A 144179-nucleotide genomic window follows, 5' to 3' on the forward strand; every position below is an offset into this window, starting at 1 on the left:
TGACATTTGTCATTCGTAAGCCATGTAAATGTTTTAATAAATAAAATTATTTGCCAGAAACTGTTAAAATGATCATATAAAAAGAAATTTTCTTTAAAAAAAAATATAGAATATTATAATAACATTTTTCAGTTAAGTATCATAATATTAGTAGCATTGAGGAAGACGATTTAGCCTTACAGCATGAATCGTGAGTGATTTCATTCACAAGATCGAGTGAAGATGAATCAATCTTCGTTGACGTAATATTACGTAGTGGGTCAAAACTAAGAGATGCGCCGGCGCCGATGTTAACGGCACACTTGTATTAGAATGGAAGTTCAAGGTAAATTCATCTTCATTCAGTAAAGTTATATCTGTGTTAGATAGAAATGAGAAATCGTGGATGTGGCAAACATATATAATTATGTTAAGTTAACATTTTTAATATATATTATTGTAGTTTTTAAATTTTAAAAAATATCGTAATTTATAAGAAATTAATTGTTAAAACTAGAGTAATTATTGTTACAATTTATAATTCAACGACACTTACATTTATGTGCTAATTGTGTGATGTATTTTTTTTTATAAAAAGAAACACATACATTTTTTGTATACAAGTGTATGTTACATATTAATATGAATATTTGCTCTACGTTTGGGTTAAGACTTGTTATCTTCAAACAAGGAAGTAATGAATGCTGATAAAAACACATCAAGTTACTAATATATTTCGCTACTTTCAAATATAGAGTGAAATAGTTTTTTTTAATAACTAAGGTATTAATTATTTTTAATTTATTTATTTATTATTCCACATTTAGGAAATACTAATAATTTTAGGACAGAAAAATACTTATTTAGAAAACGTATAAAATTTTTATTCCGTTCAAAATTTTATACGTTTTCTAAATAAGTCTCTTCGCCTCTGTTCACCTGCTCACTTCGTTGGCTGCAATGGTAAAACGTGATGTAGTTTTATTTTGTCTTATAAAACTTACGACAGTGTAAAAAAGCACTACTATAAAAATAACACAAAAATATCTAATACAGAGAATTAATATTTTGCCATATCCATTCTAATGTAGATGATGCTGTTGAAGATGCATGTCAATTATTTATTCATAGTTTAGGTTAATGCCTTCAGTATAAAAGATCTGGTCAAGGTGAGGATGCCCATTTTAGAGTACATTTGAATAAATTAGATGGTCAATGAACTTTTCTGGTAAATTGATTTATCTATGTAATTTTATAGTTTTATGTAAGATAGTGACATAGTCGCCTAGTTCCTAAATGTGCTAATTGCGGGATGATTGGAGGTTCGATTCCTAATCGAGGGAAGCAATACATTTAAATTATTTCTTATTTCCCTTCTGTGGTAAGACAAAGCGACGAGTATCGCAACTCATCACAATGTCTTTATCTCGGGAAAAATGTAGAGAACAAAGTGTCCCGACACAAGATTTTTTCTACCTACCCAACTATGCAAGAAAAAAAAACGTGAAACTGCTTTTTTATCAACTTACATTTCTTTAGTAGCAAAGGATTTCAAGACCAACTTCTTGTTAGAAATGCCGTTATTATCAAGACTAGAAGAGAGTGCTTATACGATAAAAACCTTTTTAACTTTTAACGCTAGCTACAATTAAAGCTGAATCCGAATATAATCTTGATTCACAAAGGTCAAGACTTTTTATATTAGTTTAGTTGAAAATGTTAGATGCTTGTTGAGATTGTAAAGAGAGCCATTAATTTGTTTTTGAAATTGTATTGTTTTATTTTTAACTACGTTTTGATTATAGCATATAGCAGGGTTGATAGAGGGAGCCTAGGTCACTCGACTCCCCACTATCCACCGAATTGTGGAGGCATTGCTTGTTGAGTGGCGGAACTCAACGCCGCGCTTTGGTTCGCTACCAGAACCACAACCTGATTCTTTTACAGTCGCATGCTCGTGCCCCTACGCCACGACTGGCCCCACAAGTTTTTATTGTCATGTCAAATGTACGATATAACCACTACTTTTATTAAAAAAAAATATGTCGCAATATTTTAGACGTCTGCATCTTCATTTACATTTTGCAGGATAGAGCAAGACCGAAAGAGTTTATTACTTATTGTATGCCAAAGGTTTTATCTATCTAATCTTACGAGCTAACTAACATATTTAATTCATTGCTATCAGATTAGTTCTAAATACAGTTTAACAGTTGAATAATTATTAAATTAATTTAACATGGAATATAATTATGTTAATACATAGTTAAAAGCTACACGTTGTAATACAGTTGAGAACGACAAATTGATTGCATGTTTTAATGTTTATATAGCACAGTATGACATTTCTCATAAATATTCTTGTCAAATATTTACTAATTAATTCATAATTATTACTTTACATTACTTTTATATATACTTAATATTAATATTAAACTACTTTATATTTGTTTTATTTTTCGATTCATAAAGTTTTATTTTGTGTATTTTTCAAATATTTATTAAAAGTTTAATTTAAAAAAAATACGAGATACGAGAAGATAAATTAAAAATTAACGCAAGTGTCTCAATGGGAACGGAGTGTCTTAACACTAGGCTCCCAGGTTCCCTCTGCCCACCCTGCTATGTGCGGGATACAGAAGTTTTTGAATCATTCTATTGTTGTAAAAAGGTGCATATTAAATTAAAGCACATTTTCGAATTTCATATAGAATTTTTGAACCTATTTAGCATTACAATTTATGATTTTCATCTACTATAAAATTTTAACACATTTCTTGCGTACGAGTAGGTATTTATTATATACGGTAAAGGTACATAAATTATTCATATATCAACCTAATACTATACGGTAATAAAATATATCTTATACACAATTTTAAATTGACCTAATATGAGTTGATTATGTCTATATGACATATTTTACTATATAAAGGTTCTACTGACGCTGACATGGTGCAGCTTAGAAGTGTCTGACAGTAATCAAAGGTTGTGGATTCGATATCCACTAGGCGTAATGGTTTTATTAACATAATTATAATATCTTCAACGTGATGTCTTAAAATTTACTAGAATATCATAATTAATTTGTATCTTAAAGCCAGGACGTTCTCTTAAGCTTGTAAGTGTAATTTTGGTAATGGTAGTCTAGTGACTTTGCTAGTGAGCTTTGCTATCATTGCCTTTGAACGAGGGTGCCAATTGTAGCATGCACTGAACAGAACTAAGCGCTTTCACGACAATTGAATTCATCTATTTGAAGGTTCACGTTAAATTGTCTGATAAAATCCTGCACCAAAATCAGTTTAAATATACCTTTGAGTAGGTCGGTGGTCCTGGTAAGATGGAGAACACAGAATAGCAAGTAAATATTTTAAAACAACTTCTGTAAGAAAAGGAGGTTATCAATTCGACTGTATTATTATTTATTTGGAATCGACTTCTAACAATAAACTAAAAAGTAAAAAATAATATTACAAAGATTTTATAATTTTGAAGTCGGTGTCAAGCTAATGCTTCAACAACCTTACTAGAATATCTAATTACTAAGCTTGTTTGTTTTACTTGGCACCGACATTTATGATGACAAAGAACATAAATATAACGCAACTCTACGCCGCTCTTTGTCACGGTACCAGAGCGAGGAAATGAAAATATTAAATATTTCAACCCCCTAGGAGGAATCGAACGCACAACCATTGTGTTTACAGAAGCACGCCTATGGCCTTGACGCCACGATGGCCTCAAACATTGCTAGTTACTTGGCATGTACCTACATGATGAAAATTATTTACTTAAACTTGGCATTGATAATGTCGAAAGATTAATCTAACGCGGATTTAAAAAAACAGTAGTAAGTCCAAGGTTACTTTGTGTAACACATAGATAATAGTCTTTAACAAAAATGACTCACTCTTGTAATAAAATATCATCATGCTAGGCCAGTCATAGCACAGGGGCACAAAGTGTGACTATAAACGCGACAGGATGTGGGTTCGATTCCCAGTCGAGGAAATGAAATATTTAATTTCCCTTTCCTTCGCTCTGATGTCGCGTTTGCTCGGCAAAGTGCGGCGTTAAGTTCCGCCACTCCACACGCAGTGCCTCCAGAATTCGGCGAAAAATGGGGAACAGAGTGTCTTAATATTAGGTTCCCTCTGCCTACCCTGCTGCGACATATCTATCTATATCTATATCTTATAGATATCTTGTTATAGACACGAATATAATTTATAATGCTAATGACAATAGTCTGTGTTAATATATGAGTGTCGCAACTCCTAAGCCGTGCCGAAATGCTAACCGGTCAAGTTACTTGAAGCTGATGGATGATTATAGTTCTTGTGTAATATCTTCATAGATTACTCTTGATGTCCTAGGTTCCTATCTAATTGGAGGACCATGAACTTTTGTTAAATCGAATTTCAACGATTATTTACATTTGTAGAATTTGCTCTAGTTTCGGATAAAAAACGTATAAACGCTATGTGTGTTTTGGTCCTTATTTACTATTTTTTAATTTATAAAATAATTATTTTAATAAACACCACACAAAAAAATGTTCCATATCAAATAATAAATAGTCAAAACAATGTATGTACAAGGTGAAAAAACTTGTGTTACCTTCAAATATTTGAAATATTTTGTAAAGATGAGAGCGACAGTCGAATAACAAAGACTTCGTTCACTTCTTTTATTTGGTGATCGAATAACAAAATTCATTTTTTTCATATTATTCAAGGAGTTCTACAAACGTACATATATAATTCAATTATTTTATAACAATTACATTATTATTAGATATAAGTAAATTTCTTAAATATTAATTTTCTATAACCACAGATGGTGCAAGCAATAAAAAACTAAACGAAATTTAAGTATAATTTTATGTCTTAAAGTATAATTCTTATAGCATTTTGCCTTTCACTCTGTTACCTTTATCCCGAGCAGTTCAATAAAATGGATTCTGTTATTGAGGTAATGGGCGGTACAAAATACAGGTCGTTAACGTATTTTAAGAGTCCAGTTTGTAAATGTCACAAACTAGTGACCAGACGAATGATGAAATTCAGAGCATGAAATTATTTTGCTTGTAAATTGCATCTGATGCAATTGTATCTGTATCCCTCACACACAGCAGGGCATATACATGCCTTAGGTTAAGACACTCTGTTCCCCATTTTCCGTCCAATTCTGGAGGTGGAAGTCTTGAGTAGCGGAGCTCAACGCCGCGCTTTCTCCCGACACCAGAGCAAAAAAAAGAAGAAATTTTATTTAAGACGAATCAATGTATTAATGGTTCAATAGAAATAATATTTGATGAATATTTTATCTACGAGTATGACAATATGCAGTGTGACATTTAGTGCATTTCTCAAGTAAAACACTATATTTTTTATATTTACTTAATATTAATAAAGTTTTTTAATGCCATTCTTGAAAATGCATATTATAAAAAATGTATGAAATGAAGTCATGTCTAAAATCCGAATATATCAAATTCAAACCTTTTTAAACGTAATTTTAAACGTTTTTAAAATTGGCACTAACGCTAAAATAATCTCGCCAATATCTCATGTAGAGCACATCGGCGCTGCCAATATCCAAATATCTCATAATGAACGGATCTGGCCCAATGCCAGCGGTAAATGTCAGACATCGGCGAGGCATGTTTTTATGGTTTCCGCTTCCGTTTACAAAATCCTTGTTTTGATAGTAACAGGTAACAACAAGGCGCTATAAAATATTATATTTGGCCATTTTATTTGGGTCACGGAGTCCTATAAGTTTTATGCCTTTTATTTATTGTTGCGATACCCAAAGCTATTCGTAGCATAACATGTTGAACTAGTTGTTTTTCGACCGAGACAAAGGAAGCGTGAATCCTGAAAAGTGTAAGTTAGTTCTTTCGTGGAAATTTACAATGGAATAGCGATATAATAAACAAAGTTCCTAGTTAAAGTTATTTTTAATAATGAAGTTAATATTTTGAAAGATAAAATATGAAATATACTTTAATATTTTCATTTTTTTCGCTCTGCCACTCAATACACAGTGTCTTGAAAATACAGTAGAATGTGGGGAACGGAGTGTCATAACACTAGGTTCCCTCTACCTACCCTCATATGTGTGGGATACAGCGGGAACCTATTTACGAGAAGATAATTTAATATTCACAAAATATAATTCTTAAACTTCATATAATATCTTAGATAACTTTAAACCTACCGCTAAACACATATTACATTATCATAAGCTGTATCTAGTTATATTTTGACCATAAGGCCTTTGTAGGTCACACCTGTGTTAATATGCAACTGCGCCGGCCACTGGATAAACCACGGACGCCCGCTCTCTTAAAAGCTAATTATAAAGTTTACATAGTTGCCTTTATTTTAAACTGTGGGTGAATTCCACTATGATAACATACATATAAGGTATGTTAACGAATTAAATTAGTTTGCGGTCTATCCACATTGTACTATATATAATATGATTTTGTTTTAAAGTTTTCTACGTAAATTCAATATAACAATTTGCTGTTATTACCACTTATTAGCTAACCTAACTCTAACCTATGGATTTTTAGTGTTAGAAAAATTAAGCAGTATTTGTGTACAAAATAGAGGGGACAACTTTATTTTATTTAAAACTTGAATGATAATAAAATCTATACTAATATAATAAAGCGGAAGAGTTTGTTTGTTTGTTTGTTTGAACGCTAAGATCTCTCGATCTACTGGTCCGATTTACATTGTTTTTGTTTTGTATAAAAGCATTCTTCAGAAGTGCTATAGGCTATATAACATTACATTATACATATAAACTAATATATTTTAAAGTACTTTCTAATTTGACATGCAATTTATTCTGCCATGTTAATAACAACCGTCGCGTCGCTACGCAACCGTTACCGCGACATTTTGATATTTATCCTTATGAAAATAAATGTAATAGTCACTCTTAACATTTTATCTAGATTGAAATTATAATTTACTGTATAATATTCTAATAAATAATTAAGGAGATGTCACTGATTCGAAATGACCTAGCCTACGGGTGGCACAGTATGACCGACGCGAAAATATTCTTATAGTTCAAGCAGGCGTAGCCGCGTCCGGGTCCACTAGTCATATTATAAGTCGACACTGTCATGGCGGAGTTAATACGTCAAAACAATTTAAAAATATTATTACTTAAGATATAATATTGCATTAAAGCTTAATTAAATATTTATTAAATTTATTTCACTTTAATGTAAATAAAACAAATCATTGACAATGAATTATTTATTTATTTAAATTATATACATTTATGTTTCGAAATAAATATTAATGCAAACGTTAAATAATTACAATTAGATCTTTGGCTCTAAATTTCCATATTAAAATCTAAAAATCAACACCAAAAAGAATACCTAAAATACATAAATATTTAAAATTACTCTTTAAATACTATATTACTATAACAAACCATTTTTAATTTATCTATCACTTTAGAACAATATTGTATTAGTAGGTACTTTAGTTAATTTGTCGAACAAGAGTAGATTATACGTACTCGTATATACAATGTCTCAAATGAGAATGTTTCATAATTTGTGGTTTTGTTTATTATATTGGTGATCGTAGGTTCAAAACTCTACAAAAATATTATTTCAATTGTTTTAGTTAATCAGGATATTTTAGGTAAATGGCTAAACATATGAGTACTCCTTCGCTAAAAAAATATTGAATTAATTATCTACAACTTATCCATTTGATTAAGGCCTCATATTTTAACTAAAAAAATCCAAAAATATTACTTTCGACTGATTATTCTTTATAAAAAAATTTATAAGAAAATAAATGTAAACAATATGATGTAATCTTAAAATATATATTCACGAGGTCGTCTTTAAACGTTGTATTTCAGGGCCAATTCGTCATTTCATCGTACATTTTTGTGCTAGAATATAAAATTCTATCCACTTCAACACTTTTATTGGAATCAATATCTGACCCATTTTCCATATAAGTAAATGAATAATCACCAACTGTCGTTTCTGGGTGGCGGTGGTGGTCTGTAAAGTGAGGTGCTAGATACAGTAAATAAATAAGCTTAATAATTTGTTACTTTAAGGCAATTTGATATTATAAAAATAAGAACAAAATTTTTAGAGCAACATTTAAAAGCTCTTACCTATTCATATATCTAAAAACTATTTATATATGATATAATATATAAACTATGCAATATAATAAATCTGTGGGGAAAGTGTAAGTTATGTGTGAGTTATTAAGATTTTAATGAAACTTTTAAAGTAGCGTAAGTGTGTTAAATAAGCTTCAACGTTGCACGTCACGAACTCGGTTCTTGCAAAGTTTGGATCCTTATACGTATTTATGATCACATCTGCAATGTTTTAATAACATTTTAGATGTGTTTTTTGGTGAATTACTTCCAAATATGGAAATATGGAAAAGTGAGACAACATTCTTAAATAGATAGGTATCGTATATAGGTTTCGAACTCCGATGATACTTTGAAAATGAAATTCATATAAATATGTAGGTTCAAATCAAAGAAATTACAATGAAAGTCTAAATAACCGTAATTAAAACGTTAAGGATATCGTTTGATATGGTCTTCATTTCAATTTTAACTTCGAAGATTTATTTCCCTTTCCTAAATTAAATAACTATTTTGGACCTGTAATTGTACGAAAAAAACATAGTATAATAATTACTAACCCTGGTGTGTTCCAGTTTGTGTCGTCGCAGGGTGCTGTTGCAGGTGTTCCGGGTTCCTGTCTGTTCCAAATTTATTAGTCATATCCGAAATTATGATTATATTTTAAGCAAACCCAAGATAATATTAATTTATATATTATATAATTACACCAGAAAAAAATAATTAGTTATTGATTATTGTATTATATTGTGTTAGTACGCTGAAAAGTAGTTTTTTTTTTCTATTACGTAAAAATATATTAAAAAACACTACACTTCTCGTCTATAACAATATGTAACTTTCATTCCGCAATATATAAATATATATTTGTTATAAAATCCCAACACAAAGAACCATGTAGTTTGCAAGCTGTACACAAAACGGAAATGGGTCTGTTGCCAACCGGAACTAAAGTCCCGTGGCGTAGTTTACGGTTACAGACATTTTATTTGTGGACAATCCAATTTATATAAAAATATGTTTTTTTAGGAAACAAATACGCTATTGCTATATAAAGCTTTTGGTTCACTGTGATCGCAATATATCAATCAGTACAATATATAGTTCTTTGCTTCACTCGCTTATTGGAAGCAATTTAAAAATCTATATATTTTTAGAAATATGCCTATTTAAATATATTATATTAAATTATATTAATTTAATATATAAAATGCTTCTAAAAGCATTAGGGCTTATTTCATATTGATGGGTTGGACATTATCAAAAATAAGATTTTCTTCGGCTCTACGCTTTGTGCCATAAAGCAGAGTAGATTGAGAGATATGGTGTGGAGACACTCCCGTCTTCACTTGGACGTTGGAAATTGAATTCAATGCCGTAGTTTATTTATTTTCAAAGAACTTATTACACTGAAAATTAATGAAAAATATGTTACACATTAATATTCATATTGATAATTTAAACGAAACTCACCCTAAGCTTGTCAGTGATAACGGTTCTAAAGCTCTAAGCTTTTTACTATAGGCCCTCCACAACTTCACACATAGCGGCGTGAACACTGTGCACCATATGAATCCTAGGAGAAAGCCGCAAAACCACCACCCATGCTAGAAACATAATAATTCTGGATAAAAATAAAGAATAATCTTCTTTTTACTTAGACGTAATCATCATCGTGGGCATTTGTTTAGTGCGATGGATATTTTAATATTATTTTTATTTGTTAATCTCATTGGGTCGTTGTCTATTAAATATTAAATAATATAATACTTATATACAGGCTGAGTAAAGTTGTAAAAGAAGTTTGATCCGATACTCTCGTAATATTGAAAATAATTTTAATATTAGCCTAAACCTAAATAAAAGCTTTTAAAAATGATAATATTTTTTAACCGACTTCTTTATTCGAAAAAGAGTATGTTCGCTATGTTTTTAATCAACTTGTTCGTAATTTGAAGGCGTATTTTGCATACAAGTATATTTTTAAGTCGGTTTTATTTAAGTACTTTTTACAATATCTTTTCTAAATTCTAAATTTTTTTTTTCATAAAATAACCGTTTCAAAATATCACAGTTTGGGTTTTGTTTATTCTTTATTATTTTGTTCCAATGAAATATAACAATAACTATACATACAATAGCATAGAACGAATACTGGGCAAGGATTTTTGAACAATACAATATTACCCAATAAAGGTTATATAAACATTGTCTTAATATAACCGTTTCGAATACCGTAAAATATGATGATAGGGTGTCGTCGTCGTGTCGTATAAACGTGCTTAGAAATGTTAATATTTTGTAAGTTAAGGTTTTTATAATATTTTTGTATAAATATAAAACGTATTAAGTCAAAGGAGAAAAGTAAATATAATTGTTTCTTTTACTAATCAGAAAATTATTATCTTCTTCCTTGTTAGTAAAAAACTTTAGGTAACAAACAGCACCTAAACACAAAAATCCCAACACAGGAACAACATCACTTTCAATATAAATATAGGTACATATTTGAAGCTGGCATGGCGCAGTAGACTGTAAACGATACGGTTATGGATTCGATCCCCACTCACGGGAATGTTAAGATAATGAACGAATTCATTGCCGCCTCTAAACATGCAATGTCTCAAAGATTCGGCAGAAAGTGGGAAATAGAAGTGGAACTTAAAGGGTACGGAGTGTTTTAGCACTAGGATCCCAGCTTCCCTCTGCCTACCCTGCTGTGTGCGGGATACAGCGTAAAGATGCAAAAATAAATCAATAAATATTGAAGACATACCAGAGAGGAAACATAATGTGTGCAGACCAAGGACCTTAACGCCGCAAACACTGCAAACAGCGGCCCACATTTTCCCGCCCGTTGGCTCGCCGCGTCCAGCACGTGGGTGCGCCATCCCGCAGTGTGCGAGATCAAGCGGGATATGAATGTCGATACTTTCTGTGAATTTTTTATTACTAAGACAGGCTTTTTATATAAAACCCACCATAATACAACCACACTAAGTAAAGAAATATATATTTTTTAGAAAAGGTATAAAACTTTGAGTGGAATTTGAACTTTAAGTAATGTAAATGTAAGAATATATTTCAAATTGTTTTGTTTAGATTGGATTTTTTATTTAATATTAAAATAAAACTTTGAATAAAACAAAAAAAACTTTTAGAAATAATAAAAATCATAATAAGTCCGTATTATGTGAAACAATAAAAAATATTGTAACTATACAGCTAAAAAGGACAAAACAATTTTTGAATTGGGTCAAGTAAATTGGTGCCAACAAAAAGAAATAACACAATACTTACAAGAATTCAATATAACTTATTATTTCATTCGAGGAACTTTATTAATTTATTACAAAAAATATTAATATTTGAAATTTTGCTACATTTCCGTTAATTTATAGTCTATTGTCTCGAGAAAGAAAGTTAAATATACCTTATAACTTATATATTGGAGATAAATCATGAATATTGTAAACATACAATAAATTTACTGATTTTATATATAAAATATTTTTTTTAATAAATAGTACAGATTTATAATAAAGATTTTTGCTTTTGTATTAACATATATACATATATAATATTCAATTAATTAGCTAATTGAACTGAATGCGAATCAAAATAATTTATTGATATTTATTTACAGCAAGCATATTTTAATGCAGGCTTATGATTTACAAATGCAGAAGTTATAATAAGTTGTATACAAATTGTTTGATGTATATCAGAGTAGGCGGAGAGAGATGGTGACCAAACCCTCTTGGTGGATAGATATAGATTCAAATTCAAATTTTATTGTTATAAAAGCCTTTATCGTCAGGTTTCTAAAATAATGTAGTGTCTTAACGTTCCTTCTGCCTTACTTTTTATTAAAAAAAATCTGAAATGATTCGTAGAAGGAAATAATCTATTCATATTTTCCTATTAATTCAATATTCAATAGAATTGCTTGCGAACTATTCCTTTAACAGAGAAAAGTATAAAAATGAAGCTAACAATATTTATGATGAGAAAATCTAGAAACTCCACTTTGTTACAAAATAATATAAGCATTTGTGTTTATACTGAAATTAAAAGTCATAGTAGTGGAAAATAATGGTCCGCACGTAGACATCTAATTGTCTTGTTCTTTGTATAATTGCGGGACGGACGTGACTGATTAGGGTACGAAAAAAAGGTTAATTAAAATATTCTATGGTATATGTAATGTGACGTTATTGTACATTTCTAAAAGGTAGCCTTGTAGGTATATAATGCTATTTCATATTAAATCCCGGCAAAGCTTTGAGTAAACGTTGATTATAGATTCAAGTTAAATTGAGTTCTATATTGTAAATATGCTAGGGCCTCAAGTGCTAATTAAATATTATTAAAGCAATAGTTATATATAATTGTAACTTTTAACTATGTATATTTCACATTGATTTATTAATATGATTCTTACTATTGTTGTTTTTGTTTTTTTTTTTTATTACTTAGTGCAAAAAAAACCATATTTATTTGTGAATTTCTTTTTTTTTCTCCATATTTTTTTGAAATTTGTTAATATTTTAGAATTACAAATAAATTATTTGTTACCTTCTGCGCAATAACCTCCCCCTGGTTGTCTATATAAAACTGCGCCGTGTGTATGTGGCTTAAGGATATGTTTAGTTTTCTTCTAAAGGGCATCATTTGCAGTTCCAATTCTGTCAATTTGAAGACCAATTCCGTACGTATTTGTTCTAGCGGCTTTATGTTGGATTGGTGGAGCCTTTGGGTCCTTGTTGCTGCAATGTTATGTTAGGACTGTTAAGACTTACATATTATTTTAGTATTGGTTCAATATAAGTAGAAATATGGAGAATTTAGGCCATCATGGCGAAATGGCATATCATAGAAATAGAAAGTGGAATGTGGGTAAGTTGGTTATGGGTTCTATCTCAGTTCTGTAGTGTAATATTAAACATATTTTTATCTTTCCTCTCTCTTAAGGCAATGCGTGTGTTTTTCAACTTCCAACATCTCGGAATCCTACAAAAAGATCTATTTCATATAAACATAATAGTTATAAAGGTAAACAATATAAATATATTCATCATTGATTTATGACTTTCTAATCAGCTATTCTTTTAATTTAATTACAAAACATTATTTCTCTTGCATTTTTAATTAAAATCTTATTTTATATATTGTAAAAACATTGTGTAATTTATTTTAGATAGGTAGGTAGTTACTATAACGTAACCTAAATATTTTATACTGTAAAATTATCTCCGGTAGTAGGTATTTATACGGTTAAGTTGTACAACAAGCACACACTAAGTGTATTGGTGCCTTGGCAAATAAAACGGCAAACATGTAGTATCAAATCAAAAAATTTTAGTCGTCTTAATTTTAATGATAGTTATCTTTAAGCAACAACGATTAAAAATATTAATGAAATATAAAAAAACACTTTAAAATAATTTTGCATATAATGATATATACATGGATATTATAAAAAATACCATATTTTTCGTTCTAAATAAAAAAAAAGGTAATAGTTTTATTATAATCTCCATTTGAAAACAACCAGTTATCATATATTTTTTTTTTTTTTACTTAAAATTAAACTATTTAATTCCAAAAGATTATTGTTAATAGATTAGTTATGCACACAAAAAAAATAATATCATAAATCTATGAAATTCTATTAACTTCAACGTATAAGTACTTTTATTTTATGTTCAAGTTGTATTAGTTTTTCAAAACTCTTAACCGAGATGCAAAAAATGTGTCACGTAGATTATATTTGCAAATAAAATGGACTATTTTAATTAAATTTTCAATCGGTGTTATTGAAATGTTGAGAGTATAGGTAAGTGCTTTGTTCGATATGTGTAGATAAATATTCCCGTTGATTAGTTTGACATTGTGGGTAACTGACATAACTGACAAAAGATTGCGCGCTCTTGATCTGAACTTCATCATCATCATCAACAGCCGTTTTTATCTGAATTTATTTATAATTAATTCTCGTACATATGGCGATTGCTATAGTTAAGTATAGAAGAATACATAATAAATATATTTAAAATTTTGTTAAAATACCTGTCTAGTACCTATCATTTTTTTTTTAAGATATTTACATACGTGTATGTTTTTGTAAAAGCACTTAGTATGTGACAGAAATTTAATAAAATAAGAATATTATGTATTAATGTAAATATGTAGGTAAAATATCACAGCGGAGTTAAAGCGACAGTAGCGCTAAGTTGTTTACTTACGAGATGTTGTGTGTAGAGCAAAGATAGAATTTATACAGCGCTTGAAGCCGTCTCTTTATGATGAAATGAGAGTCATTTCATTAATGAAATGTATTGTTTTGTGAGAGTAGGGTCTCTTAGTTTTTTTTTTAGCGTTTTCACACCATTTAAAGCATCTCTTCTATTTATTATAAAATTGTATGCCCTTTTATAAAATGTTTGTAAATTAATATCATTGTAGGGTATAGGTATATTACTTACTATCAACGCGAAATTTCAAATAGGTATAATAGGTTAAATATAACAAAATAAATCAAACCTACTAAGTACATGTATTTATGTATATATGTATCTATCTTTGTGTAGGTTTATTTATTTATTTTATTTTATTTATTTATTTTTATATAGTTAGTACTATTCACACCCTACTCACTATTTATTTGTTTTTTGCGATTTCCAATGCCTCAAGGTTGCCTGGAAGAAATCGCTATTTCAGCGATAAGGTCGCCTATTGTACCATTTTGTTTTATTTGTATTTTTCTATTTCTTTTTTGGGTGTACAATAAAGAGTTTTTATTATTATTATTATTATTATTACATGATTATAGTGATGCTTTTTTTTATTGTAGATAGAACGAATTTTATTGTAGATAGACGATGCGAACGATGGTGGAGCATGCTTGCTTAGGTAGTCCCTATTCACTCGTTTTTTAAAGAGGGCCAGGTTAAACTAGTTAATACTATTCTTCAACGTATTAATTTGCATAAAGCAAAACTCACATATCATTCGCAGCTTAGAAAACTCTAACATAGATGGCGTTGATTGTTTCTGAATCGCGCTATTGAAACGTTCTAACCGAGGGCATATATAGATCCAATTTCTGAAATTGAATATCTTTCCGCCTATTCGGGGAATATATCTTCACGCTATTTCCCTAGCTTTTTGGAAGCGGATAACTTGGACTAAGTTGCCGTTATATATTACATAACAAAACAATATTATATAATTGTATATATATAATAGAGGCCAGACAAGGTGACGTGACGTGACGTTTATGGGTTCGATCCCTACTCGAGGAAGTCAAATATTTACGTTTATATTTCCATTTCTTCGCTCCGGCGTCAAGGCAAAGCGCGGTGTTGAGTTCTGTCACTCAACACGCAAAGCCTCCAGAATTCAACAGAAGTGGAGAACGGAGTGTCTTAATACTAGGTTCCCTCTACTTACTCTTTGTATCTGACTCTACATATAGACATACACATACATACTCTTTACATACAGACTGACAACAAAATCATTCTATGAGGGTTCCTATATTTCTATTTTTATGTACCGGGAAGCTTTAAAAGGCATTAACTAAAGATAAACTTATTCTTCTTATTCAAATTCAGCTTAACAGTGTTAACCATAAACTTGACGAATTTTTGTTTTATACATTAATTATAAATTATAATAAAAAACTTATAAATGCTTAATATACTATATTTTATTAAAGCACTGTTTATTTAATAAATGAAGCCTTAGAAAGTACTTGATTTATTATTTAATATTTCATAATACCGGGAACAAAGTAGTCCCGTGGGCAGATTAAACTTGATATTAAAATTTTCATTTTCAATCAATTTGATTAGGGTTATTTTCATCTATGAATTATTTTAAGAATCAAAGAATAAAGTTTTATCTTTACGTTCTCCACTTTTCACCAAATCTAGAACCATATATGATTATGATATTTTAGGAATGTGGATTATTACGCATTAAATGGGTGGTGGTTAACGTGTCTATATTATACTGTAATTTTCTATTAAAACAAGAAATTAATTTATTTATATTTAATACTAAATTATAGTATTATTACATACCTAAAGTTTGTAACCTTCCTGCAGTGTTCTGATCCGTTACTTGAGCTGCAACATTTTCTAATTGATCCACAAAAGATGGTAGGTCTTTGCCGACAACCGGTCCGTTGTAATCCATTCTGAAATAAGAAAGATTAATTTTAATCAATAATTGCACAAAGTTTCAATTCAATTGAAAGAAAATTGAAGAAATACTAAAGCTGTTGTGGCTAGTGGCGTAAATTAGAAACGTATAGAGGTTGTGGGTACTAATTAGTTTCGAATATTTATAATTAATTAGGTATTTTTGTTCCTCTAAATGAAGTATCTGTAATTTTGTATCGTTCCGTATACTTAACTTAATTAACTAATTTAAATAGTAATTTGTAAATGTTTACTATGGCAGAATTGATCCTTTCTGCTTTTTAACGCAGATTTTTGGCACAGTTACAAAGTTTCAAAATTATTAGTAAGAAACAAAAAAGCTCCATAAGGCTTAAGCTCATAATTTTCGTATTCAAAATATTGTAAAATTAACTTAACTGTGTATTAAAAGCTTAAAAGGCTATGAAATAAGATTAGCAAAGATCATTAAAGTGAAATTGCTAATAAACAACAAGTAGGCACTATAAATATTACTTATAAAATCGAAGTATGAATAGCATTTTCTTTGTTCATATTTTTAGTAAAACTTCTACATTATATATTTAGTAAAGATAATATATACCTACTTAAAACATTATTTAAATAAGACTTTTTAAATCTTACCTGTATCTTGTTAAATTCACGTCAGACACTACTAGTATTCTGTTCAGGAGTTTATTGAAGCTATCAGATATTGTTTTCAGGAAGCCAACGTCGATGGTCGTGGAAAGCCTCTTCAAGTCGTCTTGTAATTCGTCCCATTCAAAATAAGATGTTTCTTTGTTGATATCCAATATTTTGTCTAACTGAAACACTATGTACGCTGGCTCGTTCCTTTCGCATTCTCTGTAATAAACGAAATTTTGAGTAAAACACTTTTTAAAAATGAATATTTTTTATACGTTTTAGAAAACGTATAAAAAGTTGAAGTAATATGAAATTAATTTTGTAACGAATTTGAATTTTATAGGCCTCCCTTTTAGTGAGGTTATAGCAATTATCCACAGCGAATATTTTATTACCAAGACCACAAACAGTATATAAAGATGAAAATTCAATTTTCAGCTTTATTTATTCTTACTATCAGAGAACTAAATCTGAATATTACAACTACCTCATTAAACAGACTTAAAATGAAAACCTTGTATATTTCAAAAGAGATGAAGCAAATATTCATTATAATTTTCTTTTAGATATAAGTAAGTACTTTATGTTCAGTAAAATTTCCCTGGAATCTATAAAAGCTTTTTGTTGTATCAATAATTCAATTTTCAATGCTTTATACAAAAATGACATACAATATTACCTTAGAATATTTTTGACAGGCACTTCGATGGTTACGTTTTTTAGATCTCTGAACAAAGCGTCGAAAACTCCCTCGTTATCTGATAACAAGGGCGATGGTCGGTCTAAGAGCATCGACAGACCATTATACTGTTGTGTATCCCATAGTATTTGACAAGCGTAAATCTGAAATTTATAAAATAAGCATTGAAAGCCTAAAATAGTAATTAATTAAATGACATGCATTTAATTTTATGTTCGCTCATTCCTAATAAGTAAGATAAATTATTAATGATTCAGCAAGTTAGGCAGAGGGAACCTAGTTTTAAGTCATTCCTTTCCACACTTTCTGCTGAATTTTTCGAGGTATTGCGTGTTGTGTGGTGGACCTCAACGCCCGGCTTTTGCTTTCACGCATCTTCATTTCTTCATGAGTGAAGAATTGAAGATGTGAGGATTGAACCGACAACCGTCGCGTTATAGTTATACCCTTGTGCTCTTGCGTCACGGCGGCCTAAAGTTTATTTTTATAATAATGTTTTTTAGATTGTTCGGATTAAAAACGAAGTACTTGGTCATTATTTAAATTTAAAGATGTAATTTTCATAATTTTAGTCTTATATAAAATTTTATCAAAGACATTATTGTATATTAAAAGCTTAAACAGCTATTTAAATAGAGCAAACATCGTTAAAGTAAAATTGCTAATAAACAACAAGAAGACACAACATAGTAAAATTTGGATTTTTGGAAGTATTTTAAATTATTTTTATAATTTAAAACCTAAGTTAGGATTTTATTAATAATTTTAAACGGATTTCGATATTTATTTGTTTTATCTATATTTATGGCTTAGTTACATATACATATTTCATATGTAGAGTGGGAGAAAAATGGATTTAGATTTAAATGTGGCATTGCCTTGATTTTAAGACTTAGCCCGTTAGGTGGCGAAAGTTAATATCGCTGTTTCTCTTGCAAGGGAGTAAAAATAGTACATTTCTACAATTAGGCATTGAACCCACAACCATCGCACTGTTTTAACGTGACATGATGGCCTCTACTATTTGTAAATTTAATTTTAAATACAAATAAACACAAACTAGTAAACTATTAACGTACCTCAGCGTGCCCCGCGATCAGAAATGTAGCAGAAACAATACTCCATAAAATAATTGAGAAAATACATATGCAGAAAGAAGATCTAAAAATAATAATATCTATTATAAATAGTAATAAAATTTTAAGCAATGCGAGCTATTTGTATTTTAAGCTATAGATACAAAGAAAGAATGTTGTCTTCTGTATATGTGTATATTTTTTGGGCTCATGTTTTATCTCACATACGTATGCATAATGTCTCGATTTGCTACGTAAATTCGAAACATTGCACGTCGAATGGCAGAACTCAACCCAGCGCTTCATCTTGCCACAGCGATGAAATCAATATGGTTAATTCCCATGGAAGCGAACCCACACCGATCACATTTCAGTCAAACACTTTCCTACTGCGCTATGATAGCCTAAATCGGTTTTATATGGCTTCTATAAATAAGGAAATGGTATTGAAAAAAATAATTCGATCATAAATAGTATATATAACGAAAATGCAACTCCGATTGTGTGGTATGTCCTTGTATTTATATATATACATTTATTTTATTTCTTTTACAAATATTTATACATAATATGCTACAATGAAATTAAACTACTAAATATTTCGTTTGCTCGAGTGGGAATCGAACTCATAACCACGCACGCTCACTTCTGCTCCTGTGCCACGACTGACATCAATGACCTCGTCTGCATTTCCTTAACTAATTAACATACAATTAAAAAAAAAAACTATTTTATTAAAAAATGCTATGTAACTTACACTTGTAATGTCCTTTTCGCATGAATTTTAGCGTTCCCGCATCCGCAACACATCGCAAACAAAATGAGGACCATCACGAAGCCGAGGATTACATTACACCCTGTGAATAATAAAGTGACACTCGTGAGTGTGTTTGTTTTTTAAGTTTATTTTTTAAAATAGACTTTTTAATTTTCTTTAAATTAATATAGAATTAAATTAATTTTCTCTTCTTTGTTTTATAGTATTACGTTTACAGTTAATAAAAATCAGGAATATGGAAATTGTCCTAGAAGTACGGGTTTAAATCTGGCTAGGTTCAAATTTTAGTAAATAAAAATATTTTTCTTTTTCAGCTCGGAATAACACTTTAAAAACAACAACCTATGCTGCAGCTATTCTCAATTGGATATTTAACTATGAATTACTTATTGAGCTACGAGTATATATTCATATTTAGTTTGAATGTTATATGAATTCTGTATATCACCCACATATTGTACAGGATTTTGAGTAATACGCAACCTTTCTATGCATATACGCATAGTCATCATAAAAAATAACATAATAATCCATTAGATATCTTTATTGTTAGATATTTATTATTATTTATATTTCTTCGCTCTGGCACCAAGGCAAAAGCCTGGCGTTAAATTCCGCCATTCAACACACAATCTATTGAAAAATTCAGCGAAAAGTGCAAGACGGAGTGTTTTATCACTAGATTCCCTCTGCCTACTCCGTTTTATATGGGATGCAGCGTGAAGCTGATTGATTGTCTCTTTACCAAAAGTACATACACGTAAAAATGGAAACGCTGTAAGGGTTATTTTTCCGAATATGAAGATTAATATTGACAAATGAAGAGTCAGTTGTCAGCATTTGGGGGGACGTTGATATATACATGTTACAAATGAGATGGCCTTGTAGCGTCTTGTACTGTAGTAATATTTCTTACAAGAGAAGAAACAAAAAAAATATTTTCATACTTAACTGACATTAACGTATGAAAGCTATATTATAAAGTCGAAACCTTGAAAATGTTGCAAGTACTAAAATTATTATGTATATAAATATGTTTTCATTCATTTATTTATTGAAAGTTTTTTTTTAATTGTCTGCCTTAATCAGTTTACGATAGTTTGAGTTTAATAATTAATTTAGACCATGAATCCATAAAATATGTATGAGATTTTTATTCTGTCTTTTTGAGTTATAAGTTTTAAATTTTACAACTGTAGAGATAAGGCACCCCCCACCCCCCCTCTCCCCTTTTTATTTACATATTTTCAAAAACAACTTGAAAATATGTAAATAATAAAAAAGAGTATGTTTTTCTTAATTTAGTTAAAGTTCACAAGCTCAGTGCAAGGTTAGTCAAAAAATAAGAATACAAGTCAACACTGTATTAATTATCATTGCATTTATGTTAATATTTTTAAATTACGTAAATAAAATGCTTATCATCATTAATGCTACTTCCGTATATTATAATGCAAAAATAAAGCTCGAAAAAAATATTTTTATAACTTGTTATTATTAAATAAATTGTTGAGTTTCTAGTGTTATCTCACTCGCATCTCAAGTTCCAGTTCAGATTTCCAGCCTCGGAACGGAGTGTTGTAACACTAAATTTTCTCTGCCTACCCTGCTATGTGTGGGATATAACGTGAAGCTTTATTTTTTATATTGCATCACATTTCCTTATATATTCCAATAATCATAACATATAAACTTACCCAACATAATAATCCACCTCCACAATTCATACTTATTGACTCTATCCAGCCCCACATCCATATTTCTATCGAGAGTGTGCAACGCCACGGAGAGGTATCGCACTATGTCGCTCAGTACGCGCGCTGAGTCGTGGACTATTTGTCTACGGTCTTCTATGTCGCGGACTATATCTGCGGAATTGGTACTTTTGTTACTTCATATTTTTTTGTTTTTAGTCCATCGAGTTTGTAGAGAAAATATTTTTGTTTATATAAATATTTTTACTTTTGCAACTGTGCATTTTTGTTTTGGCAAATATTTTTTTTTCGCTCGATGTTATCTTTGTGATATTTGTAGATTTTTTATGGTTGCATTGTTATCTGATTTGTTATTTAGATCAAAATTTCTAAATATTAATATTTTACACTAATATGTGGGTCATAATCAGAAAAGTGGACATTTTCGAATTCGTAACGTAACTGATAAGTAACAACACTGATAATGTTTGTTACGAAACTGATGTCATAAGGCATTATACACAACAAAATAAGGATATTATATGAATAAAATATTGTTTTTTTTATTTAATGAGACACAGATTAAAATTTTAAAGATTCAATCGTTGAATTAACAGATTATAAATGTAAGAAGAAAACATAACAAACTGACAATATGAACAATATAATAATGCTAGTTAGTAACGTAATAAACTTATATTTCTAGTTAGAGATCACAAAGTTAATGATAAAATTAAATCCACTTTAAAATATATTAAAATTTGAGTTGTTATCACTGGAATTAAGTTCAATTCTTTGTAAGTGTTTATTCCGCATATCTTCATATTTAATAGGATTGGTCTTTTTAAGACGTTCTCTATATCTTTTATGTATTTCAGCACTTGACATAGGAGCCATGACGCTTACTGAAAATACAAAAATATTTATCAAAAAATAATAATCACAAAATCACAACTAATTTCAGGCAGAATAAAAAATATTTTTAACTAAATCGGTTCAGCTGTTTCTGAGATTAGCGTGCACAAACACAGTCAAACAAGCAAACAAGCAAAAAACTTAAAAATCATTATTTTTGGTTACTTTACTTTATGAAAAGTCACTAATAGTTTTTTTCATATGCCAGCAATTTTTTTTTCTTATATACATATCTTCCATATACAAGCACCGGTTCGATACAATTTTATTATAAACATATATAAGAAAACATTGGTACCGTAATTGTGAACTAGGCTTCATATTTTCTCAATTTCGTTACGTAACGAAATATAACGAAATTGAGAATGAAATCTGAGAAATTCTAACCCTTTTAAATATTTGCTCATAAGCCACGTGTTACATCTGCAAGCACTGAAGTTCTTTTTTGAGATTTTGTAAAAAGAAGCAAATAACATAAACAAGAAAACGAAATTATAGAATACTTACCAAAATAAAAGCCGTTTATAACTCTGAGATGTAATTTCACGCATTCCCTCTAAAACATTTGAACCCCTCAACTGCTGCGAGTACACTACTGGTTGTAGCTACGACAGCATTGACTTTTAGAATTATGGTGCCACAACAAAAAACAATATTAAACACCATCCAAAATAATTGCGTTCATCATTTAATTGTACGTTACTAGCCCTGAGTAACAAAAAGACAATATTTTGGGACAAATTTACTTAACTAATATATATTGTTTATTAAATAATGTATCAATAAAAGTAGTTCTATTTAATATTATGCATAAAGTAAAGTAATATAAACATATCTGAAATCAAATAAAACCATAAACATTCGTAACAAATCAATTCTTAAAAAGTAAAGTGGTGAATGGGACACGAAAAATTGTATGGAAGCATTTTGAAAGGTTTTTTGCAACTAACAACAAATACTATTATTTGCCATAATACATTTAAAATATTACAAAAATCTTTAAGTTAATAAATAAATTTATCGTAAATGGCAAAATATTTAAATTATCTTTAAAATTGTATTTTTAAAACGCATTCAAAGTAGCGGGACAAGAAAAGACACAAAAAGGACACTTTTTCTGATTATGACCCATGTACAAACATTTTCATAAAAAATAAATATGAACTAACATAATATGTAAAACTCTCGTGGGGTATTATGTCGTCTTCAAAACTACTTAAATATTTATTCGTAAGTAACTCATTTAATATGTAGGTTAGTATCCTCTTACCATCTCTAACACGTTGTGTTTGCGAAGATATGGCGGACGGTAAAGTTCGTATTTCCTTTTTAGCGATGAATATCGCTTGTGTTAAGTTCACAACGCCTAAAGTTTTCAATTCTAATAGCTGTCGCTCTTGAAGTATCTAGAAAATTAATAATTTCACTCAGTTTATAAATGACTAGAAAATCCAAAAATATGTAATTTACTTATGCATATACAGACTTTAATGGAGAATGTACCAAGATCCATTTAATTTCAATAAAGAATACTTTGCTTAAAATACTTACAGAATCAAATTTCATCATAACATGTAAGGTGTTAGTATTAAGCGTATCACATAGAGGTGCATCCTTTTGTATACAGTTTCTTTTCATACTGTCCAATTGCACCGTCAAATCTTTTATTCTATCAGATGCACCGGTTGCTAGGAGACCGGCTTTAATGCAGATATCGCGTAAAGAAGACATTTTTGTAGATAAATCCTCGCTTTCTAAAAAATATTTTGTATTTAACATATATTTAATAACTAACAATAGGCCGTCCGTGGGGAACGGAATGTCTTGTCTGAAACGGAACACTAGGTCCCCTCTGCATTGCATGCTACATGCGGGATACAGTATGGAGTCGAAAAAAAATTTATAAAAATGAATTGATTAAATCATCAACGTGCAACCTAAACACTTAAAGAACGGAATATAATGAAATTAGTGATATACTTTAGATAGGTGCTATAGGAACTGTTAATAACACTTATTTTTAAAATACATCTGTTTAGGACCATCCGCACAGAAGAATTGAGGGGTATATGATTTTGTTATTTAATTTCATAGATTAATTTTAATAATAACAATGCAAAAATGCAAAAAAGTGCCAATTATATATATAATTAATCAACTAAAATAATAAATTTATTTTTAATATTTAATTTAAAAAGAAGTACGTGTTGAAAAATAATATTAAATATACTTTATTGCACATTAAAAAAAATAAAAGAACATATTATACAAACTTAAAAAGTAATAAAAAAAATACAAGGCGGCTTTATCGCTTCAAGGGATCTCCAGGCTACCTTTGAATATTGGAATTGTATAAAACAATTCATCACCTGTTATAATATCTGCCAAAGAGTCTAGAACCAGGTCAATCCCGCTCTCAGAGACTATCGCTTGTTGTATCGGTTGTCCCAATAGGGCTTCTGCGTCTGCAATGGATGAAAATAAATTTCATAATGCTTTTTTAGCTGTGCAAATAAACTTTATGTATTTTTTTATTATATTTTTTGTCTAATATTATAAATGTGAAAGGATGTTTTTCCACTTCCAAAAATGTGGTAGGCATGTGTACAAAACCAACTTAATTTTTTTCAGATAGTTTGCAATTCTACATGTTATAGTATATTTAATTATTTTTGTATTAAGTAAATTGTGAAATTTATATTTACAATGATATTGAGCCATCTAGGTGTTTTTCTGAAACTCCACGTTTGCCCTTCTTATTATGTCAAGGGATCGCACTCTACGGAAAGAGCTCGTTAGGCGAAAGAAAATAACCTTTTGGAATGCTAGAGGTAAACAAAATTTCCTTTCAGTTGATTACAGTTTTGTACAACTACTTATAGAGAAAAATAGACGGAATTCAATCATATAATGAAAAAAAATATTATTGTATAACATTTTTTTCAAATTGTGTCAATGTTATATCAATTTCACCATAGAAAATTGGTGCACGACGTATGTATACATATGTGTATACCTCCTAATAGGGAAGGTTGCTTTGCCTTATTAACACAGGAATAGCAAGTTTATTAACTCACAATATTTTAAAATTACGAGATCATTAAAGTGCCAATCCCTAGAATGGTACAAATAAGACTTTAAAAATATTTAATAGCCAAGTTAAAACCTAGTATTAGTAACTAGTTTATCAATTTAAAATGTGTAAATAGTTTATAACAAACACGCTAAATTTTACTACTTGTTGTCCTGGTTACGCTGACAAGGGCATCATGTTTATGCTAGGCAAATATTGTACTGTCATGATTGAAGATATGTGACCTAATTTAAAAAAAAAAAATAACAAGCAAGATTTTCTTAAATGATTCTTTCTTAAATTATGTCCTATCAATTGCAAGATTTCAAGATTTGGAAGATCCTTACAAAGTAGAGACTTTCAAAGACACAAGTAAATTCGATAAAAGCACGCTATATGAGTATACATGCCTCTTAAATCTTCCTTATAAGCGTAATACACCATGTCGACTGGTGGTACAAGGCTGTGGTGTAATTCCGTTGCAGCAGTTGAAAGCCAGGACGCTATATCTGCGCACGCGCAGCTCAAGATGTTCCGGCTTTCCGCTACAGCTATACGAGACTGCTCGTTGGTTAACACCATACCTGATATTAAGAAGCTGAAATATTTAATGTTTTCATATATTATAGGTTACTTTAGTTTCATAAAATAATTATAATTTTTAACATAAAATAATGTACTTCAGCCACATCTCATAAATAGAGCCTAACCAAACTCTCATCGAGTTTGATATGTATTCTTTACTTTAAAAAAATAATCGCGAATCCCTTGAAGTGTATACTTATCAAGTAATAATTTAATCAACTTATTTCTACTTTCTTCTGCTATACGAAAAACTTGAATGTGATTTAGTGAATTATCAATTATAATTATTACACATAACAAGAATAAAAATAGATAAGATAAAATAGTGGATGTCTTATACGTACTGGAAATTCTTCACAAATGAATAAATTCTCCCTATTTTATATTTAAATATGTAATTCTTTCAATTATATACAATGCATAGTTAGTTACTTTTATTATATTTTAAAAAATATATTACTTTAATTGCATTAAGATGCTAAGTCACCTCGGTACTTGGTAATATCGTTGGGGCCGTCATTAGAGCCGTAATGCCTCGCGTTCCCCAGATTTCTACCTGCGTCCAATTGTCTTGAAAGCTCTTAATTGGACCGAAGGCGTTTGGGAATTGGGAACTTGATGGCTTTTTATTTACTTTACGTACTTACCGGCTCATATATCCTTATTTGATTTGAACCTTCTTAGCGAGAGAAAGTTTAAGTACAATGAATAAGAAACTAGTTTGGTAACTGAGAAACTTGAGTTAAATATTAGGGAATATTTTTTTCCCATATCACAATTACAATTTTCTATCTTAATATAATATATAATGATTTTATAATTACAACAAAAATCCTATAAATCTTCGAGTCATCTAGTAAAAACTTGCTTTTAAGTGAACTGAAGGTACGTTTAAGTTTACAGACGATTGCTGCACCAAGGTGCAATACAGAAAGGTCATCACAGACTCATTGTAATTATTCGCATATTTATCATTGACAACAATTCTTTAATAGCTTTTATTTTTTTAACATAAGGAAGTCAATATTTTATGAGAAATGCCAACACTTACCAACATATAAGAAAAAACAAAAAAGTAAATGTAACAAGTATTTTGTCGTGACAATCTCGTCCGTCCGGTTCCAAAAATAAAGTTCCAGATTCGATCTCATCAGTGCATTTTGATTTTGAAAACAGCGATATCAAACTTATTATAAAAAGGTAGATCGGAATAATAAGAGCTAGTATTCCAAAAATGATGATGAACACCAAAAATGTTGATTCCACTCTGATAGACTGAAACAATAAATAAAACTTAGTGTTTTAATCAGATTCAAGGCAAGATCTAAATAAATAAATAAATCTTCTGTTCGAGATGTTTGAATGTAAACGTGACGGTTGTGAGTTCGATTCTAATTTGGAGGAACAAATTATTTTCATTTCATTGCTCTGATAAACGGCGTTGAGTTCCAACTATCAACACGCTATCTCAAAAATTAGGCAGGAAGTGGGGACCACAGTGTCTTATTAACAATACCCTCTGCTACATATATGCACAATAAGCAAAAAAAAGTATTTTGTCTAACAACGAAAATGTAAGAAAATATATTATTCTCATGTGGAATGACTTAATATTACATCAGAAACAGGCTTGATTCAGAAATGACCGATGCATCTCGTCTGATGAGAAATAGGCTCATTTGTAGATTAAATAGAACCTCATTACCCTGAGTATTTGCTTAGATGATATTTTATTTTTCTGTCATAAAATACGTTGCTTTGCAACTAATGGATTAAATTTGATATCTTTGAAAGGCTACGATGCTGTGAATGCATTAGCAATATATATAATTAACTATAGGCTTTTCGATTTCACAGCCATATTTTTCTTTTATTTCTTTTATGTATCTGTAAATGATTTTCAAATTAATATTTTCATTTGTCTATGTTTACTTTCCAATAATGGTGGCATTATTTACATAATATGTAGAGCGGTCAAAGACTGTCATAAATATGGGATAAAGAATATTACCCTCCACAGTTTGTATTTTTCTATGGGGATTCTTAGTATGACTTCCATTAGCGAATGGATGACTTCGCCGCTATCAACTTACAGGAAGCGATCCTTTTAAAATGTCAAAGTCGGTGTATAAATAAAATCTTTTTAAATTTAATGCAGATTTCATTTATTTTAAATATATAATCAATTTAAAAATAACATTTTAGTATTTGTAAATCGATTATATATTTAAAATGCTAATAATATACAATAATATTATATTTTTATTTTTTATATATGTTTGTTGTTATTATGTATGTTATAATATTAACATGTTGCGTTAGCTTATACATTGGCGAAATTTAATAATTTAATATGAAATGAACTACAAATACTACTACTTAGTGTTAAGACACAGCGTTCCCCTCTTTCCGCCGATTTCTGGAGGTATTGCCTGATGAATGGCGGAACTCAACGCCGAAAATGATCTATAGCCGCAATAAAAATACAAAACTTAATATCCTTTTATATTAAACTTAAAGGTACATAATTGTAGCTTCACGAGTATTTTAATTACCAACTTTTAAATGATATAAAGTGGCCTCGACACAATCCCAATTACTAATATGTATTAAACATACGAAAATGGCCACCGCTTATATATTAAAATGTTGGCATTAAATAATTTTGCATACCAACATACACATGAGAATCGGAGGACGTATAATTTATAGTTACGATCTGAGCTCGGAGCGGATTAAAAAGAACTGTAGTTAATTGTTTTCTGAAATAATTAATTATTATAGAAAATAATGTTTAATCATAAAATAATATTATTAATTAATTTATTTGTTTTATTTTGTAAAGGTTCTTCAAAAGTGTCACGTAAGTAGTGTGTTTATTTTTGGTTTATTTTGATTTGATGTGAAACCATAGAGTTATGGTACAAGAAACAGTTTTTTTTAAGATTATTGAAAATTGTAACAAATTTTGAATGATAATATACAATTTAATTTACATTCTGTAATATTAAATATAGTAATTAGAAGATATCAAATTGATAGATATATTTTATATACCTACTTAAAAATCATTAACATTTAAAATAGAGAATATAAACGTATAATTAAACAGGCCAGTCGTAGCGCAGGGACTAAACGTGACTAGTTGTGGGTTCGATTTTTCCCACTTGAAATGTAATATTTATTTCAATTTATATTTTCAGTTCCTCGCTCTGATAACGAGGTAAAGCGTAGTGCTAGGTAAGTGCACGGAATACCTCCAGAATTCGGCGGAAAGTGAGGAACGAACTGCCTACCCTCTATGCTCGCGGGATACAGCGTGCAGCTGATTTAATTTAATTTTTAACGTACAATTTACAGCGGACTTCATTCAGCCATGTCCAGGATTAAAGCCAGATTGTCTAAAGAGAAATTTCCAGGAGACAATTCCTCAATTCGTCAAAGGTATACCAAGTTTAGGTATACCGCCTATGGATCCATTGCATCAGGACCAAGATAAAATTAATTTAGATTTACCGGGAAACTTCAAAATAGAAATGACTAATGGCACAGTCACCGGCCTTAGAAAATGTATTGTAGAAAATGTTAGGTAAGTAGTATGGTTTTTATAATTAATTTTTCTTGTATCTTTAAAAGTTAATAAGGAAGAAGTTTTACTCTCTTCCTGCTTTTCAATTTCAGAATGGAATTGATACTTTTTTCAATTTGATTCCCATTCTGAGGAACGTGTTTCGAGACATTTTCCCACTGTAAAAAAAAATATCGATCAATTACTTTTAATTCATAATTAGATAATTTATCTTATTGTACGTTTCTTTTTTTAGATTTGACGAATTAAGCGTTGACCTGGAACTCCGTTGCAATATAACATTGAAAGCGAAATATAAAGCCATTGGCAGAATACTGATTGTTTCTATTAATGGCGACGGAGATGCAAAAATCAAAACACGTAAGTCATCATTCTGTATTTCTTTTATATAAGACCACGACCACGCTCAAGACCACGCTCAAGATCGATGTTGGAATTATGAACGGCTTACAAATACGGGCCCTAATGTCTGTCTGGCTCATAGCAGAAAACGCGAAAGGAAAGTAAATTGATTGATGGACACTAGACTCTCTCTGTCTACTCTACTATATACGTGACGCAAAAAAAAGAAAATACTATAAATTTTAAATCTTGACAGTTTCTGTAAAAACTGTAAATTTATTTATGTTTTTTACAGCCAATATAATTTTAAAAGCAAAAATAAACTTAGAGGATAAAACGCGTGATGGTGTTGTTTACCGGGAAGTAAAAAATTACAAAGTTACTTATAAGTTTGGAGAGACTGGCAGTTTTGTCTTCACCAACTTATTTAAGGGGAACCCTGAACTAAGTAAGTACTAAAACAACCATTACGCTTTCAATTAATTGAACGGAAACTGTATATTTTTTCAAATTTGTATAGCGTTTTTGTAATAGAATAGCTTATGTTAGTTTCTAAAGGAGCTAGCTAATGAGGGAGCTATATGATTCTCTTGCTCATTGCTTATAGAATGATAAACCACTAAATAATTAATAAAAAAACGGCCAAGAGATAATAGAGAATCTCGAAAAATGGGCGAAAATTGGAGAATGGAGTGAACGAAAAAAGTATCATGTTTAAATATTAAGTACATATAATATAGATACACAACATGAAAAATATTCTCATGTAATAAGTAGATTAAGATTCAAATTCAACATAAAGCTTTTTACTTTAACTTTACTCTTCTATTTCAATTTTATATTTCAGGTCAATCAGTATTAGCATTCCTTAATGAAAACTGGAAACAAGTTGTAGAGGAGTTTGGAAAGCCCATCATCGACACCATCATTCACATTACATTCAATATCATTAAGAAATTCTTAAGTGTTGTTCCCAGCGACGAACTTTTTGTGTAAATAAAAACAAATGTTCTTGATTTAATAAGATATTAGAATAAAAAATATTAAATAAGTTAATTGTAATTATTCGCATGTGATTATTTTAACAAAATAATAATAATTTACCCAAATAGGTTCTATGTATAGCAAGCCTCTTAAATTTCATTTGCATAAAAACTTTGCAGTGATTTTTTTTGCAAATATTTCAATGTATATTACATAATTAAAAATAATATTAAAAAATAATAATTTAATTTTGTTGTTTTGCCAGTTTAGTTTTAGTTTAAGTTTATAATTATAAAGAGTTGTCATTTAAATAAATGGAATAACGACAAAAGTAAGTATTTGTAGAAAAATAATGTAATTTATATTAATACTTTTCTATATAATTTTCTTTTGATCTTAACAGGCTATTTATATTAATGTTATAGACATTTAATGAGATAAAGCCACGTGACATTGGCGTCATCAAATTAAATACTGGTCATATAATATACGACATTCATTTATTATCTCGATTTGAGAAAAAAAATATTTTTTTTCATTTCTATTTATTTATTTTTTTTACAATAGAATTTACTTCTCTTGGAGAAAATGTTGTAAAATTTCGTTCAGCTTTGAAAGAGAGAAGTTTTCGGATAAACTACATCGCATTGTTATTTTGCTGTGTTCATAGCACTATAGTGGGCAAGGTGCCTACTTTTTAAAAGCTTTGAACTTTAACCGGGATGGTTAAGTTTTTGTTTTTGTTGCCATATATTTTTGAAAAATATAATTATTGTAACGACTTATAATACATAATTGAATAAAATATAGTTCTTATTTAACTTCACGCTGTATTCAGTAGCAGGGGTAAGCAGAGGGAACCACGGAACCTAGTGTTAAGATACTCCGTTCCCATTAAGACACTTCGATTTTCCACTTTCCACAGCATACTGGAGGTTTCGCGTGTTGAGTGGCGAACTAAACGCCACGCTTTACCTCATTATCAGAGCAGTGAAATGAAAATATAAAATTTTCCATTTCCTACAGTGGGAAAGGAACCCACAAACTGTCACGTTTACTGTTGCACGTTTGTATCTCTGCGCCATGACGGCCTCTTATATAGTGACTAGAATAATATACACTCAAACTTACCTTTAAAAAAGAAAAGGGAAAAGAAAACTTCCCTCCAACAATATCCTTGACAGGACCTACGAATGAAATATTGATAGTTTTTAATGTGGTAGCAATATTACTATATTATTATTATCCTTTTTCATGGCTTACCAATTGGATAATCAGAAAAGTTTATGACAGAGAAAAATTTTGACATGAACGTGAAAGGGTGAATCCCGTTATCCAGTTTAAATTTTGGTATCAAATATGTCTGAGTTTGGGGTAAGCTACTAAATTTTATTTTAGCATTTTCTTTTGTCGTATAGAAGTCTTCATCAGTATCTTCAATAGTGTTCGTCGTATCATCTGATAGCACTTGTAATGTAACATTAATTAGACTTGTAAAATCATCTGATATATTCGTTGTTATTGGAATTATTGGTACGGTATTAGATATAGTTGCAATTTCAGTATTTGGTGTAATTGTTGTTAATGTTTCAATATTTTCCTCTGTTGTAACTGGTTCTTCACTTGTTACTGATTGAAATATATTAAATTTCTCTAACCAGGCCCTAAAAGCGGATGTACTATCAGAATTAAAAGAGTTTCTTTTGTTCAAAGTATTTCCTACACCTTTAATATTTTCCATTTCCATATTTTTCGCATAATTAACGTCGGAGTACGATCTTTCGTCTTTATCTGTTGTTTCCCTACTTTTATAATCTCTGTACGTTGTATCGAAACAACTATCCCCCACTAAGTTCATTGACTGTTTTAAACTGTAAGCTTTCTCATTTTCCAAGTCGCTTTTCCTTTCACGAAAATTTCCATCTGATAAAAGTAATTTGCTGGCTCCCCCATCTTGATCACTTTTTATTTTTTCAGCGACATTCGTTTCCCCAATCGGATGAATTGTCGAGATTGCTCGGAAATTTTCTCCTTGTACTTCTATAGAGTTACTTGGTACGACAGCATCGAAGACGTTCAGATTGTTTCCGGCCGACGCTGCCACGGTCTCATCCGTAGTTCGGATTTGTTGGATTTGCAAAGTAAAAACTGATTTCGCGGCGCCTGTCTCTAATGACTTTACTTCACTTGAAAGGTCACAGTCCGTTCGAGATAAAATTGCATTTGCTAATAAAATTGCTAGAGCCAACGGGGCTGATGACATTTTTTAATTTACTTTTCACTTATTTTTTTTCTGGTCACGTCGTATAATTGATAATATCGATGCGTTACTGCGGTACGGGGCATTGGAAAGGGGATTTGTAGCACTTAGTAGTCTGCCGTATGTACTCCACTTACTGGATTATGAGAAGTGTAATCAAATACAATATAGCTTCTATTTTAATAGAATTAATAATATAGTTATGGATAATATTCGCATTACATAATTGAAATGGAGATCGTAAGGTAAATCCAATAAGTTTTTGCTATTTTTAAACTAAATGAAAACTAATGTTTACTTTGCTATTTTAATGCGACTTGTATTTTTAAATGAATTATTGTGTGGCTTGTGACATATGCGTAGCTTTTTTCTCTTTTTAATAATAAAGTCTCTTTAAATTATTGGTTATAATAATAAAACCCTGTCAATAAAATAAAATATAGATTATTTTTAAAGTATAACACATTATGAAAATAAATAATTATTGATAAATTCCTAAGCAATAACCTTGTAATAGTACAAAATATAAAAAACAACATTTTTTTGCATATATAAGTATTGTTTCTGCACGTATATTACTCTATGTTTGCTTTTGTTGATTCTATTCAGTAAGAAAGATGTTACCTACATCTAGTAATACATTTACAAAAACCTGAGAAACTTAAGTAATATAAGTGAAATTATTTCGGAATTATTGAACCCGTCGTGGCGCAGTGGCAGAAGCGTGTACTGTATGCGCGATGGTTGTAGGTTTCGATTCCAATTCGAGCGAATGAAATATGTAACATTTTCATTTCTTCGCTCTGGTAACAAGACAAGGTGGGGCGTTGAGTTCTGCCACTCAACATGCTATGTCTCGAAAATTTGGTGGAAAGTGAGGATAGGAGTGTTTTAACACTAAGATCCCGCTGCGCTAAAGGTATGCGGGATACAGCGTGAAGCTGAAAAATTAACAAAATTATTATATTTGTTATGCTTATAATTTAAGAACTATGTTTTGCATTATATATTATTAAATTAAATTGGTCATTGTCAGAACTTTTTCTATTGTTACATATTATATTGATAAACACATTTCATATATAATATAGAACCTTATAAATTTAAGAACTGTAGAGTTATTTATTTAACTTTTACTTATTTAATTTACAAAACAATTTTAACTTTTAAAGTATTTAAATGAAATTTCTTCTTAGTTTTCAGTTGAACTAACAAACTTTATATATAACACGGTAGAAACATCTGAATAATTCATTGCTCTATAGAGATGTAAACTTATATTGAAATTTATTCCAGCAAAACGCAGCACTTTGACTATGAGCATTCCAAATTTGTTTGCTTTGCATGAGTTTTAAAAGATCGCCGAAACGGCTCATGTTGTTCACTTGTTTCATTTCTTCGTAACTTGCGTTATGTATGTACCTATGCTTACTCACTATTTTCTATTATGTATATTATCTATACTTATAATAAAAATGAAACGGATTGATGTCTGTGCATGGCAGATTAATAAAAAAATGTTATTGATGGCGTTTAATAGCGGATTTTAAAATTTATGTCCATTTGTCTGTGCGTTTGTTCACGCTGATCTCAGAAATGGCCTAACCGATTGAATTGCAGTTTTCCCTATTGCATTTTGGCAAGCTTCTCTTAGCATTTAATGTTTGTTTTATTTCAATCGGTTTATTTATAAAAAAGTTATATCATTTTATAGAATACTGATCGATATAATTGCTTTAAATAACTTTTTTATTCTAAGTAATAATTCTTTAGATGATAATAATAAAATAAATACATAACAAATGTGTGAAATTATAAAATTTTAATTTGTTCCCTTAAATTTTACAAAGAAATTCATATCTAAATTTCAAAGTCGTGTAAAGAATGAATGAATGTTTCGCCGTGGCAAAGAAATGAGGGCGCGTGACCATTACTCCATGTATGTGTGTTATGTCAACATACAGCTTTTCTTTCGGGCTTAGGTTTTCCGAGATTTTTTAAGGTAAATTGACTAGTCGCGGGTGGCTGAAGAGAAGCAGGTCAGCGGGCCTCGGCGTGTCATGAACATGTCAGGGGCGTGTGACAGTCGGTTTTATTATCATTACATTTTATGTGCATTTCAAATTTGTTTGTATTTTTTATTTTCACGTATAAATATATGAGAGCTTGGCCACAAAGAAATAAGAGGGCTTGTTGCAAAGAACATTGGAAATTAATTGTACATCGATTTTATTATAGATAAAATTGATAATTAATATTTAACTAATACTCGGATTACTTTATGTACTAAAAATGCAAAGAAAATACCATATTAGTTTCATCAGGAATAATATTTTCCTTAGGAAATTGAATATTTGTATTCAATTTGGTTAACCTTTATTAAGGTTTAAAGGGCGGTGTGGCGCAACGGCATTTCGTCTGACTGTTATAGCAATGACTATGGGTTTCATTTCACTCGCAGAATGCATTATTTCCATTTCCAAGCTCTGGTAACAATACAACACGTTATATCAAGAAACTGGACGGAAAATGGAGAACTTTGTGTCTTAACTCTTTCTTTATCTCTGCCAATGCTGCTTTGTATGGGATACAGCGTGAAGGGATAATAAATAAAGCTTTCATCATTTATTAGTAGTGTAGTACATATTAAATATAGTAGTGAAGAATAATTTTACTATATTATTATATTTATATTTTTTTTTCTTTAGGAAAAGTTGAAAAATAATTAAATAAAATATATATTTTTTTCTCGAATACAGCCCTGCTGGCACATATTTCTATTAATTACCGCGACAACTGGGGCGCGCCACCTATCTCACGGTAGCCGAAGTACAGCTATTGGGTGACATGCTCGCCCATAGAAAATGATTTAGAAATACTTAAAACCTATACGTTACAATTAAAACATAATAATAATATAATAATTTCAAATCAAATTATATAGATGAGTTTGATTTTAGTATTACAAATAGAAAGGAAATTAAGAAATGTACGTATAAGAAGAAGTTACAGTAAACAACCATTTCAAATATAACACGATTAATTTTGCATATTTAGTAGAGTAATGTACCTTTAAATTAATATTTAAAGCCATTTCGGAGATTCGTTAGTGACTAATGAAATTCTGTGCGAGCTTGGAGTAAGGGCTACGTAGCACATATTTTCATAGCTTAGTTTGCAATATGTATATATATAACATGTATGTTTTTTTAACATTATTTAGCTCATATGCCTCCCGAATTCAGCAGAAAGTGGGGAACGGAGTGTTAACACTAGGTTCCCTCCCTACCCTGCCATGTGCGGGATACAGCGTGAAGCTTATTTTTTTATTTAACTCATTCTTAGTATACTTAACGAAAGAGCAATTAATAATAATAATTTTACTTTAATTAATAATAATAATGATCCCAATGACTATTTCCAATGTCAAGTAAAGCATGTAAGTAAATAATATTAAAATATAATTTTATGGCATAACATTAGAAAACTTGTATCTGGTAATGACACGGCAATTAAAAATTCTGTGAAAGACGTTCTTGCTGACCCTAGCTCAGGATGTTCAGAAATGACCGAAGATTTATAGGCAATTTCCTGTAATATCTCAAGTACTAAACTAAGTTTCAGTGATTTCATTTTAATTGATTAAAGATTCAATAAACGAGAAAATCAATCTTGCCCTAATAAATAGCTGTTAATTGCCCTAATAAATAACATTTCACTTTTCTTTCGATTAAATATTCCTTTCCTTATTTTTAGATTTTTGAATACGTAATTTATATTTAATTGTTATAATTGTTTTTTATATGAATCTACTTAAAACAATAATAATATGTGAATAACCGAGTATTTTAACATTGTGTAAATTAAGATTAATACTATTACATTAGTTTAAGTAGTAATCCGTAAGATAATTACATATTTTTCTAACATCACGTTGAATAGATGACATCCAGTGTGGAATCACTTACTCGTAAGTAAGTATAGTTCATTTCAAAATCTAAATTCTGAAACAGAAAGCTAAATGGTAGAAATACCACAAACCTAAAGTACGAGTATTTTATCCCTTCACTGGCGATGTATTTAAAAAGGCAAAAGCTTCCGTGTAGAATTTCCGCAAAAGCACAAGAAACACAATCAGGAAGTTTAACACTACTGCTGTCGGCAGAAACTAGATTTAATTACAGTTGGCAGCACTTTAAGGCTCCATCGGTAGTGCTTTTGCTATACATTGTACATTTACTCTTATATATTCGATTTCTTGTACAAGTGTGATTATAACTTAATAAATATTGTAATTTTTTGAAACTTTTTAATTAAAATAAATATTTATATTCACCTGACATTGTAAGCTAAAAATTATGCTGCAGTCCTTTATTTATTACATTAATTTGATGTTTAATAAAATTTATAATTTATTATACCCTAATTTGTTGTTATAAATAACTCAATTTTCTCAAAAGGAATACATAAAGTAATAAATTTATCAAAAAGATTATATAAATTTTGTATGTCAAAGTTATTGCAAGTCAATTATAAAATTAAGCTCGTTTAAGTGAAACGTCTTATTTATGAGTATTTTAAACAAACATTAAACTGGGCACCATGGCACAGTGGCGGTATGATTGAAACGCGATGGTTATGAGTTTGTTTCTCACTCGTAGGAATGAATTATTCATTTCCTTGCCGTGGAAAAGAGCCAAAAGCGCGGCGTTGAGTTCTGCCACTCAACATACAATGTCTCGAAAATTAGACAGAAAGTGAGGAACAAAGTCTCTCTAGCCTCTACAATGTGAAGGTAAAAACACAACAAAGTAAATTGTTTTGCCATCATCACTTATTCAAATTTGTAATATGACCACTGGAAGACTAACCCCTAAAAAATTTGAAAACCAAAAATTTTTTTTAAAACATTTATATTTTTCCTTACAAGTGTTCCTTATATTTTTTATCCACAGTTAAATTTATACGAATATAAGAAACCAAGTGGTCACTTCATGTCATACTCAACATCGTATCTGTCATATAATCATAAAAAATCCTTATTAATATTCTAAAGACAATTCGCCTTCGTAATATTATTTTTCCCCTTTCTCGGAAGAGCATTGCGAAATGTGCATTGAAATATTTATTATGTTGGCACATGTCGAGTGGTTATGTCTAGGGCTTCCGGCGCGCTAACGTGACTTTCTTTAAATATTAATATAATAAATTTTAAAAGAGATTCCAGATCGACTCGTCATAAAAATACTGAATGTTGTAGTTTTTTTTTTAACAAATAAGTAGTATTAGTAAAAAATATAAATTATTATAATGATCTATAAATATTAAATAGAGTCAGAAACAACTCAGTCATAAAATACTTACTCAAATGTAACAACGTAGACTTGTCATTTGGCAAGAGAGAAAGCTGTTTTGATTTTTTTTCACATTTTTAAAATTTTTTAAACTATATTCACTTTTAAAGAAATAAATTAATTAAAACTGCACAGATTTAAAGCAACAAAAAATAATAAATAACGTATACTTTCCAGGAAAACAGTCGACCGCTGAAAGAGATAGAGATTGGTTCACGTATAGCTCATTAAGAGTGGACGTTGATAGAATGCGAATATTCCGTGTCCCTCTTTTATGTATCGTTCACGTTATTTCATTGACAGGATAAAACACTCCGGCACCTTATATTTTTCTCTTTTTATTTTTTGAATAAAGTAGTACCTTTATAGGGTATGAGTTATGGATATATATTTATCTCCATATAATAGCTTTTAGGCCGTCATGGCCCAGGGGTACAAGGGGGTTAATATTTATTAATATTTTATTTCCTCCCCTCTCTCTGGTAACGAGACAAAATGCGGCGTTGAGGTCTGTCACTCAACATGCAATGCCTCGAAAATTGTCTTGAAATGTCTTAATGGGAACCTTGATTCGAGGTAGCTTTTCTCTACCTACCCTGCTACATACAGGATAAAGCGTGAAGCTAAAAGAAAATGTAGAATTATAGCGCCATTTATTGCTATCGACACTACTTCATAATATCCAGCTGTGAATACAATAATTGTGGATTAGATCCCTGAACAGAAACATTAATTATTTCATTCCCCAAGCTGGGATTGAACCCAAAGCCGATGCATGTACAGTCGCACGCGTGTCATTATAATAGCAAATATTATTTTAAGCAATATTGCTGTTATTTATTTGAAAGGTATTCTATATTAAAATGCAGACATAAATAAATAGGATCTTATAAGTATACTAATACTTTAAAGTGTGAGGCTGTACACTTTTAATGTCTAAAGTTGAAAGTGATTTATTACTCTTCGAACACTTTATACCCCTCGTTAAGTTTTATTAATGGGTTAATTTCTGATTTACTTAAAGAATTTATATTATATTTTTTATTTTTATTATTTTCTGGGAAAAGTATGTTTATCCACTTGTATACAGATGTTCATAGCGCCCTTCGAGAGAGAACGCTCAGTGTAATCAGGTGATTAGTATCAGTAATCCCTAATACACAGTGGTCATTAAGCAATGTCAGAAGATATATGTATGTATGTTATGTTTATATATGTTTGTGGATTTAACTCTATATTACATGCTCATTATATGTTAGACATTTGGTATTTATTAGAACATACCCTACAATTACAGTTAAAAAATACTAAGTAATGACTAAACGCTTGAGGCCAGCCGTGGCGTAGTGGCACCAGTGTAGCAAATGCGCCAAGTTGTGGATTCGATTTCTACTCACGGAAATAAAATATTCAATATTTTAATTTATTCGTTCTGGTGTCGAGGCAAAGCGCAGCGTTGGGTTCCGCCACTTAACACGCAATGCCTACAGAATTTAGCGGAAAGTGAGAAGCGGAACGTCTCAACACTAAGTATGCGGGATACAGCGTGAAGCAGAAAAAAAAATGTAAATAAATAAACACAACAAGAAACAATGTATGAAATATCCTCATAAATAAATTATAACGGGGCAACGTTTCTCTACTTCCTTGACCTCAATGCGTTTTACGACTATTATTATAATTTTTTACATTATTAGTTTGTTCAATGACTGCGCGATGATGAAATAATGTTGTTATTATGTGTTGTTTTACGCAAATATAACTGCTTTAATCACTTATGTTCCTTAGAAAATATTCAGTTTATATTTAAAATTTTATTTCAATAAATACTATATGGATTATTCTTTTAAATTAATATAATACGTCTTTAACGACGAAAAAACAAACATAAATTTCCACAACGTTTTTAAATAAATTGATACGTGCGTAACTTAACTCTTTAGGTTTGGACTTAAATGGTACTTAAAATAAATATATTATGTATTTCCAGTAAATATATAAAGTGCGGCGTTGACTGGTCAAAAAATTGTAAAAAAAAAGAAAATAAACTGTAACATTCTTTTCATTTTTCTTTAAATCTCTACTGTCTCTACAAATTCTAAATAAAATTCCGCCATTTATTCTATTCTAAGTTTGTCACTACTCTACTAACAAGTAAAGTCTATTACATTGTTCACCATATTCATCATATATTTCAATTAATTAAATATTTTTAAGACACTTTTCCTTAACTCAAGGCGCTCTCAGCTTACATTGCTATTGCATGCGGGATACAGCGTGAAGCTGTAAAAAAAAGAATCTCATACGAGTACATGCATATCATGCAGGATAAAACATACTTTGAATTTGTCTACTTCCACCATAACCACCTTCCACCACCCGGCTCCATTACTCTTTATCTTTAAATTACGTATTAAAATAACATATTTACACGTTAACGTAAATAAAATCACCCTTATACGAAACAATACCATGTATGTATATAATTTTACTTTAAAAGATTATTAGTTATTTTCTCTAATCCTATATTTTTTGTTATGTTGTAATATATCCTTAACTCGAAGTTTCGCTGTCACAATACTGGCAAGTTGTTCTAGTAACTGAGTTAAAGTTCGGAGGTGTTGACAGCGGTGTTAATGTCATAATTGAATTTGTTCTACGTACAAAAATATTTCGACCAAATATATATTTTTCTGATATAAAAGCGTATATTAGATTACGAACTTTTTAAATGTGTTTCTCATTCTTAATTTTTTTATATACCAATTATGACTACCTCAATTTTCAATATAATAATAATAATAAAGCAATTATTAACAATCTAAATAATCATAATACAGAGTTTATATTGACACTGGTAAAGATTGTTTTGCCTTAGTATAGGCTTCCCCCAAAGCCTTCCACATGTTCCTGTCGTGGGTGAGTTTCCTCATCCACAATGTACCTGCAGCTAATTTTAGGTCCTCATCCCATCTTTTCGGAGGTCTTCCTCTTTTTCTCTTACCCTCTCTTGGGTACCATTCTGTCACCTGTTTTGCCCATTTGTTGGTTTTGTTTCTGATTAGATGCCCTGCCCATTTCAATTTTTAATATAGCGATAAATTAATTATAATACATTTTCTTATATATGTATAGACGAATTTTAAATAATATCTCTATGTACCTACGTACATAACTTAATTTTTCAAACATGGCATATAAAAATGTTCTTTTCCAGCATATCGTCTTAGCCGTCGGTTATTGTAACGCCATATCGTAACGTTTCTTAAGCGTGATCTAGTCTATAGAAACCCAATAAGCGCTGAGCGTCGCCTACGCTACATTTCATAATAAAATTCGATTGGCAAGAGGGATAAGCAACGACATATGGAACATTTTCCTCCTCAATTTACATTTGAGAAAGGTCCATTTTTATAAATCTCTAACCTAAATATGATGCGCGTGGAAAATAAAATTCTTGATGTAAAAGGGTTTGTCTCTCATAATGTGGGTCTGAATAATATATCTATTAGAAGAAAATAAGAAAAGTAAGTTTATTTTTATAGGGTTAAGTTGTGTAGTTACCTGAATAATTTGTTGGTTGCGAATTTGAATTTAATTTAAAAAATATTTTTAAATAATATAATTCTGTATTGTACCGTTATGTTTATAAGTGAACAGTCTCTCATATTGCTGCCACTCTCCACTGGCTTCACTCTCCACACATTTTTAACTATCTGTTGTTTCTACCCTCCCAGTTATGTATCCCACATAGCTGAAATAAATATAGAAAAGGGTTTCCTTTTACATTTATAATGTATGTGCTCCTTCCTTCAGATTTTATAACTAAGTTACCATAATAATAGTGTATTTAAAAAAAAAGTATAATACTACTGCTTGTCCGCGTAAGGAAGTTGCATCCTTCACGTATTTGCTTGAACGTAGCACATGCATAAACTTAAATATCTACTCGTATTCGCTTCTTCCGGCATTTTTAGTTCTATTTAGTGGAACTCAACGCTGCCGAGTGAGTTGAGTCGATCTCACAACAATTGAGTTTCTAGACAGACTCTGTCTCACAACAATTGAGTTTATAGACAGATTCATAAAAATCCTATCTCCTAAGACTGAAGTGTTAAGACACTCTGTTCCCTACATTCCACCGAAGGAAGAGGAACTCAACGCCGCACCTCGTCTTGTTATCAGAGCAATAAAATTAAGATATTACACAACCATCGGGTTTCGATGGCCTCTTCTATTAAGATGATGTTATGTTATGCATACACAGTATATAAATGTTCTTATGACAGCGAAGATGTCTATGAATATTTAATTTGGCTGTTAAAGCATGACAAAGTTCCTTTGCAAAATTTCGATAAACCTGTATATAATATTTTTCAATTGTTTTCAATGAGCTGACTTTTGTCAGCTTTTATTCGTTATATGTTTAAATGCTGATTGGTGAATGATTCGCCTCTTTTGTATATCATATACCTCGTTTATTTGAACACATCTTTTCTACTTTAATTAATACTATTCCTGTAAATAGGGAAAACCCAAGAGTTTACTGTCATTAAGTTTCTAGTAAGTACAATAAGCCAAAGCTCCGTTAGTTGGGCAAGTTCATTCAAGTTGTCACAGTTACGAGTTACTATCTTGTATATAAGTTGTGATTTGTTCTGAATCTTTAGGCTCAGTATTGTTCCTTCAAATATCTCGAGGCTTCAAATATAATGACATAGTCTTTATTATGACTCATTTAAAGATAAAGGATGTCCTGAAATGATCAATGAGAAGAATAACTTGACTAAGACCAATGTCAGATGTAGAAAAACTGCACAGGAATATACGTCAAACACTGAGTCAAAACGTTTAGAAGCGATGATACAAAACCAGACACATCGAGTGTCGTATCCATTGAAGTTGAGGGAACAACTGCTTTAACAACAGAATAAATGTTTTTCTACATTGTGTGTTTTCTGCAATGAAAAAGGAAAAATGGAAAACTTATTCAAGGTTTTTCTTCTTAATTTATAAAACTTGGATAATTGAAGATCAGGAAATCGAAAAAAGAAGAACACACCGATGTTAGCAAAGCAAATTGTAACTTAATCTTTGCAGTCAATGATTCTAGCTTTCTAATTTCTATTAAATTGGACATGCTAGCCAAAACAAGTTTAATTTTAATATTACTAACATGGCCCAAAATATCTAAAGTAGATATTAATGTTGTTTGCTACTTTAAAGTATTTTTGCTGAAATCATGGATGTGCAAAGCTAGCTTTGACAGCGAACTGTATAAATCAAGTCCTACCATACTTGTCTCTAAAGTAAAAATTATGATATTCGAAAAATTCTTTTGAAAAATCTTCATTTGGTTATAGAATTTCAATAAAATTTTGTTAAATAGATTTAAATTATTGAAAAAGAGATTTACATTATTTTCATTTATAATATTTGAACTATACAAAAAAGAAAGAAATCAATCTTTGTGTAACTCAATGCCACCAATGGAAATTGCCAATAGAAATATACTTGATATTTTGGCACTATTCTATTTTTCGTTCGAAATTAATTTTCATATTCCACAATATTACCTAATATTATTTTATTTTAACAAATCAAGGTGAAACACAAACAATATAAACAATTTGTCTTGTGTCTTTGAATGTCTTTGATGAATTCAATTCATCTTAAAATTATGTTAAAACTAAACGGGCTATATAAAAAAATATCATTAATAACGTAACTATCCTTCAAAGTAATTATGTAGTCAATACCCTCTGTTTCCTGCAATTATATTATCGATTAATCATAGAATTGAAAAAAAATATATAGATATGTATTTTCAAGTACTATTTTAATTTAAATCTATTCATTCATCATTTTCACGCTGTATCCCGCACACTGCAAAGAAGGCAGAGGGAACGTAGTATTACGACACTCCTTTCTCCATTTTCCACCGAATTCTAGTTGGAATTGTAAAATAAAAATGAATTTCGCAGCTTTAAACATTATTTTCTACCTGCACTTGATTTGGAATATAGAATTTTAAAGAAATCTTCAACCGAATATATTTTTAGAGATACTAATGAGGCGACACCTCTTCGTACTGAACGTCATAAATTCAGCATCGATAAAACACGTATAGAAATATTATGTGATATACCTTAAGTTAGAGCGTTCATGTTGCTCTATGTTAGACATAAATAAAAAGTGACATTTTTTATTTTTATTTCACTTAAAGAGTAAGTGTTAGTTTAATTTTAATCTCAAGTTTTATCTTAAATAAAATATAATTGATTAAGAAATATTTTTCAGTGGATTTTAGCCCGCAAAAGTCGTATTTGTAGTGTAGTTCGCCACAAAATTATATTTTTTTTAGTCACAGTGAGTGACCCTACAGGAAAACAGTATTGTAGTGCATGCATGCAGTGGTTTAAAATTAAAAATTCAAGATTCAAATCATATTTTTAGTTTCACAGATTATCATGCATAATATATCAAGGTAAAAATAGAAAACTTAGCGTACTGACACTCCGTTCTTCGTTTTTCGCTCGACTTCGAGACAATTATATTGTCAATAAATAACTTTTAGATTGATTCTAAATGAATCAGTTGAATGATTTATACATAAATAAACGATCATTATTTCGTACATTTTTTCCCATTCGTTAAAAAAATGAAGTCTCAATTAACTAGCAATAACATCTTTATAAGTTTTATTCGCAATTTCTGTTAAATTGGCGACGACTTGGGAAAGGCGTGTCTAGATCTTGTCTAACTGAAACTAATGATTGTACAAATAAGATGAATTGCTGTGTGTGGAACTGTAATAAAAAGTGCACGTTGACGGTAATTTTGCTGAAATATATATATTGAAATATTTTCTTGAAATATTTATTGTCTTTTATAATACGAACATATTAATAAGTGTCTACTTATTTTTGTTCTCGTAAAAACTTTGCTTACTTTCAAAATAATTCTTAAAGTTTGAAGAATTTACGTATTTTTTTTGGTTTTAAGAACAAATTACTTTAAAACTTCGAACTCCCAATTATTTTATTATCACTAACAAACACAATAAATAAAATAAAACAATTTTTTCGATAATGTCCACTTATTTTTGTCGTAGACCGTACATACTCGTATGTTCGCATCCACAATTTCAACATTTAAACAGAATCTTTTAAAGATTCCGTGCAAGTAATTTATAACGCTAACCGGCCTACATTACCTGTTTAGTAAACAAAGTTGGTAGCATCAAGGTTCTGATTACGGCAATAGTATCCTTTCCTTTTATAATTAGAACTATCCGTCAGTGTTATAATTTAGAAATATTTGTGAGTGGAACAATAATTAAGGTTATAAGGATGGCCTCTTGTTATTTACGTACCTAGTTAATATTTTTCTGGTTTCGAAAAGAAACCAGGTAATAAAAAAGGTCTCTAATTAAATCATCAATTACATTTTAGATCTGGGCTTGGTGCCCAGATTCCGTCTGCGTTAGATAATGGGTTCCCATTAAAACACTCCTGTCCCCAATTTCCGCCTAATTCTTTAGGCATTGCGTGTTGTCGTTACCAAAGCGAGGAAATAAAAATATATTTTATTTATTTATACAACATCTCGTGTTTACATTGGCACGCTTGTGCCCCTATGCCACGACTACCTCTTAGAAATCTTGATAATTGCATATAAATGAGGTTGTTTAAATATTTCAAGATCATTAATAAAACATAGACTGTACCACTTAAAACTAATTTAATAACATAATTTATATCACATTTTTACTGTGGTAGAGGAACATTTATGAGTTCTTCATAAGGAACTATGACAAAGAACTTCTCAACTGTCCTAAGTGCTAATTCTACTGCATAATCCACAATGGGTTTACCAAATTCTTCTGCCACCGTTTTCCAATTTTCATTAAGGAATTTTAACACGGTTTCACCTGAAAATATTAAATAAAATTAAAGTTTACTATAGTAATTTCAAATTAAATTCTCTAACGTGGATGGGATTGAGATGAGCTGACATTATTGGATCGAAATCCACTCTAGGAAGGTATCTTACAAAATATTTTTATTTTCTCTGTATTTTGTTTTCTATTGAAAACGTCTCTTTTTGTGTTATTACTATAGATATATCTTCCGTATTTTTTGCTAGCTTCATCTGATTAATTAAATAATTTAATTTCGATAGTAACGAATACTGTTTTTAAATTTTTTTTTCATAAAAAAATTATAATACATTTTAGGATAAAAGATGATCGAACCTACGAGAATGATTTAGATTTATATATATATATCTACTCCACAATACGTGCAAGGTGAAAAACAAATATTTAAAAAAATACATATTAATAGTTCACGTTAACATCATAATTAAGAGGTCACAGTATTGTCAATGTCTCGTTGACTATTTCATCACAACTAATAAAACTCTTGCGTAAACATCTAGAACCTACCGTTTACCGTTACATTTTGGTACTCAATAAAATACTAATGAAATTCGTAGTCGGCGTACTGAAACTCGACTTATTGTCAGACTCGACTTTTTCGTCCTGAGACCTTCAGTGAAAACGATATATGTACAGTCCCTCCACCTTCTTCCCCTTTTATGATGGATTAATTTGGTGTACAGGAACTAGAAGATGAACCACGTAAGTCTATTGTATGTGATGTTTGCTGTCTGCGTGGTGCGTCTGATGTGGGTTGTGGTGTGATGGGTGTATTGTTCACAGACAGTGTCTCCCTATACCTTATTTAGAATAGTACTTATGTAAAAAGCTGCTTGTTTTAGAGGATTTTAATATCTATTACCTATATGTATATTAAATCAAATTGAAGCAAATCAATCATCATCATCTTGTATCCCACTCACAGCAGGGTGGGTAGTGGGAGGGAGAATTTGAAGGCATTGCGTGTTGAGTGGTGGAACTCAACGCCGTGCTTTGCTCTGACACCAACGAAGAAATGATAAATTTAGATAAATATTTCATTTCCTCGAGTGGGGATTGAACCCATAATCAGTCGATTTTATTTACCTGATGTGTACTTTTAACGTAGTGTTCACTTTTACAGAAAAAAAATAACGTAAATATCGTATAAAATTGTTTACTTACTTAATTCTTTGCTTTCTTTAAAAAGATTTTGAAGGTCAAATACGACGCGGTCGCCGTAGTCGAAAGAGTATTTATAGTTCTTGATGCCGAAGTGGTTCATACCCTTGTCGTCTTTCGTATACTTCGTGTTGATGTCAAGTTTCATTCTGAGGTTGGCTAAATTAGAAATGAAAATCTTAAATTATAACTTTCTTAAATTATAACCAAATGAGACGAGAGGACATGATGGGGCATTAAAATTACCATGTAATTTATTATTTTTATATAAGAAAATAGTGATGAAATCACTTCTAATTATACCTATATAGATTTTTTTTTAATATGAATATGAATAATATAAACAAACACTGCTCCCAAGTGTATCAGTTGACATCTTAACCATAGATATTAATCAATTATGAGAATATTCATTATATTGTTTTTCTAATCTGTTTCAAGAAATAATTTACAGAAAACTGATGACCACAAAACATGCCAGTACTAATAGAAACTTTTGAACTCTCCGTGGCTTTAATATTGGACTTGAATTTCATAACATCAAAAACTAGCAATAAATTTTATACCGAGTGTTCTTGAATCTCAGCAAATTAATTAAACCTGAACTCTTAGTAAAAATATTCTACTAGATTCAATCCTGTTTAAATTTGTTATTTGGTTTTACATATGACTAGTATTCCCCGCCGATTTCGTCTGTTATAGACTGTATTTATATAAAATGCATATATTGTATGTATAAAATTTTCTCTTAAATTGCTATTTTATAGTAAAAACTTTATTAAAATCCGTCGAGTAGTTTTTTGTATTTGGATTATATTCTATGTGTATTTATATAATATAAATATTTCTGACTTAATTTGACTTTCGCATCTCCCTCGCCATTGATCGGGAACAGTAGAATTTTTCCAATTGCGTCGTATTGTCCTCGAATTGTTAAATTACAGTGAAACTCGAGGACAAAATGTCTTTTTTCCAATTCCGATCTAAAACAGATAAATAGAATTATAATAGAAAATTGTTTTTAATCTAATTGTAAGTAATGCTATTATTTTTTTATTTTTCAGTAACAGTAGTTACTTATGTCTCCACCGCAAAGATTGTTTATCAAGCCCGAAGTCAAAGAAATGGGGTCAGTTCGTTAAAGTTAACGAAATTAATTTGTATAGATCTTCCGAAGGCACTTATTATTTTGAAGTGTGGGGCAAAAAAAAAATTCATTTTCCATACATTAAGCGCAAAAAATGTTGTGAAGACTTGTTATCTATATTTTATGAATATTTGTTTTTTAATGTGGTTTGTAAATGAATTAAATTGAATGTAATATTTGTTAATAGATAGACAAAAATATGCTTTATGTTTTAGTGCTAATAAAAATATTCATAAATAATAATTAATTTTCCCGAGTGGGAATTGAACCTACAAACGTCCCAATTACAGCCACACGCTTGTACTACTGCGCCACGAAGGCTCTCTATATGACTAATAGTTACATCTAACACCATCTATACACATCGACGATTCGATTTGACTATTTCGTTTCAAGATTTATTTGTTAAGCGGCGGAGCTCAACGCTGTTATTTGTCTTATTAGAGCGAATATGAATATCATCGCGTATACAGTTAAACAGAGATGGAGAAAATTAAAATATATTTATAACTATGAAAATATTTTTTGGGTATTTTAATATCGTAATAGCATCATATTTGTTTTTGCAACTAAGAAATATTGTAATTCAAGGTTACTACTAGAACTGAAAAAAAAAGACTATTATAATATAAACTATGAATGAACCGAAAATTTATTGATACATTTTATTATATATTTATTTATTTTAATAAAGAAATATTACTTAAATTAAATATAGGAGTCAAATACTCGTAGATCTTTATCCTAAAAGATTCTGTAAAAGGTAGACATTAATTAAAATAACCTACAATGTGTTCAAAGGGATCATTTATCTACGTAAAGTGTCACGTGGTTACATCTTGAGAGAATTCAGTAATTAAATGTAGAAACAAAATTTCTGACTTATTTACTTAGATTAGGAAAATGGGAAAGATCTACTTTTGAAATAAGTCGTTTTTATTTGTATTTAATGTAAAGTATTACGTAGAGATTGTAACAGGCAGAGAGTTTTGTCCTTTACTAATCTGGCGTTCAAATGTATTAACCAAAATTTGTTTATACGTCCACTCGCTGAAATAGTTTAAATAACATTTTTACTTGATTGACGACTAGAACTTATATAAAGCTATAAATTCCAGACAAGTTTCCATAACGGATATTGTTGCTTTTCTTGATTTTATTCTAATGTGACGGAAATTAAGGATCTAACTTCTAAGCCATATAGAAATATATTTAGAATCACAATTTAGTTTAGCACTTTAGTTTCTATAAAAACTTTAAACGTAGACTTTGTCTTCGTAAAGGTCTACATCAATAAAGCAGGAGTAGAAAGAAAGTATGAATCCCCCAACTTTAAAGTTTCTATATATTTATAATTTTTTAAGTTTCTATATATATATTTTTTTTGGTACATTCAAATTCTTATATGAAACTTCAATCCCTATAAGCAGGCTACAAATATAAATCTTATATTCTATTATTAAACTATATAAATTTATTTTTATTTCCCATATAAATGTTGCACGCTACAAAATGCGTGAAAGTAATCCATTTAATGATTCAATAAAAGATAGCGTGATGTACAAATGGTTGGAGAATTTAAAGATTGAGGTCTTCAGTAAGAAGTCAATCTCATTACACTTCGGTCTTTATTTAGGTCGCCTCAGAATATAGTTACTTTGTAGTATAAATTATTTTTATAAGTAGGCTACAAAGATTAAAATATCATCTTGGTATAAATATAAGATGCTATTATAGCGCAGTGCGATAGTGTCTGGCTGAGAACATAGTGGTTATTGGTTCGATCACTTTAGAGCTTTGAAATATTTTTATTTATTCCCTCTGATAAGATGAAACGCAGCGTTGAGTTGCGCCACTACCTCGGATGCAAGAACGTAGAAAATGAATCATCTTGGCACTAAATTCTTTCTGTCTACTCTTACAGGATAAAGCGTGAGGCTGGAAAAAATCCAAAAGAAAAAACAAATAAACTCACATAACGTTATCAACGATGCACTTCTTGAATCCCGTAACTTTTCCCTGGTAGAACGTGACTTTGAGTCCATTGAGAGGTATCGACAACTTTTCGATAACAAAAGGATCTAAAGTCGGCACGCCCAGGTTGGGGATGCCTTTCACAAACTCCGGTATAGCGTGTTGCGTGGATTTCACTAGGCATTCTCTTGTAGTTGCATTGCAGGGGTGGATCCAGTCCGCTGGAAAATATTATTATATTATTATTAATAATTAATATCATTTTTATTAGATAGGTCGCATAATTAAGTGAAACTATTAAATTATTGAAAAATACTTTAATAATCGTAGACATAAACAAATGTTTTCGCTTTTATTCTGAACTATATTATGTATGTCATAGTAATTAAAGAAACACGAAATTGCTTGGTTATGGAGGTTTTTTATATTTTTTACTAGATAGAATGTATGAAAATGGAGGACTACTTAGAATCTCATTTTATATTTACTACATTATAGAAGCCTCACGGTATAAAATTAGATCGGTCATCTAAAATGACATTAATTTAATCAATTCCATTAAATCGTCAGCATTTATTTACATAAATCGAGGACAAACAAGTAACATTTCGATATTGTACACAAAATTTTAATTGTTTTCATATTAAACTTTCAATAATATTTAGTGAGTAATGTGACCTTTTTCAAGATTAATATTAAAAAAATATTGGTCATATTGTATGAACTACATATATAAGTTAAGTACGATTACAAATAGTAAAAAAAAATAGAGAGTCCATCAAGTCAATATTTGAAGTATTGACTTAAAAAATTTTTTTTGTATATTTTACACTTTAAAACGTAAATAAAATTATGTAAATACAAAATATAAACGACCAAGTAGGTATATTGTTTAGCACTTATGTGCTAAAGCAATAAATTGAATCCCTTTTGTTTATTTATACCTATTACATAGTAAGGTAGGTAGGTACATAAAAAAAATATTATTTTAACTTTGTTTACATATATTTTTCTTAATAACGGCTTTTCTAAAACAATATAAAACACAGAATTCTTTAAAACGATTATTTAATTTCTATGTATTTAAATAAATGTATGTAAGTATGTTAATTGATTTCTTTAAAACGAAACAAATGTTTATAAATATCGACGGAAATTGAAAAATATGTGAATTCATATATAATTTTGTATTTTTCATTTTCAAAAATAGTTTTATATAATTTTAATTAATATTTTAATTATAATATCCTTCCGAGCCACACTGTGCACGTTCATCGTGTATGAAAGTCTTACGAGAGCTTTCCACAACTGAAATACCCTATAATTGCATTTTGAATCCGTGTACCTCTAGCACCGTGCATTGCTTAAGAAAACGCTAATATTTTTGAAGGATAACAACTCTTACGACTAATACTTTTAAAACTTATTTTTGTTTATACATTTTTTTGTACTGTGAAACATATTTGCTGGATACTAGTACTGCATCTATAAAATGTATTGGTGCAACATTGAAGCTATAATATTGTATGTCAAAGGTGTGTTCTTCATTTTCCGTTATTATTAAAAAATAATTGCTTAGTTCATTAGTTTAATTAACTAAGTAATTTGAGGCCGCCGTGACGTAGGGGCACAAGTGTTCGACTATAAGCAAGAGTTGTGGATTTGATTCCTACTCGGGGAAATGAGATATTTAATTTGCATTCTGTCATCGCTCTGGTAATGAAAAAACTCGCAATCGCGGCGTTAATGCCCGTCACTAAACGCGCAATCGCAAGGTTTCGGATATTTGACAGAAAATGGTGAATCTGCTATATCTTGTATACAGTTTGGATTTTTAAAAATTTAATGATAAATAACAGAATTTATAAATTACCAACAAGTTTAAGAAGATTTTTTTATATATACAATTATTTTTAATTGAATTAACAAAGAGCCGAAGATAATTACATTACAACTTAATGGTCTGGTACTAGATAATACCACAGATTTTAGATTTCATGTTAAATTATTGTTTTTTGGAGTTCCGTATCTGAAAGGGTAAAACAGAATCCTTGTAGCATTATTTCGTTGTCCGTCTATCCGTCTGTCAAGCCCTATTTTCTCGAGATCGTGTAAGGTATCAAGCTTAATTTAATATAATTCTGAATTTATGTATTTTAGACAACGTAAAAGTTAACGGTCCCTTGGAGCATATCAAACTTCTAAGACAAAGAAATCCAAAAATATTGACATTTATGCATGTTTTTTGCCGCATTTTTGTATGGAGTTCACCAATCATAATCTATAGGGTACCTACTTCTCGTCCACCTACAGCTATGAAATATGGCACGAAGTAAGAACTTACAATAAAAATAAAGGAAAAAATCCGGAAACTGCAAGTTTATTGATATATCATTGACAAAAACATATTCATGTTTATTATTAATTTCATACAAAATGAATGCATACGCTTACAACTCAAATCTGTCAACTTTTATAAATTGTATTTCCCATTGACCTATAGTCCTGAAATTGGTACGGAACCCTCAGTGAGCGAGTCCGTCTCGCATTTGACCGTTTTTTAAAATAGTTATGTGTTATTCACACTTCCATAACTAATTTCAATAAACCCGTAACCGTTAATATAAACAGACAACAGTTTGTAGGTGTTATTATGTTTCATCTTCACATAAGCTTGTGATAAGTCCACTTTGTGTTCCTATTGAAACTTATGAAAAACCCTTGAAACCTTAAAGAGCCTAGTTTCGGGATTTGAAATATGAATATACGCCTTTGGTTGGAATTTAGAATAAATAATTATTAACTACAGTTAAGTATGTTTTAAAGTCCGTAAAGAAAAAAAAAAATATTTAAAAATTATATTAATAATAAATAAGCAATTACTGGATGTAAGTAATTGTGTAAAAGTAAAAAAAAAATTTTTCCAATTATGTTTTCTTAAAAAAATACGTAATTGAAACTAAAAATAAACAACTATTCAATACGGAATTAACATATCATGGAATCGTGCTAAAAAATTCCATTATAAAGTCGTAAACTTTGGCATTTTTTTAAAAAAACATACATATTAACATTTGTTATTTTTTTATAAGAACAAAAGATGTTATAATGCCAACTGTGACATTTAATTTATTGAATTATTTTGTTGTTTCTATTTGACTGCCTGCATAAGGTGTAAACTTTAAAAAAATCAATGCTCACCTTCACTCGTGACTTTGTAGTCACAAGTCAAAACAAGGATAAGTAATTAAAAATATTATATTACTATAAATAAACATAAATTTATACAACATTTATTTTTAAATATAATAAATTAGCGCTTTATTTCTTACCTAATTTATATTAGGTAGAACACAATTGCAACTTTTTGCAATTATAAATTATAATATGCTTATAACTTATATCTTTTTGATTAAAATTAATATTTTATATCTAGTATGTTCTAGAATATTATTTTCAACTAATAGTTTGAGTTTCACGTTATATCCCATACACAACAGGCAGAGGGAACCTAGTGTTAAGGTACTCCGTTGCCTACTTTACGCCTTTAATTATGGCGGAAATCAACTACAGAAAAATGTAATATAAGAAAGATGAATAACATTTCGTTCATAAAAACAATAATTATATGGTACAGTATAGGGTAAAACCCGGATAGTTGCCTCGGACGGATACTTGTCTCAGTTTCAAATGCTCTATGTTAGACGTGTTGTCAGTGTTTCTTTTTGATCATAATAAGAAGCGTCCCCCGCGTAGGACTCGGTGCCGCATCAGCTGTCGAAGTAGGTGCACGAGTTTTGTCCGTGTGAGTAAAAATCTTCCGCGACGATGCTTTGACGAGCGTCAGAATTATATTGGCAAGTAATCTCCGTTAAATATAATTGTAACTATATTAATTGCGGTTTCAGAAAAATAATTATTTCTTTGATTGCATTAGAGTTTAAATTGCACTGTAATAAACGTTTTGTTGTTAAATATGCTTTATTTATTTTGTAAATAAAAAGGGCAAGTATCCGTATCAAAAAGGATAGTTGCCTTACTGTCTTTTGCGGATTGTTGCCCTGGGGCAACTATCCGTAACTACACATTTTAACGAGCAAACAGGTTTTTTTCTTAGTTATTTTTTTCATTTGGTTTTACCTTTTTTTCTTGGTGATATTTTTATTGGGCTTTACTATAGTTTATCTTAAATAAAATAAATTCTCAACAGCAAAATGCCTCGCAAGTATAAACGAAAGCCAGGTGTGGTACCGCGCCACATCAGCTGGACAGAAGATAGCTTATCACTTGCGTTCGAAGATCTATATAAAAAACAAAAAAGTATCAATGAAATATCCCGGATTTATGGCATATCCTCTCGAACCATAAGAAATTCAAAATAGCAATATCAATTAGCAAATTCAAAAAAATGAAATACCAACAAAGAAGTTAAAGTTGATAATTATTGTGTAGAATGTTTTGAAAATTATAATTTAACTAAATCAAAATCAGATTGGATACAATGTGAAATGTGTCGTATGTGGTTGCATGAAACTTGTACAATATTCAAAAACCATTGCATGAGATGTGGCAAATTGAAAACCTTGGCTTCTGGTAATAATCAATACTAATGCCAAAGTTATTCCCATAATTATTTTTAATATTTAAGATAAATATTAATATTGAATTATTTTTTTAAATTAAAAAATTACATGTTCAAATTTAAAATTTTAAAACCTTAGTACTTTTAAGTGTTGTTTGGGTAATAATTATAAAGGATCTCAGTAAGTAATTAGAACTGAATACTTATTTAATAGATGCTATGCTAAAGTTAATTCTTATTTTTATTGTTGTTCTACCTTTAAAATAAATAGTAATATTTAATTATTATTTTGGATACTTAATTACCATTTTGGAGTCTATTTTGTTGTAATTTTATAATTATATTGACTTTGATTAATACTTAATGAAAGATTGTATTAAATAACAAAAAGTGATTACTTAAATTAATATAAGTTCGTTTTTATTTGAAAAAAAAAAAATAGACAGGCAAGTATCCCCCGAACCATTTTTAACGTTAGGCTAGTATCCGCCATAGTAGGCAACTATCCCCTTTTTTAGAGGCCACATAAAACAGGCTGTACTCAAAATTAATGATATTTATATCTGAAAAAATTGGCTAAGTTAGAAGATTAATATACTATGTTTAAGAACACACATTGAATAGGTAATGTAGTGGTATACATTTCTAACAAAAGAGCTTTTTCAAAAAGTGTGGCAACTATCCGGGTTTTACCCTATAAATAAAGCAACCCGCGAATAGTTCTCTAGACTTCGTTTTATTTCAGTGGCTCTCACATCTTGTTGACCTCTCGCAGTTATCTTCACGTTGATAAAGCACAAACTACTAGCTAAGATGAAATCTTCAACATACATTCTAGCCACTATAACTTATTTTTCGCCTTGAACTTAATATTGTTATCGTATTGTTTTCGTGGAGGCCTATCTAAAAAATAATAACTGTTACTGTACTGGTATAATATTAGGTTATAGTAGGAAAACTGCGTATAATATAAATATAATGGAAAACAATTTTTTAATAGAAAACAATTAAAATAAAATTAATTTATAATTTGCTATAAACAGTATTAAATAATTTGATATTTATTTACTTTGTTACTTTGATTACGATTCCATAATAATCAATCTTTATCCTGTTTTATATCGATTAAACGTAATTACTATAAAGTAGTAATTTAGGTTCAGTCGTTATATCACAGTTATTCAATAAAAACTCTAATTAGCAATCTAGTAATATACAATATATATTTAAATAAAATTATTCTACAAGAAAACAACTAGAGACCTCTCCTGACCTAAAGGTAATATAATATTATTAATACGAGTACATATTAGCACATAGATCCTAAAGCATTTGTTAGGAGATTAATTAATGATTTTATCTATTTATAATAAAGTTTTTAGTTAAGTTCTTTAGAATTTACACTTGTTATCTTAATAAATGCAAGTCGTGCATTATGACTTAAGGCCAGTAGTGGCATAAAGGGTATAAATATGTAAATGTAAACGCAAAGGGTTTTGACGTCGATTCCCACCAGATAAAAAAAAAACAATTTTATTGCTCCTCCTCCTAATGCCTCCAGAATTTAGAGGAAAATGGGGAGCGGAGTGTCTTAGCACTAGGCTTCCCGTACCTACCCTGTTATATACCCTGTATAAGCTAATTATTTTGTTGGCATTCATTCAGGAGGAACCTTGTAATTAAAACTAAATTACGGTTTACCATGCTGTCAAAAGTGATACTACCAGTACCTTGAACAATATGCCTTATAACAATTATACAATTATATTTTTTGTATTAGTAAAGACCATGAACCAACAAAGGGCAGAAAATAATGATATTTTAAAACTACTAATTATTTATCATCATCAATCATTAATGTACATACTTCCTATTATATAGATATCCTTATTTTTTTATATATTAATGAACGAAGAATGGGAACCTAGTGCTAAGACACTCTGTTTTCAATTTGCATTAATGGGATATTGTACTTTAATTGGTAGAGCTCAATAACGCTTTCTCCGTACCTCAAAAGAAAACAACGGAAGCGTTAAATGAAATCTACGGTCCTTTGGAAGGAAGGATATATGCGTTTATGCTTCATTTTTTTGTATGAAATTTGCCACGTAAGCAAAACCTTTAAAACGTTGTTTGCACGCTTGCCAAGCCTGGGTAAGCGTCTACCAATACAAACGTGTGAATTGGGAATATGCAATGCTAAGCATAGCATAGCTTGTGACAACTTACGAGGGCTTGCGCCAAACCAAACCTTTGGAGATCGATCAAAGGGAGTTTGCGGCAAGCGCTTTTGTCCAGGTGTCCAGGCGTTGGTGCGTATTTGGTCTAGTGCCTGGTCATTCACAAATTCGTGCTGAAAGGATATGTTTTACTGTGCAATATAATAATAATAATTTTAAAGCATATAAATAAAAATAGTATAGAATTAATCGATCTCGTCTCACCTCCTGTCTTCACTGTGAAGGCAGTGTAGGTACATTTTAATATTTTTTGTTGATAATTTTATATGTCAACTAATTTACATATATTCTGTAGTAGGTATCTCTAAAAATATCTTAGATACATTAAAATGTGTATTAATAATATTTCTTATTTTTAATTTGAAATAGAAGTTTTGTAATATGAATATTTTTTTTATTTAGTTGTAATATTTTGAAAATATTTTGACATATAACTTTTAAATTATATATTTTGACATATAACTTTTATATTATATATTTTGACATATTATTCGTGCTCAATTAGAATAATTGTTCTAAGTCATAAAATTTACATTTAAAAAAAACCTAAGAAGTTCAGTTGGGACGTCCTTGGAGGCACACAATGGTTGCATTATAATTTGAAAGAATTTTTAAATGAAAAATAATTTGCTTTAATTGTTGCGTAGTAGGTACTTATATTATATTAATTAGCCATAAAAAAAATCTTTAATTATAATAAACTGAATTTTCGATGGGTTTATATAGTTTTTCCGTCAACTTTTCAAAATATTGGTATAGCAGAACTTATCGCCACGCTATTTGTCTTGTACACATGAAATATCTAAGGAAATGAAGATATTTGTTTTGCGAATGGGATTTGTATCTACAACCGCCACGCAGACGCTGGAAGACGCTGTGTTGTTGCCCCATGACGGTATGCTCATACTTTGAAATTACATAGTATTATCTCATATGTACTTTAACGCCGCAAATTCTTCACGAGTCTTCACGGTACAATAATATCGAATATTACGAAATATTAAAGGTCAAAGACAGATTCATTATTACCTTCTTTTATGATTCACTAGCGACCCAAAGCCTCTTATTTACTGTGAGATTACAGCCAAATTATACAAAATCTATACGTAAATTTTAACATATGCCTTAGTCTGATATATGTATTAAGGTATATTATTGTACTTTCATCTAAATTAGTTCATTACATTTCGCTTGAAGCTCGAATAAGCATGATGAGGATGCTCACAGATTTTCACATTTATAATACTTATATATCCCAATAGGGTTAGTGACGAAAACACGTTTCTTTATTTATACAACTTTAGTAAAAATATTATCAACTTAAAAATTCTGAATTATTCGATGTTCAGTCGGGGAAATTATTATTTTCGTTTTCTGGCTCGAGACAGAAAAAGCCTTTGAGCTCCGCCACTCAATCAAATCAAAATCAAATCAATTCTGGCTACAAGCAAATATATATTATAGTATAAGTATTTCAAGTATTTCATTTATATTTTTTTCAATTTTCTTTACTTTCTTGTAATTAAAATATTAATTTCTATATTCCAGTTCCTTTTAAACATTTTTTTATGACCAATTATTTTTCCCTTAAATAATTTAATTTAGAAAATTATAATTATTACAATATATATTATATACCTATAATGTATACATTAATAAATAATTCATATCCATATTTCTATAATTTACAAAAAAAATAACTAAAAAAATAATAAAAGAAAATTAAATATAAACAAAAACTACTTACGGGCTAACTTTGCGTATCCCACACCGCAGAAGCAGCTAACAACACAAAAGGCGATGGAAACAACTCGCAAAATCATTATTTTAATATATTTTTGATATATTAATAATTAAATTGATTTTACAGTGGAATTACCTCTGCACCGGCCGCGGAGCAAATAACTACTATATATCGTCTAACTGATAGATATTAAGCCTTCAATTTGGCATTGTACGGGACCGGTTGTACGTAGGACCTTAACTTAGCTTCTCACGATATATTAATTTTCGCTTCTTAATAAGTACACAGGTGGCTACAAAAAATGCAATGCTCATATATTTTTTGTCTACAGTACTTTAGTTATTAGCGGAAGTATTATTATTATAATAATAAATGTAAAAAATATTATTTTGTGAAAATTTAAGACAAAAGGAAATATGCTTGCAATTCGTTGTTGAATATATTTTAATATAAAAATAATGTTTTTTGCACGTTTGTTTAATAAATATTGTTATTTATATTCGAACTGTTCAATCACGATAAAATTTTGATTCGGTATCGGTACGGTGAATGGAATAAAAATATTTTTAAGTAACATGAAAATGAACTCCCGCAATATATTTATTTATTGTATTCTTTAAACCTCTATATTTTTATTTTATATCATTTTAAATAAATTTTTAACGTTTTTCCGCACTTCGCGCCAATTTATATAATAATATGCGACCCTTTTATAGATTATTTTTTTTATCGTCACGCTGTATCATTAGTGTTAAGACATTTCGTTCCCATCAAGACACTTCCGTTCCCCACTTTCCACCAAATTCTGGAGGCATAGCGTGGTGGTTGAGTGGCCGAATTTAACGCCGCGCTTTGCCTCGTTAGTAGAGCGAGGAAATGTCACATCACAACCCCGCGTTTGCTGAAAAAATATTTTCTTAAATAGTAAAGTAGAATTTAATGCAGCAAATTTATTAAAATATAATAATGGCTTTAAAATGAATTACTTATTTATGTCGAGAAATAACAAATGTAGGGGAGAGCGGGGCTAAAAGTTACCGAGGTAAGTTGTTCCGATGGAAATAATTTCGCGGAGAAAAGTGATAGGAATATTTAGTAAACATATAGTGAAATGCAATGTGATAGCGCACCCATGGCCAGCATATTGAACAATCCAGTGGCACCCGAAACCAATGGAATAGCACACGGGTGTCGTTGGTGCACGATTGTAAATATTTTTGCATTTCATATTTTGGGTCTATCTCACAAATTTTAACGATTAGCCTCGAGTATGTTAGTGTTTTTTTAACATTATATTACCTACTATTTCGGAACACTATTTGTAAATTATTTATGTTTTCTATATCTTATTTATATTTCATTTTTTTTTAACACGTGTTTTTGGGGCTAGATGTACCCTTTGTTTGGGGCATGTTGTGACCTATTGTTGTGACGAAAAACTTTCGCCAATTCATTTGTACCAATAATGGGATGTAAATATTGTAATTTTTCATACTAAAAATATTGCAATTTAGTAACATGCGGACTTATGCTCGGAAATCAACTCGAGGTTATGTGTCATATGAGTTGATGCAAAAAGCAGCGGATGTAGTTTTCAAAGATTGCAGGAATAAGATAAAAACTGTTACCAAAGAATTACATATACATATTAAGTGCGAAAACCTAAAGGTATAAATTTTTTGTTTATTATTTTGGTTTAACAAAATCAAAATAAGTTTTATTTTATGTAAAATTATCTTTTACTTTTTACTTCCGTTGTTTTTCGGCTCGGTTTTTTTTTGTTCAAAATTAATTCTTTCACGATTTTAAGTGATAAGTAACCTTAAAAGAATACTTCTTAAACGAGTGTTGGTTGTGGTGGTAGTGGTTGTTAACGAGTGGCATCTGTTGTGATATGTAAAATTTGACTCAATTAGGTATTATTTTTGTGGAAACTAACATTTTGGTATATTAACAAGAAAATACATAAAAAATATTCGGGCGAATTGGGAACCTCTCTTTTTTTGAAGTCGGTTGAAAATGAAAACTTCTTTTTTTAAGGTTGGTTGAAAAGAAATGCAACGATGGGGAATCTTACTTCTGACAATAATTTTAACAAAGTTTTCCTTTGTAACTATTCCAGTATAAGTAATATTTACCAAAATAAAAACAAATTTTCTCAATTTTGACCGAATTTTATAATCAGAACCTAACCAAACTTTCATCAAACTATCCTTGAAGTGTATTCTTTCAAATAAGAAAAGAATCATTAGAATCGGTTGGCGTGATATTGAGTTATTCGTCATTTTGTCGCACACGTACCAATACAAATTTAATACTTATGTGATTTTCTCATAGATACCATTGTCAAAAATAGACCAAAAAAAAATTGCTTCCCACATGGGAAGTACTACCTTTCAAATAAAAAAAAAACATCAAAATCGGTTCACCTAATCAAAAGTTATGAAGTAACATACATAAAAAAAAGAAACAGTCAAATTGATAATCTTCTTTTCTTACAGAAGTCGGTTAAAAAAGATTTGTTTTTAAGCCTGGTAATTATTATGATACTGTTGATTATTCCTTAAACAAACAGGCTTTGTTCTATTATTTATTGTTTTTTATTTTGCAAATAATAGCTTTAAAGATATGGTAACAATTTACCCCGGTCTGTTAACAACTTGCCCCAAGTCGGGGTAAGTTGTTACTTTCCGACTTCAGTCATAAAAAAATTCATAATAAAAAAGTCTTACAAAGAATACCCCAAATTACTGTTTTAATTGCAAGTCTAGATATGTAAGTTTAATTTGATTATATTGTATAAATACTAAAATCAAGTATTCGTAGCAATATTTGAGGTTAAAAAAAAATCGGAACTTTTGGCCCCGCTCTCCCCTAATCATTTTAATTAAAAATTGCAATTAGGTAGGTACTTGTTATAATTGCCTTTTAAAAAAATATTTAAACTTTAGTATTTAACTTATAATACGAAATTCAATATTTTTTTAAATATTTTGACTTTGAAGACTTCCGTGAATCTAACGAAGATATAATATGATTTTTTATAATTCTTTTAATTAAAGTAAATTAGTCTTACCTGCCAACACTGCTATATATGATTGGTTGTAATTAAAAAACTGAGCCATCCTATTTGAATAAAATGTAAATTACTAAAATATTTTGCAAAGTATAAATAGATAGCGACCAAAAATACTTTATTTTTTACAAATTTATTTGATACTATTAAATTACTATACAGTTATTAAATATTTTTTCTCATTCTTGTAAAAATATAATATTTATATGAATATATTATCCAAAATATACGCGATTAATCCGGTTAAAATAGTTTCATTTAATATGAATCATCGTCAAAATCAAAGAACTTATTATATAATATTTATATTTTTATCAAAATTAGTGGAAAAGGCATAAAAACTTCGTTGTAGTAGAAATACTATGGCAATGAATTAATTACGTTGCCTTGCTTTGTGCAGCGTTGACTTCCGCCACACGCAGTATCTTTAAGCTGAATCCGAGGAAGGGAGTGTCGAGTTACGGAGATATTTAAAGAAATTTGCCGTTGATTATAACTACGTAGTGATGTTATGAAAATTACATTCTTAATGTTAAGTAGTTACTAATATAGTTTGAAAGTTCTTAAGTACGTAAGTTCAATTCAATTTTATTTTTACGATGAACGATGAACCAATGATTTGGAATTTTCTGTAATTTCTATAAGAAATTAAATAATTAATACCTCATAGATTACGAACAACAAATATCAGTATACAGCATTACATATTTATACAACTTCTTATGGAACGTTATTATGAATATAACAATTATGATGGAGGTAAAAAATCTCAAATAGATATGCTGTTTTTTCTGCTAAGATTGATGATTGTTCTTTAAGTTATACTTAGCGTAGCCGAAACTAGTTTAAAACTAGATTATAATTTTATTTTAGATATGCGTCTTGAGTCAGTAACATAATTAAGTAGTTACTACATCTTGAAATATATATTTATTATTTTAATAACATTACTTATAATTATTCGAAGTTATAATTTATTTATATTCATTTATTCTGTATCAATTATATACTTTTCATATAATTGCAGGTATTCATGTAAAAAAAAAATTATTTATATTTGGGTTAATTGAAGAAATTTCCCGCGCATAACACCCTATCCTCCCTATATAGACAGAAGGAACCTAGAGTTGAGACACTCCCTTCCCTACTTTTAGCTGATTTTTTCAAAGCACTCATCCTGCGCTACGACGGCCTCTTATTATAAAAGAAAATGTTCACATATATATAATATATAATACTGTATGAACATGTGTGTGTACATACCCTAATAATAACTCATCAGCTTCCACCTGAACCGCAACATATCAACTAAACATTGGCACAATTAACCGACTAATGGGTCATTAAATATAGATATGAGGTAATTGATAAGCGATATCTTAATAGCAAAGTTCTGTAATCGATGTAAGAGTCTACTAATGTTAGGCGTCAATGTAATTATTAATAATTATTTATTTATTAGTATGTTAACATACATGTGCATATATATATATTGTATTTTGAAATATTTGAAATATTAGAAACATAGAAATATTTAAAAAAATCATACATTAAATTTTTTGGTGTTTTTTCATCCCTCTTTTCTTATACGGTTGTAATTAACTTTGTAGATTTCAAACATTAATTAATTTATTATTTATATAATATTTATAATAATAATTTTCAATAATCTACTATTATTAATTTAAATCATAGCTATGCCTAGAGATATATACAGTGATCTAGATAAAATACATTTACGTTGGTATACATTTTCAAGCTTTCAGATTTTAGACAATTTTTATCTAAAATTTAAAACTTTAGTAGAAACTAAATCAGTATGAGACGAAAATGCACTTCGAATTTATTTCACTGAATTTACATGCCGCACAGATTTATGTAGGGAAGAGATTATGTTTTTTTTGGAAACGAGGTCGTTTATTGTTACTGATACGGACGTGGCCAAAGATTAACATTTTGAGATTTATTTAAAGTACCGAATGCCTACAAGTCCAGGAAGAACGTTTTATGTAATTTAAACATAATAAAATGGTAATTAGTAAGCCTTATTAAAACGGTAGCATCGTATCTGTTTTTTTTGCATTTTTAGCTTAACAATGTATCTAACATATAGCAAGGTACGGAAAATGGCGGAACATAACCGTGTGTTTTCTCTTTTTACCAGAGCGAGAAAATGAAAATGTGAACCGCACTTTGTTAATTTTTTTAAGTTATAAGCTATATAAACTTTTGTTACTTAAGCTAGAATTAAAACTAGATGTAGACAAAATTCTCTAGAATCATGTAAAATCGGCTTTGAAGAATGTTGAGTTTGTGTTTAAACAAACAATAGAAGTGCCTGAATAAATTAAATAGCAAATTCACAGATATGTGTGTTTATTGTTTTTATATACATCTCGATTTGACTGTGTAACTCGATCAACAGATTTTAACGGTCGTTTATGGAATGGGGACCTCAGTAAGTATTCCACTGGTTCAACAGGTGTTTAGAAATTTACAATTTTTTTTCAATGAATCCCGCATGTAGCAAGGTAGGCTAAGGTTTTGATATTCTAAAGGCATTGCGTTTTGAATGGCAGCTTTGCCTCTACACCACAGGGAAGAAATGCAAATAAGTATTTAATATTTCATTTCCTGGAGTGGGAATGGAGCTCTGAACCTGTCGCGTCGCCTTAGTTATAACATAGGAAAATAGTTCTTCAGCAGTCGGGAGTCAGGGCCTACATAATTATATTGTTCGACCAATTAAATCATCACAGAATGGGCTCGAACTTACAATTATCCTTTGTATAGTCAGTCTCACAGTTTGCAATTGTCAATAAAAGTCACATTTCTGTTATTTTGATTATTTATATTTTAATTAATATGTTATAACACAAGAAATACTTACTTTACATCAATTACTATACAGATATCAAAACTTAATATAAATTTTATTTTGAAAGTCACATAACATATATTTAATTGTCATCATCATTATTAAAAGATATTTAACAATGTTAAATAAGAAAAATAAAATTTACAAGGTAAGCAAAAATAGCATAAGCGGATGAGTAGTATTTGAAGTGAGATAACTCATATATTGTAATTTTTTAAATTCATATTAAAACAGTTGAAATTATGTATTCTCTACATTAATACAGAAATTAGTGAAGCATTTCGTTAATAAAATTTTATTAAGGGACACCGGGATAAGTTATCTATATAAATAACTAGCTGAAAATATAGATAACTAGCAGAAAGTATATATATAATTGGTTTTGTTTTAAATCTATTTTTTTTTTCAGTTACAAAGAACATGGTACATAAAAAACGGTACCTGCCGCTAAGTTACAACATATTTTATGATAATTTTTTTAAATATATGTAAAGAGAACAACGCAATCCAATTTTAAACGTCACCTAAATTAAACTGAATGGTTTTTTGTCACATTCTTATATATTATAATATTATCATAAGTATATTTAAACACTAGGTAAACATAAAATACATAATTTGAAGAAATAAAACTGTTTGATTAATTAAAGTACTTAAAAATAAAGATTAAGGTACCGTAGACTTTGTCATATTTATGTAATATCTTACTCCGTTCAAAATAAATTTCCAAAATAATTATCCAAACTTAGTTATGCATCTTTGGTCGACTTCTATGTCCAGGATATTATAGTATGTTTAGATATTTACTAAAATAACCTCTAGTTTTCTCGAATTTTTCTCAAAAAATAGATGTAGTTAAAAAATAAAGCTTACTCTCTAAATAACGTAATTATGTACAGTACATGCAGTTGGACAATATAATTAATACTTTGGTATGGGTACGTTCAGCAACTCGTCGTATGGGACTGCTGTAAAGAATTTCTTAGCAGTTTCAATGGTGACATTCATAGCGTAGTCTACTACTGGTTGGCCAAACTCTTCTGTTACCACTCGCCAATTTTCATTTAAGAATTGTAAGACTGTGTTACCTGAAATTAAAGTGAATAAGTTGTTTAACATAGGTGTATGTAATGCCCGTATATAACCTCTCTCAAGTTTGAGATCGATCTTGAGATGCCGTTTATATAGGTATAAATTATAGGTCTATGAATGAAAACGGCATCTCAAGATCGATCTTAGACTAAGAAGCAGTTTATAAATATGGCCATACACAACTTTGATCTTCGGGCAGTGGAACCAAAATGTATTTACACTTAATTTTGTTTTCCCTATCTGTTAAGATATGGTGTTCCCCTCAATAAAAGTAGATGAACCTGAACACTATGTTCTCTCTGCCTGCTCTGCTATAAACGGGGAAAATTAAAAGAAACGGGGCGATTAAAATGTTGATAAAATATGTAGGTATAACTAGGGCCTTCATTTTCCATCTACAAATAGTATTGCGTGTTGAGAGGCGGATCCTATGTTGTTTATCTGGCACTGGAAAATTACCTACATACAAAAAACTTTTGATAGAGATTTCAATCTATAATTATATTTATGATACTTGTAAAATCTATTTTTATTATAATTGTATTCGTAAAAACGTTTCAGTTTTTTGTTATAAAAAAATATAAGTAAACGGTTTACACCGACTTTAATTATAAAGTTGTTCACCGTATATTTTCATCTCGAATCTCATGGATTAATTAGTAGCCAGGCGGAAAGTTTCGTAGGCGCTTTCAAATTAATTCGCTTGCGGGAACTATATGATGCATAAGTTTGTCATTCGTTGCTCTCAATTCACAAAAGGCAATTCGCGAACACATAAAATTTAATGAGCCTACATTTTCAGCTTCATTATTGTCAAAAATTATATTATATTGATAAATTATTATTCCCTCACGTCATGTCCGTAATAAATACCTTCATGTTTTATTAAATATGAGCATTTTATATTATATGAATGCTATAGTAAGCAGAAATAATTAAAATGTTCTAATATATTCAAATAATTTCTAATAATAAGTAGTAGGTTCTAACAATGTTAGAACAATATGGTTTTACAAACAGCTGTTTTCAAATATATATTTAATTTTCAATAATTTGTAATTGCTTGATAATTTTTTTTTATTGAATGTATTTCAATATATAAAAACCCTACACAAAAATTTTCAAGAACAATAAAAATAACGAATTTTCCTTAGTTCGAATATTTTTATTGATTGACTTTTTTCTCCCACTGGTGTGATTGGAAGCTTTTCTTATTACAAGAGGCCATATAATGACATCAAATGCTATAAAATTATATTGATACTCACTCAATTCCGGGTTCCCTTTGAATAGGTTGTTGATGGTATAATGGACTCTGTCGCCATAGTCGAATGTGTATCTATAATTTCTTATACCGAAGTGGTCTCGTCCTTCCGTATCTTTAAAATACTTGGTTTTTATGTTCAGTTTTATGACAGAGTTCACTGTAATTTGAAGGAAAAAATCGTAAAAAGTTTACTGTGTGCTTATAAATTTGCGACTTTCGATTTGATAGTGTAAATAATAAGAACGCAAATGTATGATTAAGTAGAACGTAAAACCCTAGCCTGGCGGCTATTTGGAGCGGAGTGTTTTAACATTAGGTTCTCTCTGCCTACTTAAGAAAAATGGAAATAAAACAACTAGATATTAATTTACAAATTAAGCAAAATTTCTACTCTAACTTTAGCAGTACGTACTACGCAGCTACAAGCTATAGCAATGCGAATATAATAGTAAAAATTATATTTATCAAATGCTACAATAATGTGGCATGGCAAGCTAATTAATTTGGCTTTGTAATATAAGAAGCGAATTAGTTTGCCTTTGTAAAAATATATAGATTTTAATTGTTTACAAGGTCTTATACAACAAAATTTATAATATTATTCTATCTAATTTTAAACATGAAAATATAATATATTTATAATTTTTAGACGTTTTTTATGTTAAGTTTTCAATAGAAATCATGGTGACTTATCAATGAATTTTAGGGTAGATATATAATTTTACGTAGCTAAAGCTAACAACAATTAAAGATTACCTATAAATATATGACTTACCTATTTTAATCTTTGAATCGCCTTCACCATTTATCGGGAATAAAAGTAACCTCCCAACAGCCGTGTACTTTCCCTTGATAGTTATGTTGCATCTTATTTCTAAAATAAATATATTTCTTTCCAGGTATGCTCTGTAAATAGGACAAGGTAAATTTTAGAAATATTATCTTATACATATCTCGCATTTCTGGGATGGCACGTCTCTCGGACGTGTGAACTAGATATTAAAATATGTAGTATGTTATAAATATTGAAGAATTTTATCAAATAACAAAAGTACGTAATTTTATCTATCACGTCATTAAAATTTTATTCTAATATCTAAAAGAAGAATATTAATTATAGATTATTATATTCAAAATATATTCGTTACTCCGGTCTGCTTGTACAACGTGTGTTTTAGGTTCCTTCACCCAACGTGCTATATTATTTAAATGGAAATAAAATGGGAAACGGAGTGAAAATAAGAATCTACTACGGTTCTTACTGGAGGACGCTAGACATACGTAAAGACGTCTGTTTTTTTATATGTAGACACCAGAATATACCGAATCCCAGCCCGTTGCAATACCAAATTGCAGTTTTTCTACAAATCTACAAACTATCCTTACTACACTTAGTACAAAAAACCAACTCACTCGACATTTAGCACTTGACACTTGCGAAGGCCCGTCACTTTTCCATCCAAGAAGGTCACCTTGACTCCTGGCAACTGGATCGGAAGTTCATCAATAACAAATGGGTCTAGTGGTGGTACTCCGAGCAGTGGTAAGCCTTTAGAGAAGTCTGGGATAGCATCTTGTGTGGATTGTATTAGACAGGCTGATTCTGTGTTGTTGCACGGGTGAATGAAATCAGCTGGAAACAAATGTTACTTTTTTCAATAACTACATTATATTTGAGAAGGTAGTGTCAAGGCACTCCTGTTCCCGCTGTATTTAAAACTATAATAATAAGCTCATTTTTAAAGTTGAGATTTTTTATTATACTATTTATATTATAATATATAGTTTTTATATTTTATTGATGCCAGTCGTGGCGGAGGGGCACAACTAAAAATGCGACTGATTGTGGGTTCGATTCCCACTCGCGGAAGTTAAATATTTATTTAAATTTATATATTCATTTCTTCGCTCTGGAAGAAGAGATCCGCCACTCAACACGCAAGACCTCCAGTATTGAGAAAGTGGAGAACGGAGTATCTCAACACTAGGTTCCCTCTGCCTACCCCGCTGTATGCAGAATACAGCGTGAAGTAGATATTTTACACTTTATGAATATCAAAATGTTGACAACATTCATAATAATTTAACATTCATGATAATATATTAAATTGCTAACCATTTATCTCCATAAAAGCTACTTAAAATTGTTTAAAAAGATAAACATGTGCATTGCGAAGCAGCCGTTACAGAATCTTAACATTAAACAACCGTAATGGCGGTCTTTTGTCATATTACAACGTAGATACATTATTTCTTAAATAATTGGTCTCATGTATGTATGTGGTTTCTTGCGAATCATTGTTGAGATAGAACAGAATGATTATAAAATGTTAGGCATTTTCAATATTATAAAAATAAACATCGCTAAATAAATATTGCAAATTTATAAGCAAGGTGACAGGTGATTCCATCATCTCATTTTAAAATCTTTTCCAAGTACTGTACACAATATGATGCAACTTGTCTTTCCTAACTACAAAATTATGAAATATATAATATAAAAAATGATTTCAAATTCATTTTGAACAGGAAAAAAATTTTAATGGAGTCATTTTATTTACGATATTGTCTTTTATATTTTGTTTTTTTACCAACACCAAGGGTATTTCACACAGATTTATGGATATGGTGCATGTGTTTTGCATACTTATGGCGTCGTTTCGTGGACTTGGCCGCTTTTTTACCATTATTAAGGCTGTTACTAACAGAAAATATTGTTGACATTGTGGTCCGTAATAGGTAACAGAAAAGAATAGAATAGACTTTTATTCATAGTTTTCATATTTTAAATTATTTAATACACTCTATATTATATCGCTATTGTAATGTGGATGAGACATGTCTGTTTGAGAATAGTTGCTGGCACAAATATTTCTTAAAGCAGTAGTTATTTATAATTAAACGTAAATGTCGTTTAATTAATATATATTTATATAAGTAAGTGTGGTGTATAAATAGAACATAAAGTGACTTATCACTATTAACTATTCCTTGCTATATATACAAATATATACTGTATTTGTATAAGGATATACGCCTTGTGACATAAATCGCAAACTACGAGTATATCATAAGTTTAGCAAGTCGACATCGCGCCACAGTGTTGGCCAATTTCAAGTATCGCGTTTGATGCACGCGATCTGTTGAGGCGATTATTATAATAATAGAATGGACATGTGTACGAGTAGGTATAACCTGTGTCATTTATGTGCAGTTTTTTACGTACAAGTTGTATATTGCGAAAATCAGTTAAGTTTTTCGGTTATTATTTTTGTTTTTCTTTTCCTGTTTTTTAGTTGTATAGCAAAGTATATAGGAACCTAGTGTTAAGATACTCTGTTCCCTACTTTTCAATTTTAGAGATATTGCATAATGATTGGCGAAATTTAACACCGCGCCTTGTCTTGTTGCTAGTGAGAATATAAAAATAATTCCTTCCCTCGAGTGGGAATCAAAACCTCCAGCTGTCACGTTGACAGTCAGATCCTATGATGCTGCAACACGACGGTTTCGAATCACCATGAAAGATCTCAGTTGTTATTCTTTTTATAATCACCCCTCACACTTTTCACAATATAGGATTAAAAACAACGCCACATATGTTCTTAATGCGATAATTAGTATAATATATGCATGGGCATTCGTATGGCGATATATTTTAAATACATTAAGCTTAATTAGAAAAGTTCCCGGCAAGTTTTCAAGTAAATATTACATTTCAAACTTGGCGGCACACATTCTGTACATATCCCATGAAATCCAAACAATACACGTCAAACTGAGTAAGTGAAATTTGGAGCTAATATAGGATTGCTTATATAAGCGTTTCATATGAGAATTTAGTTAACTATGAGACAGAATCGATCTCATATTTATTAGATTTGAGTATAAATACATTAATATTATTTTTGAACCTACTGTGCCTCACATACCCATCCGTGGCCTTACTACCTTAAGCTATATGATGGACATAGATTCACATCTTGAATTATCAGGTATAAGTATATGTGTTAATATACTTTATCAATAATTCGTATCACACAAATCCAAATCTTTCATATACAAACACGCATGTTTTATGTGATTTCTTACAACAAATTAAAATAATATTGTATGAACTTATTTGTATATATTGTAAAAGTATAGACGACACTTTAAAATTCGCGTGAGGCCTAGTAACGTTAGTAAATAACACGTAGGTACATACGTTGTTAAGCTACCTTGCATTGTATTTGTGACTATTTTGGAACACGCTGGGTCATATGCCAAGGCCAAAATATGGCTCTGTCCAGTTTATGTTTTTCATCATATCACTTAATATTGACGACAAATTTTAGGGACCGTATATAAATTTGAACGTAGCGGGATTTAAACTTTCTGAATTCATAAGAATTAAAAAGTTTGTAATAATTATAATTAAATAGAAACAAGTAATATAATTACAATAATATTCAAAGGCAAAATTCATTATGGATTATTTGAAATTATTTTTGTTTGGTTCGCAAAAAATATAATTAATTGTAGCTACTAATATTAATAATCATAAAAATCCGACAAATCCGAATAGAGTAACATTCATTGAGAATTCGTAAGATACCGCCAATAGAAAAAGTAAAACTTACGCGCGAGACGGGCCGAGGAGCTGTTCACGAAGACCAGCATCACTGCCACCAAGGAAAAAACTAAAACATGTCTTTCACACATCGCGTTAGATCACACTAATCCAAAATTAAAGTACGAAAATGCGTCAGTTGTTCCGAAACCTACAGGCACACTGACCTTCCTAAGTTAGTACTCCTTATGTAAATGTAAATTGAAACGAGTTCTTTCTCATTGTAGATTGCACAAATTCTAAGTGTTTGTTAAGAAGCCTGCTTTTCACGGTACGATGGTTAATACACTACGTTTTATATACTACGTTTACTGGTGCACGGTATGCGTTGACCGCCTGCATTCAAAATCGGGGACTTTGTGAACGCAGGAGTTAGTTGATCGCGGTTACAAGCCTACACCTCATACGTCCGCTTATATGACTTTTACTACGACATTCTTATAATGTACGGAAAGGGAATTCGTAAGGTTATTATTTGCGGTAATGAGTTGGAATAAACAATAAATTTTGGTATAATACCAGGACTTCCTATTATAATTTATAAGGACATATTATGAATATTCTGTGGTTAGTTTAATTACTATAAATATTGAAAGAAATGCAATTTAAGTTTAACATAAACTACACTACACTACACTACACTACACTACACTAAAACTACATTATTAATAACAAAAAATTCTTGGCAGTTGAGTTATTAATGATTGTGCGTACATCCTTGCAATATGATATAATGTTATTATTGTTATAAATGTGAAAGTTTGTACGTTCCGTTCAATCATGCAAAAGTAGCTACAAATATTTGTTTAAAGTTTAATAGGTATACACACTGTTTCAAAATTTGAAAAGTCTAGAAACCGAAATATCATTGACCTCACTAACTAACTCAACCTGCAATAATTATTGAAATTTGAAAATTCGGCGGAAAGTGGAGAATGGAGTGTTTTAAGACTACGTTCCCGCTGCCTTTCTTTGCTATATGCAGAATGCGCCATGAAAGGGGGAAAAACATAAAACCAAATAAAATGCAATCACGAAGCACAGATTTTAAAATCGGTGAAATATTAGGAATAACCGAATCTGAAAACGGAAATATTCAAGTTCGCGTTGCCAAGTTTTATTAAAACCTTTGTCTTCTGTGAATTGGGTCCAGTTTAATTTGATGGTAATTCACGAAGATCGAGTTGCAGGATGAACTAGTTTACACTACGATATGCTTCAGCTTACTAATAATTGTTACAATTGTCATTGCTAAAACGATACAGCGAAATGTTATTCGAATAAATGTAAATAAAGATTTCCTGGTTTAAAAATATGGGATTGGATTGATTTTTTTATATTACCAATAAAACCTTATCATTGATTGTTAAGGCAAATTGTGGGGCTGAGTTCTCCCACTCAACACCCAATGCTTTGAAAATAAGTTAACTCTTAACACTAGATTCCCTCTCCTCTCCTCCTCTAAATGAAAAAAAAACAAAATAAAATGCACGAAACAAAGATTGTAAAATCGTTGATATATTAGAAATCTTAGGGGCTAGCTAGATTCACGGTCAAGGCTATTCGCAAAGAGCTGTCGGCGAGCGAGACGAACGTGCTGACGTCGAGATTTAGCGAGTGTTGCTTTAAAAATCCTCTTTCATGGAGCCCCTAAGCTATTCTCAAGCATTTTTATTCATGAAAACAAGTGTTTATGGTGCACCATTAACCTTACCTTATTTTTTGTTTTTTTATAGTAGATAATTTCAAACAAGGCTAAAATATTATTAGAAATTTTGAAACAATAGACGAGCCCGTCGTGGCGCAGCGGCTCAAGTGAGTGACTAGGCGTGACGGTTGTGGGTTCAATTTTCACTTTTGGCAATAAAATACTTATTTTATTCACTTTTTCGCTCTGATAAGAAGGTAAAGCGCGCCGTTGAAATCCTCCACTCAATACGCAACGCCTTGAGTGGGGAAAGTAGGGGAACGAAGTGTTTTAACACTAGATTCCCATGTTCCTTTTGCCTCCTCTACTACTTGCGGTATATAGCATGAAGCTAAAAAGAAAGAAAAATATGATATAATATATAAAGTAATACAATCTCTTAAGGCTTTTAGGAATAGATTAGGTCATGGTCTGACTTAGCTCAACTAATTGGTGTCTCCAATTACAAGGCGCAAAACTAAGTCATATTTTGTATAATGGAATTTAATAAGAAAATATAATTTAGTAATAGCAATATGCAGTCAATTTTTGCATATAATATGATAGAAGACGCGAATTCTACTTGACAAGAAAAAACAATTTCTTCTTTCTTTTCCATATCTAAGTAACAGAACCCAAAAATATATTATTTTGTAATCTTTTTCTGTTGTTCGCGATTCTCGCTAAAACTACTGGATTAATTTTGATAAAAGTGTAATGTAAGGGTTCACACGCTTTATATAAATTGTTCACTCTACTACTTATTTCACTTATTTAGTAAAAATAAATTTAATACAATTTAAATAAGAAATAATTAAGGATAAGGGGTTAACACCTTCTTTGGTAAGTAGGTCCGTAATTATAGCGCCCTATAATCCGGTTTGTGCATGAATCAAATTAACGCTCTGGTTAGCACGGCTTGAATATACAATAATCATTATCAAGCATTGGAAAGGCTGAAATAACCACAAGTACCTATTAATATTACTACGTATTAAGGTACATATTGAAATTCTAAGGTTTTAGGGTTGTGTTGTGCTCTGTGTTGTTAAGGCCAAAGCCATATATTGGCAAGGTACATACATGTATAGATGAATTTCCAGTATTAGTTTTATAATTATAATATGTTACGCACATTAATTAAAGTAAATATAATTAATTAAAGTAAACATGAACATATACTTATCATGTTAAGACAGGCTATATTTATATACTTATTTATATTTCAAATAAGCATAAGATAAATAGTAATCAAAAGGATGGTATTGCGGCCTAATAATATTTTTTTTAGCTTCGCGCTGGATTCTGTACATAAGAGGGTAGGAAGAGGCTACTTATTATACATATTATATGTTTTATTTTAATTAAAATTTTAATACACAAAAATATACGAATGTAATTATACAATTTCCTTGATTTTTCTCTACCCATAATTGCGTGCAATCGCCCCACTTTCCCCTATTCACTATTTCAACACGACCCGAACAAGTTTGTTAAGTAATAGGCAAACAAACTTAGGAATAACAACTAATGTTTCTATCAATTCCATACTGACATACTAAGGTGGGTACTTAGTACCTATAAGTGAAATAAAGTGTAAGGAATACCATATGAATTTTATTTGTTATAAATCATTATATAGTACGATTGGTTTAGAACCTAACTGCGAAGCTTTGACTTAATTGTACAACTGATTTTTTTATCAGCGTTACGCCTGTTAAAAAAATCGCACACAGCAGGGTAGGCAGAGGGAACCTAGACTCTCCGTTCCCAATTTTCTGCCAAATTCTGGAGGCATTGCGTGTTGAGTGGCGGAACTAAACGACGCGCTTTACATCTTTAGCTAATTTTGAGGTAAAAAAAATAACGAACAGTTTTCTTTTTCCTTATTTTGTAAGTTATATTATACACAAATTATTATAAGTATTCTTTTTAAGTCTAAAAATAAATGGTGTTGTTTTTATTTTTTTTATATTACATTTATACTGTAGACTGTAGTAATTTTTTGAGTAATCCCAATTATTTTATAAGCTAAACTGTTTTTCTGAATAAATGTTAATGACTGTTATATTGGCTCGACCTCAGAAAATCAAAGTCAAAGAATTTTGAACTTGAAATATTTAATTATTTTGAACTTGAAATTTATAGTCAGTTATTTTAAGCTACCTACAAGCATAATAATATTTTAAAATAACATATATCATACGTGTTTATTGAGTATTCATACTAGTAATGTAAAATTTATATTCTTACGTAAACAACATTATATTTTTTTATTTAAAAAATTATGAATGTATGTAGAAACGTATGTTTTACTCGATTCAAAGTAATATCCATTAATTTATAGAAAAATCAAATAATAATTGTAACTTCGTCGTCCTTGGTAATTGCAACTTCGTTCGCTTTATGAAGCCAGAGCCCTTTTTTCCCGTTCCCGTGGGATTTGAAGAAAGACTTCAATCCCCAAGGGACCTACATGAATTTTAGGTAGGCAGTCAGTAACCGACGAGTTTTATACAATACTAGCTTTTAGAAATGACTGACAGTTGTTTTTTTTAAATTAAATATATAATATTATATTATGATAACTAAAATATAAAGTGCCTGAAAATTATGTCAAGGCAAAAACACAATTAGCTATCAACAGTTTGTACGCACAACAATAAATATTTGTGCGCATAACAATAGCATATTGTTTCAATAACAGGTAAATTACTAGTAGCTTTTTATTTTTATATTTACTTTATTAAATTTATACAAGCTACATTTTTAAATTATGGGGTTGAAAATTTCATTATTTAAAAAAATATATAAATGCGCAAGTTATTTTCATATACATTGGCAAGTTGAATTATTTGAATTTGTGAAAATTTAAAATAAATGAAAAATTGCTTATTAAAATATCTAGGCACTATTACAACCTAAATAACCTTGTGTCCTAATTAGCAATTATTAATTATTATATATGCAGTTATTAAATAACACAAGGAAAAACAGTGCATAATTTTGATATACAAGATAATGTATGATATTAAAAAAATGCTCTGCAAGTATCCTTTTACCGCGTTTATTAACAGGGACTGTGGAAATGCTCTGCTAGTATCCCGCGTACTCCATAAGGAACCCTCATCCCCAATTTCAGATTCTTACGCGCAGAAGCTTTAAGTGTGCGTAGTCTGTCAATCACACAGTGAATAAATGAATCTCTTTTATACAAATTGACATATAAATACGCAATACACGCAATATAAATACGCAATACACAACTAACTTTTTTTTTCGAACCGCCACCTGGAGGGGAGAAGGGCTGGGAAGAGGGGGTGCTCTGTCCCTGAAGAAATAAGCAAGCACTATGTGGCTGCTTGCGAGGAATCTAATTTTATATATATTGGTAATGTACTATAGAAAAGTGTTAAAATAGAATGAAAATTCGACATATAGCAGTAACTATAGCCTCAAAGCCTGTAGATTATGCCGCGTGGAGATGACACAGTTTACGAACATATACGAGTAAATAAAATAAAATGCTGAAACATTAGGGAACAACTCAAAAAAATTAAATAAAAATGAAATGAAACTGCGACGTCATTATGGCTTAGTATCTAATTGTAAATGCTCTTGGCTTAGATTATAAGTTTTACCCTTGTTATTTTTTATAACTAATATGCCACTGTTGGGGCTTTTCTCTTTCTGAAAAGCAAGAGGACAAGCAAGAAAAGCCCCAACATTTGTGAAGTATTTTAACTCTTCGCCCTGAAACTCGGTGGACATTCACTCACGGACAGACACTCTGTAATTTAAGATACATTTGCCTCCATTGTCGAATCTCCTCTCTGTACCTAATCAAATTTGAATTGAATATATAAGATCGTCGGTAGGTTATATAAGTTTTTTGTAGTAAGTCGTATAAAAACTTTTATTGTTAGATACAATATAAACATAAACACTCAATGGCTAGTTTTAGGTCGATATTTAATTAATTTTTATCGGCATCTGTCGGTTTCTTTCTTTCTTTTCTTCTTCTTCTTCTTTAAAAATACATCTTTATTATACTACTTTTTCGAAAAGTGCGGGAACTGTCCCGGTCTTCCTCATATATGTCTTACGTTATTACTAAATTCCCCTTCTCTGCCCGTTCCACGCGATTGCACGACGCATAAAATACTTATGGTGTCATACTCTTCACATTTACTTAAAATTATAATTTAGAATAAAAATTTCACAGTTAACTGCAAAAAAATATTATATTTAGATGTCATACGAGCATAATTAATAAAGTTATACTTCTATTTAATAATAATATTATAAATATAATGTATACTCGTACTAGGATGTAATATTTTTCAAAATACATTTATCACTGGCTTAGGTACAGGTATAAATTTAAAAAAGAAATAAACTGCTATAAGATGCGATTAGATTGTGGTCAATGCCTTGCGATAAAGATAACTCATAGTTTTTTTAACAAATTACAGAATGCATATGTTTTTTGATTTATATATTATTATTTTTCATATTGGTGATAATAATTCTGCCTATTTAGGAAAGTTGAGGGGTGGGCCAAAAAATAAATAAAAGTCTTAAGGTGCATTGAAGAACCTGCATTTTACCTGCAAGGATATTGAAATGGTCCTTTGAATAAGATTAGGCCCAACATCAGTTCATTTTGTGAAATAATGAATGAATGAAATATTTTCGAAAGATTATGTTTAATTTCCTAGAAAACACTCGACGTAAAGAAACGTAAAGAGGGGATTCTCCGTTGCATTCTTGAGGTTGCGTATTTAAGTGGAGCTTAACGCTGTATCCCGTATATACATATATTCTGTGCTTATTTGTCCGTTCAAAATTGAGACAATGTGGCGGTTTTTCAAGTACAGCGTTGAGTTGCGCTTCATTTTATAATATATTTGTCTGAAAACAACAAAAAGTAAACGAGTGACCATACAGTCACTCAGAGGAAATAAAACTGTGATGAGATTGATATCACTATATTTATAAAATTTTATAAAGATCGCACAAACCTACTACAATGCATAAAAAATGCCCTAAGTAGTCCTTTACGTTTTTTCAAATACTAGTGTACCTAAAGACAGATCTTTTTGCAAAGGTTTTTGTGCCATTTGGTAGTATATATAGATGAGTCGAATGTATGAAAGATTACTTTGGTTAGATCCAAGAATACACAATGTTCTTTGCTAATTTATTAGTTGTTACTTCTTTATTATATATTTGTGAAGCTGGATTTGGTAAGGAAAATAATAAATAATATTTTTAATATTTTTTTTTAAAAAAGAATATAATAAAATATTTATTTTTTAACTGTATATATATTATATGGGAGGAGGGAGGTGCCGAATTTTGTGTACACTCGGTAGAAAATTCAAGTTACAAATTGGACTTGGCTATTTTTGTATGGCTTTGGCTATTCTTTTGTAGTAATGCGTCTTGCTTGGCTTCACCTGTGAAGCTAAGCTAAACATTTAACTTGGCGATCATTTCAAATTTATGTCATTGATGAGATAAATTTATTTCGATAAAGATCAAAATACGGATGTTGTGTGCTTATGTGTGTAATAATTAAAATAATGAATAATTTCCAGTGGATTCACTTCCAAAATGCAGCATAAAAGACAATGATTGTATGAAGGGACTGTTTCAAAAGATGCTGAAAGATGGTGAAAAAGGAATACCAGAATTTAACATACCCTCTTTCGATACTGTGAGCTTTAAAGATGTATCAATAAATATTGTAGACGCTGTTAATTTAACCATTACTGACGGTGAAGCTAAGGGCATATCAAAATGTGTGTTTAAAAAATTCTCGTAAGTGTCTGCTATCTTTTTTTTATTATTTAATTAAATTAATTATTTCTTGTCTATAAGTCGAGAAGGTTATTAAGAGATCTTGCTAGATAAGCATGTTTTAATTTTATTGAGGCAGTCTTGGCGAAGAGGCACAGGATTGTGACTTAAGCGCAATATTGAGGGTTCAATTCCCACTCGAAGCAGTTGATACTTAATATCCTCGCTCTGGTAACAATGCCTCCAAATTTCGACCGAAAGTGAGGAACGGAAGAGGATCTTAACAATAGTTTCCCTCTGCCTACACTGCTATGTGCTGTATACAGCTTAATGCCAAAAATAATAATATCAGTTTATTTAGTAAGTTTAATGACTTCCCTAAATGTATTAAAATATAGTCAGAGTAAATTGTATTCATATAGTCTAAATGGTAAACGTATTTGGATGTGAGATAAATGTGGATTTAAATTATGGTGTATAATTAATACTTTAGAATAAATACACAATTATTGTTATAGTATTGACATCGAGAAACATAGAGGAAATGTTGAGGCTATCTGTGATGTTGTAACTGCAAAAGCACATTTCATTGTTGCGGGAGATAGTCCTATAATACAGAGTATTATTGGAAGCAATGAGGCAAATGGCAATGGACAATTTGCGATAAAAATAGGTGAGTACTATTTGTCGCTAGATATTTTTGGTATTCATCTTTTTTGGGGTTCGCTTGTTTGTAAAGAAAACTTAAAATTAATATTTGGCCTACTCTCCGAGCTCAAAATTCTACATACCGAAAATATTCTTGGTCTCTTTTAGAAGACCATCGCCATGCCTTGGACCGAGGCCGAAACCTTAGGGTCTAGGGACCTTAGGGTCTCGGTCCATAGCATGGCGATGGCCGTTAAAAAGTTGTTAAAATAATTTTAGTTTACAAGTATCTTGTTAAATATTTTACGTTGTGCATATTTACAGAAAAAATAAACGCTTTTGTCGATTATCAAATTTATCCGCAAAAGAAGAATGGTGAAATTTATCTGAAAGTTTCTGATAAAGATATTAAATATAATTATGACGTTGGAAATGCACATTTAAAGGCTAAAAACATAGTGATTGGCGGTACCGACATGGGTAAGTAATATTAAGATAAGTTAATTTTTATAGCATTGTAAGTTATAATTTTGAACTTAATAATAATCAATTGAAAAAATTCTGGTTTCTGAAAATGATTTGATTGAAATATATTATTTGACAGACGATACAGAGTGCTTGAACTAGAACTTCCCAGATTTAAGATTTAAGTATAAATAACAAAATTAACGAATAATTGCATTTATTGTAAAGCAGTTCAAATTTGTCTAAATTATTTAAGGTTTGAATTAAAATTCTACTTGGGGTATATATATATAAGTTTTTGTCTAGTCTAGTACGACTAAAACATGAGTTTTAACAAGTAGAAATTTTTAAGATACATTTTTAAGAAAATTTTTAAAAGGTTATCACCATATACTTTGTGTATATGAATGTATATACCCTTCAAAATTTTAGCAATACGTGGATTAGATAAATAATTTTTAATATATTACAGGTGAAGTGATATCAGCGTACTTCAACAATGACTTTAAACAAGTTTTGAAGATGTTTGGATCTAATTTTATCAATAAATTCTTAGAAATTTTTGTTTCTATTATACAAAAGGCTTGTGATAGCGTGCCAGCCGACAAATTTATAACTGAGGACCTTACTCCGTATCTTTAGAAATGATCTATGGTCTATATGATAAATAAATATGCATTATATATTGCCTGCATTCCATGCGTTTTATTTTGTTCAAACGCCATCCACTTTTTTATCTATTGTACTATAGTATTAATTTTTGTTTAATGAAATGCAAAAATATTAAACTATTATATTATTATTATATCCTTCAAAATATACAAGTAAGAAAAAGGCATAAAGAAATTGCTTTCTCCATTCAACGTGACACTGGTGAAGTGATTTTGTGCTCAACTGGCACGCTAGGAACGCCATAATAGAAAGAACAGAACAGAACAGAAATTGCAGCCGTTTCAAATAAAATACTCCAACGATATATTTAGTAAGAATCATCTTGGTGACTTGGCGGTTTTGTAATATTAGTTCTAAATTGGTCTGTCGTGTTAATAAATCGATCTTGGCAAAGTTAGATGCAAATGTGATAAAAATATTTAAGTTTTGGCTAGGCTTAGCATATTTGGCGGATACTTTGCGTCGTTACCAGAGCGACAAAATTAAAATATTAAATATTTTATTCCCCCCAGTGGAATCCACCGGCGTCGCGTTTACCCCCTGTAAACGCTTGATAAAATACTGAACGTTCATGGGGGTTTTCTTCCACCTCTAATATGGTGGATCTTTTTATTCATGATGTGCTTATTATATTAAACAAAACAGTTATTTATAATCACACATATTTTCCTGATTTTATTTGACAAAACACGGCATTAGATCTATCGGATCTATTGTATGAAATTAGCCTAAAGGGACGGCGAAAATTACAATAAATTAATACAATTATTATAACCAATGCATTGTTATTATTGCAGGCGACTTAGTATCTTTGTACTTCAACGCCAACTGGATGTCAGTCTTATGGATCTCTTTTAATACACAAAAAAATTGAAATTTTTATTTGAAAGATACAAAAGTTGATGGTGAGGAAGCTAACAAATACATAAGTCGAAGACGACCTCCCCTTGTTTGTTAAGAATCGATCTCCAGGATTCGGTGGAAAATGGGTAACGGGGTGTCTTAACGCTGGGTTCCCTTTGCATACCCCGCTGTGCCCGACATACAATTTGAAGCTGATCTATTTATTTTTATTTTTTTATACTATATGTTATGCATAAAAAAATTAAAAAAGAGATACTTACTTAGTAAAAAAAACTAACTGCTATAACATGCAAATAGATTGTGATCATTGCCTTGAGATAAAGATAACTTATGGTTTTTTTTAAATAAATTAAAGAATATTATAAATGTTAATTTAAATTTATTTTTGATCTGCATATGTTTTTGATTTTTATATTATTATTTTTTATTTAGGTTATAACGATTCTCCTTATTTAGAAAAGTTGAGCGGTGGGCCAAAAAATAAATAAAATTCCTAAGGTATACTGAAATAAGCACTTTCCGTGCTGAATTCTGTGCTGAATTGTCCGACCAAAATCGAAACATTGTGGCGGTTTTTCAAGTGAGTTGGGCCTCATTATAAGAATATTTATAATAAACATACATATTTGAAAACCCGGAAAACTTCGACTTTCGACTTTTGTGCCCGACAGTCGAACCCATGGTGTTATGCGGGATACAAAGAACGTCGTCGGAGGAAAAGAACCTGTGATGAGATTCACATCATTATTTTTATAAAATTTCACAAAGATTACACAGACCTACTACAGTTCATAAAAAATGGCCGAAGTAGTCCTTTATGTTTTTTTCAATTAATAAAGCACCTGAAGACTGACCTTTTTATGAAGGTTTTTATGCCATTTCGTAGTATATATAAATGAGTCGAGTGTATGGAAGATTACTTTGGTTAAATCCAAGAATATACAATGTTCTTTACTAATTTATTAGTTGTAACTTTTTCTTTGCTATATATTTGTGAATCTGGATACGGTAAGGAAGATGATAAAAGTTATTTAAAATTATAAATAATATATAGGTATAATATATTTATTTTTTAATGGGATGAGATAAGCGATATCATAATATTATTGTTTCTTTCCGTATCACGGGAGCGTGTCGAGCCAAGTTAAAAGACTGGAAACGTGCAATGTGTATGTTACAGAATCATTTTAAGTAAATTTTAAGCCCTTAAATTTTAATAACCGGTAAACCAATTGAAATTTATTGCATGTGTAAAAAATTTCAACAAAATTTAACTCAAATGGTTATTAATATATTAACGTTTAAAATAGGGCATTTTATAAAACCTTCCTATTAAACTTGGCTTTCATTTCATACTTATTTCTCTGATACAAGATAATCATTTATTTCTAGTGGATTCTCTTACAAAATGCAGCATAACAGATAATGGTTGTATGAAGGGACTGTTTCAAAAGATACTGAAAGATGGTGAAAAAGGAATACCAGAATTTAACATACCCTCTTTCGATCCTTTGCACTTCAAAGATATATCATTAAATATTCTAGACGCTGTTAATTTAACTATTACTGATGGTGTAGCTAAAGGCATATCAAAATGTGTGTTTAAGAAATACTCGTAAGTATGCTCTCTCTTTTTAATATTTATAAGTTTAAATATAATTTTTATCGTAATTTACCCTACTGTGTACGTGTTGGTCGTGAACAAATGTCTCTGTATAGTTTTTTTTAAATATGAATTTAGGGTCCGTACTATCCCAGTTCATTTCCATATATGAGAGAAGTGTGTTAAGAGTGTAATGGTAATCCGGCTAGATTATTTAAAAAAGTAAAAAAATATCTTTTATATTTTTGATACTATTAAGGCATGGGTAAATTTATTTAAGAAAGCAATAGTAGAGAACGGAAATATTTTAAGGAGAACGGAGTGTCTTAACAATAATTTCCCTCTGCCTTCCTTGTGGGATACCTCGTGAAATGAAAAATAAGAAAATCTATTTTATTTAATAACTTTTATGTCTTTCCTAAATATATTTAAAAAATTGTCATAATAAATTGTAACCGTATAGTCTAAATGGTAAACGTATTTGGATGTGAGACAAATGTGAGTTTAAATGATGTTGCGTTTTAGTTTATAATTAACTAGCGGACGCGCGCAGCTTCGCTTACGTATTTAGGGGTAAATTCTAATAAACCAAGAAACATGTGTTCAGTGAAATATTTTTAAGAGTCTAAATTTCAAATTTTATAAAAATCGGTGGCGATTTAAAGATTTTTCCATACAAACTTTCAACCCCTTATTTGCACCCTTAGGGGGTGAATTCTAGAAAACCATGAAACACATGTTCAATTAAATATTTTTAAGAGTCTAAATTAAAAATTTTATAATAATCGGTGGCGTTTTAAAGATTTTTCCATACAAACTTTCAACCCCTTATTTGCACCATTAGGGGAAGAATTCTAGAAAACCATGAAACATGTGTTCAATTAAATACTTTTAAGAGTCTGAATTTCAAATTTTATAAAAATTGGTGCCGATTTAAAAAAAAATCTATACAAAATTTCAACCCCTTATTTGCACCCTTAAGGGGAGAATTCTAGAAAACGATGAAACACGTGTTCAATTAAATACTTTTAAAAATCTAAATTTCAAATTTTATAAAAATCGGTGCCGATTATTTTTTTTTCCATACAAACTTTGAACCCCTATTTCACCCCTTTAGGGTAAACATTTTTCAAAATCTCTTCTTAGTAGATGTCCAAATTACGAAAGTAAACATCTGTCCAAATTTCACGTTTCTACGCACAGCGGTTACGGCTGTGCGTGCGTCTTACCTCAGTCAGTGAGGACAAGTCCTTTTATATATATAGATACTTTAGAATACTCAATTACTGTTGTTACATATAGCATTGACATCGATAAACATAGAGGAAGTGTTGGTGCTACCTGTGATGTTTTAACTGCAAAAGCACATTTCAATGTTGCGGGAGACAGTCCAGTAATACAGAGCATTATTGGAAGCAATGATGTAAATGGCAATGGAAAAGCTGTATTAAAAGTAGGTGAGTAAAACTCGTTAGTAATACTACGCATTTTTTGTATAGCAAGGTATTATTTGTTTTAATCTATTTTGTGGTTGTCTTGTTTGTGAGATATCTTACAAGGAAAGTTTGGTACATTCTACGAGCTTAAACTTTGAATAAATTTTTGGATCTAATAGTAATTTTATTATATACATAGTACCTAACTATGTTGTTTAAAATTATATTAGGCTTCCACATTAAAATGAAAGATACTATATTCTAATCCAATACTTCTCAATCCAAAAGTGTTGATTAGAATAATTCTGTATATCAAAAAATTCTTGGTCTAAGATATGGTATATTGGTGGCGGTTAAAAAGTTGTTAATATAAGTTTATTTTATAATTACTCTTTTCAACATTTTACTTTGTGCTTAGTTTAACAAAAACAAATATAAATATATAATCCACCGTCCATATTTATCTTTACAGAAAAAATAAACGCGATTGTCGATTATCAAATTTATCCGCAAAAGAAAAATGGTGAAATTTATTTGCACGTTTCAAATAAAAATATTAAATATAGTTATGACGTTGGAAATGCACATTTAGACGCTGAGAACATTATGATTGGCGGTATCGACCTAAGTAAGTAATATTAAGATAAGTTAATTTTTATAGAGTTATAATTTATAATTTTAAACTTAATAAAAAAATCCCTCAATTGGTTAATGTTTGGGTTAAATTTCTAATTGGGGTAAATGCATATAATTATACAGGTCTTTGTCTAATCTGATATAACTAAAAAATAGTTTTAACATTTAAAAGTTCTTAAGATAGGTAGAAAGACATAAAGAAATTGACATCACCATATATTTTGTACATATTTACATAATATATGTCTTTCAAAATTCGTGGATAAGAATAATATTTTTTATTACATTACAGGTGAGGTGGTATCATCGTACTTTAACGCCGACTTCAGACAGGTTTTGAAGTTGTTTGGACCTAATTTTATCAAAAAATTTTTAGAGGTTTTGGTTTCTATTATACAAAAAGCTTGTGATAGTGTGCCAGCGAACAAATTCATAACTGAGGATCTTACTCTGTATCTTTAAAATTAATCTGTGGTGTCTATTATAAATAAATATTTATATTGCCTGTATTTCATGATTTTTTTTCATGCCTCATTTTTAAATAATGAAATGCAAATATATAAAACTATTATTATTAAATCCATCAAAATATCTAAGTACAAGACAAAGATTGTAAACATATGTAATAAAATATATCTATTGTTTGAAAATTCATTATAATCTATGAATGAAAACAACATCTCAAGATCGATCTTAGAGTTGAGAGCTGTTTATGAAACAAGCCCAACTAAAATATCTTAGTTTAGTTTAATTTATGACGTTTTGAGCGAGCCTTAAGATACTCATTTCTCACAACTACCTACATAATACTAACTTATGTCTTTCTACCCCCCAAAAACTAAAAAAATATCTAAATAAATAAAGTTTTCAAGCTTCAAGAGTGGGTGTCGTTAAAAAATCTCATTTGTTTTTTAATTTTTATTATGCTTAATGACTAACCTCTCTGTAAATGTCATTCTGTTATTTCGTAGTATATATAAATGCGTCGAGTGTTATTAACGATTACTTTGATTAGATAGATGCTAGAATAAACAATGTTCTTAATCAACGCGGTTGTGGTTACGTTCTCTTTATTCTGTGTTTGTGAATCTGCATACGGTAAGAAAAATATATAAATATATTGCTAAAAATAATTTATAGTTATTAGAGCTTTTAGTTATTTATAAAAAAAAAAAATCAATCGATCAGTGGGGAACGGAGTGTCTCAGCACTTGGTTCTCTCTGCCTACCCTGCTGTATGTGGGATACAACATGAAGCTGATTTAACTATATTTTCTCTGGCATATTTAACATTTTATATTTTATTTTGCTTATATAAAGTTTTCTTTCAAATATATATTATACATATGTTTCACTGTGTAAAAAATGCTTAAATTACAAAAACATTTTAATATTCCCAGTTGATACTCTAACAAAATGCAGCATAAAAGACAATGAATGTTTGAAGGGACTGTATCAAAAAGTACTGCAAGATGCTCAAAATGGAATACCAGAATTGGACATACTCCCTCTCGATCCTTTGCATTTACAAGATGTGGGGGTAAATATTCTAGATGCCCTAGTGTTAACCATCACTGACGGTGTGGCTAAGGGCATGTCGAAATGCGTTTTTAACAAATTCTCGTAAGTATTTTTCTCTTTTTGTATTTTTTGTACGTATTTTGGAATTAATGTTTATATGTGATACTAGCCACCCAACAATATAAAATACACTGCGAAAATTATTAAAAAGTATTAGATATTTAGTTTTTCTTGAGATGTAGTGTACATCTATACTAATATAATAAAGCGGAAGAGTTTGTTTGTTTGTTTGTTTGTTTGTTTGTTTGAACGCTAAGATCTCTGGATCTACTGGTCCGATTTTCATTGTTTTTGTTTTGTATGAAAGCTGCATTCTTCCGAAGTGCTATAGGCTATATAACATTACATTACACATATAAACTAATATATTTTAAAATACTTTCTAATTTGACATGCAATTTATTCTGCCATGTTAATAACAACCGTCGCGTCGCTACGCAACCGTTACCGCGACATTTTGATATTCATCCTTATGAAAATAAATATAAGAGTCACTTTTATCATTTCATCTTGATGGAAATTATAGTTTACTGTATAACATTCTGATAAATAATTAAGGAGATGTCACTGATTCCAAATGACCTAACCTACGGGCGGCACAGTATGACCGACGCGAACGGGCAGATGACGTTGACGGTTTTATAAATTTTTATACATTTTCGAACTATTGTAAATGTTTATGTAATTATTTGCTGTTTATAATTAATTTAAGCTACACTTTGGTTCTCTTCTTATTTTATTTGATATTGCCCGCTAAAATTATTCTGCTTAATAGAGAGAAATGTTTAGTTATTTCGTAGAGTCGATATCTATGTACGCACGCACGGAAAACTTTAGGTACTTTTTCTAATATTAAGAATATCTATCCTTTAGTTACTTTTAATCCTTTTGTTGGTTAATTTCAATAACTCAGATATTTTTTTCTAATAATGTATATCTACTTATTATCCTTTTTGATTGTTTAAGCTTAAATTTTCTTACTAATTCTATTGAAAATTGAAAATAATTTAATAAATATTCTTATAGTTGAAGCAGGCGTAGCCGTGTCCGGGTCCACTAGTGTATAATAAAGATATTATAGTTAATACCTACTATTTTGATATGTGTTTATTGGAATATTTTTAGACTATATTAATCAAGTACTAGTATTTTTCCCTTCTCATATACCATTAAGTGGTTAAGATCGTTGTTTGTTGCATTATGTATGTAGTTCCAAGAACACTTATTCCGTTTATTATACAATAAGTATACATAGTAAATTGCATTTTAATGTGTTGGTCGATTACCTTGTTCGGAGTATAGATTAATGACATAACGTTGTTTATTGATTTTTAATATAATTATTTTTTATAACTAATATAATTATTTAAAATGTATTGCTAAGTGCATCAAATATTTAATGATTTAATAATATTACGTTTAAATTGATCTGTCTTCTTATTAATAACTTGATCACTTGCAGTGATAAGGCCGCCATTGCACATGTTAATTTAAGTACCTAAATAAGTTTCTATGTATCCTTCTTTTTCTTTTCTTTTTTGTGTAAATTTCATATATATTTCTTTTTTATTTTCATGTGCACTAAAGTTTTATTATTATTAATAAATCCATATTGGCAAAATTTGATGCCAACGTGATAAAAATATTTAAATTTTAGCTAGGCTTAACATGTTTGGCGGATACTTCGATCTCGTTTACGATCAAAATAATTCTAAAATGTACTTCGGAGATAACATTACTGTAAATAGTAACTAGTCTGTATAATGCAACAGTGCTCTATTTTTACTGCGAGGATTAAGTTATTTGTACCGTTTTGCACATTTGCCATTATTTAATAATTATCACTGAAAACAGAGGCCATCATGGCGCAGCGGCACAAGGGTGTGACTGTAACGCGACGTTTGTGGATTCGATTCCCACTCGAGGAAGTGAAATATTTATTTACGTTTATGTTTCCATTTCTTCGCTTTGGTGTCGAAGCAAAGCGCGGCGTTGAGTTCTGCCACTCAACACGTAATGCCTCCAAAATTCGGCAGAAAGTGAGAAACGGAGTGTCTTAACACTAGGTTCTCTCTGCCTACCCTACTGTGTGCGGGATAAAGCGTGAAGCTAAAAAAATCCCTGAAAACAAATAAAAATAATATTTTTAAAAATCCTAATTACCCTATTACCCTATCCTTTAAAGGTATAAAGTATGACAAAATATTTTAAATAAAAGTAAATTTCATGTTATTTATAAAATACATTTGGCGAGTAAAATATTATTCTTTTATTATAGCTTTGATGCTGACAATCATAAGGGTAGACTAGATGCCACCTGTGATGTTTTAACTGTAAAAGCACATTTTAATGTTGCGGGCGAAAGTCCATTGCTACAAACCATTGTTGGAGGCATTAATGTAAATGGCGAAGGAAAAGCTAAATTAAGACTTGGTGAGTATATAGTCTGTTCAAATTAAGTGTAACTTTTAGTTTCATATATACCATGAGAACCTAATACAAGAAATAAGTTTTTACAATAATTGATAGATTATACTTCTTACATTTTTACATTTTGCTTAATACAAAGACTAATAAAACAAATTAATATTTACAGAAAAAGTGAATTTGACAGTCGAATATCAAATGTATCCCCATAAGATAAATGATGAAATTTATTTGTACATTTCAAATAAAGATCTTAAATATAGCTATGACGTTGGAAACGCACACGTTACTACTGAAAACATTATCATTGGCAATAACGACATAAGTAAGTACAGTTTAAAATTGTGAGCATTATATATATAAATAATTGAGTTTCCCATTGTATCTTCCATTTTCCTTCCATCTCGTTTCCATTAAAACACTTGCCTCCCCCATTTTCTAATTTTCCGAATTCTCGAGGCTTTGCGTGATTGTTACCAGATGGAAATTAAAAATATTAAATATTTCATTCTGCACAACCCAGACCTCGAACTCACAACCGTTAGATTCAAAGTGTTCGTATATTGAATGAAGTTAGCCTAAAGAAACTATAAAAATCCCTTATTAAATAATAATGAATAAATAAATAACATTATCATTACGAATATTTTACAGGTGATTTAGTATCTTTGTACTTCAACGCCAACTGGAGGCAGCTTTTGAAGTCATATGGATCTCTGTTCATAGACAAAACTTTTGAAATTTTTATTTCCCGCATACAAAAGTTCTGTGACGGTGTGGCGGCTAATAAGTACATAAGTGACGACCTCTCCCCATATGTTTAAAATGAATATGAACTTATTCTGTGATAAATAAATATGTAATTATGTTATCTGCATTTTTATGTTTACCTTTTTGCACCTTAATTTGACCTCTGGGTCGTATTAATATCTAATTGATATATATATAATGATAATATTAATTATGCATAAAAAAAGAAATGTATCCCATGGCAGCCTTTTTAAACTTAAAATTCATGTTTTTATCTAAGTTGCAAATAATAAAATTTTCATTTACAATTAAAATACTAACTACTAAATTAATAAGTAAGATAAATTTATTATTTTTTAAGTTTAATTATTAAGTTGAAATTTTAAAACATATTGGTGTTTAAATTGAACTATAAATTTGGAATTAAATAATGGTTTCTTAAAAAGTAAAAGTTACCTTAATCTTACATAGTTATACTTTAAATTATTTATATTTTACATGAAAAGTTAAATATTTATTATAAAATGGAATATATTAAATTAAATTAATTTATATACAACTTTCAGGCAATCATTTTCACAAGACACCTTTTTTTCTTTTTTGAATTTTCCTAGCGCATACTTCTAATTGCTAGTAGTAACATGGTATAACTATTGCCTATATTACATTTACAATTGATAAAAATGTTGACCGCCCTTTTTTAATATTGTTTTTGTTTTAAATAATTTATTTGTTTTCTTATTACTACTTGAATCACGTATACAAATTCTACATAATATAGCTAAGTGTTACTCAAGGTATATAATATATATTTATATAATACGAATATAATTGCTTACGAAAGAAAAATTGAATAATTTGCAACTTATATTTTTGATTATGTATATTTCTGCCTGTTAGTTAATAACTATATCTAAAACCTTCCCATTTTTTATAGATGAGTTATCTAGTAACCGGTCTCTTTATGTATGTTTTTTGCTATTTCGTGTAATATATATACGTGAGTCGAAAATGGTTTAGATTACTTTAAACTACACATAACAGTCGAAAATGTTCGCATTAAACACACTAGTGCTTACGGCTTTGTTATCAGCGTGTAAAGCTGATTTTGGTAAGTTAACATTTTTAATTTTATTATACAATTTTAACTTAAATGGCTATCTATTATATATATTATATATCTATTAAAAATGTAAAGAAAATTATATTTTAAAATTACAAATAACACTTTTAATAATATTTCAGTTGACACGCTCGTAAAATGTAGCATAAAGGATCCTGAATGCTTTAGGGGTTTATATCAAAACATGATGAAGGAAGTTGGGAAATCTGGTGTACCAGAACTGGATATACCACCTCTAGATCCTATGGAAATGAAAAATGTGTCATTAAATATTTTGGATACCGCCATCTTAACTGTCACTGAAGGCACCATAAAGGGCATGTCAAATTGCATCCTCAATGAGTTTTCGTAAGTAGTTACAAGTATATTTTTGCACAGCATGGTTTTAATGGATTTTCTATGTTTTGTCGTTTATTTTTAACGGATTTTTCATACTTTTACGTTTAATTACATATGTGTAAGTTATTTAAAAAGTATTAGTAGGTCAATGTACCTGCGCCATCATTAGAGCATTAACATATTTTTGATATTCGTGCACCTAGCATTAATTTCCTTCATACAATATATTTATAATATTTTATTATCACTCGTGATAAAATATAAAAGAGTTTGCGTTTAAATAGATAAATAAATTAACTTTCTAATTTATAAAGATATAATACCAAATATAGTATTTTATTTTAGATCTGACATAGAAAACCAAAAGGGACGCGTTGATGTAAGTTGTGATTCTTTGACTATCAAGGGACATTTTATTGTTACGGGGGATAGTCCAGTCATACAGAGTGTAACCGGTGACCACAATGTAAATAGAAATGGAAAAGCTAAGATAAAAGTTGGTAAGTTCTTATATTATTTTCGTTTTCTGACAATTTTATAAAAAAATGTAATGAAAATCAAATCAAATCAGTATCACGCAAACAGCAGAGTAGGCAGAGGGAGCCTCGTGTTAAGACACACTAAATATAAACGTAAATACATATTTCACTTCCTCGGGATCGAACCCACAACCGTCGCAACACTGATATACATAATATATTTAAATAATAAAAAAAAACTTTTTATTCTTTAATTAATAATTAAACATTTCATTTTAATTTACAGAAAAAGTAAACATGAAATTCGATTATCAACTTATTCCTTACAAGAAAGACGGTAAAATTTATTTGAAAATTTCAAATAAGGGTAGTAAGTACGACTACGACATTGGAAATGCTCACTTCGTTACTGAAAAGATCATGGTTGCCAATAATGATATAAGTAAGTATAAAATAAGTTATGTTCCTAAGCTATTATTTTAAAATTATAAATAGTAATAGTTTCTATAAAATTTTACGATATATTAAAAATAAATATTCAAATTTTGATTTAATTATTAATTGTCATCCTGCGCACAGTAGGATAGACAGAGGGTGCCTAGTGTTAAGACACTGTTCCCTATTTTATGTCGAATTCGGGAGGCATTGCGTGTTGAATGGCTGATCTCAACGCCGCGCTTTGCTTCGACGCCAAAGCGAAAAAATGACAATATTAAATTTTTCATTCGACTGGGAATCGAGCCTCAATCTATGCCCCTGCGCTACTGACATAATTATTCATAATTGTTTATTAAAAAGTAAAATAAAATTTCAGGCCAAATTGTATCAGCATTCTTCAATGAGAACTGGAGGACCTTAATGAAATCGTTAGGGCCTATTATCATAGACAAAGCTATGGAGCTTTACGTTGAACTACTCCAGAAGTTCGGTGATAAAATCCCAGCAGATAAATATGTTAATGAAGATCTTACACCATATTTATAAAAAAATGATATTTTAAAAACTGTTTATGATGAATTTCTTCTTCTTCTTGTTTATGATGTAGATGCTTCAAGTGTTGTTATGTTGTAAAAATGTCTATATATTATATAGGATTTTCCAAATTGTATTTTCAGAAATATTAATATAATACATATAAAATATTATAATAATATTTGAAATATAAAATAAATTTTGAAGATTACGGTTTTTTATTACTGTGGTAAACCTACTTTTTGTTATAATATGTTAATTCTATAAATTGTTTTTATACTCATTTAGGATTAATAAAATTATATTAATTAATATTAATATTGCATTTGACCGTTAATAGCTACGCTGTCTACAGCTTACCATTTTTTACCATTAACTTGATTATTAAAGAATAAAGAACACTACTGAATAAAAATGCTTAGTGTTTTTTGACACTCCTGCTTACCGAAGTGCCCTCGCGATTTGATAAGGGCAACACAACAACAAAAAAAAAACAACAGTGTGTGAATTATTTATTTAATTCATTAATTTTTATATTTAAAATATATTACTCAGTATTTTTTTATTATTATTGTGTTTTTTTTTGTAATAGTTGCTAAGATACGGTTGTATTAAATTATCTCAGTTTAGTCTACGTCTTTTGAAGTCCGAAGACTTCAATACGTCAATTAAAGCTTCCTCTACAATATACACAGACGATGTCACTTACTTCTAAGTACCTAATGTAGTATTATAGCGCTATAAGTCAATTAACCTACTTAACAACAATCGACAGAATATAAATGACTGTCTCACATTGCATTAATATACTAAATACGTAAGGCTTAGTGGAGTGCTTATGTATGTTACTACAATCGTTATTCAGTGTAAATCTAATTAAGTTCTAGTTGAGATCATTTGTCTATATTAAGACTTGAGATATGAAATTATAAAATATTTCATTTCCCCCGAGTGGGAATCGAACACACAACCAGTACCGTTTACAGCCACACTTTGTACCCCTGCATTACGACTGGCATTTACATTATTATTACACTAGCGGACGCGTGCAGCTTCGCCCGCTCATTTGCACCCTTAGAGGTGAATTCTATTAAACCATGAAACACGTGTTCTCTGAATTATTTTTAAGAGTCTAATTTCCAAATTTTATATAAATAGGTGGCGGTTTAAAGATTTTTCTATACAAACGTTCAACCCCTTATTTGCACCCTTAGGGGGTGAATTCTAAAAAATGATGAAACACGTGTTCAATGAAATATTTTTAAGAGTCTGAATTTTAAATTTCATAACAATCGGTGCCGATTTAACTTTTTTTCCATACAAACTTTGAACCCCTATTTCACCCCTTTAGGGTTAAAATTGTTCAAAATCCCTTCTTAGTGGATGTCCAGATTACGAAAGTAAACATCTGTCCAAATTTCACGTTTCTACGCACAGCGGTTACGGCTGTGCGTGCGTCTTACCTCAGTCAGTGAGGACAAGTCCTTTTATATATATAGAAGATAATATTATTTAAAATAAAAAATAAAAAATTGTAGGAATAATAATTACGTAATTATTTAATAACGTGTTATTAATGTACGTAATTGTAATACTTTGAACTTGTGCATTGTAATAATTAACCAAAGATTTGAGTACATTTTAGTGTAAAGTATATAGAAAATATTTTTTATTATACCCGGAAGACAGTTTCAAGTGATTTTGAAGAATCTTAACGAAGTGTGACGAGTATGTATGTTAAGCTGCAGATTTACTTTGTGCTAAAATATGTAAGATAAGTAATGTGCATAATATTTTTATTTATCTTTATTTGTTTAGTTTAAAAAGTAATTTAATAGTATAGTAATTTAATAATATAGTAATAGTATTTTTTTTAATTCAAGGCGTAAAATTTTATGCTTTTATATATTTTTTTAATAAAACTTTATTAGAACACAGACTCTGCCTACCCAGCTAGTGAAGTTGAAAAAAATTTTGTAAGACATTCAAGCAGTTTAAATAAAAGGTATTTATCTTCTCAAGTACAGATTTACAAGCGTAATGCTTAGTTCAGTTGAATAGATTTTTTTCTAAGTGTTTATTTAAATTTTGACCTTGTGACATTTTATATATATACGTGTTATACCTACAAAGAGCCTAAGATTACATATTTTATAGTAATTACCTTACGCGATCTTGATCTATGACAATTGACGTTCCTGATGGCGGTAGGTACTTTTAATTTATAATTGCTGTGTATATTTTTCTATATAAACACATAAAAATATTAACTTAATGAAATTAGTGGAACATGGAAACGTACTTTGTACGCAATTGTGATTTAATAATAATATAGTTGAAAGCATCCGAAACTTAATTTACTTTGACTTTTCATAAAACTAATAACTTTTATAAACTCGAGTTCAAATGATGGTTCATATTTTATAAGACAATAGAAAATATAAGATTTTTGTGTTCTCCAACGCAAAAAATAATATTTAAGGCAATAATATAGTTATATATATATATATATATATATATATATATATATGTGTTGTAATAAGATGATAGTTGACTGAAATATCTCATACCTAAATGTGTGAACTAAGCATGTTTTATAACTCTGTTGATATCTATACAAAGATAATTACCCTCTACATTGTAACGTTCATAATCTTATGTTTCACATCTCAGGGTTGTAATTATTGGTACCGGTTTTCTAGATTTTACGTTATATTTGCCATTTTTTTATTATGGTACTTATAATATAAACAACGTACCTTGGTAATTTTAATTATTATGTATTCAGTTTTTGCGCTGTACACAACGAAATGTTATATACGACGTTGTTCATTTTGTCCGCGTCGCTTTGTGTAGGCCAGTCTGCCTATGGTATGTATAAATATATTATGTAAATAACGTAATATGTAATAACTTTATATATGAGGTATTCTTCTTTATTCTCATAATTATATCATGAATAAAGAAAGCATTATTCAGGAAAATACAAATAAATATTTCAGTTTCTCGAATCTACAACCGTCGCACCCTTGTGTTGCTGGGCCACGACGGTTGTGTTTATTTTAAATAAAATTCGAATAGTAATTGCGTAATAAGTATTTTAGGCGCCAAATTAAAAAAAAACTTATTTTATATGCAATACATAAAATATCTATCATATCGATAACGATTGTCTTAAAAAGAGAAAGAAAGCTATAATTAAATTAATAATTTAATAATTTTTGATTTCAGTGGAAACAATACAAAAGTGCTCCTTCAGCGATGAAATATGTCTGAAAGAACTAATCCAAGGCGTTTTACAAGACATCAGCAAAAATGGCATCCAAGAGCTTAATATGCCACCTATTGATCCTATTAGGCTAAAAAATATACCAGTATCGGTTTTAGGACTATTAAACATTACATTGGAAGATGGAGTTGCTAAAGGGATAAAAGAATGTGTAATTGATAAAGTAAAGTAAGTGTCCAGAATTACCAAATTTTTGCATAAACAAATTTTGGTATTCCTAATTTTTTAAAAGTAAAAAAAAAATCTGTTTCTAAAAGTATATAGTTAATTCATTATTTTGTATTCAAGTCCCACAGAATCGTTTAATTTCTCAATACAAAAATGAATAAATAAATAATGATTCATAATTACACTAATATATTTTTTTAAATTATTTGATTTTTTTATAATAATTTCAAAATCTATTACATAATTCTTAACGTTCTTTTACAATGTAGATCAAATTAATTTTAGTACTGACCTCGATAACGGCCATACTCAAGTAGAAGTTACTTGTGATGTTATAATCAAAGGCAAGTTCAATGCAATTGGAGCAAGTCCTCTCATTCAGAATCTGTTTGACGGCAGAGGAGCGCACGGGAACGGTAATGCAAAAGTCAAACTAGGTAATTTTTACAAAATTCTTATTTTAGTTTTTTATTTAGATTTATATAAGAATATAATAAAACAATATATATTTTTATGATATTACAGATAAAATACATTTAAAATTGGATTATTATTATTATTTTGTAAAGAAAGAAGATGGAGAGATATATATTAAGTGTAGAACTAACCAAACCATATACAAATACGATATAGGTGGTATGAAATTATCTGCTGATAACATTTACATGGGAGACCTTGATGTCAGTAAGTTAAATACTATTGTAATGAACACTAGGTTTCCAGGTTCCCTCTATATATCCCGCATATAGGGGGTAAGCTTGCTATATGCGGGATATAATTTAGAGCGCAAAAACAACACTTATTTGATATTCAGAATAGCTATTAAAAAATATATAAATATTTCGTACATATTCTAGAAATATCTGCTTGAAAGAAACCAGCTAATTAATAAATCAGTTTATGATTTGAGACTATGCCAGTTTGGCACTTCACATTTATGCATGAAGACTTTAATAGTATTTCAGAATAAGAAACTATATTTCCAAACAAAAACTAATATTTTTGATACAGGCGTTTTAATTAACTCTTTCAGGACCATAAGGTTTTGAGAGGTATTGCAATTATTTTAACTGTTTAAAATAGTTAATTATCGATCTAATAAACATATTTTTAAATAAAAAAAATAAAATTACTTTTACTTTTTGAGTTTTTTTATGGGACACGGCTGTCCCTATGGTCGTAAGAGGTAATTTTTTACCATAAAAATCATCTTTATAATTACATTAATTATAAATTAACTAGAGGTTTTAATAACACAAATCGCTATTATTATTACACGTATTCTTATTTTTAAATGAAATAATATAATTACTTTACCTAGATAATCAATTTACTAAACTTTACTGGTTATGAAAGTAAGCGAAACAATTTCTTTCATTTGTATAACAAAGATGAACTTTACAAATAGAACAAGTATTATTTGTACGGTTTTCCTCTTTTAATCTTGGCACAATTTACGCATCTCTTTCTGGCACTGACCTTTTCCATTGGATGTAGTGGTAACTGGCGCTTTATAGACTTTCGTACAGCACTTGCTTTACAAGTAAGAACATCTCTGTGTCTGGACGAGTAACGCCGTTGACTAATCTCCGAGCTACGACTTGCCTAAACTGTAGGCTGGTCAAAAGACTTCCTTCCAGGTTCTTTTCATTGTAAACCTAATATTGAGAGCACTTTGTAACGATGCATTCAAATGTGTTATCCTGGGCCTAATTTTATGTGCTCGATCAAAGTTTCGGCAAGTAGGTTCCCTTACTATTTCATTATTACAAAAATGTAGATTTTTACGTATGCCTTCAAATCGAGCCTGTGGCATAATATTAGAAATAAAAGGTACCGCCATATCTGGCTCTGTAGCCCAATAATCTCTCAAAGATGGTAAAACATGATAGCCCATAACTAAATTCATTCCAAGAAAAGCTTTCATCTCATCTATTTCAATTAAAAATTCCCGTCCATTTTCTATTTTCTTTTATGTTACTATCATTTGAACTAAAATACAAAAAAATGTTGTAGAAACAAATATATCAAAAGGGATCAAATTAGTTTTCAGTATCTTGACAAATTTGCACCTTTCTAAATTGATACTCTATATTTGAAAAAACATTTGGAATGTATGTTCTTTTCCTCCACTTAAAATCAGGTAGACTGCTGCTTTTTACTTTAGTCGAATTTGTAGCAGAAGTTGAAGGCTCAGGTGATTTGTTTTTTATTTCTGGATGGTGCAATGTTGTGTCTTCAATCTCAACATCAAGTACGCCTTAGTCATCATCCTGTGTCAATAGTTTTTGAGCTTCTTCGTCGAGCGGTAAATTGTCTTCATCGTCACTATTATCTCCCATCAAAATATGTCAAATTTCAGCTTCCTTGAGTTCAAAAATTCCACAAATAATAAATTATTTAGGATAATAATTAATTTTTTTGCAACGAACTTTATGTGCAAAATATTTCCTTCATAGACCACAGGGACACTGGCGTCCCTTTTTTAGGTTTACGACGACTTATACAAGTACATAACATAAAAAAATGTATTTTATGTGCACAAAATGAATAAATACTTACCACTGAATAAATATTTTAGGAAATAAATCGTTAAACTTTACTTTTATGGCGAGAAATACTTTTCTGAAGTAAAGGAATTTCGCGCGAAGCAAACAGCCACTTTTCAATGATGATAAATCAAAATGTAATGGTTGGGTAGCTAATACATTCAAATAATAAAAAGGTACTTTAAGAAACTAATTGACATACAATAACGCATATCTGTTTCTTTTTCTGTAACTACCCTCATTTTTTTCAACTGGGACAAATGTGTCCCCGTAGTCGTGAAAGGGTTAAGAGTTTTTTTAGTTCTTTTTGCGTTCGTACTTATGAAAATTGGCATAGTTTTAAACGAAGCAATGTCCTTGACATTGTTCTTCGCTTGGAATTTTTTTTTTATTTTATATGAAGTAAATAAAATAGGAAAGTTTGCACTTGTTTTTATTAGAGTTCGACTTCCCTCAATCTAAGTAAAATGAAGACAAAAGTTTCTATGCGTTTTATGACCTTTTTGTACAGGAAAATGATGTTGTTTTTGTCATGAGTTTGTCAATTATTTTCAACAATATGAAGAAACTAAAGCGACACTTCATACCAAAAAAAAAAATACTATAAATTATTATTATTCCTCTTATTATTCCATTATTTAATTATCAACAATTAGAAATATTATATTTACAAAAAAAGTAAATCTTTACATGTAAAGTAATTTATTTTCAGGTGACATAATCGTCGGATTTCTAAATGAAAACTGGAAATTTATTATGGATGCGTTTGGAAAAAGCTTCTTCGATGTTGCCATGAAAATATTTTACGATATTATCCACAGGTTTTTCGATAATACACCTACAAAGTATTATATTTCTGATGACCTTACCTCCTATGTGAAAAATGTGTAACTTTTTTGTTTGCATTAGGTAATCAAGCATCTTTCTCTATACTATTACTTCTAAGTTTTTTTTATATTTATTGTATCAAACAGTCATAGATAAAATAACTGAACGCACTTCCCTTGTTTAAACGTTACATAGTTTTGTAAACAAAATGTTAACGAAGATTTAGAACATGGTTCATTTAAATCGAGACAATAAAACACTAATAAAAAACATTAGTTGTAGCTTTATTACCCGCAACCTTCATAGTGACTCATTACTGCCGCAATTAATTATTCGTCTCTCAGTCATGATTAAAAATCAGTGACGTAAGCATTTACTAGTAAGAAATACAATTAAAAATTGTAATTCTTTCAATTTTCATTCAAAAATATCAACAATCTACTTTATTTTTAAATATTTTTGCTTATACTTTCCATAAAATACCATAACTATAAAAGTGTACGAAAATTCATCAAGAGAAAAGTTGCCGGAGGCTCTGCAGAATAATTGCATAGAATTTTTCAATTTTGATTCATACACGTACTTTAAGCGTGCACAAAATGAAAACTAAAGGCACTTGCATCAAAACGAATAGCGAAAATCATTTTAGACTAGGCCTCTATGTAAGGATCTAAGCTTCACATTTCAGAGAAAACTAGAAATTCTTAAGTTCTATTATGTAATTTTTTATTCAAAATAAAATTAAAATCTACCAGTAGAACGGACCAGCTTAACAGAAAAAGTGTATGCCATAAAAATCAAATAAAGGTTTTAATAATAAATTTAAATTTTAATATTTCTGTTAACTGGTGCGCCTAAATGCCATAAAATAATATACAAACAAACAACTTGAAATTTAAAAGAAAAATATATTACAATAAGCTTAAGGATACACCTTAAAGCTAGTTTCTATCATGATCAACGGCTATCTTTGTCCACTGCTGGAAATAGGTCTTCCTCAATTCTCGCCACCACACTCGATTCTCTAGTTCTAGTTTCTATATGTTCCCGTAATTGTCGAGATTCACGCATATACAAACACCGTAATGTATGGAACTAATATATCCTATTAAGCATAGGCGTAGGGAATTGACGACCCCACCGCCCACCGGTCTAGACCGGTGCAATCAGTCTATGGGAAGCCCACCATCATGAACAAAAGCCCGAGCCGGTGTAAGAAGCGAGCAATGTCGATAGGCAACTGTATCCGGTTACTACAGCGGTTCGGCAAGGTATTTGGTGATGTGCCTTAAAGGGCGCACGTCGGGGCTCTTCTAGTGACGTGTGGCCAATCTCCTGCAACCTCAATCTCCTGCCAGTCGTACCGGTCACCCGGCCCATTGGCGTCCGGATATCGAGGATGAGAGAGTGGATTTGCACCTGCGCAACTGTTTGTCCACTTAAATATACTCACGCGTAAATGACTTCGGCATGTTTACCTGGATTTTGATATTAAGCCCTGCGGCGATGGAGAGCTGATGGTGAGGAGAGGATATGGTGTATCCAAACCTTAGTTGGCATCTGCACGTAGGCGGTCTTCTGGTGATGGTCGCTCTGTATTCCGATTGAGACAGGGAATCCGTTCGGCAGCTCAGTTGACGACAAAGCAGCCCTATTTAGGGACCGCTCTGCTTTCCCCAATCCGGGGAGGGGCCTAGAAAAGGTGGCCTAAAAATTGTCTGTCTCGTTTCATAAGCAGTTGGCTAACCGCGGTCACCTGTTCACCACCTTCATGCGGTCGAAATAGAAAACAGTACATATCAACAGTAACACTAAATATTGCAACGTGGAACGTTCGAACACTTTTGGATAGCGATCAGAGTTCGTGTCCTGAGAGAAAAACTGCTTTAATTGCGAGAGAGCTGGCTAGATATAATATCGACATTGCCGCCATTAGTGAGACGCATCTCAGTGACGCCGGGGAGCTGCGCGAGCACCTTGGAGGCTATACTTACTATTGGTACGGGAAATCCAGTGCCGAAAGAGCTGCTAGTGGAGTGGGTTTTGCAGTACGTAACGAGCTTGCACGTAAATTACAGGAGCTACCAAAAGGTATCAATGATAGGATAATTACACTAAGACTTCAACTGACATCTAAGAGGTACATCCATCTGATAAGTGTTTATGCCCCCACTTTACGAGCTCCAGAAGAAGAAAAACTGAAATTTTATTTAGAACTTGGCGAAGTCCTCTCTAGAATACCTTCATCTGACAGAATCCTACTCTTGGGCGATTTTAATGCACGTGTCGGGAATGATCATGTTGCCTGGGATGGTGTACTTGGTCGTCATGGTATTGGAAAATGCAACGCTAATGGGTTTGATCTTCTTACCTTATGCGCAAAATTTGGCTTGTCGATTACGAACACTTATTTTCGTTTGCCTGAGAAATTTAAGACCACGTGGATGCATCCAAGATCGAAGCACTGGCATCTCTTGGACTACGTTATAGCACGTAAGAGAGACCTCAACGAGATTACCATCACTCGCGTACTGAGGGGTGCCCAGGGATGGACTGATCATCGACTTGTTCGGTCTAAACTTAGGTTACAATTAATAGCACTACGTCGAAGCTCTCGTAAGATCCCAACGAAGCTAAACTATGCAAAGTTGGTCGGAAATAAGGAACTTGGAATGGAATTAGACAATGCTTTCAGTTCCAGTGTGCCAGCGATGGAAAGTACTACGACTGTTGAAGAGAAGTGGCGGTTATATGCTGACAATCTCTATAGATGTGCTTCTCAAGTTATAGGGAAAACCGAACGGCAAAACCAAGATTGGTTCGATGATTCCGAAGGTACCATCAAGAAACTCATTGAGGACCACAGACGTAGTCTCCTTTCATGTAACATCTCTGAACGGAGGAAAGCTAGTCACTGCCTAAAATTAAAGGTGCGCGCTCTCAGAGACAAATGGTGGGTGGATAAAGCAACAGAGATGCAGCTATATGCTGATACAAATCAATACGGTAGATTTTTTGAATGCTTAAAAACTGTTTTCGGGCCCCGAAATAAAAAGATTGCCCCGATGTACAACAAGGAGAAGACCCAACGATTAATTGATCAGCGTGACATAGTGGCTCGGTGGGCGGAACATTTTTATGATGTTCTGAATCCTACTGCTCAACTTGCTGACTTGGTATATATCGACTCCTTAGAAATCCTGCCAACAGTGGAGACCTTAGCGGAACCCCCAACATTTGATGACTTTGTTGCCGCGCTCAGTAAGATGAAGAATGCCAAGGCACCTGGGATGGATGGTTTGCCATCTGAGATATATAAATATAGCGGACCAAATATTAAGTGCAGGCTATATCAACTCATCCTGGAGATATGGGAGTGTGAAATTATACCACAGGACTGGAAAGATGCTTCTATCTGCAAGTTATATAAGGGTAAAGGAGACATTGCTGACTGCAGCTCGTACAGAGGTATCTCTCTTCTCTCAGTAGCTGGTAAGATTTTGGCTTGTATTATTGGCCATCGACTGTCCCAACACGCCGAAACGATTCTCCCAGAAACCCAATGTGGCTTCCGTCGCGGAAGAGGTACGGTTGACGCCATCTTTGTCGTGAGACAAGTCCAAGAAAAAAGTCTGGAACAATACCGTCCGCTGTACATGTGCTTTATCGATTTAGAAAAAGCCTTTGACAGGATATCGCGTGACGCCCTTTGGATTGTCCTTGAGAAGGCAGGTTGTCCAGCAAAGCTTTTAAACTTAATACGCCAGTTTCATGACAATATGATGGCAAGAGTCCAGCACGAAGATGGCTTTTCGGATCAATTTCAAGTTTCTAGTGGTGTAAAGCAAGGCTGCGTTTTGGCTCCCACTTTGTTTTCTTTATACTTTGCTGCAGTAATGAGGGATGCAATAAGATTTTGTAATAGCAGAATCGAGATAAGCTTTCGGATGGATAGGAGCGTGTTTGATCTTTCTCGACTCAGGGCCAAGCGTCAAGTCACCAACTCATCTATTTTGGACATCTTGTATGCCGATGACGTTTGTCTCATGGCCGATTCAGTCGAGTCGCTTCAACACTATATAGACTCGTTGCACGCGTCCTGTCAACGTTTCGGCTTGGTTATAAGCACTAGTAAGACCCAAGTTTTAAAACAACCTCCCCGTGGTGGCTGTAAGGATGATTCTGACATTACACTACATGGCACCGCGTTAGAGGAGGTCTCAAACTTCAAATATCTAGGTAGCCGAATAAGAAACGATAACACCTTGGCATCAGAGATACCTGCCAGAATAGCGTGCGCTGCAGCAGCTTTTGGTAAACTGTGGACGCGTGTTTGGAAATCCCACGACCTTAAATTGCAAACTAAAATATTAGTTTACAAATCAATAGTTCTGCCTACCTTATTGTACGCTGCTGAGACGTGGTGCTGCTATAAAGCAGACATTAAGCGGCTCGACACATTTCACCTTAAGTGTCTAAGGTCAATTTTGGGAATAAAGTGGCAGGACCGTATTACAAACACTGAAGTTTTACGTCGATGTGGCTTGTCGGGTATAGAAGCAATGATTATGAAGCAGCAGCTAAGATGGTGTGGTCACGTCTTGCGGATGGATGACGACAGATTGCCTAAGACAGTCTTTTTCTCAGAGCTTGCCCATGGGAAACGAAAGCAAGGCGGACAGTATTTGCGGTATAAAGACGTGCTCAAGCGCAACCTTGTGGCTTGCAAAATACCGGCAGAGTGCTGGGAGGAGAAAGCATGTCTCAGACCGGAATGGCGACGCACCGTCCATAAAAATGTGGACGAGTACGAAAAACAACGCTTAGAAGATCTCGATGCCAAACGCCAATTACGGAAGACTCGACCCAAACCCTCCTACACCTATACATATAACGAGGCTGGCCAACTGTACTGTGCGTCCTGTAAGCGGATTTTCAAAACGAAATTCGGCTTAGCGAGTCACATAAGAGCCCACCAAAAAATAAAGTAAAATAAAGTTAGACATGCAAGAAGGCGCCATCGCCGAAATCGGTGTGGATAATATATATATATATATATATATATCCTATTAAGCACGTTGTCGGTCGCGCGGTCGTAATTGATGTCCTACATTTGGATTGATCGCATTGATATTTATGTCACTATTACTTAATTATTAAGATAGAGACATTAGGATAAAGCCTATATTTGCTAATTGTTTAAGAAGTTAAAAAATAATCCCATAAAATTCCAATAATTCTGTTTCCTAGAGATTAAGGAAAATTCTCACTCAGTATTTCTTATACTTGTCAAGGAACCTACATGCAAGTTTGCAGCTTTCTACGTTATTCTGTAACAAAATAATATATAATAAATATATATATATATATAATATATAATAATAAATCAGCTTCACGCTGTGTCCTACACACAGCAAGGTAGGCAGAGGGAACCTAGTGTTAACACATTCCGTTTCCCATTTGCTGCCAAAGCTGAGTGGCGGAACTCAACGCCGCGCTTTGCCTCGACACTAGAGGAAAGAAATGAAAATATTAAATATTTCATTTCCTCGAGTAGGAATCGAACCCAAAATCAGCTGCTTTTACAGTTGTTTCACGCATATGCCCCTGCGCCACGACTGGCCTGTTTATTTGAAATTGCGAATTGAAACTTTTGTAATCCTCTGTCCTTTGTGTCATCTTGTCAAGTTATATTTAATTTTCTACACACAATGGTATTGTTATCTTCTTGTTCGAAAAACTGTGACGGCAAGCTCACGTCTAGCTAAAGAAAATACATACGACGCAAACTTTTAGAACGAAGTTCTTCCTCATAACACAATTTTACTAAATATATATAAATTGATAAGAAAGAGCACAAATCTGTATGAATGAATGAATTCTGAATGCTTGTGACTGTAAACGTGACAGGTAGTGGGTTCGATTCTCACACGAAGAAATAAAATATTTAATATTTTCATTTTCATCGCTCTTGTAACGAGATAAAGCAAGTGGTGATATCCGCCAACCAACATGTCGTAATAGGAATAGAATGTCTTAACATTAGGTTCCCAGGTTCCCTCTGCCTACCATAGTATGTGTGAGATACAGCGTGAAGGTGAAAAAATTTTTACTATCTAATGCATATATAGTAGATATGAAAATATATATACTTATTAGTTTATAGATAACCTATTAGCAAGTAATGAACATGTATGTGTACTAGAAGACGAGGCAATCAATTATCGATATAATATGCTAATCACCTACTATAACATACTCGTATATACAAGTAAGATCTGTCACTTTTTTTTTCGCCATCAAATCTTTTATCATTTTTTATTTATTTTAATAAAAAATGATAAAAGGTTACAACAAGTAAAAAAAATATATAAATTAAATTAAATCAGCTTCACGCTGTATCCCGCACACATCAGGGTAGGCAGGGGGGACCTAGTGTTAAGACACTCCGTTCCTCACTTCCTGCCGAATTCTGGAGGCATTGGGTGTTCATTGGGAGAACTCGACGCCGCGCTTCGCCTCGACACCACAGCGAGAGCGAAGAAATGGAAATATAAACGTAAATAAATATTTCGCTTCCTCGAGTGGGAATCGAACCCACAACCGTTGCGTTACAGTCACACCCTTGTGCCGCTGCGCCACGACGGTGTTAATGTAATTAAGTTTTCACATTATAATCAGCCGACGCGGTCGCTAAGACCACGAACAATTAACCAGGACCTTTTCATTATGAATAACGTTATGATGCTGAGTCAAAAGGCATCAAAATAATTAGGCGTTGCGTTGAATCGTCTCAAAAGACGTAATGGAGTGAGAAACCTTTATATAATTTGGAAAATTACGTGCAAATAGCGACTATATTATTATAACAGATTTAAAAAAAAAATATTTTTTCTTTGTATATTTTTGCTGAAATTTCTTTGGTGATTGTTAATTAGTAACAAGATTTCAGTTTATAGCTTATTTTGAGGCATCAGCCCAAATAATATATTTATCTGTTAGTTGGTTACAGCCATTGTATGCAAAAAGTTTTTAATTATGATTTAAAAATCTCCAAGGTCAGTTGCGCATTGTAATCGCGATAAAGAAAACGTTAGTTTACTTGTAAATTATATTTATGTACATCCGTATTAATTATCAGATTTAAATTTACAAAAAACAAGACTTCAATGCAGTGAGGGAAAAACATCTAGATAATAAAAAAAAATCATCTTCGTTACTAGAATTTTCTATAAAATCACTTGTTATTGAAAATGTTTAAAAATATTAATGACAATGTCAGCTAATATATTTAATATATATATTAATAGGAAACAGCACATAAAATATTTTAATACACGTAATTTAATAAAAAAATAATTATACAAAGTATAAATTTGTACTGCAATATTTAGAGTTTTATTTAATATTCAAAAATTATTTGACTAGTTCTAAATGTTCTCTCGTTTTTTTTGAAGATACATCGTTTTAACATGACTTAAATGAACTTTTTATCATAAATATATAGTTAAAATGAAATAAAATAAAACTAAAACAGGTCTTAAAAATTTTAAATCTGTTCTAATTATGCATCTGGCAAAAAATTAACTTTTTTTAACTTCATGCTGTATTCCGTACATATCAGGTAGGCACAGAAAGCCTGGAAATCTAGTGTTAAGATACTCCATCTCCTATAAGGATTTCCGTCTCCCACATGAATTCTTGAGGCATTGTATGATGAGTGGAACTCAACGCCGCCCTTTGTTGCAACGTTACCAGAGCGAAGAAATGAAAATAATTAATATTTTATACCCCGAGTGGGAATCAAACCCACGACCGTCGCGTTTAGACTTCCTCTTTTACAGTTCCCCCGCGCCACGACAGCCACAAAATAAACTTGTGTCAGGTTTGAAATGAAAGTTAAACAATTGCTTGATTGGCGGAGCTCAACCCCTTTGTCACTTGAGTAAGTTAACTGGAAAATAAGCATATGAAGTTAAAAATATGAATTAATTTTAACTCATACCATGCAAAAATTTGCATTAAAAATGTTATTTAAAAAGTAATAAATGTTTCCTAAAAAAACTTTTCTACAAATGACCTAAAAACGGAATATTTATGATTCGATACGGCGCCAGAAGCGTTTTGAGAGTAGATAACAATAAATCGAACAATTTACCATTTCAAAATTGGTGTATCAATGTGAATATAAATACAATATCCTAACAAAACTTTTGTCGTATATTACTTTAATAGAATATAAATTATATATTTTTTAAATTGAAGTGATTTATTATGTATTAAAAACAATAATAACTTTTTCTTTCACCTTCACGCTTTTTCCTACTTTTAGCGGAGTAGGCAGAGATAACGTAGAGGTAGTGTCGAGACACTGCGTCCCCCGTTTATTTGACCAGTTTTCGAAACATTGCTAAGTGGCGGAACATTTTTGCATTGCTTGCTAGTTAGATGAAAATAATTAAAACGTAAACATTCTTCCGAGTAGAAATCAAATCTACGATCCTATGATCATTTACAACCAGATCCCGTCCCACTGAGTGTGTTACGTCGGTCTTTTATTTTTTTTTAGATCTCTTACTACTTTAGTAGCTGTGAGGGCTTTGTTTGCTAGCGCTTAGTAGATTAAACCTAGAGATTTATAGTATACCTATGGGATATTAAATTTATGAGATTCTTTGCTAATTGTCAGTTATTGTTTTATATGATAATCTGTTTTTTTTTATTGTTTTATACAATAATTGGCAGATGTCAGACGTGGCACAGGGGCCCAAACGTCTGACTGTGTCAGAAATGGAGATATTTAATATCTTCGCTCTTATTTCTAGGCAAAACACTAAAATTTGTCACTCATCACGCAATGCATCCAGAATTCGACGGAGTGGGTAGCGAAGTGTTTTAACACTACGCTACTTCTGCCTACCCATGCATGCGTGTGGGATACAGCGTGAAACAGAAAAATATAATGATATAAATGTTAATTAAATTATTACTAATATATACGCTCCCTTATAATTGTGTAATTAATATTCATTTTGTGGCTTACAAAATTAATTTAAAGATTACTGGAGTATAAATAATTACATTTTAATAAGGAAAAGCATGTACTGCCTAGCATCGATGTTTAGAGGAAGCTTACGATTTAATTAAATCTTTGCTTATCTTAACGTAAATTCCACCCTGTTTTTCATTATGGTCGTTGGATACGTTTAATTTAACATATTATAGTCAATAAATAATTCTTTTACAAATAAACAATAAAGGTTGTGTATATAAATGTGTTATAAGAGATAGTGCTTATCTAAATTAAAATAAAAAGAAATCGGTCAAATGAGAGTTGGATTCGCGTACTGGGTTCCGTACCAATTTTAGGATTTTATGTCAACGCAAAGTACTATTTATAAAAGTTAACTCACTTAAGTTTGCGTATATAATATATACATTTATTTCGTATGAAATGAAATAAACTACGTACTTACATACGAGGCTGTTTGTAATGTTTTTTTTAATAAAATATCTATAAAAAATAAGTTTTTGGATTTTTTCTTTATTTGTACTGCATCTTTCCACTTCGGAACGGATCCCTAAAAAGGAAAACCAGTAGAAAAATTTTAAATCATAGATTCCGTTACAATAGCCGTTACAGTAAAACAAAATCGAAACAAAAGCGGACGGGAAATGCTCAGCCAAAATGTAATTTAGCGGAGATAAGAGGGAACAATGTGCCCGTCGCGGATGAGGCAGATGCGATTACCTGAGATGGAGCCCGTAATGCTGTTTGAAAGTTACTACGGACACGGAGTGAACACAATTTAGAACTTATATTTGTTGTATGGTATGTATGACCGAATACTGTGCTGTGCTGTGCTTTTAGGATATAATATAATGAGGTCTTATTCTCTCTCTCTTATTTTCTTCTTTTTAAAAATATTTTTTGTTAGCTTCACGTTGTTCCCCGCACATTGCAGACTAGACAGAGGGAAATTATATCTAGTGTAAATACACTCTGTTCCCATTAACCCTTAACTGCTCGCATGGGGTCAAAGCACTTTCGAATATCAAAAAAATGCACTTGCAACGGTTGGAACCTCCCCGCACGCCCGCTAGTCTCTTAATATGTGCTAAAGAACATACTTTAGTACCGTTTAGGCCGCTGCAGGTGAAGGCTAAGCCTCTGCTCTCTTGAGCCGTGACCCCGTGCGAGTACTTACGTAACTTTTTTGAGAAAGGTAAGCTTTTTATATTCTATTGTTTTTAATTAGATATTGATATAACTTTTAATGAAATATTATAGTGAATGATAATTTCTATCGTTTTACTGGTTTAGAATTTTTTTTTGTATTTTTCGTACAAATATGTTATTTACATAGGTCTTTTTTTATTCCTCGGTTATCAAACATTCTTGCGACAACTTGCAACGGAACTTGTTGAAAGTCATGAAAAACGTCGAACCACGCGGCTATTGGAAGTACATGGTTTGGAAACTCCACCTGCTCCACCTACCACTAAACGTGGGCGGTGCTGGGCGTGGGCGTGGGCGTGGGCGGTGCGGTGCATGAAAAAGAGTGACTTAAAAGTATCCACAAAATGCAGTTAAGGCAAAAAGTTTTTGTGTAATGAGCACTTCATTGTTTACAGCCAAAACTACAATAACGATGATTGCCATAGTTCCTAAATATTCATGAAATTTTAATGCATGATCTCATGTTGTGCCAAAAATGTTCCTTATTGTAGAAGTTTATATTTTAGTTATTTTTATGCATTAGAAGATTTTATTTTAAGTTGTGGTTTTTATGTCTTATAGATTAAATAAAGTACTTTCATAATTACTATTCGCTTGTTTCATTAAAAAAAAGGAATCATCAAATTTTATCCATACAATTTGGGGTCACCACGGACCCCGTGCGAGCAGTTAAGCGATTTTCTTCGTGCGAGCAGTTAAGGGTTAAGACACGTCAGTTCCACACTCTTGCCGAACACCAGAGCGAAGAAATATGAATATTAAATATTCTATTTACTTGAGTGAGAATCGAATCAACAACCTGTGGCGTTTACAATAAGATGCGCGTAACTCTGCGCCACGACTGTCCTCATACATGAAAGTTTGTGATAGTATAAATAAAAATACATATTAAACTGATTATGAATGGAAGCGCCGTATATTCTATTTCAACAGAAATATAATGTCGAAAATACAGATGTTGAATGTTTAATACATTTAAAAAAAAAACTATTTAAATTATAAGACAATAAAATCAGAAAAAATGTTAAGAAAATCAAAATATATTTCATATTTAACTATTTGTATTACAATACATTTAAGTACGATAATATAGATATAATAATAATAATATACTTTTTCATAATATGAACTCAGAATATAGTTTGAATATTTGCAATTCCAATATAACGAGGGGAAAAGATACGTATTAAACTAAGTAAGTGAAATAAGTTCTAGAAACAGTAAGCTCCTTATGTCGATCTCTTTTATAAGTCAAAACTCTTCCAAGTCTCAGTGAGATTACAGAGGTATGTTTACCAAACTACGACAGACTACAGGCCGTGCGGAAACTATATTTGTCTGTCTTTATTTAAAAATTACTATGTTGTTTTCTAGTACATATAATTATTTAAATTACAATTTATTTAGATTATAATAACCATACTAAAATAGGTAAAGAATTTACCATAAATAAACGCTTAAATAAATAAATAATAATAATCGTATAATTCAAGTGAGCAAAGCCGCGTGAAGGCAATTAGGTGTAGGGAATGAAAACAATTAGACTTATAGACTATAGGACCTATAAAAATTACATAGACTGAAAACTAAATAAAAGTTACCTAACAGTTTTTATTCGATACTCACAGAAATTGAGTGAAATTTTGAAGAAGCCATAAATAAAATTCGTTACACAGTTAACATGTTCGTTGCTATGGCTTCTCCTCTTTTTTGCATTGTTAACTGCAGTTTCGTTTTTTAACACCAGTGCGTTTTTAAAAGATCTTCAAATCTTGCACTTTTTACATTTTCAGAAATGTGAATGTTAAAAAGTGCCTACATATTCTTTTTGTGAATATAAAAGGCATATTTATCGTTCACGGACACTTTAGAATTGCGTCACGCTGACAAAAATAATATATACGATGATCAAATTCACATATGCTATAAACCACATAAAATAGCGCTTCAGCTTGCGAAACTTTCAAAGACGGGAGGTATCTACAAGTCAGTGCGGCTTCCATATTTTTGAAGTCCTGCACAAACCACCTTAAGGCATAAAAACAATTTACCCTTGTATACCCCGCTTTATGGTTGTGAGATCGCAAACGTTACTTTGTGTTCTTTGACGTCTATTTCCGTCTTGAAAAATATGCCGGATGAGGAGAGAGTACGTGACACGAACGGTGTTTTGAACAAGAAATATATCTATAAAAAATAATATAAATCTTTCCTGTTTTCAGTTCAATTTCCTTCAATTACGTCGATTTTATTAATATAGTAAATAACAGTTAATTTTGTCATTGAAAAACTATATATATTTTTTAGCTAAGGCACTTTATAGTATTACCTTTTACAATATAATTTTAACAGATATGAAGAACGTGACAATCTGAAAAAATAATTTCAATAAAACTTACAATTAAATGTAAAAACTATTCACTACAAAAATCAAATGGAATAGTAGAGATATTAATGAAAGACATATCCCATGTGAGTTGTAAAATGTTACTTGCATTTTGAAATTCACAGTCATTCAAAGTATTTTAAAACTATTTTTTTATGTGATAACTTTTGATTTAAATATTGAACATTATTTTTGCTGTCGACAACTAGATAAGTAAAAAGTAAAACTCTCATAAAAATATATTTAATGGAATTATTTATTTAGTGGAATATAATTAGATTAATTTTTGACAAGCTAAACTGTAATTTTAAAGCTTTTTTAATATCCTTACTTTTTTTAAATCAGATAAAACTTTATAATATATACTTAGGTCTTCACTTTACCATAATAATGATATTATGATACGTAAAACCCACGTTCCTCTTTGCCTTACAATAGTGAAAATTGAACCCACAAACCATCGAATGCATTGACAACGTACATCCACTGTGCCACGGCGGTTTCAAGCGTGGCATGGGACAACTAAATATTACTATTAGCATTGTCCTACTACAGTAAATTCATTGTAAACTTGTGTATATTGTAAGTACTAAATGCAATTTAAAATAATTTATAAAAGATTATTTTCTGACTGAGGTCTTTTCGCAGGGGCACAGGCGTATGACTTTCAACGCAACAGGTTGTAGAATGTAGATTCGATTCCCACTCGAGGAAATTAAATATTTAATATCTTCATTTCTTCGCACTGGTGTCGAGGCAAAACGCGGCGTAGTGTTCCGTTACTTTACACGCAATGCCTCCAGAATTCGACAGTCTTAACACTAGGCTCCCCCTACCTATCCTGCTATATGCAGGATACAGCGTAAAGCTGATTGATTATTATATAAAATCATTTTAATCATAATGCAAGGTGAGCAGTAAATCTGAACGCAAAAATCAAACCACCAGAAACAATATATATTATGCAACGTTTGCCTGTTTTTGCTTAAACCCTTGTAAGCGGTTCTTGGAATAATTTATTATCTTTTCCCTTTATACAAGACTGAGGTCTGATTTTTTCACATTACTATTATAATATGAATACAATGATAATTTTATGTTACTTACATAATATTTTACTCTTTTTATAACCATTTTTTTAAATTTAAAGAATTGTAACCTACGAATTGTACCTAGGCTAGGTAGTTTCGTCCGTAATAATTATGAAACAAAAATTAAAACTTATTGATAAACTTATGTATAGTTTTAGCTCTTACGACAGTGTTTTTTCATACAAAATATTACACAATAAGCTTGATTACATTATATCGATAAAAATAAAAAAAAAACACCAGTAATATAATTTTTTTATATATTTCAGAAGGAAAATTTATAGTTATCGTCAAAAAACAATCATTGAGAGAGACTGTATGGTTCTTTGATTATAGCATTCTTTGATTATATCATTATAGCATTCTTTGATTATATCTTTGGAGATTGTAAATAGGAGACTTTTCTAGCCACCCGTCACATGTCGCCCAGCCCCCGTCACTCATTACCCATCACCCGTCGTCCACCACATGTCATCTGCCATCCTCCGCCCGCTATACGTCATCTTTCATATTTTGTTACTCTTTTTATATGGCAGAAAATAAATACCTTATATTTTACTAAACATGTTATAGATTTACATAATAAAAAAAACCTTTATTCTAAGCTTTTTTTTGGTTTAATTTGAAAAGCTTGGTTAAAACGTTTTGTAGGCAAAGCAAGTGACCTAATTGGCTATACCGACACATTTTTAAGTCTTTTGAAAATCATGGCAATACAGAAGTAGCTGCGTGGTTTTTAATTAAGGTTTCTTTGAATTCAGAGGAAAGATTATTCTAAAGTTGTTTTGCATCTTAAAATATTTCTCTTCGTCATAATATTTTCTTGTAATTTGGGCGATTAACCGCTCCGAAAAAAATAAATAACTCAGTATTCCATGAATTCGCTGTGCAGGTGCCCAACGCGATGGACGGAGAGGCCTTTTTTTTTTTTTTTTTATTTTAACAGCTACATCCACGGGCGTCTTGTGCACGTCTCTCCTGTGGTCTTTTTGAGGGAAGCCAGTAGTTTATTTATTGTTGGTGTTGTTGGTATTGTTGGTGTGGGAGAAGCAGGTGTCGAGTGTGTTTGTTGGATTGGTACGGGGATTGGAAGTGGTGCGAAAGTTGGTATCTGGGGAGCTTGTGGAAGCGGTGCAGGTGTTGTTGGTGGTGTGGGTACTGGTGTTTGGGAATTTTGTATGAGTGGTGCAGGGGTTTGTGATGGTGCAGGTGCGGGTGTTTGGGATGTTTGCGAGGGTGGCGCGAGTATTGGCGCGGAGGGGGGAGCCACTAGCGAGCTGTTGCGTTTCGCGGCTGTTATGATGGCTTTACGTGCGAAGGTGAGGAAAGGTGTCCTGGTGGCTTCTGATTCTAAGATGGTGTGGAGTGATTGCTGGTCTAGGTTTTGTTGATGGCGACCTCCAGCATCGCTCGATCTGAGCCGTATCTTGGAGGGAGAGGTCTGGTCAAAACTAATTCAATAGACTTTGACAGTAATATAAACACTTTAAGCTAAATATGTAAAGTTTACAATTTTAACTTCGTCGGATTTAAATAACGACATTTAACTCCAATGAATAATAAGTTTCGTATATCTATATAAGTACACAGCGTCGTAGACGGTAAGTTCACTTTCTTACTTTATTAGGGTCTGATATCAGAAGACATATCGGTGCCATCTGCACTTTCAGCGAATAGCACCCATCCTAGGATTAAGAATTCAAAAGAAATGAAATGTGGAAGTAATTTACCACTCTCGTGTTATATAGATCGAATATTACAGTCGAAGAATTATTATACTTATAAAATAAGTAATTTTCCTGTTTGAAGATGCAGTTTAGTTATACATTTTAAATACACTTGGCAGTATATTTAAATTTAATCACTTATTTCAAATATTTTTTCAATACTAGATTTTTTTATATAATATATATTTTACTTGAAACTTACTAGCTTGACGTTCAAAATATTTACTTTTGTATTATTTTAGTAACTTAAACTCCAGTGATGCCATTTCCATATTTTTACATCAGGATGTGACTTAGCCGCGAGCAAACTACCGTTTCCTAGATATTGCGAGCAATACTGAATTTTATCTGTTCGTATTTGCATGGCGAGGACGTGCAGCTCACATATTTCTTCATTTATATAAATAACATAAAAATGTTGTTTTCCTTACAAATAGATTTTAATGTTTTTAAATTTTCAACAAGTTATATTATGCATGAAAATATAATTTTATTAAAATATGAAAACTCTTTAAAATTGGAGCATTAACGCTACGAATGTATTGAAAAAACAATTTTAAACAATTCATTAATTAATATACCCAAATAAGGATTACGTAGCTTAAAAGGTATTATTGGATTGAATAGTACATACTAGTTGTTGCCTGCAACTTGTACCCCCTGGCATTCATCCTGGCATTTTTGATAGGCTACTAAAGTAAAAAAATTGGAATATCTGAATTAGGAGTAGCTGGATGGGGTCATCTTCGCTCATGTGTTTCTTAGACATTACAAGTCTCTTTATAAAAGATAAAAAATATGGCTCATACGTGAAAATAAATAAAAAATGATAAAGCTCAAAAGCTCAAAAGCTCAAAAGTTACACAGAAAAAACATGACGTGCCTCTCGATTGCAACGCGTTGTCATAACGACTAATCTATGGTACTTATCGAACAACGATCCTCTTTCGGATGTATTGGCTAACGCCTGAGTTGATTTGGAAACATAAAATTCAATACAATACAACATAATTAATTGTATATAAAAATAACATACTGTAAGCGTACTCGTGTAAAAGTGGGTAGATTTATTTGAAAGAGACAATAAAAGCAGGGGATTGTGTCAAACGGGAACAGTTGCTTGTAGGCGGAAGCCCTGATTGGAAGGTATCTAGTGTGTAGTATTGTTATTGAGACATGTCATGGTCTCTTATTGCTTATTGTACCTATCACTTAGTGCAATTACGTGGAACCTCTATCCGAGTACAGTAGTAGTTGAAAACATATAGAATGTATGTGTTTTTCTCGTATTTATTTTAAAAACGTTAACCACTTCCGTTTTCTCAAAATACATTATTATTTATTCTTTTTATTATATGGTCATATGGGATGATACTTAATATAAGAAAAATATTTTTTAATGAAATTGGCAAGTTCTATAGCATCCTATATTGCAATAGTTTTCGATTTCCCTTTAGATTCTTTTATTCTTTTCGCAAGATGTAAAGTTGTGAACATAAATTGCACCATTGTGATTCATTCGGGATTTCTTTGCTGGCTCGTGGCTTTGAGATGGAAATAGTCGTCTTAAAACATAAGAAGAGAATGCTTTGATGTTCCTCCACAAGGTTGCAGGGTTTAAAGCTGATATTGCACTAAATATAGGTATTTAAGTAAAATATTTCATTACCATTGCAACGGAATCGGAACTTGTTTGATTGTACACACGATGGTTGTGAGTTCGATTTTCGGTGAAATTAAATATTTATATCATGATTTTCCTTACATGAGTAGGTAAACCATCAAGAAATATTTTAATTCGCCCTGAACTTTTGCGCATTGTTCACACCGTAACTAACTAAGACCCGAAACTAGGGGCACAAGCATGTGACTGTAAACGCAACAGGTTGTGGATTTGATTCCCACTTAAAGAAAATGTTTTAAGTTTTATTTTTTTTACTCTAGTATCAAGGCAAAGCGTGGCGTTGAATTCCGCCATTTAACACGCTATGCCTCGAGAATTATGCGGAAAGTGGAAAGGAAGTGTTTTAATAGGAATGTCTTAACACTAGGTTCCCAGATTCCCTCTGCCTACTCTGCTATGTGCGGGATACAGCGTGAAGCTGATTTTATATTTGGAAAATGTTTACTAGAGCGTATATTATTTATTGGATTGTGAGCCTAAAACTGACCCTACACTGGTAAATTGTTTTTACGCCTCAAAGCGTTTGTGGAAGAAATATACCACGATGTTTTTAAGTGCTTCAAGTGTTTCGCTAGAAATATTAAACGTTTGTAAGTTTCAAACACCGTAAGTATATGTACAATTGTACAAACGGTGCCGGAGCGGAGAATTCACAAGCGTTATATTTACAAATGAATATTTTTTTCTATTTACTCTTTTTTCTACATATCACAATTTAAAATAAGCAATAGTATTCATTTAAAATGAAATTCATTAATTTACAAGACGACAGATGTTTCTAAGAAAGACATCGTTAATCAAGCCAACTTGAAAAAAAAAACTACTGAAATTCAGTGAAATGGTGACTTGCTCATTTCATTTTACTATTTTCTTTATCGTCAGTCTAATTAAATTATGTAAATAAAAAACAAGGAATACACTACTATATTTTGCGAGTTCCTGATTGTTTGGATTATATATTTAATGGTACATATTTTTTGTAGATCAGAAATCTTATTTTAATTTTTGTAACAAAATATAGTGTTTTTTAATTATATAAAATAGTAGTAGGTTCAAGAATTTCTTATACTAAAATATCGTCTTAGACAAATCTTAGCATTAAATTTGACAAAATTTATGGAGCAGAAAGCTTAACACAGTGATATATGAAGATAAAGAAAATAGCACACTTTTTAAAAAATATGTTTAAAATCGAGACAGACAAACTTAATCAGGCTATCGATGCTACAAAAAGACCATAATTTTTCGTCTCATAGAGATTTATTACGAATATTTGAATGTCGTCAGCATCGCTGAGCAGTACACAAATTAGATTTGCATCTTCTTTTGTCAATTTTACAAGCGACGACAAGAATTAACTGGAATGAAGTAAATATCGGTATCTGGATTTTATTACTGTATACTTGAGGCGTGTTATAAGTAGATACTCCATTTTACAATGTACAGTAGGTCCTAGTACATTTTATAAAATTCTTATAGAGATACATCTGATAACCACATGTTATTCTCAATGATTTCTAAATTTACTTATTAATCTATATATATAAAAGGACTTGTCCTCACTGACTGAGGTAAGACGCACGCACAGCCGTAACCGCTGTGCGTAGAAACGTGAAATTTGGACAGATGTTTACTTTCGTAATCTGGACATCCACTAAGAAGAGATTTTGAAAAATTTTAACCCTAAAGGGGTGAAATAGGGGTTGGAAGTTTGTATGGAAAAAAAATTAAATCGGCACCGATATATATAAAATTTGATATATAAACTTTTAAAAATATTTAATTGAACATGTGTTTCATGGTTTTCTAGAATTCACCCCCTAAGGGTGCAAATAAGGGGTTGAAAGTTTGTATGGAAAAATCTTTAAAACGCCACCGATTTTTATAAAATTTGAAATTTAGACTCTTAAAAATATTTAATGGAACACATGTTTCATGGGTTATTAGAATTCATCCCTAAATACGCAAGCGAAGCTGCGCGCGTCCGCTAGTATAATATAAAATTACATGTTAATGCTTTATTCTAGGTGAAATTTGTACCTACAACGTAATTGTAAAAAAGTTTAAAATTTCGAAAAAAAAAAAAAATATTTATACATTATGAAGTCATCAAAAGACCTGGAAATATAATTAATAGATAGATATAATATTTTTCCTTCCTATAATATAATATCTGTCTAAAACTTTCGGTGACTAGTTTATGTAGAATACGAAGATGAATATATTAAATATTAAACTTTTAAAAATGTGAAAAAGATTAGAAATAGAAATGATATTGGTGCGGAAGCAGAATTGAAAAGATGCAGCCATTCGGAGCCGACGAGGCGTGAAAAGAGATATAAGGAATAGAATTTTAAATGAGGACATTAAGCTTTTACGTGTCCATTTAACAATAAAAAACGAGACTACAATTTGGGCTATTCATTTCTTTTCCAAATTTTAATTTGTCCTGTAAATTATATAAATTAATTGAGTTTATATTCTAGTGCACTATAGGTAATTTTTTCATTTATATGTAGAAATTATAAATTTGCAATTATAGACTTAATGTAACAAAAAATCTTCAATAACTGACCGAGCTTAATAAAATATTATTAATCAGCTTCATCGGCTTCGAATTGATGCATTTTTATAATTTTCTTTATATTACAATATTTAAGCACAATATTTAAATCTATACATATTACTTACTACACGTTCCACGTTACATATTAAAATTACAAGTAAAAAACATCCCTCAAATAATAACTTATTTCAAAGCTAAATATCCGTAGCAGGTGGATATCAACAAATGAAACTGATAAAAGAATAGAAGCATTGAGTAGAACCAAGTCTTATAAAAGATCGGCTTAAATGTTACACAAATGCGGGCAATGAAAAGATAGTGAAAAATCCAAATTCTGCAATCAGCGCCGGCGAAGCGATTTTTCTCTTCATTTACCATTTGCTAGCCATTCAGCTATTATCACTTTTATTTTATTTTCAAATACCTTTATAAGAATCTTTTATATTAGTTCACTATAAAATTTATACTTAAATTGATACTTTACTGGTTTTATTAGTGTAATAAGCTTACTTTTGAGATGTTATTTCATGTGCTAAACACTATTATTTTTTTGCAGGGTAGGAAGAGGGAACCTAATATTAAAACACGACGTTCCCATTGTCTATGGAATTCTGGAGGAATTGCATGTTGAACAGCGGAACTAGACACCGCGCTTTGCCTCGACACCAGACCGAAGAAAATGGAAATAGTAAATATTTCATTCCCTCGAGTGAGAATTGAGCCCCTGCACAACGACTGGCCACAAAATTATTACGAATTATCCAATACCTATAAAATACCTAATAAAATATTTATAAGTATTATAATTTAATAATTGAATGTAATTTTGCAAATATTACTTATATTTCAAGAGCTCGGCATTTTAAGTTTTTCTTAAATCTTGGCTACCTTTCTGAGCGTCTTTCGGAATAATTTATTACGTTTTAGTCTTATCTTTAACCTTTATAAATCCGAACCTCTTAAATGTTTCCTGTAGTAAGATAGCGCACTTTTAAAGGATTTATTTAACAAAATTGAAATAGTAAAAAAACAACTACAGATAAAAAAAATAATAGTAATGAAAATATTATACTTTTCATTTCATTTTCTATTATTATACTTTTATTATCAATAAAAGTATAATATTTGAAAATGAAAACTATATTATGAATGCAATTTTTCTTCTACACTATTTGAAAAGGTAAAACATTTCTTTGCATTTAAGCCTCTTGTAGAGTAGACTGAATTTTATCGCTTACACAGTTTTTACTCATAATATCGAGGTCAGCTGGTTAAAATGGTTAGTGCTCTAGATTTTCACCGAAATAGTTTTATTTATTATATAATTTACAATTATATTTATTAATTTTATTTTCATTAAAAATAGGTAAACATAGTATCATATATTATTTAAAATTAAAATCGATCAAATATTTCTACATAATATTATTAATAGGATAAAAAATAGAAAATTGAAGAAACACAACTTAAGATATAAACATGATTTATAAGCAAAAAATATGTTTGTTTTCAACGCATATAATGGCTTTTCATTTTTCCCGCAGGATCCTAGTGTAAAGACACTCCGTTCAGGAGAACGGTAGTAGGAAGGCTAGTAGGAACTAGGTCAGGGATAATGTTATTGTAAGCCTAAGTAATATGTGCTTAATATTTGAAATAAAAATTAAATGAGAATAAAATATCGATAAGTATACAATAAAGCTTAATAAGAAATATTTCTTTGACGATATAAATGACGGGAACACAACAAAAGATCAGTGATTTTTAAATTAATTGTTCGCTTTTCGAGCAATTCTATTGTTATCATGCCTTTGTAAGAGATTTAAATAAATGAAAGCTAAAAGTCTAAAACATATTCCATACAGATTTTACCGAAGTGAATATTTGAGCGTTTAACGTTGATATTAAATGTAAATATGCATATATGAATGGTAAAATGCAATGAATATTCGTACAATATAATTTATGTGAGTAGCGCGATAGGTAGAGTGAAGAGTGATGTTCCCATTAAGACACTTCCACATTTTCTGTCAAATACTGGAGGCATAGGCGACCGAAGAAATGAAAATATTATATATTTCATTTTCCCGAGTGGGAAATGAGCTCACAACCTGTCGCGTTAACAACAGTCTGCCGTCGCGACCAGCCTAAAAATATTGCCTTATAATATTTCGATTCCTTATAAAACAATAGCTATAAGTTGTACATTTAAAGCTCATTAATAACGTTTAAAAGTAATTTAAATCTCTATCTATTTACCTAAAAATAAATCATCAAATTATATTAAAAGCCAATTCTGTACATAAAAGATATAAAAAAAATATAATAATTGGGCCTATTAATATATCGAGACAAAAGTGGAACAACTGTTTGTCTGTTAGTTTATTCGTCAAATATATTGAATATTAATTAATAAATGTTGCTGTGTTGCTACATCTTTTCGATTTTTATCTTGAGGTTCAATGTTCAAAAAAATTAATTAATATTAACAAATTACTTGAAACTCTTTGAACTATATCTTTTCTATAGAATTCGTAATATGTCGTATAAAAAGATATTGTTTTAGAATATAATATACAGTATAGACATAATATATAGACGTCGTCCTTTTGGACACAATAGACATTCTTCTTAGCCTCAGAGGTAAGCTCACGCATGAACGCGCGGATTTAACTAAGCGATTACATGAATACCCATTGGATGATACTTGAGAAATTTGTCGCTCTTTCATAAAAAATTTAAGAGCAGGTGAAAAATACGCCTCCATACACTGTCTGTAATAAAAGAAGTACTTAAGCTCAACAACCTGTTATAAAAATAGAATGAAGTAATTTTATTTGAGTTCTTTAGTAAGGTTTTTCTTGTGAAAAGTCACAAATTATTGGATGGTCATAAAATAGACATTTAGATTGCCCTCTTTCAATTGGATATTTACTTTTTAACACATTTTATTTTGTATAGCGTAGCGTAGGAGAACTTAGTGTAAAGACACTCTGTTCTCGCAGTTCCCCCTCGAATTTGAGACTTGCGTGTGAAGCAGTGGAGCAGTGTCACCACCTTATCGGAAGAGCAATTATTTTAATGTGGATGGAACCAATAACCATTGCGGTTACGATGGGCACGACCTAGTTAAATGGTTAATACTTTTTTTATGTACGCTGAATCCCGCACGTAGTATAGTTGACAGAGGGAACCTGGGAACTTTGTGTTAAGCTGCGTTTCCATTGAGACATCTCGACTTCCAACTTGCCTTCTAATTCTGGAAGCCAACGCCGAGTTTTGCCAGAGCCAGAGCGAGGAAATGAAAATATAAAATATTTAATTAATAATCGGACCTGCAACCTATCACGTACTGTCGCACGCTTGTACCACTTTGCCATGATAGCCTTTATGCATAAATAAAGCTAATAAAATATATAGGGTACCTATATAAAAAAAATCAGTTACAAGATTTGTCGAAGCGATTTCTCTTTTCAATTACGAAATGCAATAAGCGATGAACCGTTTAGTTCCTATCGTGTACTCTTATTAGCGCAGTTAAAGAGAATTATTAGTATCGTTTCATTGCTTAATTAGATTCTCTTCGTAAGTTTTTTCTTTCTGTTACCGGCTTTCTTCGATCTCTACAAATTCTTTAACAAAAACGAAAATAAGAAGACGGAATAATTTTTCACTATTCATTCTCTCTGCATACCTACCCAACAAAATACGTAAATCTAAAGTAAAAACAGTTTACTGTATATAGTAGATATACTAAAATTTAAAGTTATTTCTAAAATATAGACTAAAACAAGGTTTTTGTAGATTATTTTAAGTTAAAGTTATGGCAGCTCGGTGTGAAATTTAAGCTTCGAATGTGTAAAAATTTTCCGGTCCCCAAGCAAAGACTTGAATGTACAACGTTCTTTGAGAACTAAAATTATAACTGGTGTCAAAATATGTTTAGAAGAATTTTATCTACATTTGAAGTTTACTTTCAGGAATTCAATATTATATTTTTCCTTTGTTTGATTTTAATAATAAATCAGCTTTCCCAGGCACACGAGGGAACCTAGTGTTAAGACATTCTGTTCCCCATTTACTGCCGAATTCTGGAGGCTTGCGTGTTGAGTGGCAGAACTCAACGCCGCGCTTTATCTCGACACCCGAGCGAAAAAATGGAAATATAAACGTAAATAAATATTTCACTTCCTCGAGCTGGGATCGAACCCACAACCGTCGCGTTACAGTCACACCCTTGTGCCGTTACGCCATGACGGCCTCAATTTAATATTGTATTAATATTTATTATTACTTTTAATTTATTATATTTTTATTATTACAAATTAAAATATTTTTAAGTCATACATATATTATAATCAGATCAGTGGATAATAAACGTATTATTAAAGGACTCAGTGAGGCGTGTTTAAACTAAGCCACAATAATAAATTTAATTTTATAATATTTAATACTGTGAAGCAAAGCACAAAATGTAAAAGTGACATATGATTATTTATATAACCATAGAACTTACGTAACTAACGATGTTCCCATATTAATTAAAAGGGAGACATATAATCCATCATGTTCACACAATCTCGGGACCTCACCCTATATTTACACAAACAAAATGTACGCAAAATGTTGTACTGAAAAGTTGTGAATTTTTAATTTTTATTTAAAACGGTTAACTAAAAATCTGAAAGTCATACTGTTAACGTTAACCAATAATTTCTTTTTATATTTACAAGCATTTTAGCTACACTATTAATTGAAAGATGACAATGCATATATGTATATTTTGCTATAAATATATAAATATTTATTGTTTATATAAAAAAAATATCGTTCAATAAATATGCAATTTACATTAAAACTATTTATTTTCTTAATAAAATAATCAAGAAAAGCCTTTTTTCCGTACAACTGAACTTGTTTGTATGTAGAAATTCACTTGGTTCAATTCGCAGAACAGAATCTTTTCAATAATTTCATTTCGTTTCTAAAAAGAGAATAGAAAAAGAGTAAAAAATATATTTTCTACTTAAATTATACTTAATTTTTTCTTCGTAAATAAAACATTTATTTGAAACAAATTCATCAATGTTTGTAAATTAAAACAACAAAAACAAAAAGTCTTCGGTACATTGATCAATGTCGGTGATCACAGTTACATGTACTCGCGGTCATTAGTTCAGAATTGTTTTGTTTTAGAAACACTGATATTCTGAAACTGTATGTGTTCCATTGTGCCATTTATCATTGCAAACTTCAAATATTCTATCAAACCCTACCAACAATAAAAAAGTATGTTTTTTACTTTTTTGAAGTGTTGTTCCACCCTTTTAGAAACAAAAATATTTTTTAGAAAACATTTAAAATTTGAACGTAGCGAGATTTGAACCCGCACCTCTTGAAAACCGCCCAAGCTCTCTGATCAACTAAGCCATACGTTCTTACATTAACAAAAAATAATTGTAAAGATTTCGCCTGCATACTCTACAAAAATTAAGAATGCATGAATGAATGAATGAATAAATATTTATAGGAGTACAAATCTTCAGTTTTAAATTATATAAAACAGAGAAAATCTTAAAAAATACATAATTATGTACTATATAGGTCCTTAACCAAAAAACTATTTTAATTTTTAATGACAATAAAATCAGAAAATGTCGGATGCCGATTTTGCTTTTCACAAAATGTGCATTTAGGTTTGGCCCATTTCCCCTTGTATTTCCCATTTCTTCCTATTTTCAATATACGTAAAATGTTTTCTTTGACAAACATTCAATTTGAATAAGAAAAGAGTACATTTGTATGCACTAGTAATATATCTTTGACTCAGTGATTTTGGCCAAAATATAAATAAGTACAATTTGTGAATGATTTGTGAGTGAAATAAATTTGGATTCAGTATTTTTTTTAGCATTAGGTACGCGTTATCACGCAAATCTAGAGTTGAGACACTCCGTTAAGACACATTCGTTATCACTTTCGAACCAAGTTAAATGTTAAGTAATGCGTCGTTCTCGACTTCACCGACAAAAGAATAGGAGATCTACATGGGTGCTGAGTTCTATGTTCATTCAGTACAAAATTCAAGCTCTTAATTCGCCTTCACTATATTTTACTACCAGGCACCAAAAAAAAGGTTCGTATAAAATACATTTTCCAGTTTTCCTTTTTAATTTGGCTGTATATGCAAACGCGTGTCTTGAATATATTTTTTTAATACTCTTTTTATGATGAAATTAAACATAAATACATAATATATATAAATAGGTAGCGATATTGTAAAGTTATCAGCATTGCCATTTCAAAGCACGTATCGTACGTTGTCATAAATATAACTTAGTAATGAGTTAACGCTTCCTCGTAAATAAGAGTTAGCAGAGATTCACGTCCCCGATGTAGTTGCGTTAAAGTTCAATAAAATATAAATGTGACAGAGTAAACTCTATTTGTGGGCAGACAGTTTATAGAACACCGATAACTTGGCTCCCGTTTATGTCAACCAGTTCAAAGATTTATAGTTCAAATATTGCAGTATGTTCAAATTAGTAAGAACAAAATCGATATTCGTTTTTGCATTGCGTTGTAATATTTTTTTATCAAGCTTTTATTTTATTTACTGGCTGCCGTTTGCAACTTCGTTTTAGAAATTGAACTATATTAATATTTCCGTTTACCTATTTTAATCGCAATTGTTAAATTTAGAGCCAAAATGTTGAACATTTTTTCCTATGTTTTCCTAATTTCCCCATATCTCTGAAACTACTGAAGTGATTTTAGTAAAACTTGTACTGTTCCCTAAGCTGAAGTATATGATTTTTAGATTTACAGAAATTCATGGACAAACATTTAGTGAGTTATGCACACATTAACCAAATTAAGCACACGTGCTTAGAAGCCTAATGGATTATCATAATTAATTATATATTATTTAATTTTCCTTTTTTTGAAGTCAGTTAAAAAAAGTGCTAAGCGTTTAATTATCCCGTGATATAAACGTATGTTGGTATTAAAGATTTATTTATTAAACAAAATAAAATTAATCAATTGTAAGAGTAATTACTTTTAATATTACAATCAAATTTATATATAGCGGAGTTTGAAATTCCTGTAGACAAAAATCACTACTAATTTATTGTGTTTATTACTATAATTTATATTGTTAACCTAATACTTGTTCACAGAGAAAATAATATATGAAATCTATTTTGATTTCAGTTATTTGTTTTACGAACTTCGTATTATTATAGAGGGTCATAATAAAAAAAGGTTTATCGTCATAAAGATGGTAGTAAATCTTCGCAGATACAAATGCCCACCATTTTATTCATAGGGCTGACAAAATACTATTCTTAAGAAAAAAAGTTTGTAATAAATCGAATGTATTAGTAAGGTTCTAAAGAAGTACTAAGAATTAAGGATGCTTACTTGTATGTATAAATAGGTAGCAACGAATAACTATTTATTTTTACATAAAAAATGCCTACCTAATTATATAATTTAAATTATTTATTTACCTAAGAAAAATGGGGAGCAGGAATGTCTTAACTCTAAGTTCCCAGGTTCCCTCTGCGTACCTCGCTACTACCCTTACTATATGAAATATAATACAGGTTGTTACCTGTATTATGTTATATACATCAAACTATAACAAAAAATATATGTAACGCCTCCAAGTTATAAGGGAGCTTTTGCTCGTAGCCTCTTGAATTAATTAAGAGACTCTCAGCATGGACATCATGGTCATAGCCACTTACGCTATAGTCAAGATTGTGATTATTATAAATCTTTCATATACTAGTGATGCAGACGGTCTTGTTGCGCAATGGAATCTGGTTGTTAGTTCGGGTTGGTTGTGGGTACGAATATCAGTTGAGGTAATATTTATATGCAAATTATCTATTGATTAGTGCTAAAAAATGAACTGACCTATAATTTTCAATGTTTTTAATCCTTCTGCATTTCATGTATCGGTAAATATTGATAAATATAATTTATTTCATGGTAAGTAATCAACTTGATTGTACACATTTACAATTATTATGTAATTGAATTAAACAAGAATAAGTTTTAGTATATTATTATGATTTAGCATATTTATGGAAATTGTATAAGATATTAATTAAACTAGAGACATAAACGTTGCTTCGCTCGCTTAAACTTAGTTTTATATTATAGCTAAAGGATTTGGCTTGAAAGCGTATAAAATACATTCACATTTATAATATTACTAGCGGCCCGCCCGCGGCTTCGCCTGCGTGAACTTCGTTATTATTAATTTCTGTCTCCATGAGTACCTACGTAATATAAGTGACGTCCATGTTAAATTTGAGATTCCTAGCATTTGTAGTAACGAAGTTTCATACAAACTTTCAACCCGAAAAACAACCCCTTAGAAGTCGAATATTGCAAATTCCCGTCTTAGCGACCACCTACGTCCTATAAATAAACTAACTAAATAAATAATGCAAACTTTCAGATTCCTAGCACATGTAGTTTCCGAGATTTCGTGATGAGTGAGTGACCTTTCGATTTTATATATATATAGATTATGAAAGAAATTGAAAACAGTGGGTAAACAGTATATTTAGGCTTCAACAATCGTTTTATATTCATTTTTTTGTGTCAAGTACTATTCCGGCACAAATTGGAAGATATATTCCATAAAGGCAACGTAAAATATAGTATAGAAAGTGCACAAAAAGGCATCCTAGTACTGTGACACTGAGCGATGGTGTGGACATTACCGCCGGCCATTAGCAAGCCTCTGCTTTGTTTCCCATGGGCTCGGTTTTTCTCTGCGTTTTAGTGTATAAACAATATGCACTCGATTTTTGTATCACTATTAATATGTGGGTCGTAGATTCAATTTCTCTAAACGCTAAATATCATTTACTGTTAAAATAGAAGCAAAAGACCTTAAATCAACGACAAATTTTAACTGACGGTATTATTATCTCGCATCATTAGAGAGTAGGCAGAGAAAACCTAATATTAAGACACGTCGTACCTCACTTCCTGCCCAATTTCGAGTGGCAAAGCTCATCGTTCACTCACACTTTATCCTCTTACCAGAGCAAAAAAGCAGATAATTTATTCTCTCGTGTAGGAATCGAACTCACAACCGTCAAATTTAAAGTCAGACGCTGTCCCACTGCATTACGGAGACCTCTCCGTCGTTTTACAATTTAAAAAAATAATTATTTCATTATTTGACTCTACGACATGAATTAAAATTAAAAATAAAGTGTTCAACACAGCATATAATGCCAAGTGTACGTTACAAGTGACTTACATAATAAAACTTCATTCATCGTTGACGGCGACTTGGAAATTGTAAATTTCAATTTGTTCATGTTTAAGTGAAACGTTTTGGAAAATAGTTTTAAAATATTTATTTTAAAGTTAATGAATAGATTGCAAGCTTTTTTACAGTAATATTTACTATATATTGCTTGCAATTATAACCTGGACGTAATATTAAGACACTCCTTTACCCATTTAGATACTTTCCGTCGAATTCTTGCAGTTCCACAGCACCACAGCGGTCATAAAAAAATTATAGGCAAAGAAAAGTTTTTTGAAAAACACAAGATTCAATGAAAGCGTGTTTCAAAAATAACACGTAAAACGTGCTGTAAGCGCTCGTGCGCTTATTATTTAATGCCCATTGAATATGACGTGACGACAGGGTAACATGTCTATCCACTCTCTAGTAAAGTTTTATTTCAATATTTTATATATCTACTTTTATAGAATTTTGTTTGGTTATTTTTTAAGCTTTGCGATCTATCCCACACATGATAGGGTAGGCAGAAGGAACCTAGTGCTAAGATATTCCGTTCTCCACTTTCCGCCGAATTATTGGTGCACTGCTTATCGAGCAACCACCCATCGTGCTTATAGTCGTATGTTCTTGTCTCTCTTTGGATTTGCTTTGCATCTTCTAGTAACATTATTTTTGTCTTTCTCTATCGTTATTTTCGTCTTAGAGACACATCCTGAGACACAACTTAATTTTTGTTAATATTGTATAGTAAGACTTTGTATAACGAAAAGTTTGGAACAAAGAACTGTTTCATAAGTTAAGTTTCGGCACTGTGACATAAATGTATACTCGTTAACATACGAGTAAAGTAAAGTAAAGTTCAATCTCCAATATTAACTTAAAATTATTGTTTTTAATTTTAGATACTTTATCTGTAGGTACATATATTCAGATCAATTGCAATATTACAAATATATTCATTGACATTGAGTAAACAAAGAGATATTCATGTGTTTTAAAAAAATGTTAATAATAAAACATAGATAATATTAGTTTTTTTAGAACATAATTATTATATTAATTCTCGTACGATGCGTTTGTCAACAAAAAGCTTCACATTTTCACTTTGTAGTTAGAAAATGGAAACGAAAATACAAACTTTTCTTATTTCGCGCACTCGTGAGCGCTTAAAAGTTAGGCTAACAATTTCCTCGTTCAGTACTAAAATGAAACATCAAATTATTCAACTTAATATAAAACTACGGGTTGCCATAATTATTAACATAAAATCTTTACGAACACAAACGATTCCCATAAGAATAAATGATAAAATAAAAGTTAATTCTAGTATGTTATTTTTTACAAACTAAAGCTATTGAATTACTATAACAAAAACAAAAAGAAAAACAAACGCTTCACAAGCCCTATCAAATAGTTCTCATTGATGCTCTAAAATAACACTAACGTGCCGAGCGTGTTTTAACTGAGCTTTCCGATAGCTTTGCAAATAGTGTTAATGCAAAACAACAAAATTATTTTCAAAGTGTAAAAGGCAACAAAACTATTTTTTATAAAATAACATCGAGTTTTTCCTACCTAATGTCTCTCATACACTCTATCTCTCTCTTTTCGCCGAATTTTTGAGACATTGTGTGCTTAATGGCGGGACTCAAAATCAGTAATTAAAATAAATTATATATAATTATTCCCCCGAGTGTGGATTGAATCCACTACCGCCGCGGTCACAATCAAATATATATAACACATAATCATGTTTCTTTTGTAAATAGTGGCTACATTTTTTAATAAAGCAACGTTTTTAATACAAGGATAGACTGTCACTGATATTTCACTGTACAATTTCAAAATTATATTTTTTTATAACAGGCATATAAAAATAAATAATAAATTTATTTTTTATTGGTGTTATATATATGCTACCAAAATATTTCAAAGGTTACTTAGAAATATAATAAATTCGATAACATTTTTTTCTTCACAGTGTCTTCCAATAATCCAGTTTGTGGTTCAACTCGTTAGCGATAACAACTTTTACTCAATTCCTTTTGGTTTATTCAGAAAATTGCATTTAAAGAAAACAGTTTCAATCAACTATTTCAAGCTTTATTCATTTACTTGATTGTTTTTTTATTATTGCTTTATAATTTTGTTGTGATTATTGTAATTCAACAATTAGTATTTAACTGATCTTTTTATTATATTTTAAAAACTGTTATTTAAATGCTTCTTAGTAATAAATAGAGGTTTTAATTATTTATTTTATCATATTAACTTTAACATATGAATATTAATTTAAAAGATAACATTTTAATGATTTACTTGATTTGGACGGCAACTTGCATGGAATTGCTATTACATTTATTTGCCTTTTTATGACACTTGCTGTTCTACTTATGGACTTACGTAGAAGAACACTTACTAAAGGGATATGGATCCTTATAGTAAAAGTATAATATTTTACGTAATGTACAGTAATATAATATACAGCTAATCTATAATATTTGTAACAAATATCAATATGAAAAATAAAGGATTTTCAATTTTCAGTTTATTTCAAACTCGTTAAAACAGTTGTTCTCACTCGATTAAATTAATTTATAGCTCGCACATACATGTTATTATATTTTTTAAAATGCAATTTCTCGGTACAAATAGTATCGGTGCGACCTACTTTTACTAAGCACCTCAGGATATTGCGGCGAGAGTCGACAGGGGAAACTCTAATAATCGCGTTGGAAGGTAAGAAAATATGTAGTTAATGTAAAACAATATTTTTTTATATTATAGAATGGAAAATTTCTTTGAAATTTTTCCGGAAGAAGAAAAAGAAGCATTCCCCATTTCATGTTTTTAAGTCCACACAAAGACAATTTCTGGCAACGACTAAATATTATACTTTGAAAATAAATATAAAATACAATAAATTCTTAACTAGAGACTTAATTCACTGTGTAATTCAAGTATGCAACAAAGTAAAAACATTTTTCATTTCTCAGGATTCACAGTAGGATGTAACTACAATGTCGTATAATAAATATTATTAAAAACAATCACCTCGCTAGGGATACAGTGTAAAGCTAAGTCATTATTAAATATATTATAGCATAATATTTGGACATAAAATCCCAAAAAAAAAATGCTTAAACCAGTTACATTTAAAAGTTTTTTATTTACTTCTAATATGATTACAATCTAAAGAGTGTAGATATGTGAGTAAAACATTAAAATTAAAATATAAAATAAAATAGAACATGTTCTAGTTATAATGTGTCGTACCGTGCCCCATTTAGATCTGCCTGTGAAATAAAAAACTAAAGTGTATTCACATCTTCCTACGCTTTCCGAAAAAAATATCCAACACTAATTACTGGTACGTCAAATCGACCTCATTCACATTTCATTGAAAGCCGACTAAAATAAAAGCTTATAGAAACATTTCAATAACATACATATAGCAGTGCAAATTACTAAAGAACAATGACGTTCATTAAATTATACGATAATTGTGAGCTCATGGGACAGGATCACTGAGATAACTATTTTCATAATGAGAATGAATTAAATGTATGTAATTTTATATATTTTTCATATATATTGGCTATTTGTGTTAGAATTTTCACTACTTTTTTGAATTTACATATCTCTTACATTTAGGAGGTAGAGAGGCTATTGGTAAATCACTCTATTTTCCAATATCCTGTAATATAAATATAGTAGATATTACAATAAGTTTAAAATAATGTTTTCTTCTAAATAATAATTACTCGTAAATCTGTGAATATCGTGAGTATTTTAAGAGGTGTGATATTAATTGTACGAGTACCATAGCAAAGGATTATATAAGTTGCTTGTTGTTATATGCACTTAGGTCTACCAAACTTCGCAATAGATTTTAATGCAGTTTTCACTAACAGTCAGAGTTATATATTAAAAGAGAAAAAATACAAATTAAAATAATATGCCCGATAGTGAAAATGTGGTATAGTAAATATTAAGCAAATAGTTTAGTTCTACTGTCTGGTAAAATAATCCCTAGCACTAAAACTTATATCCACTTAGTAGAACGTAGCCGAGGACGGTAGGCAAAACTTTGAACACAGTGACTTACAGAGTACTACATTACTAGCAGCTAAGTCTGAACGCCGCTATCTAAACATGAACAGGCGAAACGCCCAGAAGCGTGTGTATAGTACGGCCGACAAGTTGTGACCGACCTGAAGTTAGGTAAAATCAGTTTCCAACAGTATCCCCCACACAGCGGGGTAGGCAGAGGGAAACTCGTGTTAAGACAGTCCGTCCCCCAATTTCAGCCTCTCGTTCATTCATTTATTCAGGAAGAAAATAATCAAACGTAAGGAAATATGTATCTGATTAACATAAAATAATAATAATATTATAATTGTAACAATTACTTGCGGTTATATTTAATCAATTACGTAGTTCTATTTTACTAATTATGGAGTTTTCTTTGTAAGGCATGGATGGCGCCTTGGTAGAAAACAAAAGCACGTCTCGTCTGTATGCAGTGCAATTAAGGCATTTTCGTATTGAGCGGCTCATATCTTACCTTTTGAGGGAAAACGAACGAACGTCTACACTTTAATTTTATATAAGTACACACCTTAATAATTTAATAATTTCCAATACTATTTTATGAATATCAGCACATTTTTTCATTTTCCCATGGTGCGGCGTTAAGTTCAACCACTCAACACGCTAAGTTTCGAATACTGGCAAGCACCGGAATGTGTTGACAGTAGATTGTTGGTGCCAACCTATCTATATACGACATTAAAAAGGAGAGAAGCCGCAAGAAAAAATTGTATACACAAGATTTATAATATACAATTATCATACGACGATTTGTACAAAATAAACAGATAGCATAAGTAAGGATAGATAGGTTTAGATATACATTTGTACATATGAATGCTCATGTTTTTTCAACTTCACGCTGTATCTGTCGAGTCTAGTTTTAAGACACTGAGTACATTAGAGTGACGGATCACTCTTGAAATAAACATATTAAATAGAGATTTTAATAAATGTTTGATCAGAATTATCATTCTAGTTTCTCGTTGCGTCCAATATGTATTATATATGGCTATAAGATTGTTAACTTTTCCACGTATAGGACGCACACTTAAAAGTTAGAATAACGAATACTAGAACTTAGCCGTCTAAGTATCGCATCAGATGTTACCTCTTCATATAATAAATTTATTTTTATTATAAAAAAAGGAAATATAAATATGACATTTAATCATAAAGGCATAAAGACGAGTAATTACTGAAGATATATTTTTTTACAATATTGATACAAGATGAATCTTTATAAAGTTACACCTTAAAACAGTATTTTAATATTTTTTTTGGTGTAAATATATGCGCCAATTATAATATTTAGTAGCAAACTGTAATACCTTATAATAGTAATTAGATATAAAATATCAAAGAAAAAGAAATATATCAGGTGTAAAATACTGACAATTCCAATATATATTCTGTTCGGGCAGCGCTTTTATGAAGCTAGCTTTAAAAATGGTTTGCATTCAAGTCGGGTTCCCTGGGTATACGATAACTTCGTTTGTATTGTCATAAGCTTATCATTTTATGAAAATATCTAACTTCCGACCGTTCTCATGTTCTATTAAGGAGAAAAAGATTTTTTATTTTATATTTTTTAGAACTACGTCTCTATTAATATTAATCTGAAGTACTTGCTAAGATTTTTTTTCTTTTTTACTGTTAGAGCAAATTAATGTAAAATATAAAAATTTTATCACGTAATCGAATTTATAACCGCCTTATACAGTAGAAAATTAAATATAATACACATATACCAACTAAAGAAAGAAAGCTTTATTTTAAAAAAATCAAAAGTGTATAGTGAATTGTTATGCGGGTGTTTAAAGTAATTATGTTTCCATGTTCAGCTTTTAACTAGAGCTAGCTGAAAAAAATAAAATATTTTAGGTGCAGATTATTATTATACGCGCGAGTATTTTTCTTTTGTGTATCGAAATTAATTTTGTATTCTGTAGTTATTAATAAAAATCATTTTTAAAAAAAGTTTTTGTAATAGCAAAAAACGTTACGTATAGGTTACATACAGTTCAAAAAAAGTGCTTAGACTTTTATTTGATATACATAAATTGATGATATTGTAATAATACTATAATATCTTATTATTCTAAATATCAGCCCCATTAAAAACTGAAAAGTAGATCACACTAGATAGGATATACCTAGCCGTCAAACTAACTAACTTAGTAAATTATAACTAAGACACAAAAAACTAACATTTTATTAAGTAAAATTAAAAGAAAATCTTTATGTTCTCCTAAAGACCCGTTAATTTGTAAATAGGTTAGGTATTATACTGTAGTGGGGACGAGACTCTCCGTAGTGGATGTATGAAACGTGGTCTGGGTCTCTAAGCGACGTAATTTATCCCTTACTACTTTCAGTATACATTTTTTATTTGTGAATCTCAAATATATTATGTTAGGTCTAGTAAATATTATATTAGGGTATACAGAAAATGTGTTAAGATGTTTGCCTTTTTCTAAGGAACTGTAGAAAGAATGGTAGGCTAATGGTAGGCTTTAGAGCATGCTATGAACTAAAGGCAAGATTGGTTGTAGGAGAGCAAGAAGGACTGTAGGGTGATATTAAAATTTTTTTTTTCGGTTTCTATTTTTTTAAACTGGCTTTTACGGTAATGCCGGATGAGGAAGGTAGAGGTATCACTCAGTCACAGAGCGATGGTTGTGAGAGTTCGATCTCTACTTGAAGGAATGATTGTATTTCAAGGAAGCACAGCGTTAAATTCTGCCGCGAAGTAGGCGGAAAGTGGAGATCGAAGTTTCTCCTGCCTACAACGACATACATAGCATACACCATGACACTTATTTTATCTTTTAATGGCGTACGAGATATCAAGCAATTTCATTTTTAGCAGATTAAGAAGCAATATCATCTACACACATTTGAACAAGAAAACTTAAATCTAAAGTCACAATCAACTTTCAATTGCACTTAAATAGAGTACTAATAACACAGTACAGTATATCACACCTCTCAGATCTCTAACCTAATAGCTTTTGCTAATAAAATTACGACAGCAAGAACCAAGCTGATATTTAATTATTATTAGTACAGTACTAGAGATCTTTAGAAATTTAATGGAAAGTTCATTTGCTTGTGAACTCTTTAATAATTAATTATTGTTTACAATAATTTTAAAATTTAATTAAAATTATATTTTCTTTATTATTTTGTCGAAGTTGTGGTTGCAGTTTTTGGGTTTGGTTCTCACTCGAGAGAAATTAAATATTTAATATCTTATTTTTTACATTTTGGTGTCGAAGCAAAGCGCGGCTGTGAGTTCCGCCACTCAACACGCAATGTCTTCAGAATTTGACAGAAATGGGGACGGAAGTGTCTTAATGGGAACAGCGTCTCAACACGAGGTTCCCAGGTTTCCTCTGCCTACCGTGATAAGTGCAGGATAGAGCGTGAATATTTTTTTAAATAAATATTTATTTGTTGTTATTTACAGTACGTATATTCTGCGATCTTATTTAATTTAAAAGCTATAATAAACAAGAACTTACACACAATATGAGGAGAATGGGAAAGTTGGGATGCATCAGGTGGCAGTTTCAATAACATCAAGATTCTATAAAAGTTTCAACGAAGCCCGTTAAATCCTTGTATTAGAAGCGTCGCGCAGTTTTACGAGGTTTAATAAGTTTTACAAAGATCTAGTTTCCTGAGAAAAATTATGTTGCTACCTTACAATTTTTCATATAATAATATGTATAAGAGAAGGTGGTATTGTGCCCCAACCCCCCCCCCCCCCCGGAAATTTATTACTAAGAATCACGCTAACCAATGAATTTTTTTAAAAGTGGAATATAACAATTGACGAAACTTTAAATATCGCTATGTAACTAAATAATTTTGATAATAAATTAATTATTTAATTGTAAAAATTAACTAAGCATATTATTATTCTGGAGCAGTCTATCATTCAGAATTAAGCTCTTAGTATTCAGCTTAAGTTTAGCAATTGAGGACTGGTTGATTAGAAGTCCAAAAGCATTTACAAATTCTATTTAGAATAAATATTATATTCGAAATTTCGTCGTCCCCGAAAGTTTTTCTGTTTTGGATGATAAGGTTATTAAAATAAAACCTGAAATGAACCTGCACTCGGCAATAGAATTTGGAAATTTTGTTTTTTGCTTATTTAATTGATAACTGTTAACTTTCCGTTACACTCTAATATTTATGTAAAAATTTATAAAAGTCATCATTTATAATGAAAAGAAGAAATGATTCTTCACATTTAGGCAATATTGACAATGTAAACAAACTTTTACATTTTCAGCCTTAAAATTCAAGTAACTCATTAAGCCTATCAAGATCCCAACACTTCTAAGTCGAAGGTCGTTTGCAAACGCGATACAAGAAAGTCGAAACGAGTGCCTAACGATTCTAGGTCGACGGAAATGTGCCAGTTATTATTCTATACATGTGCTCGTAATGTAAGCCGCCTTGGTTATGAACAAAACCATAATTTCATTTGTATTATCTAAAGTCATTAAAAAATTGGCTTCACGCTATATCCCACATATTGCAGGGTAGCAGAAGAATCCTAGTGTTAGGACACTCCGCTCCTCACTTTCTACTGAATTTTCGAAGAATTGCGTAGTAGTGTTGAGTGGCGGAACTTAACGACGTCTTAGTTCCAGAGCGAAGAAATGAAAATATTAATAAATAGTAATTCATTCTTCCGAGTGGCAATCGAACCAACAACCACTGTGTTACAGTTACAAGCTTATGCTCCTGCGCCATGAAATTTATATTATACTTTTTGAACATTTTTTGCTCTGGCAATAAGACAAGGAAAGGCATTGAGTGTCGCCACTACACTTAACAATATAAACCTGAAAAAATACAGCCTAAACTAATGAAAATATTTCAATTACATAATAGTTAACGTATTGTTGACATGCTAAGAATTATAAATATTAGGGTCATAATCAGAAAAAGTGTACATTTTGTGTCTTTTCTTGTCCCGCTACTTTGAATGCGTTTTAAAAATACAATTTTAAAGATAATTTAAATATTTTGCCATTTACGATAAATTTACTTATTAACTTAAAGATTTTTGTAATAGTTTAAATGTATTAAGGCTAATAATAGTATTTTTTGTTAGTTGCAAAAAACCTTTCAAAACGCTTCCATACAATTTTTCGTGTCCCATTCACCACTTTACTTTTTAGAAATGGATTTGTTACGAATATTTATGGTTTTATTTGATTTCAGATATGTTAATATTACTTTGCTTTATGCATAATATTAAATAGAACTACTTTTATTGATACATTATTTAATAAATAATATATATGAATTAAGTAAATTTGTCCCAAAATATTGTCTTTTTGTTACTCAGGGCTAGTAACGTACAATTAAAATATGAACGCAATTATTTTGAATGGTGTTTAATATTAGTTTTTATTGGGGCACCATATTTCTAAAAGTCAATGCTGTCGTAGCTACAACCAGTAGTGTTCTCGCAGCAGTAGAGGGGTTCAAATGTTTTAGAGTGAATGCGTCAAATTACATCTCAGGGTTATAAACGGCTTTTATTTTGGTAAGTATTCTATAATTTCGTTTTCTTCTTTATGTTATTTGCTTCTTTTTATAAAATCTCAAAAAAGAACTTCAGGGCTTGCACATGCAACACATGGCTTATAAGCAAATATTTAAAAAGGTTAGAATTTCTCAGACGTTATTCTCAATTTTGTTATATTTCGTTACGTAACGAAACTGAGAAAATATGAAACCTAGTTCATAATTACGTTACCATCGGAAGATATGTATATAAAAAAAAATTGATGGCATATGAAAAAAATAATTACTTATGATAAAATAATGGCATAAGATAAAAATAATTACTATAATTACTTTTGATAACGTAAAGTAACTAAAAATAATGTTTTTTAAGTTTTTTGCCTGTTTGCTTGTTTGTCTAATGTGTTTGTGCACGCTTATCTCAGAAACGGCTTAAGCGATTTAGTTAAAAACATTTTTTTATTCTTCCTGAAATTAGTTGTGATTTTGTAATTACTATTTTTTTCTCTGGAGATAGTGAATTAATAAATATGTAGCTCAAGCGGGTGAGGCTTTTATTTAAAAACAAATACGTTCTGTACTAGCGTTGTTAAAGATCTAAACAATAAACATGAAATATTATTAAATACTTATTGATAAATATTTTTTTATTTTCAGTAAGCGTCATGGCTCCTATGTCAAATGCTGAAAGACAATAAAGATATAGAGAACGTCTTAAACAGACCAATCCTATTAAATATGAAGATATGCGGAATTAACACTTACAAAGTTAATTCCAGTGATAACGACTCAAATTTTGATATATTTTAAAGTGGATTTAATTTTATCATTAACTTTGTGATCTCTAGAAATATAAGTTTATTACGTTACGAACTACCATTATTAATGCCTTAATGTTTCGAGTGACTGCCAGTATCGCGATCATCTGGAAAGCAAGGCCAAGTTGGCCTCGAAGAAACTGGGGGTCATCAATAGAGCGAGACGGTACTTCACGCTAAAACACCGATTGGCCCTATATAGGGCCCAGGTTCGGCCACACATGGAGTACTGTTCTCATCTCTGGGCTGGTGCACCCCAGTATCAGCTTGACCCATTTGATCGCATACAACGTAGAGCTGTTCGAATTATTAAGGACCCAGTAAGCTGTGAAAGGCTTGACACTTTGGTTCTGCGTAGAAACGTCTCCTCGCTGTGCGTTCTCTATCGCATTTTTCATGGTGAGTGTTCTGAAGAACTGTTCGACCTGTTACCTGCCGCCGAATTTTCCAACCGCACAGTACGTCACAAACTTAAATACCATCCACACCACCTGGATACGTGGCACTCCACTACTGTGCGGTTTCGTAGAAATTTCCTTCCACGCGCCACCGAACTGTGGAATGGCCTACCCGCGGCAGTGTTTCCAGGTCGGTACGATATGGGTACCTTCAAAAAGCGCGTCTATCTCCACCTTAAAGGCCGGCAACGCACCTGTAGCTCCTCCGGTGCTGCACGGGGTCGTGGGCGGCGGTGATCATCATCAGGTGACCCGAACGCTCGTTTGCCTTGTCCTTCTTCCATAAAAAAAAAAAAAACATATTATATTGTTAATATTGTCACTTTGTTGTTTTCTTACATTTATAATCTGTTAAATCAACGATTGAATCTTTAAAATTATAATTTGTTTCTCATTAAATAAAAAAAACAATAGTTTTATTCATATAATATTCTTATTTTGTTGTGTATAATGCCTTATGTCATCAGTTTCGTAACAAACATTATCAGTGTTGTTACTTATCAGTTACGTTACAAATTCGAAAATGTCCACTTTTCTGATTATGACCCATTAACCAAAACATTTTAAAAGTAATAATTAAAAAATGTTAGAAATTGTCGAATAATCATTCTTTGTCTTCATCGTGTTCTTTGAGCGGTAAAGCTTTATAAAAATTTTTCAGGGGAAAAAAGGGTAAACAACCTAAGTTACAACAGTATTAAATAACTCTGAGGTGGTTAATGAGAGTAAGTAGGCATTATAAAGAGGAGCAGGTACATTTTTAGAAATATTTTGAGAGCGTCGTAGGGCTACCGGCTGTCCGACTTACGAGTTTGATTCCCGCTCAAGGTAATGTCTTACTTTGGTAACAACGTTAAGGTCTGTCACTCAACACGAGATGTCTTCTCAACACGGAGTGTCCGTTCTCCACTCACCGTAAAATTTTTACCTTTACCTTTTGCTTTAACTTGCTACCTTTACCTTTAACTTGCTACCTTTACCTTTTCTAAAAAAAATAACTCTTTTAAAACTGTAGAGGAAAACACATGAGGAAATGCAATTTTAATATTGTCACATCCTCGCTCTGGTAACGAGGCAACATGTGATGCCTCTAGAATTCAGCAAAAGTGGAGAAAGGAACTAATAGGAAATGGAGTTTCTTAATCCTAGGTTTCCAGGCTAAATCTGCCTACCCTACTATGTGCTAGTATTTAAATGTCACTGACCTATAAGTAATAGCCTAAAATTACACGTTCTAAGATTTTAAATACGAAGTTATTTTGTACACGCGTATATACAGTCTATATTATATATAATTAAAATATAATCTTAATAGTATATAGTCATTAATCACGCTGTTATCGTAGCAGTGTTATCTCACGTTATATAATATCTTGGGTCACAGTGGATGCACGAAACGTGCTCTGTTTCCTTATGCAACGGGATCCATTGAAAGCCTTTTTCCTGTTATAGCAAGAAAGGGTTGCCATTAAGTTTTAGTTTAATAAGATTTAATTTCCAGAAAAATATTTATATGTTTTTTCTTTCTTTTAATAATGGGATATAGGTTTACACTTTTATTTTTTTTATTTCAAACAGCAATAACTATTTTTTACTTAAAGAAGATATAGTCATTACCAGACATTTGCATTATTTGGCAAATTAATAGCGTACATGCAAATAATAATAAAAAATATATACACTTTATTCTTATCTTAGTGACTACATCTGATTATGATAAATTATACAAAAATAAATATATATATGAAAATATTAGGCAAAACTTTAAAAGAAAAGTTTAATCAATTTCCGTCCGTAATACGCACGAGGTTCTTTTAATTTTGAGCAAGACGCCAGGCCCACAAATTGCTAGCTCATACTTAAAGGCGAAAACTCGTTTCGTAGGGAAAATTAGCCAGATTTAATGTAAAACTTAATTTACGCAAGTCTCTTGTATTATATTTCTTTAAATCGCGTATTTCACTAGAACTATTCTTAGCTTTTCTGGAAAAATTGTAGAAAGGAAAATTTATTCAGCTTGCACCAAGATTATTTATATTCCATCATTTCTCACTGTCCGCACCATTAAAGTGATTGTTATAAAAATGTTAATATATAAAGGAAAAGACACTAAATCAAAATTAGTGTAATTATTTATTTTCTGAAAACTGTTTTTCCAATAAAGAATCTAGCTGATCTCAGAGTCGTCACATAACCTTTAATTGTAGTTTAATATCTACAAATCCAAATCATCTAATCAATTTCGAAAGAACGCGAACTCTTTATCCAACAGGAAACGTTGAAGCTTTTTCTATTTCCTAAGGATATAAGCAAGAAGGAAATTAATTTCCAGCACCGCTCAACGCTACTACGGAACCATTAATTTAAATCATCGAAGAAAATTAATACGCTGTACGAAGTAATTACATAAGCGATCCATTTGACTTTTAAGGGTAGGTATATATGAAAATTGGTTCAGCACATTCAAATGCTTAAAAATACGCAATTATTCATCTTTTGGGTAATGGTAATTTATTTTATTTCATTAATAATTTTCGTTAAAATTCTAACATATTTTTTCTTTCTTCCATATAATTTAACCGTTTATGCCTTTTTCACATTATACAGGTTTTCAAATGACGCAAATTTGTAATTTGTTATAACATTTCTATTTTGGAGCCGTCGTCGTGGCGCAGGGGCATAAGGGTGTGACTGTAAAGCGACGATTGTGGGTTTGATCTCCACTCAAGGGAATAAATTATTATTTTTTTAAATTTTCATTTCTTCACTCTGGCACCAAAGCAAAGCCCAACATTGAGATCCGCCACTGAATAAGCAATGCCTCGAAAAATTCGGCGGAAAGTGGAGAACGGAGTGTCTTAGCACTAGGTTTCCTCTGCTTACCCTGCTGTATGCGGAATAAAACGTGAAGCTAATAAATAACTATTTAAATTTTAAATGTTTTAGCTATATTGAAAACATCATTATGGAGATAAGCATGGTTCAATGCACATGTATGAATGTATTCGCTACATAGTTAGCTACATACAGTTTCCTTTTCCGCTCAGATCCGACGTCTGAGAATAGCTTTACTTCAAATGTCTACGAAATTCATGCTATAGAAAACTACATTGAAACCTATGTAATTTTCTATAGCATAAAATTACGTTGTTACCTATTGTTTTGTATTAAATTATTATTGTTACGTACATGATAAGAAAAACCGCTGTACCTGGAATATATTATTAAAAAAATATTAGAGAGATGAAAAAAATCTAACAGAATATGAATAAGACTTTTGAAATTGATCTTTTTGTATGTTTTAATATATTTTAGGATTTTTTTTATCCGCCACTCAACACGTAATGCCTACAGAATTGAATCGTAAATGGTTAGCGGAGTGTCTTAACAATAGGCTCTCTCTGCCTACCCTTCTTCATTCGCGATACAGCGTGAAAATGAAAAAAAAAATAATGCCATGATAATATATCCAACAAAATGAGGAAAACCTCACGACCATTATAATACAACTATCGAGTTGTGGGCAGCTAACAATTATAAATCGTTCAGCGTTTACAGGAATAAAAGGCTCGCAATTCAAACGCCACAAATTGTCAGTTAAGTGCATTGTTAGCCGCAAGCTTATGAATATTATTCGCGTAGTTTTAAATTGTTAGCGTTTCCATTATAATATAAAGTTGTATAATGATTTTCAAGAAAACTATAACTTATACTTAGCTTATATTTTTAAAGTGTTATTCCACACTTACTAAAGAAAAAATACTTTTTTTGAAAACATATAAAAATTTTAACATTGCGGAAATTGAACCCGCGCCTGTTGGAAATCGACCAAGTGCTCTGACCAACTAAAGCAGTCATAAGAACCTAATGTTTAAAAGTTTTATTTGAATTTCAGAAAGTA

The 144179-nt window shown here is 30.6% G+C and overlaps 8 protein-coding genes across 11 annotated transcripts; 5 read left to right on the plus strand and 3 right to left on the minus strand.

Moving 5' to 3' along the window:
* Positions 1–7253: 7253 nt before the first annotated feature.
* prom (prominin) lies at positions 7254–33109 on the minus strand. Of its 4 annotated transcripts, none has more exons than XM_085201840.1 (18): positions 31988–33109; positions 31856–31911; positions 26861–27084; positions 25635–25822; positions 24521–24616; positions 23703–23905; positions 23422–23557; positions 21240–21410; positions 19522–19621; positions 18768–18849; positions 17668–17831; positions 16986–17207; positions 16242–16357; positions 12730–12920; positions 10928–11086; positions 9625–9758; positions 8712–8767; positions 7254–8041 (listed from the first exon to the last, which is right to left on the minus strand). In XM_085201840.1, exons 1-18 carry the CDS (start codon positions 32985–32987, stop codon positions 7890–7892), a joined length of 3450 nt encoding a protein of 1149 aa, XP_085057966.1. In that variant the 5' UTR covers positions 32988–33109; the 3' UTR covers positions 7254–7889. The 4 variants fall into 4 exon arrangements, with proteins under 4 accessions (XP_085057966.1, XP_085057967.1, XP_085057968.1 ...); XM_085201841.1 differs by having other exon boundaries at positions 7254–8373; XM_085201842.1 differs by having other exon boundaries at positions 8712–8771.
* On the plus strand, positions 28478–30805 carry LOC146529237 (circadian clock-controlled protein daywake-like). Its single transcript, XM_085201980.1, has 5 exons — positions 28478–28672; positions 29170–29398; positions 29634–29758; positions 30036–30188; positions 30588–30805. Exons 1-5 carry the CDS (start codon positions 28600–28602, stop codon positions 30734–30736), a joined length of 729 nt encoding a protein of 242 aa, XP_085058106.1. The 5' UTR covers positions 28478–28599; the 3' UTR covers positions 30737–30805.
* A 12953-nt stretch (positions 33110–46062) lies between the features above and the next one.
* Positions 46063–59365, minus strand: LOC146529238 (circadian clock-controlled protein daywake-like). The gene is made up of 5 exons (XM_085201852.1): positions 59132–59365; positions 50564–50783; positions 48294–48424; positions 47445–47600; positions 46063–46271 (listed from the first exon to the last, which is right to left on the minus strand). The coding sequence occupies exons 1-5, from the start codon at positions 59205–59207 to the stop codon at positions 46108–46110; spliced, it is 747 nt and encodes a 248-aa protein (XP_085057978.1). The 5' UTR covers positions 59208–59365; the 3' UTR covers positions 46063–46107.
* A 5669-nt stretch (positions 59366–65034) lies between these two features.
* LOC146529239 (circadian clock-controlled protein daywake-like) lies at positions 65035–72607 on the minus strand. The gene is made up of 5 exons (XM_085201851.1): positions 72064–72607; positions 68855–69074; positions 68217–68347; positions 67443–67598; positions 65035–66170 (listed from the first exon to the last, which is right to left on the minus strand). The coding sequence occupies exons 1-5, from the start codon at positions 72143–72145 to the stop codon at positions 66004–66006; spliced, it is 756 nt and encodes a 251-aa protein (XP_085057977.1). The 5' UTR covers positions 72146–72607; the 3' UTR covers positions 65035–66003.
* A 6292-nt stretch (positions 72608–78899) lies between these two features.
* LOC146529240 (protein takeout-like) lies at positions 78900–81345 on the plus strand. The gene is made up of 5 exons (XM_085201838.1): positions 78900–78989; positions 79344–79566; positions 80064–80218; positions 80518–80673; positions 81131–81345. The coding sequence occupies exons 1-5, from the start codon at positions 78929–78931 to the stop codon at positions 81298–81300; spliced, it is 765 nt and encodes a 254-aa protein (XP_085057964.1). The 5' UTR covers positions 78900–78928; the 3' UTR covers positions 81301–81345.
* Positions 81346–83138: 1793 nt separating this feature from the next.
* On the plus strand, positions 83139–86369 carry LOC146529241 (uncharacterized). The gene is made up of 6 exons (XM_085201898.1): positions 83139–83202; positions 83587–83809; positions 83936–83951; positions 85014–85254; positions 85706–85861; positions 86162–86369. Exons 1-6 carry the CDS (start codon positions 83139–83141, stop codon positions 86329–86331), a joined length of 870 nt encoding a protein of 289 aa, XP_085058024.1. The 3' UTR covers positions 86332–86369.
* Positions 86370–86733: 364 nt separating this feature from the next.
* Positions 86734–90754, plus strand: LOC146529242 (uncharacterized). The gene is made up of 5 exons (XM_085201837.1): positions 86734–86967; positions 87270–87492; positions 89729–89883; positions 90047–90202; positions 90532–90754. The coding sequence occupies exons 1-5, from the start codon at positions 86904–86906 to the stop codon at positions 90699–90701; spliced, it is 768 nt and encodes a 255-aa protein (XP_085057963.1). The 5' UTR covers positions 86734–86903; the 3' UTR covers positions 90702–90754.
* Positions 90755–91662: 908 nt separating this feature from the next.
* Positions 91663–100782, plus strand: LOC146529243 (uncharacterized). Its single transcript, XM_085201899.1, has 10 exons — positions 91663–91738; positions 91873–92098; positions 92435–92589; positions 92855–93010; positions 93383–93549; positions 96300–96411; positions 96772–96997; positions 97283–97434; positions 97523–97681; positions 100259–100782. Exons 1-10 carry the CDS (start codon positions 91678–91680, stop codon positions 100435–100437), a joined length of 1593 nt encoding a protein of 530 aa, XP_085058025.1. The 5' UTR covers positions 91663–91677; the 3' UTR covers positions 100438–100782.
* Positions 100783–144179: the final 43397 nt, after the last annotated feature.

The sequence above is a fragment of the Heliconius melpomene genome, chromosome 18 (genome assembly GCF_056956725.1).
Source record: "Heliconius melpomene rosina isolate 202511_hmr_F chromosome 18, ASM5695672v1, whole genome shotgun sequence".
Classification (NCBI taxonomy): Eukaryota; Metazoa; Arthropoda; class Insecta; order Lepidoptera; family Nymphalidae; genus Heliconius; species Heliconius melpomene.

Coding starts and splice junctions, on each gene's coding strand:
- LOC146529237 (XM_085201980.1), top strand. CDS start 28,600: ATGTTTAATCATAAAATAATATTATTAATTAATTTATTTGTTTTATTT. Junction 28,673..29,169: donor AGGTTCTTCAAAAGTGTCAC/GTAAGTAGTGTG, acceptor TACAATTTACAG/CGGACTTCATTCAGCCATGT. Junction 30,189..30,587: donor TAAGGGGAACCCTGAACTAA/GTAAGTACTAAA, acceptor TTTATATTTCAG/GTCAATCAGTATTAGCATTC.
- prom (XM_085201840.1), bottom strand. CDS start 32,987: ATGTCATCAGCCCCGTTGGCTCTAGCAATTTTATTAGCAAATGCAATT. Junction 11,087..12,729: donor GGGAGGTTATTGCGCAGAAG/GTAACAAATAAT, acceptor AAAAATTCACAG/AAAGTATCGACATTCATATC. Junction 8,768..9,624: donor TTATCACTGACAAGCTTAGG/GTGAGTTTCGTT, acceptor TGGAACAGACAG/GAACCCGGAACACCTGCAAC.
- LOC146529238 (XM_085201852.1), bottom strand. CDS start 59,207: ATGATTTTGCGAGTTGTTTCCATCGCCTTTTGTGTTGTTAGCTGCTTC. Junction 50,784..59,131: donor GGGATACGCAAAGTTAGCCC/GTAAGTAGTTTT, acceptor AATATTTTCCAG/CGGACTGGATCCACCCCTGC. Junction 48,425..50,563: donor TGCATCGTTGATAACGTTAT/GTGAGTTTATTT, acceptor TATCTGTTTTAG/ATCGGAATTGGAAAAAAGAC.
- LOC146529239 (XM_085201851.1), bottom strand. CDS start 72,145: ATGTGTGAAAGACATGTTTTAGTTTTTTCCTTGGTGGCAGTGATGCTG. Junction 67,599..68,216: donor CGATTCAAAGATTAAAATAG/GTAAGTCATATA, acceptor TTCAAATTACAG/TGAACTCTGTCATAAAACTG. Junction 66,171..67,442: donor CAAAGGGAACCCGGAATTGA/GTGAGTATCAAT, acceptor CTTTAATTTCAG/GTAACACAGTCTTACAATTC.
- LOC146529240 (XM_085201838.1), top strand. CDS start 78,929: ATGTTCTTTGCTAATTTATTAGTTGTTACTTCTTTATTATATATTTGT. Junction 79,567..80,063: donor TGTGTGTTTAAAAAATTCTC/GTAAGTGTCTGC, acceptor TTATTGTTATAG/TATTGACATCGAGAAACATA. Junction 80,674..81,130: donor GATTGGCGGTACCGACATGG/GTAAGTAATATT, acceptor AATATATTACAG/GTGAAGTGATATCAGCGTAC.
- LOC146529241 (XM_085201898.1), top strand. CDS start 83,139: ATGTTCTTTACTAATTTATTAGTTGTAACTTTTTCTTTGCTATATATT. Junction 83,203..83,586: donor TATTTGTGAATCTGGATACG/GTAAGGAAGATG, acceptor ATTTATTTCTAG/TGGATTCTCTTACAAAATGC. Junction 85,862..86,161: donor GATTGGCGGTATCGACCTAA/GTAAGTAATATT, acceptor ATTACATTACAG/GTGAGGTGGTATCATCGTAC.
- LOC146529242 (XM_085201837.1), top strand. CDS start 86,904: ATGTTCTTAATCAACGCGGTTGTGGTTACGTTCTCTTTATTCTGTGTT. Junction 87,493..89,728: donor TGCGTTTTTAACAAATTCTC/GTAAGTATTTTT, acceptor CTTTTATTATAG/CTTTGATGCTGACAATCATA. Junction 90,203..90,531: donor CATTGGCAATAACGACATAA/GTAAGTACAGTT, acceptor AATATTTTACAG/GTGATTTAGTATCTTTGTAC.
- LOC146529243 (XM_085201899.1), top strand. CDS start 91,678: ATGTTCGCATTAAACACACTAGTGCTTACGGCTTTGTTATCAGCGTGT. Junction 97,435..97,522: donor TAATGCAAAAGTCAAACTAG/GTAATTTTTACA, acceptor ATGATATTACAG/ATAAAATACATTTAAAATTG. Junction 97,682..100,258: donor CATGGGAGACCTTGATGTCA/GTAAGTTAAATA, acceptor ATTTATTTTCAG/GTGACATAATCGTCGGATTT.